A 110,199-nucleotide genomic window follows, 5' to 3' on the forward strand; every position below is an offset into this window, starting at 1 on the left:
TGGGAACAGGGGCCAAGATTTTGTTTCATTCAACTAAAAAATTCCCTCTTCGTTTCACCCCACCCTCACCCCGGTGGGCCATGCTCCCCATGGGTGTGGCTGGAGGGCTATACTGTGGCACTCCAATGCTGGAGTGTCAATAAATATGGCTTATATGAGAATTTTGTAGGGAAAAGGAAAGGGCACTCAAACGTAACTTTTGCTTTCCATTTGGACTGTAAATACAATGATGTATCTATTTTATCTGTAGCTACTGCCATTGCCACCTTCATAGGTGCCCCATCCCACACCCATAGGACACCTGAACCTGCTAGCATTAGGGTTCCTCTCAGGAGAGTATTTGGGGGTAGGGCATCCTGCCCTAGGGTTGCGGTTCCTAGGGAGAGTGTAGTAAGAGCTAGGATTCAGGTTCCTATGGAGAGAGCGTTCCACCTTAGGGTTAGTATTCCTATAGGTAGGATACTTGGAGCTAGGGTGAGGGTTTCTTTGGGAAAGGCTCCCCACCCTAGGCTTAGGGTTCCTATGAATAGGGTACTTGGAGGTATAGTAGGAAGAGAAAGAAAAGAACATGAGATACTATGGTCAATAAGATACCGCAAGCCAGTGCTACATGGACTGTGTTCAGAGGGCCTGATGGGTGATACAACAGAAACCATGGAAAAGAGAAAAAATGTGGACAGGAGAAAGGCCCAGGAGTCCCCCCAGCAAAGAGGAGAGAGGGAGATGCACCAGGACATAATGCAGCTTCTTAGGCAGCCAATATAAATACTGTAGACCAGTGTTTCTCTAACTGGGGCCACAAGGGTACTCCAGGGGGTTGACAGGCCCCACTGATCAACTCCCCTCCTCCACCTCTCTCCCCTGGCTGGTACTGGAGAACAGCTGTTCAGCAGTGTGCAGGAGGCACTAGGAGGGAGGGGGAGGGGGAGGGTGGGGCACACTCGGGGGAGAAGGTGGGAAGAGGAGGGGCAGGGAAGTCTGTGAAAAATTTTAAATCAAAATGGGGGTCCTCAGGTTGCTAAAGTTTGAGAACCACTGCTGTAGATTCTTGTTGATTTAGAGGTCCAACAATTACCGGCTCTCTTCCTCATACAATCTATGGAGAACTGCACTTCAGCACCTCTCTACCACCCCCTACAGTCCACATTGCTTCAGGGGCCACATCCCTACCCTTACCAGGGCCAGTAAAGAGAATCACAGCTTCAAATACAGCAACTCCAGCTCTCACAGGTTTGTGTACGTGTAGCCAAAGGGGACTGAAATGAACACAAATGTTTTCTACCTTTCTAATTTTCAAGTTCTGTTAACATATTTTAGATGTTTATAGTATATTGTTTTGTAGTTTTACATTTTTGCACTGTATTTGGTATACAGTAAGTTTCTATTGTTTGGGAAATGAATTCATTTTTATCACTTCACAACATGTACTGCAGAATGCCTAGTACTACCCAGCACGCCCACTGGCTGTTACTGGACAGAACCACAGAACTCACAGGTTCAGTGAAAAACAGTGTGTTGCAGCAATCACTCACCGCTGGTGGCATCTTCCCTGGTTAGCTCTGGGGATTAGCTCTGGTCAGGCATTGTGCTCTCCTCTGGTGATCTCTCTCCCACTGTCCTCTCATCCTGCTCCAGGAACCACAGTCTCATTTTGATGACTCAGCCCTCCCATCAGGTCACTCCATGGGTCCCCCTTCTGAGGGGGTATCAAAGTCTTTCCAGGATAAATCATCCCACACAGTTCACTGTCTTCTACATGGTCTGTGACACATCTTGAGTGGCTGTTAGGGGAACCCAGGCCCACTCTCTACTCCAGGTTCCAGCTCAGGGGCCCCACAGCAGCCAAAGCCTGTACTGTCCTACCTTGTTGCTTTCCCCTGAGCCTTATCTTACCTTCCTGGCTTCTCTTCTCTTTAGATTTACCAGCTCCCACGTCCCTGGGAGTAGCTATGGACTACCCACAGGGGTGAAAGTAACTTAAAGGACTTACCCATATGCTGGAGTCCTTAGTGGGAGTGTGGCCTCAACCAAAAGAGGCAGGGCTTTTAAACTGCAGCTGGGAGCACTGGGATCTTTAACTCACCCCCAGAGCTATCAGCTACAGAGGCCATGGGCTAAGGGGTGATTTAAAGGGCCCAGGGCTCTGGCCACCGCTACTGCAGCGAAGCTCTGGGCCCTTTAAATAGCCAATGAAGCCCCACCGCTGCTACCCAGGGGCCCCGGCGGCCGGGCTTAAGCACTTTAAAGCACCACCCAAGCCCGGCTGCCTGAACAACAGCAGGGCTCAGTCGGCGCTCTAAAGGACTCCTGGCAGCGGCAGTAGCCCTGAGCCCTTTAAATCACCACCCAAGCCTGGCTCCCTGAGCCCCGGGTAGGCAGCAGGGCTGGGGCAGCACTTTAAAGGGCTCCCTGCAGCGGCAGGAGTCCCAGGCCCTTTAAATAACTGCCCAAGCCCAGCTGCTGGAGCCCCGAAGCGCAGGAGGCTATTTCAAGGGCCTGGGGTTCCAGCTGCTGCAGGGAACCCTGGGCCCTTTAAAGCAGCAGCCTGGGGAAGCAGGTTTGGTCTGGCACAGCGTACTGGCCTATACTAGCTTACTTTCACCTCTGACTACCCTAAAGTCCTGCACATACCTCCCTCCTCCCAGGGAGTGACTACAGCCTGCCTTCCTGCTGCACCCAGCTCCTGGGCTTTACACAGGCCTCTCCAGTTCCTGCCCAGCTGAGTCTGCTTTCATTTAGCAGCCACTTCACAGCCTAAATATCTCCCCTTGTTGCTGCTTAAGTGTTTGATTCCTCCCACCCACTCCATTCTTTACATGTATACCAAGCAGTGAATAACTCAGGTGCATTAAAAGTGTGCTATTGATAAATTTACACCATTACACAATTCATAACAGCCCCCAACACTTCAAAGCCAGGAAGAGTGCAGTCCACCACACCTCATTACTGTGGCTGGCCATTAAAGCCATCTTTCAAGGCCTCCCTCAGTTGCATAGCTCTGCCCTGCGCTCTTCTATCAGCCTTTGTATCTAGCTGTTCAAACTCTGGAGACATCTGCTCCACTACTGCACCCCACCCTGGTGGCAATTTCCCCCCCTTTGCTTCACAGATGTGCAAGATACAACAGGGAGGGATATTTTGCTCACTGAGATCCAATCTAGCAAGTAACCAATGCCAGCCACACTTCAATCTACCAAAAGTGTGTTCAACTGTCATTCTGCACCTGTTGAGCCAGTAGCTGACTCTTTCCTTCGTGCTGTCATGGTGGCCCGTGTATGGCTTCGTGAGCCAGAGGTGCAAGGAGTAGGCTGGTCCCCCCATGATCATCATTATTGGCATTTCAATGGTGCCTCTGGTAAAGCTAATGGTCAGGAAAGAAGGTCCCTGCTTGCAGCTTTCTGACGTGTTCTTAACAGGCATATGTTCTTAAAGATGCAAGTGTCACGCACTGTCCCGGACCAGCCCACACTGATACTGTGAAGTGTTCCCGGTGATTCACCAACACTAGACTAACCACAGAAAAGTAGCCCTTTCTATTGCTGTACTCTGTGGCAAGGTGGGCTGGTGCCAAAATAGAGATGTGCATGATTGCCATCTATCACCTCACCACAATTCAGGAATCCTAAATTCCTCCACTGGAACCAGGGACGCCAAAGCCCTCTCACTTTTTGAAAAGGGACAGGCCTGGCCTGACCCATCCACTTTTCACCAGGGTGGATCCCGCCCCCTGCCCATCCACTTCCTCCTCCACAAGACCCCAACCTCCAGCCAGGCCAGCATGGAGTCCGGCTGGGGAACCAGGGCAGTTGTGGGAGCTGTGTCTCCTCTCCACCTGCCTGCGGTGTAGCGGGGCTGACAGCAGCCCCTGGCCCAAGTCCCTGCCCCACGGGCTCCCTACCTGGCCCAGGGCAGGTGGAGGGTCCGCAACTCTGTGCTGGTTCCTCCCAGCTCTCCATGTGGCTCTCCCCAATCTGGCTCCAGCTGGGGGAAGGAGGGACAGGGCTCAGAGCTGCAGCCCAGCCGTGGTAAGAGCTATGCTGGCAGCCCTAGGGGAGCCATGGACCCTCCACCTGCCCGGGCTGGGGGCTGCTCTTGGCAGGCCCCCAGCCCTGCAAGCAGGTGGAAGGGCCACGGTGGCTCTCCACAGCTACCTGCATGGCTCTTAACATGGCCAGGCTGCAGCTCTGAACCCTCTCCCCTCCCCCAGACAGAGCAAGGTCAGGGGAGAACCGCATGGGGAGCTGTGGGGAGCCCCCCCTCCTACTTTTGGGAAGGGTGCGATGCCCTGGCCAGGAGTCATAGTCCTGGATAGCAGGAGACAATTATTAGCCCTACATACTTGCATGACAATAGACCCCCCTGTGGATTTTCCAGCTCCAAACTGATTACCTACTGACTGGTAGCAATTTGGCACTGCAAGGTTCCAGAGTATGATCACTACTCGCTTTTCAACTATCCATGCAGCTTTCATTGTGGTATTCATGCAAAGGAGGGCTGGGGTTTGCTCGGCCCACAGACCTAGGAACATGGTCTTTCACATCTGAAAGTTCTGCAGCCACTGCCCATCAACCCAGACCTGTATTATGATGTGATCCCACCAGTCCATAGTTGTTTCTTGGGCCCAGAAGTGGTGCTCCATCACTGGCAGTTTCTCCGTGAATGCCACCAAGAACCTTGAATTGGTTTTCACTACCTCCCTCAGCAATCTGTCCTTGAAGAAATAGTCATGTCTCCCCATTGCTGTGGCTCTGTAAATAGCGGAGATCCTTAGTCCTGTGTTTGCAATGTTCAGGATAATAGTGCAGAGCTCTGTGGGCTCCATTCTTCTATCAGAGATGGTGGAGAGCAAAGAGTGCCAGGAGGGTTTGTAGGATTTAAAACACACAAAAAAGTTACAGGATGTGGATGTTGTTATGGAACAGAGAAAATTGCTCCTAGCCCCCTGCAAGACTTGATTTCTGCCCCACCATGCATTGTGAAAATTTCCCAAAAGACAGTGCACCAGATAGTGGTAAGTGCTACACTGGGATACCTATCCATGGTACATCACACTGTACTTTGACACAAGCATTCCTAGTGAGTACATGCAGCGCTGACCCAAGCAGCCAAGCTCACACACATAAGTAACACAGAAATTGCAGCAGTTTTCCACCAACATAGCTTGCATTGACCAAAGTTTGGAGTGTAGACATGGCGATAGGCACAAAGCCATAATCACAGCAAGCACAAACATACAAAACCTGATTTCCACTTACACCCATCTAAACACTAGTATAGATATATACATAAATGAAATCAGACTCTGGCCTTTCAGGTTTTTTAATAGAATTGTTTTTTTAAAAAAGTCATTTTCTAGTTGTGTATTTTTGCAATATACCTGTTCTTCATATGCATCAAGATATTATTGGCCTATTAATCTAATTTGTCTTCAGCAACAGAAACCAAAGCTGACTAACTTCCTCGCTCAGCTTGTTTGCGCTAGAGCAATGGTTTTCAAACTGGGGTATCTATATCACCTTTCATCAGGGGGTACATGAGAAAAATCCTGTAACAGCAGACAACACATTTTATTTAGTATAGAGGTTTTCAAACTGTGGGGCATGCCTAGCTACAGGGGGGAACAAAGGAACATTTTTTGGGGGGCAGGGTGGGGGAAGGTAAGCAGCAACACCAGTTACTCCTTCAAGTTACAATTTTTGGTTGCACCCTCTAACCCAGACAGGCTGGGTGGCCCGCTGAAGTGAGTCAGGGAGTGGAGATGGCACTCCCTCCCCAAACCCTGCAGGGCAGGGCTGGCCTGAGCCCCTAGCATCACCACTAACCTCCAGTCTGAAAACCTCTATTAGCTGTTGCTAAATGTAAGACAAATTTCCCGGGGGGGGGGTACATGCCCCCAAATGCTCCCTCACATTGCCTCTTCCTGTCTCAGATGGGGGTTTGTGGTAAACTACATTATTTGGGGAAGGGTACACAACCTAAGAAGTTTGAAATGCATTGCTCTAGAGGAAATGTAGCCTACGTATAAGTCTCTAGGGAGCACCCAGTGTTGACTTGTTTCTCCAGAAAAAAGTAGCAATAGTTACTTCAGGTGCATAGTGGAGTGGGTCCATTCCTCCAGGGACATGATTAAAGGGGGTCTGTTTAGGCACATGTAAAAATCTGGTAAATACAATATAAGCAGGAGAGCTAGTGTTGAAGTTAAAACTGTATTTTGGACAGTTTTATTCCCCCAAATTGTATTCAGAGTAATAAAGTGGAGGTTTCTTTACAAGCACAGAACATACCTGAATTTATTGAATTTGAGCTTTTTAATATATATACAAATATTTTAGACTAGTCACATAGCATATTTACAAAAAAATTACAATAATTTTAGACAAACAGTAAACCTGAACATTGATAAGCTCTGTCACTACAAGATATGAAAATAAATGAATTGCCAAGTTAACTAATTTTGAGATAAGTAGGTCCCAAAACTTTCATGCATCCATAAAAACATTAGGTTGGAGAAGAATCAAAGTTTAAATTTGGGTAGGTTTTTTTTTTCCTGGGTTATTTAAAGTTTAATGATGGTTTGTATTTTGTGAACATTGAGGAGTTATCCAGAGCTCTCTGCCATGACAAACTTGATACAAAGCTAGTGTAGTTTATCATTTCAAAAAATGTACATTACATCAATGAGATCCTTTTATTATATAGGCATAGTTCACACAATATCTACAAACGTGAATGAGAAACAAAATAAATCAACAAACCACAGGAACATGATTCACATTCCAGTTATCTTTTTAAATAAGACAAGCACATACTGAATCAAAAACATTTCATAATATGTTAATAAATATCATTTGTTATGGTTATCTTGAACATTTTAAAGTCTTGTATATAAAAAGGAAAAGTGTGTGTTGGTATCATATTGTCAGTTAATGGTAATAAATAATGGACCAGTAAAACAAAAAGATGAAGTTTTATACAGAAAGTGTTGTCCTTTGACATGCTGCCTTTGCTGTAAATATTTTGCCACTGGAAAATTAAAATTTAAAGTAAACAAACAAAAATGGATTGTCTTTAAAAATACCAGCTTTCCAAAGATTTTCACATCAGATATAGATCTTTTCCTTAAAGAATTAGTATGGAAACCTTTCTGCCCATCCTATGCACATGCTGAACTCTTAAAGCTAAAGCAGATATGAGATTTCATCTCATCCATGACATGTGGTAAATAAATCATTATTTCTAGTTACTTTACAAAAGGAGAAATAGCCTGGGTCAAAGTAACTTGCTGCATAACTAGATAAGAAAGGCTTCAGCTTCAGCATCAGACACGCCTGTATGTTGCCATTATTGCTGTGCAACTTTTAAATATGCAAACTGCACTGTTGTTACTTCTCAAAGGCCAGACAAATTCCACATGCCTGGATAACTTGCATACTGTGATTTGCAGGGTGAAGCGGTAACAGATTCCATTTCGATCACGACCCCTTTCCCAAGTGCTCTGAGAAACTTTTAGACAGTTGGTTGGAACTGATAAAATATGGTGATGCAAAATCTTCCAAACCCTCAAGTTAAATGTTTTTAACTAATGTGGGAAGCTTCTGAAGGAGCAGCATAACTGACATAGCAATCTTAAAAAACATGGGCTATCAGACAGTTCTATCTAAGGTTAGAGCTTCACCAGGAATGTGGTGAATGCTTACCATTCCCATTCTACAACTATGGACTCACCCCACACCCACACAGTTCACTATTCCCTGAACATTGCATCTTAACAGGTGTTTGGCTTAGGCTGGTGTATCATCAAATATTTGATCTTCAGTTTAAGTCACTCTTTGCTCTACGGTGCTGTAGAATTTGTTCTAAATATTTCACTGCTTGGCTGTAATGTGAAGTACAGTTCTCTGCTCAAGGCGTTAAGTTGCCATATTGACTTGACTTATCCAGTTGCTCAGCTTTGTCTTTGAGAATATCCTAAAAGTGATTATATATCAAATGAGGATTACTTATTATTAGATGTGCCTAAACCAGATCCCTGGAGGCGAACACTTACATTTGGATCCCAGCTTGGAAGGTTGGACATGATCTCCAGTTATTGCACTCACTTGAAGTGCGGTGTCTCGCTACAATTCATTGTCAGATGTGGGACGTCAAGTGTCCCAAGACAAAACAGTTCCACCTTTGTCTAGAATGCATTCCTCCCCCACCCCACTTAACTCTGGAAATATAGGATATGTTTCCAAAGTATTATGAGCAATTTTAGTTACACAGGTCCCTTTAGGAGACATGTGGCTAAAATTCTCCTGTGCTTTTGAAATGTGTGTGATGTATGTATGAGGGAACATCTGTTTTGTTCTTCGTGATAAGTGTTAGGTTCATGAGCAATTTTGAAACTTCCAAATTTCCAGCCAGATTTTGGTGATCTGTGAAAATTGCGAAGTTGTGATCAGGGACTATATGAACTCAAGCACAGGTCTGAGAAAGTAGGTTAATACAAAGGCTTCTGGCCTTGGTTTTCAAATTCTGACCAGGCATCATTTAGCTCCATGAAGATCATCTTTGCATACTGTTCATATGGCTGCCCTGTAGCCTAAAAGAGAGCAAAGTAAAGAATCCATCACCCATCTGCTAAACCAGAATACATACAATTGACATTTAAAAACACTGTAGTTAAACTACTAACTACTTTAACTTCAAGGAGGAAAAAAAGGGGCTTCTCAGTTTGCTTTTGCTTCACTAAACCTAACCACTCTTACTAAGGTGGGTATATCTTAATGAAACTTCATGGCCCTCCCGCTTCTCCACAGCTTCTCCAGTATACGAGGGCGCCTCACAGCTAGTCTGGAAGGCTTTCTGCAACTCCAGAGTACAGCACTGCAGCCCCAAGATGAGGGCAATGAGGGTTTTAACCTCAAGCTTTCGTGAAAGGACACTGAGTTGGCCATCACCTTACATGCAATGAAGGCTGCTGCTGTCTGACAGCAGGTCAATTCCAACTCCCCAATAGAAGCATCTCCCTCCCTATCTTGCAAGCCTCAACCCAAAAACATTGTTCTCAATGGTCATCCCTGGTTATGCAAACCCAGTCTTGGGGCCAGGGGTAGAGCAAAACCAAAACCACCATCCTCTCAAAGATAGTCTGGGGATGCTCCTACCAGGGCTAATGGACCAAATCTGAACATCAATCTCCTGTTTCATGTCACACTGTTGACAGACTGTAGCCTGTCTATTTTCAAATCATTATAAAAGTAAAGATCACTTAAAAAAAAAACAAAAAAACAGCTCTTCCCATCTGCAGGACATTTGATAGTATGGGAGCAGTTCATGGATAATTTGGCTCAAAAACTAAAATGTGAGGATGAACCAAAACCCTGAATCTGAACATCCTTGTATTTGTGGGAAGTTTGTACCCAATCTGAACTGCCTAGGCTCATTTAAGGGACTGGTCTTGAGAACAAGGTTAGCACTTTTTGGATTCAATTTCCCTATTCAACCATTTAACGAGTTGATGCAATCACATCTCATGCTTTCTACCTCACCTTTCAATTGTTCATGAGATTAGTTCTTAAAATTAAAATAAAAAAAAGATATACTTACTTTGTCAGGATGAACAACAAGCACTGCTCTCCGGTAGACCTTCTTCACTTGTTCTGGAGTTACAAGATCTGCCATGCCAATGGGTTTCCATTTAGTCTCTCCAGCCCATAACACTGTATGCATCGTTGACAGCAGTGCTCTTATGTTTCTCTCCTTCCCTTCAATCCATTCTAGGATCTGGAGATAAGAGACAATTCTCAACAAGAAAGCGTCCATTACCAATGCGAAGAGCGTCAAATCCACATTTTGCCATTTAGATGGCAAGGTTTTCCAAGGATCACTCCCCACCCCCACACTCAGGCCCAGATTTTAGAAAAGGTTGAAGAACACATTATCAGAGAGTCTCAAAGTGGAGAAAGTTTTTTTCCCCTTTTTTAAAAGCACTTCTTACAAGGCTTTTTATAGCAAAGCATAGCTGGGAGGAGGCTTTAAAAGCAAGTAGTGTTTATCTAGGCAGCAAAACCTTTAAAGTTTGAGGAAACGATAGGATGAATCCCATTTTTCCAATTTTTAAAGCATCCGTTTAAGAAGTTTCTGGTGTATTGGGGTAGGGAGGAACAACAGTTTAGATTCCACTCACCTTCTGTACATGACTCACATGAGTACAGTCTCGGAGATAAGTATTTCAGGATCATCAAAGGTGACTGCACCACCACTGTAGCCTTTTGTGGCAGTCTGACTTTGTTACTTATCACCACTACCCTCCCTTGGGAATAGACTGGTGGACTTCTCATGGCAAGCTTTGATGCACAACTGCAATGACTGAACAGCCCCTTTTTAACATTTAATTGTGAGGGGATTATCCTGGACAGACGATAACTATGTCCCAGCAGGGCAGCTCACCAGACACTGGTGAATGCAGTCACATAATTTAAGATCAGAAACTGACTGAGCCAGTACCACTTCCTTTCCTCCCAATCCCATTCTTCTCGTGTTCCATCTTTGGAATCCGTTCCTTTTTTAGAAAGTAATTAAGTCATTAAAGAGTCTGCACCCATTTTTCCTACAATACCTCCCTTATGACAACCTTCGGTCACTTCCACAAAGCATTGAACTGATAGCAGATTTCAGAAGGGCATATTCAGTGCTAAAGGGGAATGGTCAATAGCCGTCTGTGACGTTGCACTCTATATGATTTTATGAAAGTATGCTGATGAGGGTGAATAGAATGTAACTGGAAGAGGCTTCATGCAAAAGGTCTCTTGCAAGGTATCATTACAAACCTTATAATCTACCAAGTGTGGTCATCCTATTTGTATAAATGTATCACTGTTGTATCTGAAACTAGAAATATGAAGTAACGCTGAGGGCCTATTGTAATTATGCAAAGTGTGGGCCATTAATGGTGGTTTGGACTCTTGATGGCTCCCATCAACCAGGACAACTGACTGTGGATGGCTGTTTGCAGGCAGGCCTTCCTGTGAGTCAGGCTGGGAGGAATGAAGGCTTGGGGTCTTACAGTGACATGTGATCATGTCATCTAAACTGGAATCCATCTTTAACTTGGTGTTTTTCCATTGAGAAGGAGGCGTGGGAACCCAGAGAGACAAAGGATTCCCACCTTATGCAAAAGATATACAAGTGGGTGGAACAGAACAAAGAGGGTGGCTATCATGAGAAATCCCCTAGCTACCACCTGAGCTGGAACAAGGGCTATACCAGGGGAAAGGATTGTGCCCAGACTACGAAGGCATCCGGTCTGTGGAAGAAACTTATTGAAACATCTCTGAGGGTGAGATTGTATCTGTATTCAGTTTTATTACTGTACTAGGCTTAGACTTGCGTGTTTTATTTTATTTTGCTTGGCAATTCACTTTGTTCTGTCTGCTATTACATGGAACCACTAAAATCCTACTTTCTGTATTTAATTAAAAAAATCACTTTTTACTTATTAATTAACCCAGAGTATGTATTAATACTTGGGGAGGGGGACAAACAGCTGTGCATACCTCTCTATCAATCAGTGTTACAGAGAGCGAACAAGTTATGAGTTTACCCTGTATAAGACGTATCCAGGGTACAATGGATTTATTTAGGGTTTGGACCCCATTGGGAGTTGGGCATCTGAGTTTTGAAGACAGGAACACTTCTTATGTTGTTTCAGTTAGGTCTGCAGCTTTGGGGCATGTGGTTCAGACCCTGGGTCTGTGTTGGAGCAGACTGGTGTGGCTGGCTCAACATGACAGGGTGCTGGAGTCCCAAGCTGGCAGGGAAAGCAGGGGCAGAAGTAGTCTTGGCACATCAGTTGGCAGCCCCCAAGGGGGTTTCTGTGATCCAACACATCACATCATTGGCTGACATTTACAACTCTAAATTGCACAGCAGCAGCAGAGTTCTTCAGTGTGAAACTCAGCTCTAATAACTGTGCCTCTGGATTTGAGCAAAACGTCTCATCTTTCAGCCTCAGTTTCCGTATTTGTAAGGTGGAGATTATGTTCCTGTCAGAAGGCTGTGATGAGGATTAAGTGCCATCAAAAAGTGTGAAAGATGAAAGATTTACCACAGTGAAGACTGAAAATTCCATTTATCCATAGAAGAGGAACAGCAACTTTTTTTCATTGCTCCTCAGCTCTGACTTGGAAGACCCAACCTTAGGAATCAGAGGGTAATTCCTCTGCTGAGGTCACCAATAAGACTGCCACTAAGAAGAGGACTGACCAGCTCACACTGAAGAGCTCTGTTGGAAACATTTGACTGCTACTGCCCTAAACAGGGTATGAACCAGGCAGCCATATGGGCAAAGCCCTATGCTATTAGTCCCCAGAGTACCCAGGTGACCTGAAGCCAGATATAGATCTGTTGCTATGTAATACTGGCACTTAGCCTCCACTTAAATCTGTGCAGATTGAAATCTAGATAGGTGGCAATGTAGGGGGACCATGCCAATGATGAGGTCGCTCTCAGTCCTAATGTGCTATCCCGTCAGTATTATGCAGACATGCACCAGGAAAGACCACAGTACATGCTAGAGGTGGGTCAAGAGCCAGGTAATTTGTTATTGCTTTCTCCGATAAGTACTTTAGTGGTGGGGTGTATGGGGGATACTAGGGAGGGGTAGTACCTCTGTTGGAGGAACACATTGTGCTCCTTAAGGAACAGTTCATCTGCTTTGGTCCCCATCTACATCCAGCTCTCACCTGTGGCTCCCAAGTAGCTGTTTGCATGCGACACCAGCCACACCCCAGTAAACTGCTGCAACAAGCAGGCTAAAGCAGGTGAAGGTAGCCGATGGGTCGTTTGCCCTCGGTGAGATAGGGAAACTGCCTTTCTCTAGCACGTGAAAACTGTTCCAACGGACTGGGTGGAGGAAATCAATTTGTGATTCAACGGCCATGAAGGCGGTTCAGCAATGTGCTATGAGGGATGGTCAGCATGACAAGGCATGGACGATGTCCTGGTCACCCACTGCAGCTAAGGAAGTCCCCAGCCATAACGATTCTTCGTGCCCCTAGAATCTGGCTTCCACAGCCAAGAGAGGAGGACTGCCCCTGTGCAACAGCTTTTTCGCTCAAAAAAATTTCCTGCACAGGTTTTGTCGTTGTCATCATCAATGGACTATCAATGTAACACACTGTAGTGGTTGAGCTCCATAATTCATGCTCCATATGAAGCTTGAAATATGTACATTCCTTTGAATGTAAGGTGTATAACTAAAATAATCCTTTTACAGGACGCTGAGAAGAGCCACATTTGGGAATGTAGCTTTTAGAAGAAATGTATCTTTAGATTTTGGAGGACCTTGCCTTAAGATTTCCCTTCATGCCTAGCAAGGTACATAATCCAATAGCCAAGTCCGGTAATTATAGCAATTTAGTAATCTTTAGCAGTTGCCAATTTCAGCCCTACTTTCCCATTAACAAGACAGACAAAGTTACTATAAATAGTTCAACAGCTCTAAAATAAGAGATGACTCACAGGAGTAAAAAGCATCAGAAGAAAAGGGCATTGTGAACATCAACTGGACTGGTGAATTCATTTGCTCTGCAAGATGCTAATGGGAAGACAATATTGCATGCACTAAACTCAAAAACAGCTGAATTACTAGAATTATGTAGCCTATACTAGGTAAGAGTATTATCCAATTAGTATGAAGATTACAACTAGTTGCAATCAAGCTGGTATTAATGTTCGTTGTTGAAGGTTTAGAACATTTTGCACCTCCTATCTGCACATCCAGACTGATCCCCAAGCCTTTCACTGTCAAATTTAACACAAATTGTATTTTGCTAACAAAGTTTACTTGGTTTTCGATTGAGCTATTCCTCCTCCCTCCCCATTCTACCCTTGATAGCTTCGGTAGTGACAGTTTCCCACCTGGAATGGCTCACGCAGGACATAATCTGGCAATTCTATCAACAAGTCTGCTTCAGAGAAAGAATTTCAGCAGAGGAGAATGCTAGATCATGTGAGATCAACAAATACAGAGGACAAAATGCAGCCTGGACTTTAGCAGGTATGGCTAACTGAAGTCCTACGGCAGACCACCAGCCATGGCAACGTCACTGAGCAAGACACTCCGTTTACCACAGAGACTGATCGAAACCATAAGCTAGAACTCCAGGAACATTCCCAGAGGACTGTTCTCAAATCCAGAGAAGATTTAAGGATTTACTGAAAGACCTGAAAACTGTCAAGTTCCCGTACCCCCTCACTATGGATTTGTTGAGATGGGGAGCAGGAAAGGGGGGGGCAGAGGAAGAAAGGGGAAAAAATCCTAGGTGAAAGGCTGCTTTTGAAGTTACAATAAGAATTCTCCAGCATGCCAACTTATGAAGCTTCTTTTTTTCTCTGGTACAAAAAAACCTAGATTTGCTCAGCTCTATTCTGGACTAACATTTTAAAACAAAAACTTTTACTGTAGAGAAGTGCTCTTTAAACTAAATAGCCAAAAAAAAAAAAGTTGTATTTTGTGATCTTGGATTTGAGAATTGGGATTTTCCAAAGACAAACTTCCTCAAATTGTGGTATGTCAGCAACCGGAGCATTTGCCGGTGGGCTCCAGAAAGCTGACTAGTCACCTAGTGCGAGCTCTTCATTTCTAGCTGCTAAGTTGTATTAAGATGGCTAAAAATGCATTAGATGCTTTTTAAGTGTTTCTTTTCCACGCAAACGTAACTTACTGGTGTGTGTTACATGGCTCGCTAGGAGCCCAATCTGCACATGATGCAAGTCGGTTACAGACACAGCTAAAGAGATGTGGCTCTTTAGTTAAAACTGTAGCAATTCAAGCTTTCAGCTCTTGGGGTCCCCAGCTCAATCCCCCGGTGTGCTGGCCAAGATGGCAGATCTCACGTAAGTAGTTAAGGATTGTGAGTGGAAAGCGAGGGAGTTAGCGATCATTTGTATTTAAATGTGGCTCTATTAGGATAGTTTGATGCCTAGCTGAGGAATTCAGTGTGACATAGTAAATTTTAGTAGATCTTGGACCCCAAATATGCAGTAGATGTGTGTGCTAAGTGAATACAGCAATACTGTAAACAAAGGCATTAGTAGTTTCTGGCACAGGAGTTTGTTCTTAAAAACTAAGCTTGTGGCAAGTTAAAAGTGACTAGTTTTACTTATTGTAAGGAAGAAACTGAGCTAGATTTCAGTCTTCAGCTTGCTGGAAGGAAAGTCGTTCCAAATGTGGGTACAGTTATCAGACTACAACAAGAATGCAGCTTACTTTTAACTTTTCAGGGTCCATATCCTTAGCCATTTCTTCTTTTCTCATTTCAGCTATTGTCCTGGGTCCCTTTTTGTCTTTGTGGGCATTAAAGCCTTGACCAGATAATAGGTCTTCAAAATCAGCAGACACCTTTGGTTTTGAGTCTTAATAAAAATCAGAAAGCTTAAGTTAGTATCTACTCTTCTAAATACGTAGTATCATTAAACATCATCATCTTCCTCAAGTTGCCCACCAAAACAATATTCTGATCACAAAGCACATAACCTCTTAATACTTCAGTCTGTATGTAAATTCTCACCTCATGATGTAGAAACCACCCCAGAGCATAAGGCATTTTCAGATATGGCAACTAGTTGCATGTATCCAACTTAATATACTTGGGATTCAGATTCAGGCTTTCCAAGCAGTAGGCTCCAGTTGAAGGGAAACATATGTTCGGCAATCAGACATGTCTAGCTGGACACTCAAACAGAGCCACACAAAATCTACGGCCACTTTTGGAACATAAGAGCAACCATACTGGGTCAGACCCAAGGTCCATCCAGCCTAGTATCCTGTTTTCCAACAGTGGCCAATGCCAGGTGCCCCAAAGGGAATGAACAGAACAGGTAAATCAAGTGATTCATCCCGTCGCCCATTCCCATATGGCTGTAGGAGTGTTAGGAATTCAGAATTTCCGGAGTACCACCAAGCTTCAGAATCATCATTCCATTTTGTCTCTCCGCGCCCAAGTACAAAATGTAATTGCCCTTGGAGATCATACAATGATCAGTTTGGTTGTATTTACTCCGGTCATAAATTGTTCATCTCTTTTTGCAATGAGCTACATTAAATAGCAGCAAATATTTTGGAAGTCATTTGGGGCAGGGGGAAAACTTACCAGCATTGGCTGGTCCTTTTCCACGGTCATTTTGCCCACCAGGCATTGCTGAAAAGCTCACGTTGTAGTTGGGCCTGTTCTGTGGAGAGGCATGTGGTATGTTTTGCTGGGATTTGGACTGTGATTGTTGCCAGGAGTATCCAGCACCTTGCTGCCAACCACTACCTCCCATTGGCTGGGGAGATGGTTTCTGTGGAGAGCCCATAGGAGGGAATCCTCCACTTATTCCTGTCGGTGTGGTTGGTTTGCTGGCAAATGAAGAACCCCCTGTGATATAGGAAGAGGTGAAGAGAAAAGAAAAAAAATTTAGCAGCATGTTCCAATAGACAAGGTACTGGTCTTAGAGCTGGAAACAGAACCCAGTGTCTTGACTCAGCTGTTCACCTGTTGTGTGACCTGGAGCAAGTCACTTCACTGGTCTCCTTTAGTCTTAGTCTATATTTAATTTGTAAACAGGGAATTTCCTTCGCTAAGTCTATACTGCACCTAGCAGAAAAGGGCCCTGACGTGGATTGGAACCTCTACAGGCTATTGTAATACAAACTAACAGTAAGCACTGGTAGCTCCTTGTGCGCTACACAGGGTAGACAGTCAGGAACCAAATAATTTCTTGTGGTAGTTACAATGCCAAGCAACATTTACTAAAACATTTGCCATGATATTGTATGCGTAGACACACACTACTTCCTGAGAGGCATAAGGTACCAAAAGGGCCAAAACTAAAATCATGATGTAATAAAAAAATATCCTTCAGAGCTTAAAGCATCAAGCTGAATTCAGATACATTTAATGTAAGTTCAGTTAAGATCATGTGACCTAAAAAATGTGAACTACGCTGAACATTTAAAGTCTGGTCCATATCCTGCAGAGTCCAACCTCTTGCTTGGTTTTTAGAATCCATCATGTCACTACACAGATTCACTAAAGCAAGACCAACAACTGCTCTCATACATGTTTGTTTTGTTCCGGCAGAACAAGTGGCAAGCCAGCAGAGGGAACTGGGAAACCTAATTTCAGAACGATGCTGACATTGACACAGATGAAGAAATAAAAACGGCAGCCAAAGGCGTGTTAGTTTGTCCAACGTAAGAAGCAGAGGACGGGAGGAGCTGGCAAATGAAAGAAAATTCTGTTCACACTAAAGTAGAAGCAGGAGAAAAAGTCAGAGATATTGAACATATTAGAGTGTCTTAAAACCAATGTGATCAGAAGTCTTTCCAATGGCAGAGCCTGGAGGCCTCTGATCATTTTGAAGGCCAAACTAAGCCAAAAGCATTTATCTAGTAGTCAGAAAGTGAAGTGTCATTTGCAGGAAGACACAAATTAAGGCAGGATCCTTGGGGTTCCAGACCCCATCTTTAGGGGAAGCGTGGATGGAGCAGTGAGTCAAGGCAGAACAGCAGGCACAGCAAAAATGCATAGCTTGGAGGGAGGAAGATCAAAGCCCAGGAAGAAGAAATAAAGCCCACTGAAAGGGCAGGTGGAGAGTCATTCCCAGGAACCCCCAAAATTTCAGGGGTTCAAAATATTGGTTGAGCCAGGCCCCATTTGTTGTTTTATCATGTTTGTTGCCATCAGATTTAAGCTAAGGATAAAAATCAAGGCAGCAGCCCCTCAAGTTAAAACCTGTCATTGGCAAGTCATTGACTTAATATTATACCTTACAAACCCATGCTGCCTAACAGTGGTGAGGTCCCAGCCAAGTCTTCCAACAAGCACCTGTAGATGCAAGCTCAGAAGTAGTGCACTTTGAAGAGGCATAAAGAATCTAGTCCTCCCCTCCCTTCTTTGCAACAGCTGCTTTTCAAAACCATCTCTGAGGTGCAAGTGCAGTAAACTGCCTTCCTCCTCCCAGAAATATTGCTGCCTCAAACCCCAAGCTGCCCATTCTAATACAACACTTCCACATTAGCATCTCGTCTAAACTGGCCAACCATGTGATCTGAGTTGTTATTAAAAAACAACCTGCTAAATTTGCACCAAGAGCCCCCAGATCAGCAAATGGATCCAGAGTTTGTGGTTTGGACTGATGAGTGGGAGTGCTATGGAGAGATCCTGTGGGACTTGTAGCGGCTGACTTGCTTCCCATACCAAGGCCACCTACAGAGAGAAACAGAGTTTGTAAAGCCTATCTGTAACATTAGCTCTGCTCAAACTTAACATTAGGATTCACGCTAGTATATTACCATCTTAATGTTTAAGTCAAGCACGCTCTTGTAGAGCATCAAGATGCTTTGTCTATTGAGCTGACATTTTATATTTTGAAGAGTAAATGGTTCATATCTCTCTCTTGCACAATTCAACACCAACTATGCAAGAAAATATTAGGCTTGGTATTCTCAGATTGCTTCTACAGCAGCCATGGTATTTTGCGATCGTGTGTGTGTAGGGAGGTGAAACTTTAAAAGCTTTGAATTAATTTTATGTAGTAGCTAGTCATTAGCCACAGTTAGGATTCTACAATGTATTTGAAGACCTCAATGGCTGAGAAGTTCGCATTTCATGAAACACCCGCTACCTTTTGCAGGTTTTTTTTTTCCCTCTACTCAAAATGAGGACCATTTTCAATCAAATGGTTCAATTTTCAAGCGAAACCCTTCACATCTTCCAATCAATATTTACACTGTAGCACACAGAGTTTGGAAGTCTTGCACATTGATGCAAAAAACAGCTTTCACAGATGGTGAGAAGTAAAATTTGGAGGTTAGAAGAGGGCGACACCAACTCATTTAGGCTTTTATTTTTTTGAGCAGGGATGTGAAATTCTGCATGAAAAATGGTTTGCACTACTTCAGTGTTCACTGTTACAGTAACCTACAATCTTGTCACCTTCAAAGGACAGCAATTTCACATGCATAACTTCCTCAGTGCCTTTGAAGGAGCATGCACTAGATCCCTTAAGTTCAGGAGAGAATCTTAGTTGTGTGTTTCATCAATGGAGTAAATAAAGTTGTTGTTTTAATACAACAAAAAACTGTACTCATGTATATAGGTAATGGAAGACGAAACCAGCTCTCTTCAGCTAGTGGTAATATTTCTCTATTGAGAATTCACCTTTAAAAAGGCATAGAAAGTGGTACCATACAAACCTGATTTGTTGGACCACTCCCAGCCACCCGAAACATCTGGTTGTATGGCAACCGTTGGTGTACTAGAAGCTAAACAAAACGATTGTTACTTATTAAAGGTATTACAAAAAGAAAACCTAACCCAGGGCTTGTCTACATCAGAAAGTTGCAGCGCTGGTGAGGGAGTTACAGCGCTGCAACTTAGGAGGTGTACACATCTGCAGGGCACCACCAGCGCTGCAACTCCCTGTTTGCAGCGCTGGCCGTACTCCCGTTTTGTCTCGGGTGTAGAGGATCCAGCGCTGGTGATCCAGCGCTGGTAATCAAGTATAGACACTTACCAGCGCTTTTCTTGACCTCCGTGGAATAAGCAGGTATCCCAGCATACCTGAGGAAGCCTCTGGTAATCAAGCTGGTCTCCTTCCCCGGTTTGCTCTCGCGTTCCCCGAACCCCGAGCAAGCAGGTCTCCTTCCCTGCGGTTTGCAGGGTGGTTCGGCGAACGCGAGAGCAAACCGGGAAAGGAGACCAGCTTCGCCGCGGTTTGCTCTCGCGTTCCTCGAACAAGCAGGTCTCCTTCCCTGCGGTTTGCAGGGTGGTTCGGCGAACGCGAGAGCAAACCGGGAAAGGAGACCAGCTTCGCCGCGGTTTGCTCTCGCGTTCCCCGAGCAAGCAGGTCTCCTTCCCTGAGGTTTGCTGGGTGGTTCCGGGAACGCGAGAGCAAACCGCGGCGAAGCTGGTCTCCTTCCCCGGTTTGCTCTCGCGTTCCCCGAACAAGCAGGTCTCCTTCCCTGCGGTTTGCAGGGGGGTTCCGGGAACGCGAGAGCAAACCGCGGCGAAGCTGGTCTCCTTTCCCGGTTTGCTCTCGCGTTCCCCGAACCCCCGAGCAAGCAGGTCTCCTTCCCTGCGGTTTGCTGGGTGGTTCGGCGAACGCGAGAGCAAACCGGGAAAGGAGACCAGCTTCGCCGCGGTTTGCTCTCGCATTCCACGAACCACCCTGCAAACCGCAGGGAAGGAGACCTGCTTGTTCGGGGAACGCGAGAGCAAACCGCGGCGAAGCTGGTCTCCTTTCCCGGTTTGCTCTCGCGTTCGCCGAACCACCCAGCAAACCGCAGGGAAGGAGACCTGCTTGCTCGGGGGTTCGGGGAACGCGAGAGCAAACCGGGAAAGGAGACCAGCTTCCCCGTGGTTTGCTCTCGCGTTCCCCGAACCTCCCTTGAAGCCGCCCAACAGCGCTGCAGTGTGGCCACATCTAACACCACTTGCAGCGCTGGTTGCTGTAAGTGTGGCCACTCTGCAGCGCTGGCCCTATACAGCTGTACTAATACAGCTGTAACAACCAGCGCTGCAAAATTTTAGATGTAGACATGGCCTTTATGTCTGTTTCAAGTGAATCAGTTGTACAAGCTGCACAGTCCAATACAAACTTCTCTGATTTGGTTAAAGGCAATGGATAAAAATCAATGTGATCATGTCCCATTAGGATTTTTAAGTAAATATCTGTACCTATCAAATGGGGATGATTTTAGGCAGTTTTACTTTAGGCAACAAAATTAGTTGGCTTGCACTCACTTTTATCAGAAATTGAGGTTGTGCCAGTTTGCGATGCCTATTACCACACATTAATTTACCTGAAAGAATTTAAGTAGTGACCAGAGCACAGAGCTACTGTACTGGGTGGAAGGTCAGAGCAAAGTATCTAGCACATTCAGATGATGCCTTCATCTTGGCAAGTTCTAAGCAGCAGAAGAATTCAGGTTTTGAAATATTTGCAGAATCCCATATTTCAGAAGAGAGAGTGTCCATTAAAAACATGACCTGTCTTAAGTAAAGAAAATAGCTCTAGCCCAAGTTAGATCAGGATGAATTTCTTAATTCAGTGCTTTAAAATGAAGCAAGCCTTCATTCTTCCCCATGTATGTTTTCTGCCCTGAAACCTCCTACTATTTCCCTCTACCCTAGTAATGCTGACTATTTCTCCAGGCAATCTGAAGTACTTTGGAACTACTTTCAGGTGAGCACTACTAGGATACACTTTATATATTTACTTACTTATAATCCCTTATACTTAAGTGCTTTAAATAAAAAAAAAAAATTCCAGAAATTGCTGAACTCAACTGAATGCTGCAAATCTACAGACCCTTTCATCTTTTGTTGAGCTTTTTGTACCACTCTTGAGAAAATGAGCTTCTCCCTGGAGCGACAGGCCTGTCTTGTGAAAGTAAAGACCCCCTAAATATAAACATAGCAGCACAAAGGGAAAGTTCAAAATGAAAAATGCACCTCATAAATAAGCCTCAAGATCATAATGTGGTGACTTGCTTTGGACATAAACAGCCAGCCAGAACAGTTGCTTATCAAGAGCTGAACCTAGTCAGCATTATAAGTTCGCACTTTCTGAACAATACAGAAACGGTGCTCCAATACCATGCTGACGGGCACTGTTCCTAGATTAAATGTGTCCCCATTCCCACCACCAGGGTAGTGCATGGATTCTCTTCAGCACCGATTGCACATATCCTCTTTTCGGAAGTGAAACATGCACATTAAAATGCAAAACCCATCTCTGATAGAAGGGAAAGAGACATCAAATACAGCATCTTGGTGAGTGGGGGGAAATGATTCAAGCTGGTCTTTACAGAAAGTAGCACAGTTCTGAGCCAGCATCATGCTTCAGAAGGAGCCAAAAGACACTTTCTTAAGCACTTCTCCATTCCAGAGCAAGCCTTAGCAGTTCAATAAAACCTTACATCCTCCTTCCAGGAAAGATCAGCAGCCACAGAAACATTAAAGGAAAGCAAAGGCGTAACTATTTCAGAGGGGACAGCAAGTTGTTTCATTCTAATAAAGTGGTATAAAAATACCCAGATAAACCAAACTGGGGTTCTTTAATGCAGCAGAGAGAAACAAGTGGTTGGGTTTTCAAACATTATTGGACTGCACAACCACTTTCTGCCAAGTTCCCTCATTAATTCTCGGCACTAGCACTTAATTTAGTACCATAAAGAGCCAAGATACTGTTTAACTGCTTTCATTGATACTGCCGGCTCTGGCTAGGACTCAAGTGTCCAATTAACAAAGTTGATATGCCCAGTACCCTCCCACATTCCATGTTATGGCAGAGCTAAAATACAACCGTGCCAGTGAGATAAGAATCCTCTCTTCTGTAATACTAACTTTCCAACGAGAATATCCCATCCAAGATATCTCACAAAATCTTGGGAGACAGACCAGTCCTCGCCTACAGACAGCCCTCCAACCTGAAGCAAATACTCATCAGCAACCACAGACCACACAACAAAAAACACTAACCCAGGAACCTATCCTTGCAACAAAGCCCGATGCCAACTCTGTCCATATATCTATTCAAGTGACACTATCATAGGACCTAATCACATCAGCCACGCCATCAGGGGCTCATTCACCTGCATATCTACCAATGTGATACATGCCATCATGTCCCAGCAATGCCCCTGTGCCATGCACGTTGGCCAAACCAGACAGTCTCTATGCAAAAGAATAAATGGACACAAATCTGACATCAGGAATCATAACATTAAAAAACCAGTAGGAGACCACTTCAACCTCTCTGGTCACTCAGTAACAGACTTAAAAAGATGGCAAATTTTGCAACAGAAAAGCTTCAAAAACAGACTCCAATGAGAAACTGCTGAACTAGAATTAATTTGCAAACTAGATACCATTAACTTGGGCTTGAATAGAGAGACTGGGAGCGGCTGGGTCATTACACAAATTGAATGCATTTCCCCATGTTAAGTATCCTCACACCTTCTTGTCAACTGTCTAGAATGGGCCATCTTGATTATCACTACAAAAGTTTTTTTCCTCCTCCTGCTAATAGCTCATCTTAATCAACTAGCCTCTTAGAGTTGGTATGGAAAAGTCCACCTTTTCATGTTCTCTGTATGTATATGTATCTATCTATCTTCTTACTATATGTTCCATTCTATGAATCTGATGAAGTGGGCTGTAGCCCACGAAAGCTTATGCTCAAATAAATTTCTTAGTCTTTAAGGTGCCACAAGTACCCCTGTTCTCTTTCCAGATGATCAGACACAAGGATTAATTTGGGGCTGGATTTGTTTAAGCCAGAGAAGGCTACAGGATCAGAAGTTCTCAGTATCTGAATGAACAACATGGTATCTAGTTCACTTCAAGTGAGAGACTCTTGGTGGTAATGCACCAATAAATGGGCATAGAGAGAGGATATTCAGATTGAGCAACAGCAGGAGGAGATTGCTGTCTGCAGAAAAGCTCCTTGCCTCTTCTTTTTTAAGCACACAAAGCTTAGCATCTGATGGAGACTCAAAGATAAAATGAAACAACTGAACAACAACAAAATAAGTCCGATGTGAAGAACCATCAGAAATCTAGATCCAGGCTGATGCCTGACGCCTGACTAAACATTAAGAGACCTGAGTTTTCTTCACTGGTGTGCTGTGCCCTATTTAGTGCAATTAATAGTAATTTGGTTCATATCAGACCTCTTAACCACATGAATACACAAGCAGGCATTGCTGTTTAGCGGTCCGATTTCAACATGTGCACAAATGGCTCAATAATTAAATACAGATTGGGAGTGTAACAGAATTCAAATTAGAAATAAGATGCAAATCTAGGGACTGAAAGCCCTTTCTTCTCTCTCCACTGAGCAGCTGTGCTTTAGTCATTATTTCAGAGATAAATATGTTTGGGCTTATTAATCGCTTATTCCCTCACCATTACTTATACAAACACCTGGTTTAAATACAATAGATGAGGCATTGAGTTTCTTACCCATGTGAAAAGGGTCACTGTGCACAGTAGGTGAAGGACTTCTTGCTGCTTGAAGGAAAGGATCACCAGTGGCATTTGATGAACCAAGAAAAGAACTCAGTAGATCTGGACCAGATTGCTTTGGGCGAGTTCCAAATGGGTCAAAGGCAGTTGCTGAAAAAAATGCATTAGAGGTTAATTTCTCCATTTCACACCATGCTTTCCCTTTCTAATTAGTCTGGATTAGAGCTGTTCTCCTCAAAACAAGTAGGCATCATTTCTAACTCCCACAGACGCCAACAGGAGGTAGGATGCAACCGAGACAGACTGATAACTGGGATTTGCACTGAATATATAAAAAGTATTTCAACTAAATGCTACAACTCTAGGTCCTGTAGGATATATCCATGGCAACCCAGATGCACATCCCATCTGTCATATCCAAGGAGAATAACTGCTCCTAAATTCAGCTGAAGTGGGAAGCTATAGGAAGGTATGTTAAATTCTGACTTGCACACTGTGTGGAGGAATGAGTGAATAGCTCAGAAACTTCAGACGTTGGAGTCTAACCCATTCCCCTTCCTCAAACTATTTGAGAAATAAGACGGGGAGTGTTGGAAGTTCTCTAAAAGCTTTGAAGATGCCCAGAGGGTGTCACCAAGATTATGGAGTTTCCATAAGGCTCTTGCAGAAAAAGCTTTAGAAAAGCACTCGTGCCTTTTCTGTATATATGAACCATTTCCACATCTGTGACATGGGTACTGAGTTCAGCTCTTCCATAAATTCTGTTTTGAGTACATGCATAGCCCATCCCATTTTAACTTGGAGAAGCTCCTTGTTGTTGGCAGCAATGTTTGAGAAGAGAGGGGAGCAATCTAATCTGACCACTCAAAACATTACAGTAATGTAACCGCACGTTACAGAAGACGGTTCTGAGCTCTGAACGCTGTACGCTAGTGAAGTTACACTTATGTGGTAGCAGCACCGGTCATGTTATTTAACAATCGAATACTGGCTTACTCATTCATTTGTCCTCATTATTCTGTTCAAGCTGCTCATTTGACCACTACTTTCCTGCCCCTTAACATATGGTTCCACTCTTCCTGGAGATCATTTCCTGACCCTACTGGCAGAGCTGGCTCTAGGGGTGGGCAAGCAGGTCATTGGCCTGGGCTCCAACTCCCAGGGGGTGCCTAACTGCTGTGATTTTTATTTCCCCCATTCTGCTGATTGACTGGCTGGGTGCTTTGTTGTTATTGCTCAGCCATTGGGGGGATGGGGGAGGTGCCAAGTGTGTTTTCCACCACGACTGACAAAGTCTAGGGCTGCTCCTGCTCACTGCCACACCATCACTCTCTTGAGTGTTCTCACAAAATCAACTTTGAGGCTTATAAACCACAATCATATATCAGAAGCAAGATACTCAGGGTGAGCATACTGCTCACACAGGGAACCTAGGCACCTTGGCCTCACTCACTTCTTCCTTCTTCAAATCTGTCTGTGTCCTTCCATTCCCGCACCTCACAAAGATTTTTGTTCTCATCATGGTTTAGATTACAAAACAAAATTGCGACTGTTGCAGACACATCTGGTGTCTGGTATCACAGGGGTAGCTGTGTTAGTCTGTATCTGTAAAAGCAGCAAAGAATCCTGTGGCACCTTATAGACTAACATACGTTTTGGAGCAGGAGCTTTCGTGGGTGAATACCCACTTCGTCAGATGCATCATTTTTTTATTTACTAGTGCACTATTTACTTACTAGTGCACAGACTGGTGCCTGTGCACTAGTAAATAAAATTTTCCCTCTAAAAATAGGACACTAGATTCACTGATTTTAGTTAGCTTTGGGATCTTCAGGAACTGGCTGTGAAAACCTGACATTTAGTAGGTGTTACTACAGTGAGCTCTACTCAAGTCTTACACTGTGTTGATCTAGCGCAGGGGTGGGCAAACTGCAGCCCGCGGGCCACATCCAGCCCATCCCCTGCGCTCCTGGCCAAGGAGGCTAGCCCCTGGCCCCTCTCCTGCAGCCTCAGCATGCTGTGCCGCCGGCATAATACTCTGGGCAGCCGGGCAGCCCTGTGCTGCAAGGTGGTGTGGCTGGCTCCAGCCACAGCCGTGCTACCAGCTCCAGCCACAGCCGTGCTGCCAGCCACCAGTGCTCCAGGCATAAAGGGCAAGGATAGAGGGCAGGAGAGTTCGGGGTGGTAGTCAGGGAGCAGGGATGTGGATAGGGGTCGGGGCGGTCAGAGGGCAGGGAACGGGGAGTTGAATGGGTGCAGGGGTCCCGGGGGCGGTCAAGGAGAAAGAGTGGTTGGATGGGGCAGGGGTCCTGGGGGGAGGGGTTGGGGGGGGTTCCCGAGGACTGTCAGGGGACAGGGAATGGGGGGTGGGGAGGAAATAGGGGGCAGGGGCCGGGCCACACCTGGCTTTTTGGGCAGGCACAGCCTCCCCTAATCAGCCCTCCATACAATTTCCAAAACCCGACGCGGCCCTCAGGCCAAAAAGTTTTCCCGCCCTGATCTAGCGCACTACAGGCAGATTTTAAACCACCACAGCCTTAACACTCAGCATTTAATGCTGTTAATATATATTATTTTTTCCTCTGCAATTTATCAGGGAGTTCAGCATATGCATCGACATACATATGCTACCGCTAAACAGGTTCTTTGAAACCAAGACTGATAGTTATGGGTTAAAAAAGACAAAAACTGTCACAGCCTTTACCACACATTTCTTTAACTGGCTCTGAATGTGTGTGTTTAACAAAAAACAAACCACACACATAAAAAGGGAAGAAGTTCCGCTTTACAGCTCTCTCTTAGAACAGAACAAAAAGCCCACCCACAATAGGGACAAGCTGCAATTTAAGTATTATGCCCAGTGATCTGGAATAGCTCCTCTAAAGCTTGCAATCAAATTAGACCAAGGGTCTCCATTCTCTGAGAGCTTGCAGCTGCCTTTGGCAAAGTTGGTTAACCACTTCTCAGGAGACTTTCCCCAATCTGGGCCTTTGAGACTCTGGCCTTCAGCATATTCCTCATAGATCCTCTTCATTCCTCCTTTCCCGAAGGAGTCTGGCCCCCCTCCCTTATCTCTTACACTCAGCCTATGGGCAAACTCCCTGACACTGAGTGTCAGGATCATCTAAACTCAGTGTCGGCAATCTTTCAGAAGTGCTTTGCTGAGTCTTCATTTACTCACTCCGATTTAAGGTTTCGTGTGTCAGTAATATATTTTAACCTTTTTAGAAGGTCTCTTTCTGTAAGTCTATAATATAACTAAACTATTAAAATGTTTAAGAAGCTTCATTTAAAATTAAATTAAAATGCAGAGCCCCCCAGACTGGTGGCCAGGACCCAGCCAGTGTGAGTGCCACTGAAAATCAGCTTGCGTGCCACCTTCGGTACGTGTGCCATTGGTTGCCTACCCCAGTTCTAAACAGTCTGCCTTGTACTTCTCAGCAGGCAGGTATCAGAGAGGTAGCTGTGTTAGTCTGTATCCACAAAAATGAGAGTCTTCAAGGTGCCACCAGACTCAGATTTATTTGGGAATAAGCTTTAGTGGGTAAAAACAAAAAACTCACTTTTTCAGGCAGGGAGAAGAGAGAATTTTTAATGTTTCAGTATTTGCCTGCTGAAAGAAGAGAGAAGGCAGAAATAGCAGAGGGACAGAGATGGACTGCAACCACAGCTCCTCACCCCTCTGAACTAAGAGAAAGTGGAGACCCAGACTTAGTTATACAGACCCATCTCTAGCATAAATCCAACAGCTGGTAGGTTAGAGCATACCCCTACCAGCCCCCAGCACAGCATCCCTCTAACTGGAGAATTATGAAAAATATCTGCTGGTCGTCACCGTTTGGAATCTTCAATTTCATTTAGATGGACATTGGGTCACTAAGATTTATGAATTCTAAAATATTCGCCTTCTACCTTTGTTACACAGTATCATTTTAAAAAGTCCCAACACAAACTATAAACTTACAGAAATAAAATACTCAATGTCACCAGTATAACAAATTCACCTGGATAAGAGTGCAATGGACAGGCCCCACCTGAGAAGTAAGCACACATTAGCAGGGCCCCACTGAAAATGCAATATTTGAGATTCCTCAGAGGGCGATGCTCTGTGTAGTGCAAAATGCCTTGGTTTCCTTGCAAAGCCTCACAGAGGCTTCAAATCCCTCCCCATGTAGAATCTCACTCGTCCATCATCTCTACTACAAGTCCAATAGCTCAGAAACAACTGTAGAATGAGCCTAACACTGGGATAACATCACACATTTGTACCAAGTCAGGCACTAGGCTTAGAAGTGTTACCTTCTCCTACTCTTGGGGCTGGAGATGGAGATGCTGAGGCTGCAGAGCGTCGAGGGGTGGAGTGTGCAGATCCAGGTCCACCCACGTGAAAGACATCCTCAGCAGCTGCCTGTACACCTTGACTGTGGGCCCTGGAATCACTGACCCCAAACAGATCACTCAGCAAGTCTGAGTTAGAGGGGAGAGCAGTGGACTGAGTGGGGAAATTCTTGCTCATAGGGCTACCGTCCAGACCCAGAAGGTCGACATCCTCAGGGGGAAGTGGTGCTGGAGGCTCCTGCTGCTTTTTGCTGTGTTTTGGAGTTCCATGGGTTTTGTCGCTGCTAGCATTGCTGTGCTGACTGGAAAGGGATAAGAGTTCATCGTCCGACTGTTCACTCTCCTCATGCACTAGTGCTGCTCGATCCTCAGAGATGGGGTGAGAGCTGCTTTTGTCGGATTTCTGATCTAAGTGAGCAAAAGAATTTACGTTAGCTTCCAGTTCTTTAGGTTTTTACATACATACAGTTTATTAGCCTCCCGTGGAAAAAGGCACCAATAGCAACACACACATGTTCAGCTAAATTTAAAATGGAAGTGCCTAGCGAAGATTAGTTAAGTCTCATTCACTTTGTACTGTACAGAAATATCCACACTTTACTGCTAGGGAAACTGAGCCTACAGAACAGGACAGCGTAAGAGCCTGGATGAGAACAGAAACTGTTCCTGGGTCCGGATGTGGTGCCTCGACTGATTTGTCTCAGATTCCATTTATGGGGGGACTAAAACACAAGCCAAGGGCAGAACATGTAGAAGCATTTTAATGAAAGCCGCACTTGAACCCAGCTTTTCAGTTTGGTAAGAGGGGGAATCCTCATGCTGGATTCCTAAAACTGTATGTTGCAAAGATGCTGCAGAAGACTTCTGCTATATAGGCTATAGGAGAGGTTCTCAAGCTTGTTCATAATGTGGAACATGTTCTATTAGACCATTACATTCCATGGAACACCAACCCTCCCAATGGCAGGCACAGACCACTTCCTCCCTATAAGTAGTCACATAAGATGCCACAGGGATGTTGTAAGTGAAAGAGAAATATTGGGAAAGGCAAGTATTTTTAAACGGTCTTTTAATGGGTATTAGCAGCTGGAATCAATGGTTTTGAGTTTGAGATCATGAACTAACTACCTTAATCAGACAAATCCAGGGCAAGTAGGCACAGGGAATCTCACTACCTTAGAAGAAGGGAGTGTTCATTTTAACTCAAATTGCAGACTAACCAGTAGCCCACAGCTGCTGAGGATGTCTTTCATGTGGGTGGGCCTGTGAAACCAGTGATCTAATGTGATCTTGTCTTTCACGAGCTGACCCTTTGTTTAAGCAAATTCATCTTTAAAAGCTGGAGACAACTTTTTACAATACTTGGCTGAAAATACTAGAGGCCAAGTCCAAGTACCTTGCCAGCTGAGAGAGGAGAGGAATGTCCCTTGTCCAACATTTTTTATGTTATCCTGATGTGCATCTACAGGGCCTCGACCTGCAAGACAAAGAACCAAATGCACCAGGATAGAAGAAAGTCACAAAGATAGTAAAAGAGCATTGTCAGCGTTAGACGCTGAAGAATGTGCACAAAGCAGGGCAGTTCTCACCTGCCAATGCCAGAGCATCTTGATGTTCCTGGTGAGAGGAGAAGAGAATGCTTGCATTGATGTCTTTTGTTGTGAAGTTCTCCCAGGGAGGAGTCAGGTCAGTCTGTCTATCAGCAGATTCTATTTCTATCTCCAGTGTAACATGAAACAGCTGTGGATATTTTTCCGGGGAGTCACATGCATCCAGTTCAGGTCTAAATGTTGACAGAAAGCTGTTCAGTTAAAAGTAGTAAAGCAACTTTTTTTTTTTTGGCAGACACATATAAAGTTTGAAGTCGTCAATGTGTGTATACGTCTACGTTACTGATTTTTACACTTTCCCCTATTCACTCCTAACATCTTTTCAACTGCACACGAACAGCAGCAAAGTGGCAAGGATGAAGCAAGTGTCTGGCATGTGTTACTGTGAGATGAATCGTACAAATCAGCAAAGTTATTCTTTAGCTAGTGCCCAAGGAAGGAGAGGGGAGGGCAAAAACTGTACTCGTCTCACTCCATCCTAACAGTTCCCATTTCAAAAAAATCAACCTCACTCGTTGAGGGATTGTGCTGTTGTCTGCACTCTATAGAGACCCAACAGCAGTTGAAAAATATAGACACTCCTCTTGAATAGAGATACTTCATTTAAAATAAAATGGAATCAATTACCCAAATTAGTCTGCTCAGAGTTGCAAACTCGTTGCCACAAGGTAGACGTGGGCTAGACCCATCACCAAATCAACTATTCCTTATCTAGGCCTTGTCATTAAACTGGAAACCACAGCCACGTTCTCCTACTCATCCAGTGATTGGACAGTCTCTAAATCAGTCCCCAAGAAAGTTCCTTGTCTCATCACATGGGTGTAGTCCTTGTCAAGCCAGTTCCCTCTGAGTCGGGGGAGTTGGTGTTCCCTTCTGTCTATTCTGTTGCCTTCTCAATTACTGATTAGGAGCCTGAAGGCTGAATACTTCCTCCAGCCTTGAAATTTCTGGTCTGCCATTTTCTGCTCTCCGGCCCAATGTGGGATTTCTACACTCCATCACATGGATCAAGTGGCCTTTTGACTGGAGCCCACCACTTCGCAGTTAGGAGAAGTCAGAAAAAATGGCACAGTAAGAAGCTATTGTCCCTGCACTATGCAAAGAGCACACTCAGTATCTCATTTTGCAGTCTAATGAATGCGAAAGTTGTAAGCAGGGAACATTCTTAGAGTACTCAGGCCTTAGTTTGGTTATTTTAAAACTTTGTAAAACAGAGTTAATGAAATCAATAAAGCCATAGAAGACATTTCCCTTGAACGCTTCCACAGAAAAAGTATCTTATTCCATTCACCCATGAAAGGGAACAAGATCTTACTCATATTGTTCCCCTCATCCTCCCATACTCCACACCACCATGCGGTCACCCTTGCAGGGGTTAGATATACCACAGACTGTATGCAAGGACCTGTTTGTTTTACCTCTTAAGTTACCTAGGGCACTGAAAATAAAAGTTGCATCTCAGAAATTAAGACATTTGCCTAGGATAACTCATGTTCTTGGATACTTTACCACAATGCACCAGCCTTGGGGAAGTAGTGGGCATAACTTCCCTCCCCATTAAACAGAGATAGGTAGACCTGAGCCAGCTGAAGGGATGTCCAGATATTAGTTATACTGAAAACAAAAGGGGACTCGCCTTTCTAGGGAGGCTCAGCAAGTCCAAGAGTATTTTCCCTTTAAGGGACTTTCACTCAGGCAGCAAATGTGAGTAAAACATTCTACTGTATATTCCAGGTGCTCCAAACAGCTCTCCTACTGCAAAGTCCAGAGTGGATATGAGCCCACAAGACAAGAAGAGTGTACATCATGCATGCATTTAATATATGCAGTAACCTGGACCATTTAAAAAAAATAGGGAGGAAGGGGACCACTCATTATGGGAAGCCTAAATATTTTTTCTGCATGTTCACAATTGCCCATTATGTAGTTTGAGAATCCCTAAATGAGTGGTACCTAGGGAAGAGATGGCTTCCTCGAAGTAAAAGAAAAAATGGTCTGCTGAAAACCTTGTTTCTCATTTCCCCAGCACCTCAGAACAGGCATTTGAGAGACACTGGAATAAAAGTTTGACAGTTTAGTTTTTTATCAGTAATGTTGTCAAAGCTACTCAGGCAGCAGATCTTAGAAAAGCTATTTATGCCCTGTTTATGTGCCAACATGAACTGGTTACTTTATCAAACTAGTCAGTGATGGTCAGATTGTTTATATGTAGCTAACATGCTGAAGTTTGCATGCAGTACTGGTTTCTGCTCTAAGACGTACTTACTTTGTAAATTTTAGCATAGTTGTTCCCAGTGCTATGAATCCAGTATGAAATTGAATCTGGAAGATTTGTGTGTTTGTCATCTTAAAAAAAAAAAAAGAGAAGATCACAAGATTAAATATGCACTTTTTAAATAAAGGGAAATAATTCTCTAGATTTATATGATATACAGGCAGCTAATAAGTTCTACTTCACTAAATGTTACTATAGAAGCAAATACTCCTGGGGGAATTCTGCACCACTGCACATCGCAGAATTTATGTTCCCTGCAGATTTGCTTCCCTGCAGAAAAGTGACTATCAGGAAGCAAAGGGAAGCCACAAAAGCAGTCAAGCGACCTTCCCCAGCAGCACGTTTTAAGGGCCCAGGGCAGCTGGCAGAGAGGTAAATCACTGTGGGGCAGGAGGCAGGACTGGGGAAGATCCAGCTGGTGATTCCTATGCCGTGCCAGGCTCAGCTGCTAGTCCTGGTTGGGCTGGGGAGGACAGAACTTCCTCTTTCCTTGTACAGCAACCGGGGCCAGGTCAGACTCAGCCCCAGATTTCTCCCCTGGCTGAAGGAAGCTCTGCAGACCCTCCCCTTACCCTCAGCTTTCTGCACCCATTGCTCCTCAGTTGCAGTGGAAGGGATCCCTTTAGAAGAAGCTGCTCCCCCATCCGTCCTACCCCTGTGCATCCTGACCCCCTCATACGCAAACTCTCTCACTGAGCCTCACCCCCCAGCACTCTGAACCCCTCCAATGAGCCACACTCCCCCTGCACCTGAACCACCCCAACCAGCCACCCACATCCCTACTGAGCCCCAACCAGCTGCCTCTGGACCCCCCAGAGTCTCCCCACACCCATACCCCTCTGTCAAGCTCTAATTCCCTTACACCCAGAGCCCCACGCTGAGTCCCAAGCACTTTCACATGGACCCTCCTGCAGAGTCCCATTACTGTTGCACCCAGAACTCCCCTCAACAAGTCCCTGTGCATCCAGATCCTCCTCATACCCGGATCGTCCACTGAGCCACCCACACCCAGATTGCTGCACACAGAACCCTCTCAACCCACATCTGGATCCCTCCCACACTAAGCCCCTCCACACTTGGCTCCCGCCCTGCTGAGCCTGTCTAGGTCACACCTGGTGCACTTGGCACAGAGAGGCAGGCCCGGTCCTGTGTCAGGGTTGGGTGCAGCCTCACCGCTGAGTCCATGTCCTGGGAGGACCTACACAGTGATCTCCCACCTCTGTGCAGCCAGTGGCCTGCCATGCTTTAGCCTCCACATTTGACAAATAAAATTTGCAGAATTTTAATTTTTCTGGCACAGAATGCCCTCAGGAGTAAAGTGAAAGAAAGTCTTTACTGACAGCTACGTCCTATGCTTGAAAAACAAATTGGGTGATGACATCATACAACAGCTTTTCTGTCTCAGAGTCCAATATCTCCAATCATCTTAAACTCTCCTTCCTTGCATGCTGTTCAGAATATCTCAGTGCTGAGTAAACATTTCTCCCCTTTGTTCTCTTTTCTCAAGAGAAGTTAGTTTCATTTCAGTGATTTTATTATATATCTGTTTCGACAGACCACCATGTTGCCATTATGCATGTTAAAAGTCTGTTGACCTAATCCTGAGAGAATGCAGCAGCTTTCCTCCTGCCAATGAAGACTCCACTCCAGCTCAGTCCACCCTGAGGATGATGAAATGGCACATTAGTAGGCGCCATACCAAAATTCATGGTCCATCTTGGTCAATTTCACAGTCCTACGATTTTTAAAAATTGTAATTTTCATAATTTCAGCTATTTAAATCTGAAATTTAATGGTGTTGTAATTGTAGGGGTCCTGACCCAAAAAGGAGTTGGGAGGAGGGTCACAAGGTTATTGTAGGGGGGTTGCGGTACTGCTACCCTTACTTCTGTGCTGCTGCTGGCAGCAGCACTTCCTTCAGAGCTGGGCAGCTGAAGAGCGGTACCTGCCGGCTGGAAGCTGCAGCGGGTATTGCCATCTTTACTTCTATGCTGCTGCCTTCAGTGCTGGGCCATCAGTCAGCAGCCGCCACTCTCCGGCCACCCAGCTCTGAAGGCAGCAACACAGATGTAAAGGAATTGCAATACCATACCATACCATACCACCCTACTTCTGTGCTACTGCTGCCTTCAGAGCTGGGCCCCTGGCCAACATCCGCCACTCTCTGGTTGCCCAGCCCTGAAGGCAGCACAGAAGCAAAGGTGGCAATACTGCAAGCCCCCTAAAATAACTTTGCAATCCCCACTCCCAACTCCCTTTTGGGTCAGGACACCCAATTTGAGAAATGTTGGTCTCCACCGTGAAATCTGTAGAGTACAGGGTAAAAGCACACAAAAAAAGATGATTTCACAGGGGAAGACAAGATTTCAGAGTCTGTGATGAGTTTAAGGCCGTGAATTTGGTAAGGATTAGGAATGTGGAGGTACTGGCTTCTTGCCGCCTCCTTCCATAGGGAGGGTAGGGAATCCAGTGGGCCAAACATTTTTATGGCTACGTTGCCTCCTTCTACTTCAACCTTTAAATGCCAGGGTCAGTCTTTGACTCGGTGTTTGTGTTGTGCGTATCAAAAGGTAGACCAAACTATACTTTTGCTTGAAGTCGTCCCCCAATGGTTGATCTCATATGGTAGACAGAAAGGACAACATCTCCATGCACAGTGACTCCTAATGGAATTAGGACTTTCCCTTCTTGCACACGGAATTCCCTTTAAAACAAATGAGGAAGAAGTCTATTGTTATGCTCGCTTCAGCAGTACAATTAAAGCTATTGCTTGTGTACTTCAAAAATATGTAATCTCAAAACTCAGACCATGATTAGTTGGTAGAAGTAGCATTCTGTGCTCGTTAATTGTCAGTTGAAACAGTCATGCTTCACATAGAACTACTAGTATAGTGCTGAAATATGCCAGAAGTAAGCCCTAGCACCTCATCACAGAAGTTCAGACAGGCTCTGGCAATCAAGTTTTAACACTGGGCATCAACTTTCCAATAACATTTTCACTTCTAGTAGCATTATCTTGCCCAATTCAATCACCGCCAGGGGGAACCCGCCCACCCAGAGCCTAGGAAATTAGATGTACTACACTAAAAAAAAAAAAAAAAAAAAAAAAAAAAAAAAAAAAAGAGAGAGACTTATTAGCATCATTTAGAGATAAGAAAGCCATAGTAACTTACTTCATTCTTTCATATTCCTGGGAGGTTGTAAAGATTCTGGTTTCTCCAATCAGAATGTCACAGAAGGGTCGACACCCATTTCTCTGCTTATTGAAACAGGGGACCGGACTGAGACAGACCGATTTGATAGCAAGAGGCTTACAGTGAGGGTCGATGGGCTTTTCTGCTATTAGATCACAAATGTATCCTAGGTATCTGCAACAAAGAGAGTGATTACCAAAATGATCCCATCACTAGGGCTGTCAAGAAATTAAAAAATATATATAAATAAAAAAAAAATCACAATTAATTGCACTGTTAAACAATAATAGAATCACATTTAAATATTTTTGGATGTTTTCTACATTTTCAAATATTTTGATTTCAATTGCAACAGAATGCAAAGTATACAGTTATCACTTATATTTATTTTTTGTTACAAATATTTGCACTGTAAAGACAACAGCATTCTCAATTCACCTCGTACAAGTACTGTAGTGCAATCTCGGTCATGAAAGTACAACTTACAAATGTAGATTTTTTTGGTTACATAACTGCATTCAAAAAACAAAACAATGGAGATGCTGAAGCTTTACAATTCCACTTAGTCCTCCTCCTTGTTCAGCCAATCGCTAAGACAAGCAGGTTTATTTTCATTTGCAGGAGATAAATACTGCCCAATTCTTACTTACAGTATCTCCTGAAAGTGAAAACAGGCATTCACACAGCACTTTTGTAGCCAGCGTCACAAGATATTTACATGCCAGATGTGCTGAAGATTCATATTCATATATCCCTTCATGCGTCAACCATCATGCATCCAAGCGGATGACGGGTTCTGCTCGATAATCAAAAGCAGCGTGGACCAACACCTGTTCATTTTCATTATTGGAGTCAGATGTCACCAGAAGATTAATCTTTTTTTGGTGGTTCAGGTTCTGTACTTTCCATCTCGGAGTGTTGCTTTCAGAAGTCTTAAAAGAGCATGCGCCACACCTCATCCCTCTCAGATATTGGAAGGCTCTTCAGATTCTTAAACCTTGGGTCGAGTGCTGTAGCTATCTTTGAAAATCTCAAATTGGTACCTCCTTTGGGTTTTGTCAAAACTACCGTGAAAAAAAAAGTGTTCTTAAAATGAACAACTTGTGCTGGGTCATCTGCCATATATTTCATATTATAGCAGTCTTGGATGAGTGCGGGTAAAACAGAGCAGGGAACATACAAGTCTCCCCCAAGGGAGTTCAGTCACCAATTTAATTAACATTTTAAAAAATAGCATTGTCAGCATGGAAACATGTCCTCTGGAATGGTGACCGAAGCATGAAGGGTCATACGAATGTTTAGTATATCTGGCACAAATACCTTGCAATGCCAGCTACAACAGTGTCATGCAAATGCCTATTCTCACTGTCTGGTGACATTGTAAATAAGAAGCAGGCAGCATTATCTCCTGTAAATGCAAACAAACTTGTTTGTCTTAGCGACTGGCTGAACAAGGAGGACGACTGAGTGGAATTGTAAGCTCTAAAGTTTTACATTATTTTGGTTTTCAGTGCAATTATGTAACAAACAAACAAAACACCCCAAAAACCTATGTTTGCAAGTTGCCCTTGCATGTGTGGGAGGAGGATAAATGGAAGATTCACACCAGACCTCCTTGGTAAGAGCTTCTCCTCCTGTCTCAGGACAGTGCTTCTCCAGGAAATAGATTCTCTCCTACCCGCAGCCTGGGCTGCTGGAACTCTTTATACTCTTTTCCCTAGGAGTATGCTTGGCAGTGCGTGAGGGACAGAGCTTTCCTGACCCAGCACTGCTGGACCCTTTCCCCTGCCTCAGCCTTAGTGTGGCTTTGGAAACTCCATCACACTTGGGTTCATGCTATGGTGCTAAAAATAGCAGTGCAGACTACACTCTGGTTGAGACCCACCCTCCTTGCAGGGTTCCAGAGTTTGAGGGGGAACAGGTACACTACCATTTTTAAGTGCTGTAGCAGGAGCCTGAGTCTGTATATTCAGGCTCTGAGATTCCCTTTTGCTGGTGGTTTTTTTTTTTTTGCAGTGTAGATATACCCTTAGAGATCAGTTAATTTAGCTCCAGCTAAGTGAATTGGAGGGTTTGTTTCTATAATGATCCTAAACAGCACTTTTAGAAAAGAAAAAATAATGACAAATCCAAAACTTGCCAGGACACAGCAATGCTGCTTTCAGTTTAACTAGGCTAAGTATCTTAGGGGTTTAAACTTCTGTTTCTACATACTTATCACTGCATTTTTTCTGTTCACTCTGTGGGAGCCTCCCAAACAGGATATTCTTTAGTTGCAAGACAATCCTACCGCAAACAAGATGTTTTACACAGCAAGTTTCTGATCAGACAAACTCATTTTGGGGGAAGTCTGAAGCAATCTTAAGCCCAGACTTGTCTTAATTTTTTTCAACCTAAGGTATAAAGCCATCATAAACAAACAGCCTTCATCTATTAATCCTTGGACACAAGTTGAGGAAAACAGCATTCACTACTCTCACTTTGCAAAGGGTGAGGCTAGGACACAAAGGCTAAGAAACTTGCCTGACACTACATAGCTCTGGCAATGTTAACATACTGGGACTGGAACTCAAGCTCCAAACCTCTTGCTTAATACTTTAGACCATCATTACTCAGGCTAGCATGTGGCACATGAGCAGTTCCACTGACTTCTGTGGGACTACTCACAGGAATGTTTGCAGGACCCAGGCCTGGACAGCTAAGGAGATGGGGACCACAGCCTTAAAAACAGTTATACATTTAACTGTGTTGAATAGTGCTTGCCCAACTAACATACTCTACCTTCTGTGGGATGGCCAGAGTCCTATTCCAGGTCTCTTTGAGTTGAGCAACTGAATAGCTGGGACTGGACTAGAGAAGAGATGACAGAAACAGAACATTGCACTGACCAGAACTGCTGATGCTGCACGACCATCCTGTCAGATAAAATGCAAGAGCACATATCAGAGATATCCTGTTAATTGAAGGGAAAGGATAGTCTATTTTAACCCCATTCATATTTAAAAGTGCATTTCAGCAAGATTTCATTGAGATGGCTGCATTAAAGCTAAAGGAGGAATGTCTATAGAAACTCTGTTTCGGTGCTTTCATTTCCAGTAATTAACTTTTGAACCAGACTAAATACAGTTGATTTAAAACTAATTCATCTATTTTACAGAAGTGCATAAAAGAGTAGTTGATGATTCACACAAGATTCTGAGGGCCCAGAAATAACTCGTTTTTGGATTGGAACTTCTGCTGTGTGTTTTAAGTAATCTGCTGTTTGTAATATTAAAATACACCTGCAGATCTTGGGCTCACTGCAATCTGCAATTTCAGACATCTGCTAAAGCAGTGATTTAGCTTGATACAGGATTTGCCACGCCAGAACAGACTAAAGCTTAAGTATCCTGCTGAATATGGGCATGTGCTTGAAGTCAAAGGAGCCACTCATGTCTTTTGGGCTTACATAGGGTTCTTCTTGAGGGTTAGAGCTCTGTGTAAATTCAAAAGCTCATCTCTCTCACCAATGGAGGTTGGTCCAATAAAAAAAGATATTACCTCACCCAACTTGTTTCTCTAATACCTTGGGACCAACATCATTTCATACCTTATGTTAAGCACTAGTTTAAGTGCCTTGCTGAAGAGGGGCCCCATATTGGTAACCTGCCTATCTTTTGGACTTGGCTGGCTGTACAAGCTAGTCAGGAGGAGGGTGGTCAAAGAGAAAAATGCCATTTGACACACACAAAATTCATTTAGGTACTAACAGGTCTTGAAGCTCTGTCATGTTCGAGTCTTTTGGGTTGGGAAACTACATACCTAGAGAATCTATGTGTTTCTGATTTTCACAGTAGAACTGTACTCGTATTGAGAGTGACACTATGAGGCACGAGGGTTAATATTTACCGGGAGTTTCTTATGACCTAGGCAGATTTCATCTGGAATTTTTTACTGCCCCAAACTGCCAGCCCCGGAATGCCAACCTGGGCTCCGAAAGTTAAACAGAACTCCTTCAGGATCATTATCAAACGCAAAGGTTCTGCAGGCCAAAGAGTGCAATTGTGTAGGTGTCACTGACACAATCTTCAGCCTACACTGTCCTCAACACCTGTGCAATTACATGGCTCTCAATGGATTTGCACAAAGCCCTGGAAATACTACTTTGTTAACAAGTCTGTTGATGAACCACGTTCTGTCCCTCCTTGTACATCTTCCTTAGCTATGTTGGCTCTGCAGGGCTCACTGGTTAAAAGCCATCAGATTTACTTTTCATGGAAGTTAGTATAACTGACTCAATACTCACAGGAAGCAGATTTGATGGGTAAAATGTCCCTCATGTTGCAGAGAATTTTCAGAATAGACCCACATTTTAATGGTAGGTTTAATTATTCTTATTCAAGTACTCCTCCCCCGAGCCAAACTAGAAACTGCATCTAAAAGTTGTGACAAACCATAACACTACTCAAAGCAATGTCTGCCGTTGTGTTGGGCAGAAAAGGTTCTCAAACTAGGTGATCAAATATAGTGCAATACATGTAAGATTAAAGACATGAAGCAAATTTAGCTTTCAATCAAGTTGAACTCTCTCTTTATATGTAAGTTCAGGTTTTTGCATATTGGCAAATTGTATAACACTTATTCTCCTGTATGGACTTGCACCATTGTACAAGGATACAATGAAGTATTTATTGCGAGTCAGTTCCCCAGGGAAGCAAGAGTTTACAAGCAGAGATTTCTCAAATGAAGCTACTGGCTGACTTACCATGCAATGGATGACACACACATTTTTGGGGTTCTGCTGTAACCAGTTGTGCATGTTCTTACATACAGCATAGAGATTATGCAGACTGGGCGCTTGTCTCATTGGCCAGCTACATTCAGATACCTAGGAGATCACATAGTGAACAAACAGACTTCATAATCCCCTTAATTGAGACACTTTCATGGATCTTTCCTGTCAAAAAGAGCATGTTCCTGCCACACAAGGTAAATGTTGTGCCTCTCTTTTCATGCATAACTCTGCTTAATGGGGAGGCATGAATTATGGAAGGGGCAAGAGAAGAGGATTTTTTTGTTTCAGAATATGAAATTGATATTTTGTCCCTGACAATGCATTTTAAAACAGTTTTGAAATATTTAGTATGCAACTTGGATCAGCCTTAGTAACCATTTAAAGCACTGAATTCTCTTTGCAAGGAAGAGTTGGATCAAATTGCTGTGCTTCCATTATACAGTAGTTACACTGTAGTAAGTCCTGCACTAGTCACAGGGCTGACATGTTAGCAAATTGATTCTTAAAGTTGAGGCCTGGTTTTCAAGAGGTGCCGAGCAGCTCTTGCTTCCACTGACTTAATGGAATGGGATTTGAGAGACCTCAGCAACCCTGAAGATCAGGCCACTAGTGCCTAATTAGTAAATATTAATTCCTGGACTCTTGTTACCAAGAGAGCGAGATCCGATTTTTACAGCAATCTTATGAGTAATTCTTTGTAGAAAGGAATTGGGTAATAAAGAGTTACTAAGATGTCAGCCAGAACATTATTCCTCAGATGCTACGGGGTACAAACAAGCAAGCACTTCTAGCTATCACTCATCCACATACTCTCTGAATCACACAGTTGTCTCAAGGACAATCTTTGCAGTGCTGTTTCAAGCTGCAGATTGGCTAGCCTTCCACAAATCTATTTCTCCAGTTGGCTTATTTTTAATTGAATTGCCTTTTAAAAAGAGGTTTCTGGCCAGAGATAGGAAGCTGCAGCACCAAGTTTCACTCTTTGTCTGAAGAGCAGTCCCCCCGCCCAACGCCCCCCGAAGCAGACATTTGAATTCTGCTTTAGGAATACCAGTGGCAGGGGGAGGGAGAGATGATGGTTTTGTTAAACCTTTCTAAATATGAGGAAGTTCCTTAGATGATCATATAAGCACTTAAAAGGAGAATGATAAAAATTTGGCAAGGCGGCTTACTCAGACTCTGCCCATAATGTCTAAGCAATTAATTCTGTATTTTGGGTTGTATTTAGTTAGAACCCCTAACATTTGTAAGAGGATCAACAGCAAGGCTGGAATCCCCCATGAGAATGTTTTGTTTCCCATTGTAAGCACCTAGGAGGATACCTGTTGCTGCAGTTAATGGTCTGCAACACAAATTTATATTTTAAATTATGTACAATAGTCAGTCATTCTGATCTGTAGCACATGATCATACATTAGGGAATGCTCATATGAAGAGCAATGAGCATTTGGCCAGTTCCCCCTTCCCCCCGCCCCTTTCACATTATGATTTTTGAAAGTGGAGTTGCACAGGCAATTAGTCCAGATTGTGTTTTGTTGTTCTCCAAGAGATACGGTTACTGTCAATATGACCAACCACCCATAAACTAAATATCCTCTAACTAGGCCTTGACACAGCAGACTCTGAAAAAGCCATTACCATCTATAAGGTAAATATGCATTTCCAGCAGTCCATAATTATGCATTTGCTTGGTCTGTAATTACAGGCCAGCAAGCAGATATGCAATTAGGAAATTTTTAAGTATACGTTACGTAGTTTTCTTTATTTGAAGTGCTGCCTCAATATCACTAAGGAAATTCAACACAACATAAAAGTAAGTGGAAGTTTTATATGGCTTTTGAAATATGGGGGCCTGTGGCCATGTTTATGATACTAGGGTAAGGACCGTAACATCAGCTTGTTTTTGTGCATAAGACTTATTTTGAATTTCTCCCAGCTTCCTTGGGAAACTGGCAGAGAAGCCACTACCAGGAAAGTCACTAGAACAGGGGTCTCAAACTCAATATAACTTAGGGCCAGTGCCAGTCCTCAAATCCTCCCAGAGGGCCAATAATGTCATTCATGCCGCCCAAAACCTGCCCCCCAAAACTCTACCCCCCACCTGCCTAAGGCTCTAGGAGGGAGTTTAGGTGGGGGAAGGGGTATGGGGTGCAGGCTCTGTGTATGGTAGAGGGTGGGGATGCAGGCTCTGGGAGGGGGTCGGCAGTGCAGTGCTTACCTGGGGCTCCAAGGCGGGGCGGGCCAGGGGGCCTCTGTGTGCTGCTGCCCCCAGGCACTGCCTCCGCATGCTGCTGCCCCCAGGCACTGCCTCCGCAGCATCCCATTGGCCCCAGGGTCTCTTAGGGCAGGGACAGTGCATGGAGGCACAGCCCTGCCTCGAGGCCGCATGGAGGGGCCGGCAGCCACTGGAGTGAACAGGCAGATGCTGCTCAGCTCCACTGTGCTGCCGAGGCCCTGGGGCGGGGGAGAGTGCCTGGGAGCGGCAGGTGGGGCCAAGAAAGAGACCTGGCCCCAAAACTGCTGGAGCTGCATAGGAAGGACTAAGGAGCATTATATTGTTCCTATTTACATTCTTCCAGTGGCTCTACATTTTGCCTTGCTAATTTTTTTCAAACTGTCTCCCACTGCATCTTCTATTGATCCATAAGAGCCCTGACTTTAGTCCAGTATTTTTGAGCACTCTTCATCTCAGTCCCATCGCCAACAAATACACTTGAGTTCATTAAGCAAATGTGAATTAAAAGCTCCTCAATTATTTTAACCTACCAGGTTTTCCTGATTCACTGACAGCATGCAACACTACCACAGAAAGGCTGTTTACAAACAGCCATTTTTTTAGTGGGAAAAATCCATGGTGTGTGCACAAATGTAATGGAATGGCTACCAGTGATCTAGATAGTAGCTGCAAATAGACCCTTAACTATAGATCAGACTAAACTGAAGTTAGGTAATCTCTTGCTACACTAGCTTAAGGTTAGTAATTAATGTTGCATTTTGGTGGAAGAGACTTAGAGAGGAGGAGAAAGAAGATCGCTTGTAGGAAAGGCATAACTGGTAGAAAAACTAACCATGCATATCTACAGGGATCTCCAAATGCTTTAAAACCTTCAACGAATTGGAGCCCAACACTTCTGTCTGGTATCATTTTGGTTTTACAGAGGAGGAAACTAAGGCAGAAAGCATTAGTGACTTCTCAAATAATTGGGATTGCACATCTGTATGGAGGGCCAGTTTGGGAAGGCTGTGCCTCCCCAAAGAGCCTGGCCCCCACCCCCATCTGCCCCTCCCCATTTCCCATCCCCTGACTGCCCCCCTCAGAACCCATAACCCATCCAACCCCCCCCACTCTTTGTCCCCTGACCACCCCCTCATGGGACCCCTGCCCCCTATCCAAGCCCCCTGCTCCCTGTCCCCTGACTGCCTCGACCCCTATCCACACCCTGACCCCCAGACAGCACCCCCCTGGACTCCCACCCTCTATCCAACCACCTTCTGCTCCTCATCCCCAACCACCCCCTCCTGTGACCCCCACACCTCTAACTGCCCTGGGATCCCACCCCCTTATGCAATTCCCTGACAACCCCCCCAGAATCTCTGCCCCATCCAACCGTCCTCTCCTCCCTGACTGCCTCCCAGGATTCCCGGCTCCCTTACCAGCAGCAGGAGCTTGCAGCTGTGACACCCGGCCAGAGCCAGCTGCACTCTCCACACTGCCTAGCCACCTATAGGCATCAGAGCATCATGCTGTTACGCAGTCATGCAGATGGGAGCTACTTTCATTCATACACACCACAATTTTAAAGAGTTGTGCAACTCAGTCAGTATATTAACGCTAAGTTTTATAGACTTCAGTCTTTCAGAAATTTTTCTAAAAGAATAAGTGCTTATTCCTCACTCCTCTGCAGCAGTTTCTAGTAGCTGTACAGGAGCCACTGGTGGCATAGTGGCAACCTAAGTAGCCCTACAGTTCCTCCCATTGCAAGCTCTGGTGCAGGTACATGCCATAGCACTGAGCCCTCCAGGGCTGCGTTAACTTATGCCAGGGGCTGGTTGAGGCCCTGCCGTAGGCCAGAATCCAGGGAGCGTAAATGGGCATTTATAGCCACCTTTGGTCCCTCTCTCCCTGAACTAAGCCTTCTGTGCTCTGCCTCAGGAGGCACAGAACCTGCCCCCTTTGTTTTGTAGGAACTCTGGGTCAGATAGGAAGAGGTCTCGGAAGCAGAGTGTCCTCCGAAATTTGTGATCCTGGGCTTTGGTATCCCAGAAGAAAGCCCTTACCCTGTTATGGAACTTGGCACTACGATAAGACTTCTGTGACAAATTGAAGACCGTGTAGTGGTCAGGATGTCGTGAATCTAAGAACGTCCGCACATCTTCAATGTGATTCCTGAACCCCAGTTCAACTCCTTCAGCAGGAAAAGACATAACTGTTGAAACCAAACACATGAATGAGTATGGACCACAACAGGGTTCAGGAGTTGGTTCACAAACATGGATTACCATAGACAGCATGATTTCATTTACAGAAGTGACCGACACTTACCAATGATTCTTGAGGTAACATAAGAAATATCTAGTTCTCCCTTGGTGTAACTAAAGGAAAGAAAGCAGGGAAGACACGTGTTAACATACACACCTACATACAGAAGCCAAGACAACAATGTTTCTCCATAAAGATTAACTTCAGATTAAGTATGGATAACAGGTGAGACAAACTACTTAGTACACTGGAAGTTAAGTCTAAACAAGATAGAAGAGTTTTAAAATGTTGCTTTCCAACAAGGAACTGAACAACTCTCTCCTTTTTATACTCAATTGTCTTTACCCCATTGCCTTCTTTCCCCCCCGCCCCCTAAAAAGAGCATCCTCCACTTTTCATTATTATCTGCCTTAACTCCAATTTCCAATGGAAATTTTTGAGCAACCTGCACAGTCAGTCACTTCCACAGACACCTGAAAGCCTCTCGCAAGATCATGAACTATGCAGTGCTCTGCCAGCTCAGAGTTATCCCAGAACACACAGTGCACACCACAAGGTGGCACCAGAGCCCAGTGCATAGTTGAGGTGCAGTCAGCAGCATGCAACAAGTCAACAGAATCCTCTTAAAAGGTAGCGGTCAAGAGTGGTTTTAAGGATGGGAACAATAAGAGGCTGAATAGGAAGAAGTGAGATGTTAGCGAGAGGTTGTCGTCTCATGTTGAACAACAGATGGGTGAGGGAACAGAGATCAGTTGGAACAATCGGTATTTAAAAAGACAAAAAAAACTGTCTGCATAGGCTAGAAGTGGGATTGCACAAGGGATATACAGGTAAGAGTAGTAAAGAGACTTGGAGAAGAGAATGGATAGGAAAAGCCTGTTCAGATGTTCAGGATCTCTGATATTCACTCATCTCAACGTTACAAATCTTGCTTTAGTGGTCTTAGCTTCATTTAAACCATATACCCAATTATAAGACCAACTCATTCATAAAGAAAAGAAAAGCTTTCTAGATATACTGGTCTTTTTCCAGAGATTCTTTGTCCAATGCCAGTTAAGAAAAAAGTAGTTTCCTTCCCAGTATTTGTTTTACCTGCACTGTATTTACAGTATTTGTTTTACCTGCACTGAGAGGCTTTGGTTGTACCATACCTGGCAACAGATTGCATAACTTTTGAAGAGGTATCTTTTAGGGTGTCCTTCAGGTTATCCTTCAAGTTGCTGAAGAGTCTCCCTGCTCCTCCTTTCACCATGTCTAGTAAGCCTCCCCCATAGGTAGATTCCATATCTGGTGACGATGCCCCTTTAAACAAAAACAAAAAACCCACACAACACAGATGTCACTCATTCAAAACAAAGGACATACTGCCAACATGCACTCTGCTTTAGCCTCGTGGTAACACAGCTGAGTGCTTTGCTTAAGATCAGGAAACAGGTTACTTTCACGGGTCTCCAGCTAAATATTGATTTTCAGAGTTGTGGAAGCACTCCTGCTAGCCAAGGTGAAGATTTTTAGGAGTTGCTAGCATTGTGTGCAAGGCATCAGGTTGACAGTCTATAGCAGGGGTGGCCAAACCCCGGCTCTTTTGCAGTTAGTGCAGCTCCCAGAGCCTCCCACACCCCACCATTCTCCGCCTATGGCGAGGGGGAGGGGGTGCTCAGGGCTTCTGCCCTGCGGCAAGGTAGGGCTAGGGGCTTCTGCCAGAGACAACCGCTGACTGTAGGAGTGGGGGTTGGCCACAGTTTGAAAGTTCAGCCCTCCCAACATCTTGAGTCACACACCCCCAGGCACACTCCCCCTCTTTCCCTTAGTGGCCCCTCCCTGCAGCTCCCAAGTGTTAGCTCTGCATGGAGAGGCAGCAGCAAATAACTGGGAGCTGCAAGGAGGTGTGTCTGCTTTAGCTCCTTGGGGAGAGACAGCAGCAAAAGAAGCTGAAGCCCCAAGCTCCAGCAGGTGCCACCTACAGGGCGGAAGCCCCAGCAGGTGTGTCCCAGCTCTCGAACATGTGATGATGGTCATATGCGGCTTGAAGGGTCAGTAAGTTTGTCTCCCCTGGTCTATAGAATAGACACAGTATGGGCAAGAGCAGTACAAGCTATGCTACTTTTTGCCTCAACCCAGCCTCCGGGTACAAGCAGAATTCAGTTTCCATCAAGGTTTCCCTTCCTGTAATAGACTTCTCTACCATGAAATGGATGCAACGATCTCAGCAACTCTTTTCACAGCTGACGTGGTCATCAGCCTGAATGCATCTCAGAAGTCAAAGGTTTTGTCTCCCAATTACCAGTCTCTTAACATCTAGTCTCCTAGGAGAAATACAAACCAATAGCTTTTCTATTCTCTGCCTTCCACCCTCGTAATACACGCAATATGCAAGAGGGGATGATAGTAGGCATCCCATTTCACAGACAGGGTATCTTGGGAGTAGAGATAGTCATGGGGTTACATGTTCCTGGCAATATCCATTGTCAAAAGGCAAGGTAGGTGTGTCAATTTTACCGGGGGAGGGTGAGCAGAAGGGACCTGTTTGTGGTTTTTTTGAAAATCGTATGTTTGTTCAACACCCTGCATAATGGGCCTTGGACCAGATTGGGACATTAATGTAACGTGAACAATAAAAGGAGGCATGTCTTCACAGTTGTGATTTTATGCTAAGAATTCAAAATGATAAAGTGAATGTTCCAGAGCAAAACAAAACAGAGTGTTAGTATGGTGGGATGCAATGTGTTCTTATACACAGTATATCCTACACGTCACAAATAAAAAAAAGTGATTTATATTTATTTTATTGTAATCATCAATAATTAAGTTATGAAAACATTTGTTATGGATGCAGAATCTCTGTTAATTTCCAGCTGAGAGTATTGTTCTGGAAGTGACTGCCAATTATGTTATAGATTGCAGTACACAAGTTTTTATTTCATTCTGCAACTAAACTGCAAAGCATCAGTCTAGCAAAAGACTTAAAAATTCTTTGATTATCTATAATTAAGGCTACGTTTTAGTCACAGGTATTTTTAGTAAAAGTCATGGACAGGTCACAGACAGTACACAAAAATTCATGGCCTGTGACCTGTCATAGACTATCAGGGTTGGAAGGGGCCTCAGGTTATGTAGCCCAACCCCCTGCTCAAAGCAGGACCAATCCCCAAACAAATCATCCCAGCCAAGGCTTTGTCAAGCCGGGCCTTAAAAACCTCTAAGGAAGGAGATTCCACCACCTTGTATTATATACCCCTGACTGACTAAATCTTGGGGCGGGGAGCACCTGGGGGGGGCACCATGGGTGCTCTGGGTGGAGCAACCTGGGACCCCTGTTGGTGCTGAGGGGGCAGGCAGCAGCACATGGCCTGGGACCCCCTCTGGTGCTGGGGCAGAGGGTTGTAGGGACTAAAGGCTCCCTACCTAGCTCTGCACGCTGCCTCCACCCTGAGCGCCAGCTCCATAGCTCCCATTGGCCATGGTTCCAGGCCAATGGGAGTTACAGGGGCGTGCCTGCAGGTGGAGGCAGCACAGGAAGCTGTCTGCTACAAGCTGAGGGAGGGGGATGTTACCGCTTCTGGGGAGCCCCCCTCCCTGAGGTAAATGCCGCCCCAAGCCCTCACCCCCTCCTGCGCCCCAACCTCCTGTCCTGAGCCCCCTCCCACACAAGGGGTGTGGTGTGAGTGGCCAAAGACTGCCTCAGCGGCAGCCAGTGCAGCTGGCCCAGGCACTGCCTGAGCTGCTCTACAAAGTAAATCCAGTTTCTACTTTGCTATAAACTGCCAATCCTATGTCCCTATTTAAATAATGTACACAGCACTTCCTGTTTAAAATCCAAACAGTAAAAGAGATCATATAATGAACCAATGGATCCTATAGTTTGAAAGTTATGCTATTATCGCCTTTTATCTAAAGCATGTTTAGCATATGGTACTGTGGTAGTTTCTGAATAGTTAGAATAGGATCCCCTACAGAAGCTGTAAAATTTAAGACTGGTCAGCTGATACTTCTGCTCATTAGGAGAGCTTTACCTGTGCTTCTTACTACCATTTGAAGGTAGATACTACTCCCTTCCAGCCCCACACTTCTAAATGGCCATATGGTAGTAAGAGACTGATTAAAGTAAGGTGTTGGCTTTCAATTGAAGTAAGGTGAGCGTATGCCAGGGGAATATAGAACAGTACAGAGGGATCAGCATCTGATACTTCTAACATATAAGAAAGTGGGAGGTAGTTTTGTACTCAAAGATACTCTTGGTTTTTTCAATTCACCTTTAAGAGAACCGAGGGGAGACAGTAGAGAACATGAACATAGAGGAAGTAGCTGAAGATAGGTGGTAGTCAACCTTTAAAAATTTGTGGAAGGAACTAAAAGAACACACTGAAAAGGCTGACCAAAAAAATAAATATAAATATGCACAACAGTTAGAAAGTGAATGCCTGGGGAGGTGTCAGGAAAAAAAAAAAGAAGAAGAGAGAGACTCTTAAAAGAAAATTTAAAAGCCATCTTCATGGAGAACAAGACTGATGCAAAGATAGAATAAATAAGTCCATATGTGCTACAGATAGACATGGTGCTGGAAAAGAATTGAGGAAGAAACTCAAGCTGTTACCACTGAAAAGCTTAGATAGTTGGTGTCAAGAAACTGAGGGCATAGAACCGATAACGAAGGTTCAACAACGGGCAGTTATCCATCCTACACACATTGAGAAGCCTACAGTACACCAGCACTTGACATAAAACCTTGGTAGTTACTGGACCTGGTATCTTCTAGTCAGTGAATTGGAAGTGTGTCCTATGATCTGACAGATATGCAAATTTCCTAGTTACAAGACACTGTGCAAATCCCTTAGACAATTTACAAGAGAATAAAGTGACATTTCATTCTAGAGATAGAGCTTCAAGATGCACTCTCTTTCTACTGCACATTATCCTTTAATTATGGAGAATATATACTTGTCAGCAACTCCTCTGTCTCTGGCAAACAAACACTCTCTCCCAAAGCCATGCAAAAGTGTTTAAAACCAGAACAAATCAGTATCACTGAGCAAAAGTGATAGAGCATCTCGCATGCTAAGCAAACAGATGCTGAAACCAGGAATTAATCCACAATAAGAAAAGGACTGTAAAATGACAGTCTGTTCAGGTAATTTCTAATTTTTATGGAAATGGAAATCCCAGGTTTTTTTGGCTTGTTTGTCTTATACATGCTAACTAGTGGGGCAATGTTTTTACTGTTGAAAAAGAGAAAGCTGATTCTGCAAGTGCAGACATTACTTTTTAAAAAAATATTAACTATATATCATACCATGAGTCTGATTTAACCAAGATAAATATTGAGAGACACGGTGGGTGAGGCAATATCTTTTATTGGACCAACTTCTGTTGGTGGAAGGGAAAAAGCTTTTGAGCGTTACAGAGCTGTTCTTCTGGTTACCTTCTCTTCTCCTGAGTGTCCACGCTAGCTTGGATCCGAAGCTAGATAAACTAGCATGGACATTCTGGACTCCTTCTCCAGGCTTAAGGAAGAGCTCTGTGAAGCTCAAAAGCTTGTCCCTTCCACCAACAGAAGTTGGTCCAATAAAAGATATTACCTCACCCACCGTGTCTCTCAATATTTATCTTGGTTAAAAAAGTTATATATATTACGTCACCTATCTTGTCTCTTTCAGATACTGGGACCAACACAGCTACAACACTGCAAACAGGATAAATATGGTCGTATTTGCACCATCTGAACAAGACATTAAGTTATCCCAAGAAGCTTGCAAGTTATATCCCACCAGCCTCTCTTGTTGCAACCGTCAAGCAAGTCCAGTGTCAACTACCACCATCATTGATTAGTCAGCCAGATTCCACTTCTGGGAGTGCATTTGTCATATAGAACAGGATATACAGCCTATCTTCAAAGGCTTGCTTATATGATGCATATAAACTTCAGTGACCAGCAGCAGACAGAGTTAGGGCTTGTCTACACTGCGACATTGTCGACAAAACTTTGGTCTTTCAGGAGCATTCTCTCTAACGCCACTCACAGGGCTGGAAGTATTCTGTCAGCAAAAGTACTGACAAAATACCAACAATGCGTTCACACCCGCTGACTTTTAGCGACAAGGCTGTATCAACACAGCCCTGTTGTTAAAATCTGCATAGTGTAGACAAGCCCCTAGTGTCCTAACCACTATCCACAAAACTCTGTTTCATTCTGTAGATGAAGAAAGCAATAGAACTTCAGCAGTATTGTACCTACAGTTACTCTTTTCTTTTTAAATTGAAATAATCAGACTGTTTGAGGAAGGAATTAAGTAGATTTTAAAAAAGCAACACAACAACTTAGATTCAATTGACAACCTCTGCTAAAACTCCACTTAATGGTTTTCAAAACTGTTCATTAGAAGAATCATCAATAGCCCTGGTGTAGACTCATAGGTCAGAAGGGACCAATATGATCATCTAGTCTGACCTCCTGCACAAGGCAGGCCACAGAACCCTACCCATCCACTTTTATACAACCTCTAATCCAGGACTGAGTTATTGAAATCCTCAAAACTGGTTTGAAGACCTCAAACTGCAGAGAATCCACCAGCAAGCGACCCATGCCCCACGCTGCAGAGGAAGGCGAAAAACCTCCAGGGCCCCTGCCAATCCGCCCTGGAGGAAAATTCCTTCCCGACCCCAAATATGGCGATCAGCTAAACCCTGAGCATGTGGGCAAGACTCACCAGCCAGCACCCAAGAAGGAATTCTCCGCAGTAACTCAGTTCCCATCCCATCCAACATCTCCCCGCAGACCATTGAGCAGACTTATCTGGTGATAATCCAAGATCAATTGCCCAAATTAAATTATCCTATCATAACATCCCCTCCATATACTTATCCAGCTTAGTCTTGAAGCCAGATAAGTCTTTTGCCCCCACTACTTCCCTCGGAAGGCTGTTCCAAAACTTCACTCCCCTTATGGTTAGAAACCTTCGTCTAATTTCAAGTCTAAACTTCCTAATATCCAGTTTGTACCCATTCGTCCTCGTGCCTACATTAGAACTAAACTTAAATAATTCCTCTCCCTCCCTAACGTTAACCCCCCTGATATATTTATATAGAGCAAGCATATCCCCTCGCAGCCTTCTTTTGGCCAGGCTAAACAAGCCAAGCTCTTTGAGTCTCCTTTCATAAGGCAGGTTTTCCATTCCTTGGATCATCCTAGTAGCCCGTCTCTGGACCTGTTCCAGTTTGAATTCATCCTTCTTGAACATGGGACACCAGAACTGCACACAGTTCTAATGAAGACAACCAACCACCAAGGATCATAGCTGAGTTTAAGGGAACACCTCACAATATAAGCTGCTCTCTGAATACCAGAGGGAATGATTCAGACCCTAACATACAGCTCAACAGATTGACACATGCTTGGTAGGGATGCACAGATTGTACATAATGCTCTTTCAGCATTCAGAAGAATCTATACAAAACTAGAATACAAGATAATTAATATTTGGCAATAAGCATCCTCCTTAACATGTGAAGGCAGCAGGCACATTTTGTAGTGTTGTTTGCACAGACTGTACATTAGCAGTGTGGGGAACTAGGCTGCTGCACAAGACCACGACCCCCTAGGAAGGAGCAATCGTGTTGCAAGTGCCCATTTGCTTATGCTTTAACAATATTAGAAGTATTAATTGAAACCCATAAACGTGTGTGAAATTCAGTGTTAAAACCTAGTAACGTTTTATTCTACAATGTTAGAAGTGTGCCAGTGTATCTTCATAAAAATATACCCCTGCAAGTTAGAATGGTAGAAGTACCCCACCTGGCCCTCAGTCTAATAGTCTGCACATTTACTCACAGCTCTAGTTAATTTTGACCTTGTGTTAAATTACTGTCTAGTGATCTTATCCTTGTTTGTGAAGAACTGATTCTTGCTCAGTATGAGACTTTTGTTCTGTATGCAGCAGGAATCCTTTACTAATTCAATTATTGGATATTCACTGAAAAGCTTAAGTATTTCAGAGAGATTGTCACTTTTGACAGCTTCTAGCTCTGTATAATTTGGTCATTATTTGCGATACAAGTTTTAGTCAAGGTATTTTGCCAACCATGACAACTTTTTACTTTTCCTAATAATGATGAAACTTTTAATAGTGTTTTTAATGCACGTGTAATGTAAAATGCTAGCAAAACAGAAGCTTACATGCCTTCCCTTTAAAAAAAAATTGCATTAGCAACAACAATTTTTGCATCTTCTCACTTTTAAGATTTCCACGTCAGTGGCTCAGACTGGTAAAATGACAGTTTGGTTCGTTTAGTTGACAAGATCAAACATTCATCTGTCAGAGTGAAAATGAATGCATTTATTTTCAACAGGCAGCCTTTCATTCTGAAGATACCAGGCGCTCATATTATCAGGCATACGTACCAGTTATTTATAATACAGCACTACTATGGTTATAGGCACCCTACCATATGGGATATCAGCCACTCTTCGATTAACCTACAAAAAGGGATGCAGTTGTTACTCTTAATTTCGGCTAAATGCATCAGGTGTCTGCTTGGTTCTTGTCCAAGATAATCCCCTGGTGATAACCAAAGAAAACTGATAAACCCCCATTCAGATCTCCCTCTCTGCTCCCCCCACAAAAATGTTAAGAGGTGCTGCTGCTCCTGGCACTGTCCTTTACTGTCACTTACAATATGGCAAGGCACTCAGAATGCTATAGCACAGTAAAAGGTATGAAAACAGTGCAAAGCCAAATAAAAGGGTGCCTTCTAAAAAGAGTGGGAGCTCACGCAGGAGTGGACTGATTGCAACTGAAAAGGTAGACAAAGACATTTATGAAGGGGGAACAGTTCTGCCCCCTGGATGCCGCACAGAAATACAAAACAACTCCTGGAATACGGTTGCACATTTTTGGCTGGGATGCTGAAGTTGCATCATACTGGGGGACCAGCCAATTCACCTTTAACCAACATAGATCCTTAGCCTAGCGTTTTCTCTTCGATGGCACCAAACTGGTGCCAGGGCTCACAGGGAAAGCTCCATGACCCTAAATCAATTCCATCGCACCACTACAAATATGCTGCTGTGGGTAAAGAGATGGGCAGCTCCTTGAAACCCCTGCCCTCTCTCCCTGCTCTTGATACAGCATCTAAACATAGCTGGCCACAGGAGCCATTCATGTACAGGATTAAAGGTGCAGGAAGCAATGCCCTATTCCATGCTTTCTGCTTCTACTCTCACGTACCCCATTTTGCTGCAAGAGCAGGAGTCCCAGCCTCCAGATACACCAATGGATCTTCCCTGGCATCAAGCAGCATATACCCTTTGGGGAGGGAAGGGACAGGAGGAGCAACAGAGGAGGAGGAGGAGGAGACCAAAGAAGAACAACAATTCGTTCAAAGTGGAAGGAAGACAAGATGAGAAAGATTTGAGTCAGAAGGGAAGACAAGGAACAGATGGAGTCCTGCTGAACCACAGCCTAGCATGATGGGATAGACTGAAGGAGCCTAGTGAACAGAGACCTGAGCCCAATTCCCAGCTCAGCCACAGATTTCCTCTATGACTTTGGGCAAGTCATTTCATCTACCCTGTGCCTCAGTTCCCCATCTGTAAAATGGGGATACCATCACCTCACAAGCATGAGAAGGATAAAAGAATCATTAATGACAAAGGCACACTGATGAGGACCACATAAGTACCTAGACAGAGAGGCATCTCCAACAGCAATACAAGGGTCAGGAACCACCGCCCTTCCCTCACCTTTAAACTTTGCTTTCGAGTTTCAATTCCTTTACAATCAGTCTGATCTTGCTTATGCTCCTCTAGAGCTCCTCATTATTGGGCTCTCTCTGAAGAGGAAGAAGTCTTTAGAGTGAAAGCCAACAGACCCACTGAAGGTTAGTTAAACCTATTGTGCAAAGCTCACTGCTAGAGCTGGGACTAGAATCAGAGCTGCTGGTTCCAATCCAGTGCTCTACATACATCTTCCCTGAATGCAGAGTTCTTATGTACTGTGTTTGCAGACAGATACTAGGATAGTGACTGAGACGATAGCAGAGATGAGTTGCCTATATTTTGACAAGAAGTTTCCACAAGCAGGTCACCTCAACCTGTGAGAAACCCGGGGTGCTAGGGATGCATGTGCTGGCAACAACAGGTGCAGGGCTAAGACACTTTCCCACTTCAGTAAGGGAATTTTCTTATACCTTAGGAAGGAAACAAAAAGCCATTAAGCAAACAAACATTTAAAATGCACTTTGCAAACTTCCAAGAGCTAGTCTGAATATTGTTGCTAGGACAGCATTTAACCTGAAATGGGAGGGTGAAGGCAGACATGCAAGGTTAGGAAATTAAACCAGATAAGACCCTTCATTCAGACAACTAACAAACCAAGAAGTCCCCTTTAAGATAAAGGCAAACAGAAGTACACAGAAAGAGAGCAAAGGAATCAGGTTTACTTCAGCTTACCAACATCATTAGGGTACTCTCCATGGGACAGCTCACAGTTCAGGAACATTTTTCTTCCCTGTACTCTTGCACATGCTCTCTGCTCCCTTTTGAGGGAGACTGAATACTCACCAAACCTCCAGGGCTAACCCCACCCTTCTCTCTGGCAGATTCCTGCAAGGAGAGCAGGCAGCTGTGGTCCTTGCAGGAAGTTAACCCTTTCTCACTCACTTCCCCAAAGAATCAGGACTGTCCTCCCTCCTGGTGCAATCTGGTCCACTTCAGAATAGGAGGGGAGGGATCTTTGGGGCTTTTTAAAAATTACATTATACACATGGATAAGCAATCACTCGTAGGGATAATTTAATATTAGCAGTATCCAAAGAGAGAGTTACTCCACCAGAAGCACAGGTATAATCACCTTAATTGTCTCTTAAATATCATGGCAAAACTTTAACAAAGAAGCTCCCAGGAGTATGCTCCAGCGCACTATGCTGAGAAAAAATATCTTCCTGTTTCCCCTAGTGGTGGTGACTCCTGTAAATTGATGACAGCGTATATGTTAAATTTACTGTGGCAATAAAATAGAATATAACTTAAGTCAGAGTGGGAACTACAGATCAACTCAAAAATCAAAAAATGGAAGATTTCTATTTTCTTCTACATATCAGTGCTGCTTTCATTCTGAAAGTATTAAATGCTCTAATGAACATATGGGGTTCCATGACAGAAGTCTGACACTGTATTTAAAGGAGCTCAGCCAGCTCTGCAACTGACTTTGAACAGGTGCTTCAGTTCCCTGACCATTTCCAAATTTCTGGCTTCTTATGCCACATTTTCCCCCAAGGAACTTCACTTTACAGATCTTGGAATTGTTTTTTCCTGATGTCATTACCATGGCATCATCAGGGATGTCATTTGAATTTTGTTTTTAAACAAACTCTAAGACATACAAACACCTCCATAATTATGATCCAGCACTTCTCTTCTAAATCAATATTAAGTCACACAACAGCTCTGTGATATAGGCAAGAAGGGGTCTAATCCTGCATTCCCTGGGCCCACAGAGCTGCCAGTGAAGTTTCTGAGTGCTTCAGCATTATCCCCATTTTTTACAGAAGGGGAAAGTTAAATTTATGACTTGTTCAAGGCCAGAGGGAGCGTCAAGGGAGATTAGAACTGAGGATATCCTAACTCACTTCTTTCCCTTAGACTATGAGTCTTGATGCTATCTTCCACACTTGTCTTTCATCAGTGGCTCTCAAGTCATTTTATAAACATTAATGGAAATATACAAACCCACACTTAAAATGTGAAGGTGATTGTTATTTCTAAAGGACACTTCTCTGCACAGGTGACTCCTTTCAGCCACTGATAATGGATAATATTAAGAGCTGCAAGTGCTGTAGTTGTCAAATATACTTGCAAGAGTAGCCATCAAAATCTAACAAGTGTTAGAGATAATCCTTTGTCCATGCCTATTTATAACTGCAAATTGGAGGTGATCAGTTATATGCTGTGCACCTCCGAGATTCATCTAATTTAAATGAGACACTTAAAGCACCAAAGTGCATAGTAGTTTTATAAATGGAACTCATTCACATTAATTACAGTTACCTGCATAAATCTCTCAGGCATCTAGGAAAGATTAGACCCTAAACTCTGCTTCTAAAGAATTAGCAAATTTGAAAGAAGAAAGATTTAAGCTACAGTTTTTGCTCATTTGATCCAGTTGCCTTTTTAATTTTTGTATGAGTTTTTCAGTATCGTTAGATTCCCTAGAATCCTTCAAACACAGGTGTACAAAACTTGTAACATGTATTGCTATTACAAAGCAATACCTGAGATGCTCAGTCCTTCACAGAAACATACCTCATGAGCAAGATGTGCTCTGACAGAGTAGATCAGCAGAGCATAGTAATCAATTCCGAAGGCTTGCTTACCCTTTGGGATCCCATTACACAGGTTTCACTCCTGTTCTTGTAGTAAATATCATTAAGACTTGCAAAGTCAACTTTTAAAATGGTACAACTTTTGTAGCTCCATGAGGTAGCAGCTTAGCAATGTTGCAGGGGCAGTCAGCTAACAAGCCAACAGCCTGTGGTTGCTCTGCCATGACTGGTTATGTGAAGTATACAGCAGAAGGAAGAGGTTTGTTGCACTGTGGTCTAGAGCAGTGTTTCCTAAAGTAAAGTAGAGTGTGTATCCCCACCCCAACCTTGCAGTGGAGGAGGGGGCATAGAGAGGTCTCAGTTGTTCTCCAGAGTCTCAGCTTTCATTAGAAAGAGTCTCTAGTTGCTAGGGTTGCAAAGAAAACCGCAAAAAAGTGACCTGAGCGGAAGTAATGCTGTGAGGTTCACTTGGGTCTGCAGACAGCCTGAGAAACAATAGTGCTGCAGTGTGAACTGCCTCATTCTTCCCCATGCGTGCTAACTCAAATGCCAAAGATATTTTAAAATGTAAATATTGTTGATGTTTCATTGCTGGTCTAAGAATGCAAGAAGATCTACACAATCTACACTGAGGGATCCCTCATTTTGGGTAGGCCTTTACAGTACAAGAGGGAGCACAATTGGTTACATTCTCCTGAAGTGAGGTTCCACTTTCAAAAGTTTGAGAAATACTGGTTGAGTGGATAATGCACTGGATTGGGAGTCTGGAGACCTGGAGGTCTAGATCCCGCTCTCGCACTGATCTGCCATGTGACCTTGGGCGAGTCACTATCTGTGACAACTCTCTGCCTCTCACCCTTCATCTTGTCCATTTTGGTTGTAATCCCTTTGGGACAGGGACACAGTATATGTTTTTACGACAGCTAGAATGATGAGTTCCAATCTTGGTGGGGCATCTAGGCCCTACTGTAACACAAATAGGTAAGGGAATACAGCCTTTGACAAAGCACAGTTGTGATTTTGATTAATTTTGATCAGAGAGAGGGTTCTAATTGAAAGTTTTGATTAGCTGTTTTCTATGAAGAGTAAATGACTTTTCTGGGTACTGTTCTAGTGAAAAAGTTATAAAAGGCAGTGATTTATCATATTTCTTGGTACTGACACAGGTTTATGAAGTTACAGCCTACATCTATCAAAGCACAGACGCATTCTCTCCAACATTCATCTGGAGCACAATTCCATGTAAAATGGCCATACATTAAGATCATCATCCAACTATTCCTTTATCAGTAAACACTCACACCACAAAAGCTTATGTTCCAATACATCTGTTAGTCTTAAAGGTGCCACGGGACTCTCTGTTGCTTTTTACAGATCCAGACTAACACGGCTACCCCTCTGATACTCTTTTGAAGGTTGCAAGTGAGACAATTCTCCAGGGCAGTGGTTTTAAATCTGTGGTCTGCAGACCCCCGGAGGTCCACAGATTATATGCAAGATTACCAAAGGGGTCTGAAACTCTCTTTGACATTTTTTAAGGATCTTCACTTGAAAAAAGAGTTGAAAACCACTTCTGTAGGAAGCTGGTAACCTAAGACAATTTACTTCTCCTCTATACCCCATTCTGTCCTCCCTCTCAAACCCAAAGTCAGGAAGAAACAAGGAAAAAGACTTATATGACTTGACTGATCATGTCCATTTCCCTTCATAATGCAGGATAATAGTCCACCAATTCAATGACAAGCTGGTAACTAAGCTTGAAGGTTTTCATGCTAACACCCATATTTTGGACGCTAAGGTCCAGATCTGGGAAGAAATGTTATGACAACTGCCATACTGGGTCACCCCAGTATCCTGTTTCCAACAATAACCAGTACCAGAGCTTCAGGGGAAATGTACAGAACAGGGCAGTTCGAGTGATCCACCCCTGTCTTACAGTGCATGAGAGGAACGGTTGAGGAGGAGTTTGGTTCCTTTCAGGGATTACATTACTGGTTACCTATTTCTTCTTTAAAGGCTGGCCATCGTTTGGAGAACATAGTAGAGTCCATGGAACCAGAAGAAGTGGCTTTCCAGTGCGGTGGAGGATACCCGGCCACCTCTGCCAGAGAGATGTTTCTGCTAATGCTCACCCCTCTACATATTGCTGAGTGGAGGAGTTGGGTGAGCTACAAAGGTAGACCAGGCCCATTTGCCCTGCCATTAAACCTGAAGAGACAGCTTGAATTTCTGCCACACCAAAAATTTGCTGAATTATGTTACAGCAGTGGGATGGAATTTGAGAAGAAATTGATTCTATTTTAAAACAAGCAGACAGAGTTCCTATGGAAAAGGAACAGAGGACCACAGAAAAACTTCCACCTAACCCTTTGTCTTGCCAGAAAGTCCAGCCCGAGTCCAGCACACCACACGGAATGGGACAGGAAAACAGTCGGACCTCAACTGTATTTTCTTCCCAGAACTTTTGCATTAACACTGCAAGCCAGTGGCCTCTTTGTTGCTAAAAGACATGACCTTGTATTTGTGCAACTGCTGGAGGGATGCTTCACACACCCTCACATCCCTCAGCTTCTGCAGGGCGGCTCAGCGCAGGGAGAGGATAGACACCAGGGACTGGGAATGGTAATAACATTTTGAAATTGTCATAGTGGGATTGGACTGCTCTGATGTTCCTTGGACAACTATATGTTTCCCTTTCCCTTCCGGGATCTAGACAGCCCCACACACAAGCAAGCAAAGACCCTGCTTCATGCCGGTCCTATTCATAAGGGGAAGGAAAAACAGTGGTGGGGGGAGGAAGGTGCTGTTGGGGGGTCTTTGCACAACCATAAGTGTCATGAAACTGTTCCAGAGATGAAAGTAAGCCAGTTCGGTCCGGCGTATCAGCAAGAGCCAGTATGCCGTGCCGGACCGCACTGGCTTCCGCAGCGGGGATTTAAAGGGCTCTGGGCTCCCCGGCCCTGAGCCCTTTAAATCTCGCCCGCAGCTCTGGCACCTGGGCTGGGGCCGGGATTTAAAGGGCTAGGAGCTCCCGCGGCTGTGGGGAGCCCAGAGCCCTTTACGTTCCCCCCCACATATCTGGCAGCCGGGCTGCGGCCAGGATTTAAAGGGCTCAGAGCTCCCCACAGCAGTGGGAGCTCTGGGTCCTTTAAATCCTGGCCCCAGCTCGGCAAGGCTCAGTGCTCCCGGCAGCATGGGAGCTTCGGGCCCTTTAAATCCATACCTGAGCCCGGCTGCCGGAGCTGCGGTGGGGATTTAAAGGGCCCAAAGCTCCGCGGCAGCTGGAGCCCTAGGCCCTTTAATTTGCCCGTGAGCCCCGGGGGCTCCCAGCCACCTCTGCAGCTGGGAGCCCTGGGTAGATTTAAAGGTCCTGGGACTCCCAGCCACAGCCGGTGCCCCAGGGCCTTTAAATCTTGAGAGGCCCCACCTCTTCTGGATGAGGCCACACACCCCCTCAGGACTCCGGCAGTACCGGTAATTCCTGTAAGTTACTTTCACCTCTGAACTGTTCTTTCCTTACCAGGGGCCTTTCAGAACCCATCCCCATCCTCCCTCCTCTATCCCTGGACAGCGCTGCCCAGGGAGTATCACTGCCAGAGTGCTGGCCAGGAACTGCACAGACACAGGGGCACACAGGCTCCTTAGTAATCTATTATAGCTTCCACGGAGTGCTTTCCTGTGCTTCATAGGATTCTGAGCAAGTCGTTGGCTTACCCAGCCTTGTTTTGCCACAAGGAGCTGGGGCAGGGAGCAGCTTCAGGCATGTATTACCAGAGCAGGGGGATAGTTCCAGGGAGTGTGAAGATCCATTGTAACTAACCAGCCTCAGGTGCTGTTTCCTGCAGTTTCCAGTTACTCTTCAGGGGAGGCTTCCTCAGTCGGCCTGGTAGAAATGCAGAATCACATGCTCCTCTTCCTCCAGCTTTCCTCAGGCTTCCTCCAGAGTCCCTGCTGCCTCCTCACTGTGCCCCTTAATGGCATCTGGTTATACAACAAGGCCAGCGGGATTGAGGAGAGGATCGTGAGTCACTTCAGGTTCCATACTTGCAGTCCTGGAGGGTGCCTGATCCAGCTCATCGTAACATGGGCACACGTCCCCTCCTGAAGTGATCATTGAGTCCTTCACTCTCCCCTACAAGAGCCTCAGGTGCTTCATGTGCCTGCAGCAATAGACTGGCTAGTGAATCCTGTCTCCACCAGCCTTCATGAAAGGCCCCGTTAGAGGAGAATGTTCCTGCTGATCCGAGCGAAGCTGTGAAGGACAGTGTACTCTGAGCACACACTGATCAGAACACAGGTGTGTTCCAGAGACCAGAGGCAGCTCTTGGAACACGATCCATGGTCACCTGTCTTGAGCAATAAAATTCATGGGAGACTGATCTGAAGTGCTCAGCACAGGTTGCTACTACCCTGGCAATGGAAGACGGGAGGGTCAAGTCTGGGACCTTTATGCCTTTGGGTAAGGGTCAGGCAGTATGTAAAGGGATTAGTGCATTGTGGGAATAGCCCTGGAGGACTATCGATACCCATGACCTGGCACACACCCATTGGCCATGTCCACACTACCTACCTACCTACACTCCTCATGCATGTAGCTTTTGTTCTGTGTGCTATCATTCAGGAACATGCTTCAGGGTTTCAGATATGGGTAATAGGGAGGTCATGACACATCAAGGCACATGTAATGGTGAACAGTCACAAGTGCAGGTGTAGCTTCCAGGACATGTGCCAACCTTATCTCCTCTTCCACATACCCCAGACCTTTTACAGTTCCCATTTGTATAACCTTTCCCAACACGCACTTCCAAAAAGGGAGATTCACCCATCTCTCATTTTCAGACAAGAGGCATTTCTTTACGTCCTGTGGGAATTATCTAGAGTCACAGAAATGCAGGGCTGTAAGGACCTCTGGAGGTCACCCTGTCCATCCCTCCGTACTGAGGCAGGATTAGACTATCCCTGACAAGTGTTAGTTTAAAAGACCCAAAGTCAGGGATCACCCAGCCTCCAGGAATGCTGCTCACTCAAAAGGGGCAGTACTAATAAGTGACTTGCACACTCATCCCTAGCATTTACAGCAATTTATTTATTTTGTCCAAATACTGATTTTACTAAACTTGTAACACCCATGTTTTGGCTACAACTTTTATCTAGAGTTCTGTGCACATCAGGCAGAAACTGCCTTCAGACTTTATATATGTCCCAAATGGTTTCAATGACTTCAAAGGCAAGTTCCTGGACAGTCCACTTTTACAAATAATGTAGCTCCCTTTGGAACGTTGTTGGGCCTTATTCTCTCCTGTAGGGGCATGAGTGACTCTGCCTGAAAAGGAGAATAGGATCCCTCACGGGAGTGCAGATAAAAGCATTAAAAGATTGGAAGGCCCTTAGATATTAAGGTAATGGGGGCTATGTAAGTAACTAAAATAGAGCTCTTGAATACAGTAAGTAACACAATTTTCTGTGCATAAGAAGTTGAAGAAGTATTGGCCATGGTGGCCATGTACAAACTGAAAGGTGCAGAGCATTGTTGCAGGTTCTTGTCATGCAGGACAATGCATTGTAATAGAGACTCCAAGAGAAATCTTCAATACTTGCAGGAATGAACTTTGTTTATTATGCAGTCACTGCTACTGTACAGAAAAGCTATGTTCACTCCTAGACAGTAAGTCCTAGTGGCTAGAGCAATGGACTGGGAGTCAGGACACGCGGGTTCTAGTCCTGCCATTGCCAGTGATCTACTAGATGACTTTTGGCAAGTCACTTTCCCCTCTCCGTGTCTAAATATCCCCACTTGTAACACGGGGATAATGATACTGACCTCCTTTGTAAGGCACTTGGAAATCTACCAATGAAAAGTACTATATATGAATATTCTAGCAATTAAATTCCACATGTAATTTTTCTTCAGTTTCTTTCAATTTCAAATCGTCACCCCCCACCAGCTCATGTAAACATACAGCACTATAAATTCCATCGATAATCCTTACATTTGCACACAAATTTATAAAACCAACACAGAATGACCACATCAAGTAATTTTTTTTTATGAGTAAAGCCTTAAGGTTTTATAATCAAACTGCCTACATATAAACTTCATGACATTTTCGAGAACTCTAGGAAATATTACTGCTGTTTCTTCAGAACTTTACAAGTTTTCCTCATTGTCTACTCTAAACAATATTCCTTAACAACAACAAGCAGATATATTTTAAGGGAGAGGAACAAAATAACCCAGTGTTACAAGTGACCTGAGCAAAACATCTGCACTGTGAACAATTCCCCTCTCCCCCTGCCTTCCCCATTGGTCAATCAAGTCTATTTATACCAAATGAAAGATCTTCCTTGTTTGTGAAATTTACATTATGATGAGCAAAATGTGTTAGCAGTCAAAGTGATTAAGTGCTGAAACTTGTCAAAGCCATGAAACTTGTTTTTAAAGTTTACAGTAAAACTGAGAAAAAACAACATGTAAAGCTACTGCGACATCACACGCAAGAAGAATCAGGCCATGCTATTCAGTGTTCAAAACAAAGAGGCTTATGAAATGGAACCTTCTCTTTTAAAAATGCAGAGACAGAAAACAAAGCAGACATTGTCTGAGAGATGCTCTCTCTCACTGCCAGTGATATGGAGATGTCTCTCTCCTGACTCACTCAGGGGTAAACACCAACACACAGGGTTTTGATTTGTGGGTATGCAAATTTAAAATGGTTAAAGAAATCCTGACTTTACACTTCCAATGGATTCTAGATAATTTTCAGATTATGAATAACTTAAGAACACTGTACAAGACCAATGTGAATAGCAATTTCATTAGTTTTAAGTGTGTTCTTACTGTTACTTTCATATTTGTTTAACCAAACACTCATTTTCTTTCAATATTCAGCTTGTTAGTGTGAGAGAGCAATATTACACATCACAGCGGAGGCAAGCAACTCATTTTACTCCTCCATTGCCTATTCCTCATTCTTTAACCACTTTCAGCCACCCACAAACTCTTCTCCATATTCCGTATCAGGTATTATTTTTTTCTGTATTTGTTTTATATTTTCTGTTTCTTTCCACTTTCGCTCAAATCTTCCATTGCTAATTTTGCCTTTTTCGTCCTCGTTCTAAGTTCAATCCACTCTAAGGCTGTGTACACACTACCTCTTACATCCATATCAGTTCAGCTGCACTGCTGTAAGCTCTGTAGTGTAGCCATAGCCTAAGATTCCTCTCTGGAGGTTGGTCTTTCAGATTATTCTTGAACAAAGATAAGCAGCGAACCTATTAAAATGACATAGGGAAGTCCTGTAGCGGTGGCAGTCTGGGACGATTTTCTACTCAAAGTATGCAGCTGCAATTTGGCCACCTGGTACATATACAAATACATTATGATACAGTTTTTTGTTACAGGATCACACAAATTTCTCACTAATGCATGCACTGTCTGGTCAGCCCTAGGAGCGGTGAAGGGCTGGAGCATGCTCAGTGACAATGGAATCTTTTAGCAATAGCAATTCTCTACTGAGCATGTGCAAACCAAGATTTTTTTTTTTGTCAAAGATTTATAAATTGGCCAAACTTGGGCAGATTTTTACAGGAACAGCAAAAGGCATATCCCTGATACAAAGACCAGCCATATGTCAAATTCCTGCTCCAAAGCATAGGGGTGGTAGAGCTGGTAAAAGAAAAGGGCTCAAGATGTAGTTTCTAAAAAATATGGGCAAAACAGTGTTTTCACCCCTAGCCTTGTTCTTGGCAATAACTGGATTATTTTGCCTAAAATTTTCTGGAAAAAATTCAGATACTCAGCATGGAAAGTTTCATCTGAAACAATTAAAGTTTGGCAAAGTTATAAGCAACTGAACACAGGGTCTTACAATGGAAATTGTTAGTCAATTTTAATAAGCACTGATATCAGCCCTATCTGGAATATAATGACTGAAAACAAGAACTATGAAAGTATGAGCTAAATCCATGAATCCTACCAGTAAATTTTCAGCATTACTGTGGGTCATTTATACCTTTGCATTCCTACTTAATCAAAACAAAAAGTAAAGTCAACACAATTGCAGTTTGAACCAGAATGTTAAAATTTCATGTCTTATGTCGTGTTAGAGAGAAACAAAGTTCAAATTATTTAAATAAAACAAATTTCCTATCTTGTATTGCCAACATCTGAAATTATTCAAACAGGAACTTTCTCCATTTCACTCAGCTTGGACAATGGACACAGGCCAGTCAGGTCGTCTCGTTTTCATGTGCTAACATGATGTTGTGGGGCTTCGACCAAACACATTTACACGTTGCAGAATCAATGGAAGGGGATGTTCAGACCAAAACATGATTTACTTTAGTTAAAATCTCCCATTCTAGTAAAATTACATTTTGTAATTTATATCTTATATATACACACCCACACACCATATCTATTTGCCTGAAAGTGATTTTTTCCCCCAGATATGCCAAAATATGGTTTTAGTTAACTTAATCCTTCATTTTTTTTTAAAGGTATTCTTTCATTCTACCTGCATAAGTATCTGGGAAGTTAGAATACAGCCTAAAGGTTTGGTTATTTTTATTGCAAGGAGTTATTTATAGGATTGCAAGCCTGTGTTTAGACCTACTTTCAATCTTTAAGTACCATCCAAAAAAGGTTTAGTATTTGTTTTGTTTTTTAACTAGAGGGCCAGATTTTGAGCTGGGATAAGTTAGCACAACTGCACTGACTTTACTACACCAGCTGAGGTTCTGATACAGAATTCCCAATGTTATGTCTTCACCATAATCCTTCACCACCCTCAGTTCTCTAATTACTTTATAACGTATCTACATCTACACTTTCCTATGCTTCTAGAGTAATGAAGCTACCTTAAATTTAATGTTGTCAAAATGCAGCTCTTAAACAATATTTTCTTCACAGAACAGAAAAAACATACAATGCCTACCTGGAATAAAAGGAATATATTTTGTACATCTGTCTATATTTCACACTGTCGGTCTCTGGGCACTCCTCCTCCTTCTATGCACAAACAAGTCCCATTAATTTTACATGACTTGAGAAGACAGTATGTTATAACTGGCAAACCTAAAACAACACCAAATCAAGTGAAAGCCAGAGTTTGATCAAATCCAAACTCATCTATGTCATGAAGTGTTGGTATTTACATTGGAACCATACAGCCAATCCCAGGTTATGCCCCAATTTCTGGCACTATTTTCTCCTCTGAGTTTTCTTTGTGTAATGTAACTGGCACTTTATGAATGTACTACTGACACAGTGAAGATCACTCTTAAATGTATCAGTAAGAAACACTACCAGCAACATAACAGCATCAAAACTATGGGTCCAATTCACTTCAAGGCCAGAGGAACCCAAACTCCAGCACCCTAGTGCACCAGGAGTGCAGGTGGTACAGGCTACCAGTAACACCTGCTCTCCTGAGTGCCCAGGCCCAGTGAGTGCAGCCCCCAAACTGGGTATTGCTTGCCTATGAGGGATCCAGAGTAGGTCAACTGGAAAATGTGCTCATTAAGCCTCCATCAATGAGACTCCTATGGAGCTCCAGACAGATTTTAAAGCTGCCCTTCCCCATTGGAACACCTGCAGGAGAGCAGCAACGATTTCTCCTCAGCCACTGGTGTAAGTCTGGCTTAATAGGAGGGGTTGCTGTTTGACTCTGGAAACTTCTTTCAAATGTACTGATACAGCAAAGAGGTGAGGGGCCTGATTCCCCGCGGTTACTCCAGTTTTACAGAATGGTTCTTCGGTGGAGTTCCACTAGTGCAGAAGTGATGTGATGCAGTGAAGTATCGGGTCCCCAATCTTTCACTGCATGCAAAAGACATGCAGGACAGAGGTGCAGTAACAACTGTCTCAGCCAAACATGCCAAGTCATTGCATTCTTGGTATCTTGTATTCTGAACAGTCCCAAGATGCCTGACAACTTAAAGCTACACCAAGGGATCACTTTTCCCACCACCCAAATACAGTCAACTCCATGACAGAAATATGGCAACTATTCCAGAACCAGCATACCAACACTAACACTAAACATAATTTAACATGGGAAGTGAAGAATATTGTATCCTGTTGAAAAGCCAGGGGAAAGTCATGTCGGTAGAAAGTAAATGAGTTATAATCTGGCCAGAAGACCTCATCATGGATTATATATTGTATATTCTGAATATACAATACGTAATTCATATAAAAAATAAATCAGGAATCACTGTCTCTCATCCAAAAAAAAAAAAAAAAAAAAAAAGCACAGAACAATTTTTCTTGACACCATGATAAGGCATTGGTTTAGAGAGAAAAGTACTACTCACTGAATCACCAACATCACTTCTTGCAGCATTTAGGTGTCTGGGATTGGCTGTCGGCTACACTGGCCTGTTCTGACACTGACATTGCACATCACAACTGGAAGTTTTATACAGATTACCAAGAAAGATTATCTTGACACTTTTGCTGCGTGCTCCCTTTGATAACACATTTTACTAGGTTAAATTTACTGTCTTTGTCTTGTAGGACTAGTTAATTTCACCCACCCACCCATCCACATTTGTACACCTTTAAAACCAAATTATGTCCTTACATTCATGAAGAACTCCCCAGTGGAAGTCAACGGGAACCACATGCACACCTGAGAGGTAGTTTCAGCTCTTAAAACTTGTTTTATTCTGCAGATTAGCTAAATTATATATGTATGTATTTACTGTAGACTACAACTGATAAAAAATCTCATTTGTAAGCATAAAAAGTGTAATTGGGAAGACCAAGTGGAAGAAATGGACATCAAGTTTTAAGTAGAATATCATAGTTGATCCAGTATTCCTGATCTTGCTGAGAATACTCTATCCATCCAAAAATGGTCTCACTTTTAGCAGAGACAAATCACCATCAAGAAATCTCATAAGCCAAATTTCAAGAGCATATAAACAGAGGGTCTGGCTACACTTGAAACTTCAAAGCGCTGTCGCGGCAGCGCTTTGAAGTGCGAGTGTGGTCGCAGTGCCAGCGCTGGGAGAGAGCTCTCCCAGCGCTGCACATACTCCACATCCTGATGGGGTTTAGCTTGCAGCACTGGGAGCCACACTTGCAGCACTGTTTACACTGGTGCTTTACAGCGCTGTATCTTGCAGCGCTCGGGGGGGGGGGTTCACACCCCTGAGCGAGAAAGTTGCAGCGCTCTAAAGCGCCAGTGTAGCCAAGGCCTATTGTTGTTGCACTGTCTAGACACACAGTTGCTTGCAGTACCTCTGAAATTTATCAAATGGATATTATTAATCATGCTAATTACAGCAGTGCTCAAGGGCCAACCAAGAATGGAGTCCTAATGTGCAAGGTGCTGTACAGAGTACTAGATTACTCTTGCCCTGAAGCACTTACTATCTAACTAGACAAGACAGACACAAGATGGGGGAAGAGGTATAACACCCAAGCAGAGTGAACAATGTGATGGCACCAAATTGCATGTTCTATGATTTGTTAGGAGGAATGGGGGTTTAGATCGGGGGGATCATCTAAATGGGGGTGGGGTAAGGAAGGGTGAGAGAGGGACAGGACAGATAAAAAGAGGACAAGAGAGGCAGGTGTGGAATAAAGCTGCAGTGAGGAGACTGTAGGAGAGGTAGAGAGTTGGAGTACACAGCAAATCAATCAGCACAGGGCACAGAAAGTCCAATGAAACCTGTAGAAAGTTCTCTGAATGTCCAAAGGTCCATTCCCCAAAAGATGAAGTGTCTGGCTGGTTCCTCGCTGCAGTTTTTCCCCCAAGACTCCTTTGTGGTGTTGGTGGGGCACTCACTGGGGATGAGGTGAGCAGACACCTCATTCAAAGGGGCAGGAACTCGGCAGAGCATGGGGAGAGGTGGGTAAACAGACCTGCCCAGAAGGCCTGAGCAGAGTAACAACAGCAAAAGATACCCCCAGTGAGAACTGCTGACTAGCGGAAGGAAGTGAAATAGGCAAGTAAGATTTCTCAACCATTAAAATCAAATACAACACAAGTGTAATGAAGAAGTGTTGGAGAAGTCCTGGAAACAGCCCTTCATCATTCAATGTCTTTTGTGCATGCAAATTCTAGAAGTTCATAGTGAGAGTTATACAGTTAACCACACAGGGACTTTTGATATTTAGCAGCAGAACTTTTGATATGGCTGAAAATTGCATGAATACCTCTATATAGAAAAATACTATGTAAACACCACCATGAACACTTGTTTTTACCCAGGGAGGAAATAATGAAAATTGAACGAATAGCAGAGCAATTGCAAGAACACTCACGTAACATACAAGCAAACATTAAGCAACGGTCACCATTTAACATTTACTATACACTATTTGCCAGACCTAGCTAGATATAAATATTATCATCTGCCATACTTAGTTCTTCTATTTCTATTATTCTAATCAACTCCAAGACCAATTGCTTTAATAATATGTCAAAAATACAGTATATAGGAGAGGGATAGCTCAGTGGTTTGAGCATTGGCCTGCTAAACCCAGGGTTGTGAGTTCAATCCTTGAAGTGGCTATTTAGGGATCTGGGGCAAAAATCTGTCTGAGGATTGGTCCTACTCTGAGCAGGGGATTGGAGCAGATGACCTCCTGAGGTCTCTTCCATCCCCAATAGTCTATGAAGTAGATCATAGCCTCCAAGTGTCTTGGATGGGTGCCTAGATACGAGAACCTAGACAGCTAGAACTTAGCAACCTACTATGAATAAGCATCTGCTGACATACTGAGTCAAGCAAGCAAATCTAGCACCAACATCACACTATCAACTTAAAGTAGATTTCTATGTTCTTTCAGAGCAAGAGGCAGTTATAAACTAGAAAGACATGATTTATTTGCAAAAACCCTACTTAACCTGAACTTTCCCCACATGTTCTTAAACGTAACTATTTCTTCATATGGTACTTCTTACGCCATGAACTCTTTTCCTCAAGGAAGAAATTTTAATATATTTTAACACTGAATTCTTTTCATTACTTGTAGAGTATCAGACTTAGTTTGACAGGTGTGCCTTGGGACTGAACTTCCCCATTCAAAGAATAAGTATTCAAGGAGACTGTGCTAGTGCAAATTTTCCTATATCATCCTCTAAGGGTGCTTAGACATCAGATTGGACCCATAGAGCTCAAAAGGGTACTTCTGCGACTACTCAATATACGTATTCCACTCCAACATTCTCTGAAAAGACTCTGGGTAGTAATTGTGATGTGACCACATGGCCCACTAGGAACTGGACTGAAATCAATTCATTTCTGCAGACATTGAAAGGCCATTATCAAGTATGTATGTTCAAATCACTAGTGACTCAGGCAAATTTGAATATGTGACCTAGAGGTGAAGGACTCTACATCCTGTTACCAATCTCATGGGCCATCTGGTCCCTCCACTACAAGATTTAACACACACACACACACACACACATACACACACACACGTTCATGCAGCATGCATCAAAACTTATCTGATTTAATTCTACCAATTGTTTTTATAACAAAATGATTCCCAAATGACTTCAAAAGAAATCAATAGAGTATTCAGGATTTCTCCCCCTTTTATTGATTCCCATTTACCACGGTTTCACAACAACTTTTCTTCTCTTTGGGGGAAATTACAAAGAAATCAGTTGCAATGACAGTCATTTGCCTTTAATTTTACACTATCAAGCAGTGTTTCTGATTTCCAGCTCTCTGAAATTGCATTGAATCTTTGAATGACCTGACCACCACCCAAACCACCTAGGTTACTACTCTTATGAAAGCTGTTAGCCCGGACAAAGGATTTCTGTTCAACATAGCATCAGCATCTTCAGGATAGTTGTTTCCTATTCAGCATATTTAGCTGCACAACAGCACAATGCATTTCTCATTTAGATAATGAACTCCCTCCTACTCTCCTAACCATGCTCATTCAAAAGATTTACCATGCCTGGGAAATGCACAGATTGCGTTCAGACGAACGTACAATTTCTTGCTATGGTTTCAAAAATGTCCTGCCATAAGAAGTGTCAGCAACCCCTCCCACACAGGAACAATACATCAGCCCCAGCAGCCCCTGCGTCCATTAGCAAGCCACAGCAGCAGCACCCGCGTTGTGTTTATTCATTGGCTAGTAATGAATAGCTCTTCAAATTTGCAGGACCGGTCCCTGCCCTCTCAGGTGTCCTCTCCCAGGGTGAAGATCAAAGCCAGCCCCCCCTTGCCAGCGCCTGGCTGGGTCTGTAACACGATCCCCACCCCGCTCCCCGGCCAGCCCTTGGGGCGGGAAGCGGGAGAAAGGAGGCCCCTTACCTGAGCTGTCCATGGTGCTGCTGCTGCTGCCGTCCAGATGCTGCGGCTGCGGCTGCTGTCGGGCCGGGCTCCGGGCTGCGGCCAGCACGGCCGGGATCACCCCTTGCTTGCTGCCGCCGGCTCGCTCCTTGCTGCCCCCGCAGAAGTCACCGTTGCTCTCCACCAGCTGCAAAGATTCGTACCCGTCATTGCTGGGCTTTTTGCGGTAGCTGCCGAGCAGGCTCATGGGCGAGTCCGAGGGGGGGAGGCTGCGCCGGCAGGGGCGGGAAATCGCACGCGCCTCGCCTTCCCCCGGGGCAGAGGGGCCGCCAGGAGCAGCCCGAGCAGGGCCCTGCGTGCTGGGCGTGGGCCGCCGGCTCCGCTCCCCGGCTCGGCGCAGGGACTGCACCGGCGCGGCCTGAGCACAGCGCTCCCCGGCGGCCGCCACAGCCCAGCGCTGGGGGCTCGCGGGCTCGGCTCCCCTGGCCTGGAGCCAGCGCCCGTCTGGAGCTCGGGCCCGGAAGCGATCCGGGGGCGTCTGGCCCGGCCCCCGCCCTGCCTCTCGCGGCACCGACAGGGAGGGGAGGGGCGCGCGTGGCAGCGGCCCCCGCCCGGGCAGGGCAGCGGAGTGGAAGGGCCGCTCAGCAGGGGGATGAAAAGGCCTAATGGAGGCCTGGCTCAGCCTAAGGCTAAAAAAACCTCTTAAGCTCCCCCCCCCCGTTTTAAAAGGGTTTGAGGGGGGCTGATTTCAGTCTTAGGGCCAGAGGGCTCAGGGCCTCGGCTTGAAAATTCTGTCTCACGTGTAACATCCCCCATATATATATTATCTACATACACCCTATGTACTATCTACATACAGCACCCTGCACATACACCCTATGTACTATCTACATACAGCATCCTGCACATACACCCTATGTACTATCTACATACAGCATCCTGCACATACACCCTATGTACTATCTACATACAGCACCCTGCACATACACCCTATGTACTATCTACATACAGCACCCTGCACATACACCCTATGTACTATCTACGTACACACCCTGCACATACACCCTATGTATTATTGACTCATGTCTTCTCTGCTCTTCATTCTGAACCCAATTTTCTCTTAGCAGTCAAGGAGTTTAAAAGAAAACAGAGAAAGTCTCTCTGCTTCAGAGCTATAATTCACCTAACCATGTCAAGGACTGTAAAACCACAGACAAACTGCAGTCACTGGCACTGCCAGGACACTTAGACCAAACCCCCACAAACAAATTACACTGGCCAATTCTGTCAATGCCATTTTTCTTGCCATAAGGCTTAGACTAAATTGATAGTGGTAGAGACATAAGAACGGCCATACTGGATCAGACCAAAGGTCCATCAAGCCCAGTGTCCTGTCTACCGACAGTGGCCAATGCCAAGTGCCCCAGAGGGAAAGAACAGAACAGGTAATCATCAAGTGATCCTGTCATCAAGTGATCATCAGATCATCAAGTGACCCTGTCGCCCATTCCCAGCTTCTGGCAAACAGAGGCTAGGAACATCCTCCCTGCCATTGATGGACCTATCTTCCATACAGGGGCGGCCCATCCATATAGGCGAACTAGGCAATCGCCTAGGGTGCCAAGTTAAATGAGGCGCCAAATTCGAGGGAAAAGAAATCAAATGAAAAAAATAAAATGAAACAAAAATTAAAAAGATAAAAATACAAATAAAATAACAAAGATATCATTATTTCAATTCCCGTGCATGTACGGAAGGAATATGAATTATAATTCATTTCTCTACATTTCTGATAATTTAATATGTCAAATCTTTTATTTAGTGCAAAAATAAATAATATTTTAGTGAAAAAAAATGTCAATTTGCAACATAGGGTCAAGATGACCCACTCCGCAATGTTGATAAGCAATAACTCAGCCACAATGAAACACATCTGCCAGCAGCAAGAGCTGCAATGTTAGTGACACCTAACTCGAATATACATCCAGGTCGCATAGCCGGAAATTCATTTAGAGTGGAGATATCACAAGTTGATATATGTCAAATGGTCATTTTAACACTCATCACAGGTAGATGGTTAAGAATTGAGTGAATACTGTGAACAATTGTGTTTCTTGATGCCAAAGAATAATGCCTTTCAGCATTATAAATCCAAAAAGTGAGTATCTTTTAGCATTATTAAACCTTAGCATTATTATCAGGCTGTGTAATTATGAACTTTTATTTGTTATAACTGGTTCACATGTAATAAGTAAGGTCCATAAAAGAAAAGTAACAGCGTTAACGCTTAATAGACTATGAAAGTGATTTCGTCACGCTCCAAGTGGGTAACCGTGAGGAAGGGGATTACTTTCCAAACAATCGGTGATGGGTTATAACATCAAAAAAGGTCATTTTGTTTCCATGTAAACGCTGTAACTAACTGTTTTAATGGGTGAGTGAGTGTAGGTTACTAATCATTGAAACTTTAAGCAGTGAAAAGACATGTTGGGATGACTGCAATGTGGTTTAAATCGCCAATGTGGTGGGTGCGTCAGCCATCCTTAATGCTATAATGCTTGCAGTCGGAAGCACAGTACATAACAATATTCAAATGCCCCATGGCAGAAAGAGGAAAAAGAAAACCCTCAGAAATTAGTATAATAAACAAAAGGCTGAGAAGGAAAGGGACCAAGCAAAACAGCAGGGATCCTTCCTGAAATATCTTCTCTTTAATCCAAATAAAGATGGAAGCAGTTCATAGTATACAGATGAAGGAATTTTACTTGGAGAGGAGGTTAGCTCACATATTCAAGGAAGCAGTTTGGAACATCAAGATGAAGGTATATTACTTCAAGATGAGGGTAGCTCACATCCACAAAAAAGCAGTTTGGAAACTCAAGATGATGGAAACTTACTTCTAGATGAAACTGCTCACAGCATCTCATATGGAAGTGGAGAAAATTTATTCACCTTCAGAGAGACATGCAGAAATTGAAGTAAATGAAGTAGAAGGAAGAAAGGATGAGGAAGTTACAAACAAGTTACAGTATGGGGACCCAGCTTCATGGCCCAGATGCGATGACAGTGGGCAACAAAGTCTCGTGGAACATGGACCTGAACAAGTTCATGAATTTCCCTTACCTAAGGACGGGAATAAAAGAAAATTCTCTGCTCAGCATTACAAGAGGAAACTCATTAATGAGGAAGAAATTCATCGAAACTGGTTACAATATTCAGTGTTGAAGGACTCTGTGTTTTTGCTTTTGCTGTGACTTGTTTAGAAATCAAGCAATTCGTACATCACTTATTGAAAATGGTTCAAAGGATGGAAAAACATATCTTCAGTTCTCTCTTCATATGAAAGAAGTATAGAACATTTGGAATGTTTTCAAAACTGGAAATAACCTTGAATTACGATTGGAAAAAAGGAAAAACTATCGATGAAGAAAATTAGAGCATCTGATTGCTTTAGTGAGAGTTCTCGGTGGGCAAAATTTAGCATTCCATGGCCGCTGTAGAAATGAAAAATTATACACTCCAGGTAATGGAAGCTTTTTAAAATTTGTTGAATACCTAGCTTTGTTTGATCCAGTCATGAAGTAGCATCTATGTAAAATAACTGATCATGAAACACAGGTTCATTTTGTAGGAAAAAATATGCAGAATGAACTGATTCAAATCCTAGCAAATGTCATTAAAAAGAAAATTGTAGAAGCTGTCCATTCTGCAAAATACTTTTCAATAATACTGGACTGTATACCAGATGTGTGTCATGTTGAACAAATGATGCTTTGAAGCCTCTTTGCTATGAACCTGGAAACATTTATGATGCCATAATTGAAATTTCTGGTACTACCTTTACTGAATCATCTGGCAATATGGCACATTAAGATGCAGAAGCTCTTGCAAATGGCCTTTCCAAGTTCAAATTTGTGACTTCACTCCTTTTGTGGTATAATATCCTTTTCAAGATTAACCTCACTAGTAAGCAGCTTCAGGAAAAGAACTTGAACATACATTCTCCTATTCAAAACTGCAGCAAACTAAAAATATTCTGGAGGAATTCAGAAGTGATGAAGGGTTCGAAAGAACACTGGTAGATTCTCTTGAGCTTGCTGAAGAAATAGACTTTCCAACAGAATTTGAACCAGAGCCAGTTTGCATTGGGCAAAAGAAACAGAAGTTTTCTTTTGAAGGATGAGACACACCCATTCAGAACCCAAAACAAAGGTTCAAAGTGAATTTCTACTTCGCAGTCCTTGATACTGCTATTCACTCAGTTGACGAAAGATTTCAACAGATGCAGCAGCTAGAGTCAGTGTTTGATATCCACAGCTTGCAAGAGAAAACAGCAAAAAAGATAAGAGAATTTTGTATAAAACTGGAGTTGGCATTGACTTATGAAAACTCAAAAGACATTGATGCTACAGATTTGCGTAGTGAGCTTCGGGCTTTTTCAAGAAACTTAAGAAACATTCCACTCCTGAAGAAGTACTGAAGTTTGTTTGTTTGTGAAAATAAACTCACAGTTTTCCAAGCATTTTTATAGCTCTACACATTCTTTTAACTTTGCCAGTTCCCATAGCTAATGGAGAACATAGCTTCTCAAACTTAAAATTGATAAAAACATATCTGCATTCAACAGTGGTGCAAGAGAGACTTGTTGGACTTGCCACAATGTCAGTAGAGCATGAAATAGGTGGAAAACTGGATCTAAAAGAACTAGTGACTGAATTTTCAAAACTTAAAGCAAGAAAAAGTAATGTTTTAATAGCACAGTGTTTTTTATTAGGAGTGTTTTGTAAATACAGGTTAAAGTTCATTGAAGAGTTTTCTTATTTCTTTCTATATTGGATGTGGTGGCAATGGCAGTTAAAGCAGGATAATGTAATGGATGATTTTGGATTTGTAATAATAAAAATAATTAATCCATTTTAATGCATTTTTATTTGAAATCAGACTGAAATATCATCCAGCTGTCATATACAAATCTATTCTGAAAATTTCATGTCTCTATTTTATCTGATCTCAGAAACATTGGTTCGACAGATGGACAGATGGACAAACCGAATAATTAAGCCTCTGTTTAAAAAAAAAAACCCTTAAAAAACATTAAAAGGAAAAAAGGAGAAAAATGTTTCCCAGTTTACCAAAAACCTCAGCCTAGATCTGCCCTTAGGATTTGGAGATGGGGGTGCTGGTTGCATGGTTTGCCTAGGGCCAGGACCGGCGCTTCCATTGAGACGAACTAGGCAATTGCCTAGGGCGCCAGAATTTTTGGGAGGCGGCATTTTGGCGGGGGGGTGGCAGGCCGCTCTGGTGGACCTGCCACAGTCATGCCTGCAGAGGGTCTGTTGGTCCGTGGCTCCGGTGGAGCTGCCGCAGGCATGCCTGCGGACAGTCCGCTGGTCCCACGCGGCTCCAGTGGACCTCCCGCAGGCACGGCTTTGACAGCTCCACCGGAGCTGTGGACCAACGGACCCTCCGCAGAAATGGCTGCGGCAGCTCCACCAGAGCCGCGGACCAACAGACCCTCTGCAGAAATGGCTGCGGCAGCTCCACTGGAGCTGCAGGAGCGGCGCGCAGGGCGGCGAAATGGCCATGCGCCTAGGGCGCGAAAAACTTTACTGCCGGTCCTGCCTGGGGCACCAGTTGCTAGCAGCTAGTCTAGGGCCACCCCGTCTCCGTGAACTTATCTAGTTCTTTTTTGAACCCTGTTATAGTCTTGGCCTTCACAACACCCTCTGGCAGGAGTTCCACAGGTTGACTGTGCATTGTGTGGAAAAAATACTTCCTTTTGTTTGTTTTAAACCTGCTGCCTATTCATTTCATTTGGTCTCCCCTAGTGCTTGTGCTCTGAGAAGGAATAAATAACACTTCCTTATTTACTTTCTCCACACCAGTCATGATTTTATAGACCTATTGTATCCACCCTTAGTCATCTCTTTTCCAAGCTGAAAAGTCCCAGTCTTACTAATCTCTCCTCGTATGGCTTCTGTTCCATACCCCTAATCATTTTTGTTGCCCTTTTCTGAACCTTTTCCAAATCCAATCTATCATTTTTGAGATGGGGTGACCACATCTGCACACAGTATTCAAGATGTGGGCATACCATGGATTTATGTAGCAACAATATGATATTTTGTGTCTTATTATCTATCCCTTTCTTAATGATTCCCAACATTCTGTTCGATTTTTTGACTGCCACTGCACATTGAGCAGATGTTTTCAGAGCAAGCAGATGTTTTCAGAGACAAAAATAATTTGTTTAAATGTTGGCTCTCTCCCTCTTCCCTTCCTCTCCACTCCCAAATATATTTTAGGAGAGTTTGTTTTGTTTGTAGAAGGTGCTTATTTGATAGTCCTGGACCATGAAATCCCGAATCCCTAAGTTTATTCTCTTCGTGTTGACAGTGCCACTGTCCTGAATATGTGCTTTAGCCCAGTTTTAGGGTTACCGTAATGCAGATCCTTCTGTGCTGAGGCTGCCAAACAAATGGCTAGTTCATGCCTACTGTGATGGTGGATTTTGTGATGTGGATTGGATGACCCAAACTGATTTCATACAGACCAAGAACCCATCTGATGAGACCTATGCAGGATAGGAAGGATGGCCTAGTGTTGGTATGCTGGACTGGGGCCAGACTACACTAGAATCACTGCAGCTGTGCCACTGTAGTGCTGCTAGTGCAGACACTCTGTGCCAACAGCAGAGAGCTCTCCCATCAGCAAAATAAATCCACTTCTGCGAGTGGTGGTAGCTATGTCAATGGGAGAAGCTCTCCCACTGACATAGCGCTATAAACTTCGGTGCTTAGTTCGATGTAATTTACATGACTTGCGGGTGGCTTTTATACATCCCTGAGCAAAACAGGTTTGTCATAAACAGATGGTTAAGGGTTAATGTCTCTTTGCCCTGTAAAGGGTTAAGAAGCTCAGTAAACCTGGCTGACACCTGACCAGAGGACCAATAGGGGGACAAGATACTTTCAAATCTTGGTGGAGGGAAGTCTTTGTTTGTGCTTTTTGTTTGGTTCATTGTTCGCTCTCGGGACTGAGAGGGACGGGACATCATTCCAGGTTCTCCAAATCTTTCTGAATCAGTCTTTCATGTTTCAAAATTGTAAGTAGTAGCCAGGCAAGGCGGATTAGTCTTATGTTTGTTTTCTCAACTTGTAAATGTTTCTTTTTGCTGGAAGGATTTTTACGTCTGTTTGCTGTAACTTTGAATCTAAGGCTGTGGGAGTGGTCCCTCTAGTCTATATGAATCTGAGTACCCTGTAAAGCATCTTCCATCCTGATTTTACAGAGATAGCTTTTAATTAAAGAAAGAAAAAATCCAAGGAATTGAGTCTGAACTCACCAGGGATTGGTGGGGGAAAAAGAGGGTGGATGGTTAATTCCTCCTTGTTTTAAGATCCAAGGAGTTTGGATCGGTGTGAAGCCTCTCAAGGCAACCCAGGGAGGGGAAAGTCTGGGGGGGGGAAGGAGGGGATCGTTAATTTTTCCTTGTTTTAAGACCCAAGGGGGTTGGGTCTGGGTTCCCTAGGGAAGGTTTTGGGGGAACAGAAAGTGTGCCAGACACTAAATTCTGGCTGGTGGCAGCGTACCAGATTTAAGCTAGTTGTTAAGCTTAAAAGTGTTCATGCAGGTCCCCACTTTTTGTACCCTAAAGTTCAAAGTGGGGGAAAAAAACCTTGACAAGGTTATACCAACATAAGTGCTGGTTTGTAGAAGCCCTGGGACTCAGAAGACCTGTGTTCAGTTCTTGGTTCAGATACAGACTTCTGGTGTGACCTTGGGCAAATCACTTAATCTCTCTTCCCTATCTGTAAAAAATGGGTACATTTCCCTACTTCACAAGGGTGTTGCCTGAATATAATCCATTAATGATTGTGAGGAGCTCAGATACTGACTACAGTGCTGAAGCCTATGTGAGTATCTAGATGCAGAGATCGCCAGCCTAGACTAGGTTAGAACGGGTGGTGTCAACTTGAAATGTTTGATTTTTATCATTAATTGCTAGCCTGTCTTCTGTTTGCTCTGCCCAATTTATTTTTAGACATTTGTGTAGGTGGATTTCTCACTGTATAACACAGAGGTTTGTCCTTGAACAATACAATAGTCAAATGTTACTCTGCATTTATATTTTAAGCACCCAAGGTAGTTCGTGTTTTAGTCATTTCCGTTTGTAGTGATCTAAAAAGCTTAGCCACCATGAAGCTTGCACAGCCTGCCAAAGCAACCAAGCAGTGTTATTGCTTTACATCTGGGCCTACCCACATCCTGCCCTTCTTGTTGTTTCATCACTATTTGGACATAGCAAAACAAATTAAAACAAATTGTGTTTTCCTCTAAAGCAGTAGTCATGAAAGCAGTAATGCCGAGATGAAACTCTATTGCAATTCCCACAATCTGAGTTATTAAAAACACTTGGCTTTCAACCTTATGCTTAACACACCAGGAGAGTGGGCAGCTGGTACAATCATAACTCGTCATATACTATTGATTATATAACTCCTCAAATGCTATATTGCTGGGTAGAGAAGATTCTAGGCCACAGATGCACCTATGCAGGAGAACACATAAGTTTGAAAGTGACAAAATAAAGGACACCATCTCCAAAGATATGTTATAAAGGACACCATCTCCAAAGGTATGTAATTTGGAATGAAAATCAAAACTAATTCTGCGGTAGGTATGTATAAGTTCTGCCCCTTCATTATATTGTGTTAAAATACTGTATGAAGTAAAATGCAGAGAGCAAATCTTGCCAATATGCGTCATGTGAGAAATATGTTAACAAGAAACCAATCTGAATATCCAGTAGAGCAAAACTCATGTATTTGTTTGGATCCATGAAGTGCTGAGAGACACACCTCACATTAAATCCTGAATGATTGTGAAAGTTTGTACAATCAAAGTGGATTTATTTCTGTTTTCTTTATTCAAAAATACCAAATTCTATTTTTGCAGTGTTTTCTGAAAGAGTTCATGGTCCTGTTATGGTATGTCTACACTATTCACTGGATTGGCAGGAAGCGATCGATCCAGTGGGGGTCGATTTATTGTGTCTAGTCTAAACATGATAAATCAAACCCCAAGTGCTCTCCCATCGATTCCTGTACTCCACCGCCACGAGAAGTGCAGGCGGAGTCAACGGGGGAGCAGCAGCAGACTCACCGTGGTGAAGACACCACGGCAAGTCGATCTAAGTACATTGACTTCAGGTATGTTATTCATGTAGCTGAAGTTGCATAACTTAGATCAATTCCCCACCCCAGCATAGACCAGACCTTATAGAGGGGAGGGCTGTGAGTGACGCCTGAGGAGAACTGATTCAAGTCTATGGCAACTCTAAATAAGGCTAGCTAATTTCATATCTGACTATTTCACTGGACTCTATCCCCTTTAAATATATAAAAAATTGCATGTATCAATATAGTATTTACATAGGATAGTCATTCCCTTTTATTAGTCTATTCTGTAATGTACAAGAAAGTTTTCCTGAAAGTGTAACTCATTTGTATTCTCAATTAGTTAATTAAATTGGCTCTAAATGCTGTTTAAGATATGTTTTTGTTTCTTTCAACAATGTAGTTCAGAATAATAATACACATGCAATAGGAACTGGGAATCAGAACAAAGCCAGCTTCACCCTAGCTACAAAAATTTATGGTTGAAGTTTGTGACTAAATTTTATATTTAGAAAAAAGATAGTTGAACGAAAGATGTGTAATTTAAGGAAAATAGTTTTGCAACATGCACTAATTGTTGCTTTGATTACTACATTCAGTTCCTTTGAAAAGTATATTTTATTCATTATTCTGTTTTACCCTAGTTAAACCAAGTTAGTGAACTTTTGGGGGCACTGTTGAAATATTCACATATTTCAAAACATTTTGAACTAGTCACCAAATGTTGTTCTATGCATTAAGGGGCATCCTGCTCCCACTGAAGTCAATAGAAAAACTCCCTGTGATTGGAGAAGAATCAGATCCTGACAGCCTCATCCAAAGCAAAAACCTTTCCACTCACTTCAGGGGGCACTGGATCAGGTACCAAATGAGGCTGGATTTACATTGATGTTTAATATACCTGTGTTTTGTGGAATGTAGTCTATACAAAGAATGCAGTTTTTCCATATTATGTGTCCTCAGGTTTTCATTGATATGACCCTCTCTGGTTATTCCAACAGATAGCACATATTTCTATCAAATGCCCTGTGAATGAAGCTCATTAAAGTATATTCAGATTTTTCTTTCAGCATCTCTGAAGTGGCTCCAGCTACTAATCCCATTTCAGTTTCAGTCAATGAGGCCTAATGAGGCTCTTTCCATGGATTTCTTGTGTCACAACATTTTTTATTTGAGGACATATGAGCAAAAAGGGAATAAGCAAATTGGTGGTCATTAAAGCAGCCCTATTTATGGCAAACTGCTGCAGCCTAAGGGTTACCCAAACCACTAAAGGAATTAGTGTCTGCAGCATTAAGAGGCAAGGCCCAGGAGAGCAAAGAATGTAGAAGGCAGATGTCAAAAGGTAGAATCCTTACAGCAATTCTGCTCTTGGATACCTGTGACTCAAATTTTGAGATTCTGAAGTGCACAGTGGCTGTACTTGGAATTCATCCCTGGAAATGCTTATTCAATGAGAAGTCCTAGCTCAAGCAAAAAGTCACACTGAACTCAATGGGACTTACCCACATGAGTAAAGGTTTGCTGGATGATGCCCTTAATCTGGCAACCCATCCCATGCATCATGCAGTTATTATAGTCTAGTGGTTTTAAGCATGTAAGATCTGTGCCATCCTCCAAGGAAGAGAACTCCCCTTAGTGAAAATACTTAGTTTAATAAAGGTAAGAGGAGAGTCGCAAAGATAGCTTTCCCCTTGTTAAATATTTAAGGTACTTAGAATCTATAGCATAGTAGCTAGTACATATTAGATAGTGAGGGATTGTATTCCTTCGATTCCCATTTTGTTATTTTGATGTTTAGTGTAGTTAGACTGCAAGAATTTAGCATAGTTAAGATTCATAATTTTTGGAAAGCTAGCAGAATCCTTGCTAGCATTAATAAGGCTACCTAATCTAACCTTTTTACTCTAATACTCCATTCATCTCTTTGGTATCTGCACTGCATCATTTACATGTTAAAGGTCCAATCTGCTGAGACACTGGCTGCCAGTTCTTGATACCTTACAGAATTAGAGTCCAAGACTGGGTTTACATTCTCTTTCAGACTATTTCAAAAACTCTGTCTCTAGTAGTGGTCATTACCGAAGCAATCATTTTTTTACACCCTTTAAAAAAATATATAACAAAGCATGACAATTTTCTTCTTCAGCTATAATTTAGCACTGTAGATAACTTCATTGTTATACAAACAGTTGGATGCCCCTTGAACACTAGAAAATACTATTTTGTTTTTTTTTTATTTAAAAATAAAATTAAAACCTCCCAACTGGACATATTAGTTCCACTCATGCACATCAATTCCGTTTCTCAGGGCCCTATGTGAATGCTGGAATAGCACATATTTTATATGCACCCATCTCAGAGCTATACCGCTGCTGCACGGGACTTGAGCTCCATCACCTGCATATTATGTAGCCCTTTGTGGCAGTAGTAAGATGTGCCTTTATTTGAATTATTATTTGATGGCTTGTGCTAGGACTCCCAGGCTCTTAGCTGCATAGCAGGAAGCTGGAAGCCCTAGCCCTAAGACAGTCTGCAGCTGCCAGAAGCTGCGGACTCTGGCAGTCCAGGCTCACCAGCAACCTAGCAAGTGAGGTGGGAGGAAACCAGGCAGGTTTCTAGTAGAAAGGTGCCTGTGTTTGGCAGAAGATTGTTGAAATCAAACTGTTGGGTTACATGAATTGGCATTTTCCAACAAATGTTTCACTGGAAAATTCCTGGTCAGCTCTACCTAACCCACATTCATGTCACCCTTTTCCATTGTACTATCAGAAACATTTTCAAAAGTGCCTAAGTTGTGTTGACAAGTCCTGCCTGAAAATGGGGCTTAGGCTCCAAAGTCAATTAGGCGTGTTAGAAAATTTTACTCTGTCTAAACTCAGGCCCCGAATCTGCAAACCATTTAACGTGGGCAGATCCTAGGCCTATGCAGAGTTCTATGGACTTCGGTGGGCTGTAGAGAGCCCCTCCCACAAAGATCTGATCACATGGCCAAGGCCTTAGATTATGAGTTCTCTGGTACAAGGAGCTATGCCCATTTATGACATTTTATGGGTAACAAAATTGCCATCAAACTATGGAAATACCTGAATGGTAGACTGTATCAAAACAACATGTACAGACTGAGAACACATGCCTATAAATTAATTACAATTATACTCAGACTCAAACTTTAAGGTCAGAAGGGACCATCGTGATCATCTAGTATGACCTCCTGCACATTGTAGGCCACAGAACCTCACCCATCTACTCCTGTTAGACCCCTAATCTCTGGCTGAGTTACTGAAATCCTCAAATCGTGGTTGAAAAACTTCAGGTTACAGAGAATCCACCATTTACACTAGTTTAACCTGCAAGTGACCCGTGCCCCATGCTGCAGAGGAAGGCGAAAAATCCCCAGAGTAACTGTCAATCTGACCTGGGGAAAATTCCTTCCCAACCCCAAATATGGTGATCAGTTAGACCTTGAGCATGTGGGCAAAACCCACCAGCCAGACACCTGGGAAAGATTTCTCTGTAGTGACTCAGAGCCCTCCCCATCTAGTGTTCCATCACCAGCCATTGGAGATATTTACTGCTAGCTGCCTACAATGGCATGTAGCCAATCTGTGACTGTCTCATCATATCATCCCCCCATAAATTTATCAAGCTCAGTCTTGAAACCACTTAGGTTTGTTGCCCCCTACTGCTCCCCTTGGGAGGCTGTTCCAGAACTTCACTCCTCTGGTGGTTAGAAACCTTCATCTAATTTCAAGTCTAAACTTCTTAGTGACCAGTTTATATCCCTTTGTCCATATACATGGAATACTGATATAACAATCGAATGCTAGTAATAAAATCAGTGTAAAGGAGCTTTAGATCTATTGGTTCATCTCTTGTAAGAAATACAATAGGATTGCCTATTACAGTACCGTTTGGAATGTTCCTCTCCACAAAAATGATGGTTTTCCACTTTTTCCTGTTTTCATGCTTCTCCTTTATTATTCTTTGCTCTCCTTCTCCTTCGTTCCCCTCTTGTCACGCTAGTTTGCCGTCTCATATATTCCCTAGATTTTTTTCTATTAAACTATCCTTACCTCTGCACAAAATTATTTCTGTAAGTCCTCTCATTTGAAAAGTTGTTTCTAGTTAATTTCAGTCTGCACTTCACCTTTATGCTGTATTTGCCGAAGAGAGAGCATTTCTCGCTCACTCTCTCATTTGTACGTGGGAAAGAAATCAGCAATTGCTGTGCAGTAGCTGACTCCAGAAAGGGTTTGCAAAGTATATTTTGAAGACATTTTCTGTAGAAGTGTGTATCACCACGGAAGTCCATAGAGCCTTTCCACAACAAACTGCTTTACATAAAATGTAATTTCTACCAAACGATGTTTACTGTACCATTAAAAAAACTGTATTGTTAAATTAAACACAGATTGTATATGTTAAAGTTATGTTACAGGTCATAGCCAAACCATCAAAACCAAGTCCATTCTGATCTGAATTATGGCTGTACAGTGTCCTTGTTTCTTCATTCTAACACTGTATGGGCCTCTGTCATCAGTTCCCTCTGCACCAGTAAGTAGTGTCTACTTTTATATTCAAATCTATTGTCACTATTACACTACCACCAGTGCCAGTCCACCAGTGGGAGCTCTAGCATAGGCTCCAGCAGCTGCCTTCATTTTTAGCAGTCTCTCACGAGCTGGCCTTTGATAACTTTCCTTCAAACTAGTCAGATACAGGTGGATTCTAGAGAGCATACAGCCTTCTAGATCAGCTGCAGATGTCTCCAATATATATCTCCTAGAAGCCTTACCCAGAATTCTTATGTCCAATCCACACCTTCATTGAGGAACTTTGTATGGAGTGGGGTCCCTGTCATGCCAAGAGATTGCAACACTAACTTATGCTCCTGCAGACATGCAGCTAACTGATAAAATATGGATACAGGCACCATCCTATCTGAATGGACACCTAACACTCTTGTGGTAGAAGCTATATTTAGTCATACATAATATGAAGAAGCAGAGTCTCATGGTTAAGGTATAGGAACAGGAGTCAGTCTATCTGGATTCTGTTCCCGATTCTGACACAGAATGTGTGTATGACACTGGATGACTCGGTTAACTTCTCTGTAGCTCAGTTTCCTCATCTGTAAATCAGGGCTGATACGCCTCTCCTTCGTGTGGTGTTCAGAGGCTTCATTAATCACTGGGGAGATGCTATACATTGTCCAATAATATTTATGCAGATACACTACTCCCAGGCTTAGTCCATGAATAGTGTTTTCAGGAAAATTTTAAGTTTTGGAAAGTTTGTCACTGGAAAATAGGTCCCTTTTTCTTTTGGTTCCAATCTAGTACCAAACGATAAGGGCTAGGTAGGAGCTGGTGATCTGAATCCTTGTTCTCCTCCTGATGAAATTCAAAACAATTTGATTTGCTGTTCCTGTTTCACCCATCTCTAGTGAAAGGTAAATGCAGAGGTGAGAAATGTTTCATATCTGCTTTGAACATTGAGACATTTAATTCATGCATTAAACATTTGTCTTCCCATGTCAGATGAAGCCAGGAGTGCTACTGTAGCAAAGTATAAAACAAACGGGGATCTCAAAAGCCTTGTTGATGTTTATTGGAGCAGATCAAATACCTCAAAAATATTTACAAACATTTAAGCCATGAAGTCACTATTCTTATTAGTTTTCCACAAACATTTGTGTCTGATCTTGGGTTAGCAAGAATATTCAGCGAAAGAAAGAAAGTCACAAACACATTTGCAATTGTACTCACTCAAATACTTGCACCAGAAGTGTTCATTCAGCCATCCTGAAAGTATTTTGTGGGTTTGAGAGTGAGTCAGTCAGGGAGCAGATTCATTCCCATGTGACTTATGGTGTTTGTGCTAGGAGGCTGCTCACTTAAGCCTTTCTTGGCAAGTAGTTTACAACTAATCTACAGACAGAAATGTTTGTCTAAACTATCTGTCAAATAATTTTGAACAAAGTTTGTAAAAATCTGCATCTGAACAAGAATGAGTCATGAAAAGAGCAAAGGGCTAGTTTAATCAAAAATCACATTCTGAATAGTTGGCCCAGCTCTACTAAGAATCTTTAAAACAATACATCTGAATCTGAAACTCTTCCAGTTGTCTTTCCCTATGGGCCTCCTTGAGCCTTGTCTCAATTGTTATCTGCCCTCAGACAGTACCCTTCATTAAGTCTTACCTTCACTATGGAAGGCTCTACCATATGCAGATCTATCCCCTTGACAGATCTTCCTTCCTCATTTCCTGCTAAAAAAAATTTCTCAGCATTCCAAGGTTTTCTAGTATGACCAGTGTTGGCCCCATAATTATTATAATCTTCCTCCCCAAACCTTTCTTTCCTTGTTTTGATATTAGACCTCATTAATTGATTTTGTTTGTCTGAATTTTGAAGGGTTGTAGTCATATTTTAATCTTGTTAAAACATTGGAGAGGAGGTATGACCTGCTGGTCTAAGTACAAGATGTAGAATTAGAAGATACGCATTTTGTTCTGCAGACTGTGGCTCCTTGGCCACACCACTTAACCGCTTTGTGCTTATCTTAAAGCACCCCTAACTATCCGACTAGATTTGTGAAGGATGAGAATTTTAGAAGCACTCGCCGTTGGCCTAATTGTGTTCCCATTAAAGTCAGTGGGAGTTTTACCATTGATTTTAACAGGAGCAGAATTAGGTCAATGCGGAGTGCTTTGGAAAATTCCTATTCAACTTACTCAGCTATTTGCCTCAGTATTGTGCAGCAGTGAGTCACAAAGATTAATCAGCCATTTTGTGTATAAATAAATGTCTTACATACTAGCTGCATGTTGCATTATAGGGTTTTTCAGTTGTGCTTAGAAGAGCAACAACAACGCAAGAATTTGGGAATCAGTTTTTGCAAAAAAGTATAACTTTGCAGCACTTGAATTTCTTTTTTTAAAAGGGATCATTCTCAATGAAACAGTGCAACTAGCTAAAATAAAGATTAAAAACATCAAGCTGCCTTTTAGAAATATCAACGAATGAGTTACCACTGGATAATTTCAATTCCTTCTACTGTAATGTTCAGTTTAGGGCACAAATATTACTGAAACAGTTTTGGTTCATTTAAGAGAAAAATATTTATAAATAAAAAAATTGGGTTTATTTAAAAAAGTAATTTCTTTTTTAAAGAAAAGTTTAAAAACCAAGAACCTAATAGATTTCCTTTTGCATATATTTGAGATCCCTGAGCATATTTGTTCAAATGTCATTTGATGCAGTCAGCACTGTGTGTCCAAAAATCCTCATGACCTGATTTTAGATGTGTTAGGAACTTTCAGGTCTCATTGGCTTTATTACTCAGTACCTGTGAAAAGAAATCAGGCCACCTGCACCCCACTAGCTGTGATGAAGTCAAGGAGAAAAACTCTTAGTCTATAAAATGTTATAATGAAAATTTAGACAAAATGTATCAGATTATTATTCCATCAAGTTTTATATCCTACCACCCTGGCAGTTGCTGATATTAACCCATATTGCATCTAGCCTATCATTATTTGTATGGTGAGGTGGTACCAAGAGGCCTCAGCTGAGATCAGGACCTCATAGTGCTAGGCACTATAAAACGCAGAGAAAGAGACAGTCCATGCCCCCAAAGACTTACCCTTGAAACAGACAAGGAGTCAAAGGGAACATAGACGCATAAAGAGTTGAAGTGACTTGCCAGTGGCAGAGCTGGTAACACAACCCAGGTCTCCTGACTCCCAATCTGGTGTCCTACCCACTGAGCCGCACTGCATCTCAGTCTGCAATAACTATGCAAAGCTGTACATAAGGGGGCAAAGAGAGGGTCCCTCCTTACCCCTTCATTTCATCAGCTTCCTTGACTCATTTACTCAGTTGACCTTGCAGAACTGTCCCAAATGGTGATGTTACCTGATAATATTCAGCAATAGACCAGAAATTATTAGATGGGTTTGTCAGAAAGTCCAATAGGAAATGTCCCAAGAAGCACATTTCCTTTACCTCCAAAGAAAGACACAGAGCAAGGAAGAGGCGACAACACGACTAGGAGTGTTAGAAAAAAAGGCAAACCCACAAAAGTAGAAGTAGTAACCAGCAACGGGGCTGGAAGGCAATGGCAATGAATCCACTAGTTGTGCTACAAATGTACCTATACACACATACCAGGCTACATCTTTCTTGGTAAAATTTCCTTTTCCTCTGCTTTGTCTTTCTCCTGACACTTTCCTTCTCCCACCTTTTGTTCCATCTCTCTTTCCACTCTCTCCCTTTTGCTTCATAAAGGGAAGGAACACATGTGGATAAGCTGTTTATATTCCTTATGTCTTTTAAATTTCCAGTGGTGGGGAAGAAGCAAGTTCTTAGAGCCACTGATGCTCCCTCCAGTATGCAGGCCACATTCAAAGGGGCATCTTCAAATCAACTTATGCTCCATGTTTAGGTTATGTGAAATCAAGGGTTTGGAAAACCTAACGCTCAGAAGCTTCCATTGCTTTTTAAAATACCTATTTCAGTGAAATGGGTTGTTTTCATTTTATTGGTTTTAAATGTTTCCCTGAAGGGTTTATAAAACCCCCTTCGCTGCAGTGCCATAGAAAAGGAAAATCGAAGTCAAACGGACTAGTCTATTTTCATTTTCCAACCTGAGTGAAATGCAAAGGAAACAATCTGCATTCGCAGTAAAAAGAGCAAAGCAAAACTTTAAAATTCCTTTGTAAACAGTTCTGTTTTCACAGGCTGAGGTGCTAATCCTGGGGGATTATCTGTGAAGGTGGATCCCTGTGCCTACATGAAGCCTCACTGATTTCAGTAAAACAACGAGGAGTCCGGTGGCACCTTAATGACTAACAGATTTATTTGGGCATAATTTTTGTGGGTAAAAATCCCCACTTTTCCGCAAGAAGTGGGTTTTTTACCCACAAAATCTTATGCCTAAATAAATCTGTTAGTCTTTAAGTTGCCACCGGACTCCTTGTTGGTTTTGTGGCTAGAGACTAACACAGCTACCCCTCTGGTAACTGATTTCAGTGAGGCTCGGTGCTGGTGCCTGGGTCCTCCAGAGACAGGATCAGCTTACAGGACTGTGGGGCCTTAAATGCTAATGCAAGTAAGAACATTTCATGGATTCCCCTCAATATTATTTCAAAACTGACAGTTTTCCTTTAACAGGTTCACAAGTGAAGTCTTGCCCATGAGCTATGGTGTGACTGTAGCTGGACCAAACATTTCAAGGCTTGCTATCTGTAGTAACCCACCCTATCACTGTTTTCTTCATAAAAGGTTCTCTGCTCCCTTATAGGATCCCATTGCTTACTGCGGCAGCGCCCAGAGCCCCCTTGTGCAACATGCTGTACAAACAGAACAAAGATGGCCCCTACCCCAAATCTTCAGCACTCATAGACAGCCCATGCATCTGCTCTAGTGGATGGAATTTTGCGGCTCAAAATTGTTACTCCTCTCTCCACTACCTCCAAAGTAGTTATTCACCTGTCCACCCCTCTGCTACTGTTTGGGTTGCACCCTCTCCCAATCTGTTCCTGTCAAAATACACAGTAGCATGTAGTTGTGGAAGAATAACTTGTGCAAATCCACTGAAGAAACATTTTCGCTCATTGGAATGGGAACAACTTTTGGCATCGCAAGATGAACCCTCATGAAGTTAGATCTGTAGAGCAGGTAGGCACACTGGTGCTAGTTTTAGTTTAGCTAGCACAGGTAACTGTAGTAGCATTGATCCCAGCATGGGTCAGCAATCCAAATACATAACCAGAGTTCTCAGTGAACTCGTACTGGAGTAGGTAGTAGTCCACTCTGAAGCCCACCAGGGCCTGCTCCAGGCACCAGAGAAGGAAGCAGGTGCTTGGGGCAGCCAATGGAAAGGGTCTTTGGTGGCAATTCGGCAGTGAGTCCCTCTTGGAGCAAAGGACCCGCCGTCGAATTGCCGCCGAAGAATGAAGCAGCGTGGTAGAGCTGCTGCCAAAGTGCCACCAATTGCAGCTTTATTTATTTCTGCCCCCCCTCGTTTCACCACTTGGGTCGGCAAAAAAGCTGGAGCCGGCCCTGAAACCCACTCTGCCTCTTTCTCGCTATCACCGTTACCAGTGTAGCTAGATTAAAGCTAATACCTACCTGCACTACAATCATATGTTCATTTGCAGTGCAGATGTACTTTGAGGCCCCTTTATCCCCCTGTGGTAGTGTAAAGGACATTCAGATGGGTGTAAATGTCATTTGTGCACACTTAGAGGCCCCTTTATACTGCCAAAGTGGAGTACAGAGACCTCAGTGCAGGGCTGGGCAAACATTTTGGCCCAAGGACCATATCTGGGAATAGAAATTATATGGCAGGCCATGAATGCTCACAACATTGGGGCTGGGATGCAGGAGGGGGTGAGGACGCTGGTTTCGGGTGCAGACTCTGCGGTGAGGCTGGGGATGAGGGGTTTGGGGTGCAGGAAGGTGCACCAGGCTGGGATCGAGGGGTTCAGAGGGTGGGAGGGGGAATCAGGGCTGGGGCAGGGGGCTGGGCACGGGAAGAGCGCAGGGGGTGCAGGCTCCAGGCGGCGCTTATCTCAAGCGGCTCCCAGAAGCAGCAACATGTCCCTGCTTCGTTTCACCTGTCCACAGGCACCGCCCCTGCAGCTCCCATTGGCTACAGTTCCTGGCCAGTGAGAGCTGCAGTGGTGGCACTTGGGGCGGGGGAAGCACCAAGATTGGAGCCCCCTGGCTGCCCCTACGCATAGGTGCCAGAATGGGGCTATGCTGCTGGTTCTGGGAGCAGCCCTTGACCCTGCTCCCTAGCTGGAGCGCCGGAGCTGGGCAAGCCCCAGAACCCACTCCACTGCAGGAGATCAAGGGCGAGATTAAAAAGGCTGGCAAGCCGGATCTGGCCCGCGGGCTGTAGTTTGCCCACCCCTGCCTTAGTGTAAATGAAAACCAGGACCCACGTCATCCTCTGTTTTGTTCAGCACTGAGCTCACTCAGTGTTTAAATGATCCTTTTGTGGATTACAAAGATTTGGAGTCTGCCCTGTGACCTGTCTTAGCTTGCATTCCTGAGATGTATTTGGATGTTGTACACTAAAAGAACATCAAGACCATTTAAATGAAAGTAGGCTTTGTCCAGCAGAGGGGATTCACTTCTCACAAAGATATGAAGTCACGTTTGCCTTTCACACCTGGTTAAGTGAATCAATGAAAATGTTGTTGAGCCACGGGATTTGACTTTGCCTTTCCCTGAGAGTTGACTGATATGGTGAAGAACAGGGCTGAGTAAAAGGCTTGAATCTCTCAGAAAATCCAGTTCTCCAGATAAATACACTTCTGTTTCTTTGCTACCAGTTGGGATGCGAGACATTTAATTAGATCAATCCTGAAAGTTAACTTTGAGGGGCCTAGTTCACACAACTATCTGAGACAGTCTTTAGATTCAAACTCTATGTTCATGATCATTTAAAGTCCCAATCCTGCAAATATTTATGCACATGCTTAATTTTTTCAACTACAGGAAATCCTGTGGGATCAGGGTGTAAAAAAGATGGTCTCTTGCCCTATATACCACATTACCTGATTTCCTATATGCTTTAAAAGTGACCTTGCCTTAAAATTTCAGCAACATTAGTTACCATCATCTGAGGTGTGTCTTTTCCGATAAGGTCATGTGACTCTATCTTAGCTAATAGCAAAACAGGGACCAGCAGGAGGTTTTCGAAAGTTCTAGTTAAACAAACGTATTTGGCCTCAAACAGTTCCCTCCCACTTCTGTGTCATCTCCAGGATGTTGCTAAATCTCCAGCACATGTTCAAGGAGTCACAGCCACATACACATATTAACAGGGAGGCCAAGAGTTGAAACACAACTCTTCTGGACTGGAGTCAGAGGGTAAGGTCACTTAGGGAATTCCCTCTGTTGCAATTTGTTGGTGTCAGAATCAGATGAACTCTACCCAGCAGTGAGATGATGCTCTGCCATTAAAATCCTAACTTTCACCTCCACAGGCCCTGCAGTAACTTAAATGAAAAGATGCTGTGGTACTCAGTGTGGAGTGGTGAATGAATTGTTAATGGTGCCTACTGTAGGGGACATATTTTTAAGGTCCCCACAGCTCCAAGAATGGTAACTGTGGACTTTCTGAATTAAAGTAAGTGACATTTCTATTTTAAAAAATAGAAATTTCTACCTATATTATTGGCACACCTCCAGAGTTCCTTACAGGGAAGGACGGTCTGCTTACAGCATTGGACTGGGACTCGGGAATAGGGCTGTTTGGGAAAAAAAATATTGTGCAAAGTGTTTTAAAACAGAAAAAAAAAATCTAAAATTTTCCACAGGAAAAATATATATATTTTTGGCAGAAATTCAAATTATAATAAAACATGCAGCCAAAAGTTTTTTTAAAAATGTCTGGATGTTTTGTTTTTTTATGAAAAAAATCCCATGGATTGCAGACATTTAGTTTAACCAAAACCTCAATTTCTAATTGAAAACCAGTTTCAGGAGATCTGGGTCTAATTCCTAACTTTGCCACAGCCTTCCTGTATGACCTTGTGCAACTCTCTTAATCTCTCTGTGTCCATGCCCCAGCTACTACACAGGGATTGCATCTCTTCTTCCACTCTTTGCATATTTTTGTCTATGAAGTTTGCAAGCTCTTCAGGACAGGGACTGTGTCTCCCTATGAGTATGTGCAGAGCCTAGCACAATGAGGCTCCAGTGTCTGCTGAGGCCTTTACATGCTATTGTTATATAAATAATTAGCGTGTATAAAATAATATTTATGGGTATTTTCATTTAAGTGGCTTTACACAGCTGCTTATGCATCAAATACCAAGGTGAATCAGCATCTCATTATATCTGATTTTTAAAGTGAATGGAAACTATGGCACCCTATTTATCTGGTACTGTTACAATTGTGGTTTATAGACTATATTATGTATGTTTATAGAGGTTTATTCTCCTCTCTTTGCCTTAGCGTTAACAGGTGTGTTACACACACAATGAAGAATAGATTCTCACAATACCTTAGCATTAGATAATACATTTCTGAATGCTTCCAAAGCATATTGGCTCAAGAGCAGTAATCACTTCCAGATTATTCATTAGTTGTGTAGATATTATGTCCTTATCTACAGTACACAGGCTCTAACACTGATAATTGAAATCTAAACAGACCTACAGTGTCAGGATACAGAATCCTGAGTGTATATTAGATATTAGATTAAAAGCACCATCATTTATTTATATGCTCTGAGACTGTAGGACTAGTTTCTTTAATGTTGATCCAAAAATCCTCTGTACAGGGCATTTCAAATGCTACACTCTCTCCACCATCAAAGTAAACTGACTTCCTTTGACAACTGTTTCCTGTTAAGTTCCTCATCCAAGCAGAAGCAGTTTTAGAAAATTCTTATAAAAAATACACAACTCTGTCAAAAAGGTTGTGGGGCAGAGGGAGAGAGAGAAATAAAAACATACAGCAGGCAACAGAACAGGTTTGGGGGCCTATCCTATCTGGCTACATCCAGGATTAATCTGCACTAGGGTAAAGCCGTATGTGAAACAGATTAGTTCAGTCAGCAATTGAACATTGAATTGAACACTATCAATGACATGCAGTAAAAACCAGTACTCAAGGGCAAAACTTGATTCCTCCTTAAAAGACAGAGAGCTCAAAAATACTGCATGTATCAGCTGTTAACATTTCTGGGACTAGGAACAAGCAGGCTCTGTCACAGCTGACTAAATATAGCACAGCCAGTGTTGTCTTAATGCTGTGTGTACCATCTAAATTACTTGATTTTTTTCCCCCCTTGAATTATGCTATGACTCGGAGAAAACCCTCAGTTTAGGGGATGTTAGAAGATGGAGGCCCTAATCCAAATTCAGTATCTGAATACAGGGTTCAATTTTCCAGTGCTGCAGGCGTTTTTCATTCCAGCAATATAGGGCAAGAATATATCAGGAAGACGTAAAACATTTCATGTTTTAAAGCCTGAGGAACCTGGAAACACTTCAGTATGGAATATGTACCTTCAAAATGGTAGTTTAATTCACAGCCTCAGAAACATATCTGACGTTCTGTTATTATTTGTTTCTGCCTTCACCTCTCAGAGAAGTCTTGTTTGCATCTGTCCTAATAAGGTCAAAGCAAACTACATTTAACCAAAAAGTGTTAAAGTCTTTTCTGAACTGAAATATCATTTTCAAAATTTTCTAGCTATGAAGGTCAGTTTGACCATATGTCCTGAAAAGACCGAATGCCTGTATTTCTTTATATTAAATATTTTATTCTTAAACATATACCTGATTAATCTTTCCCTCGGAAACAGAGATGTACTCAGCTACTAATCACACCATGCCATTATCATTTTAACCTGAAAACATCACATTAATATTATGTCATCATCTGAGCATATTACCTTCAATAGAGAAAAATAAATATACATTTAGGTAGTCAAACAAAGCTTTAATGATCAATACGTAATTAGCTAGGTATGTGGAAAAAGGGATGTTTTTTCAGTTATTCAAATACTAAATACTCAGCTATGCACTTGCTAAATTCAGCATCTTAGCTTGCCATCAAATGGTAATATGTGATATATTGAAATCAGAAGCAGATGCTGATGCGAAAATCTTTCCCTCAGCATATTATATAACTGCATTTTTTTTTTTTACTGGGATCTTTGCATCAAAGATGCAGGATGCATTTTTAAAATGGTTACTCAGCAGAATGTACTGTAAACAGTCCTACTTATTTAATTATGCACCAACTCATTTTTCATCTATTGTATGCAATTCCCTTTATGGTCTTTTCTTACCTTTATTTTCAGATTCTTTCATTCTCCTCTTCCTCCTCTTGCTGCAGATCAGCAGGAAGCCCAGCTGATTTGTGAAATGCTGACTTTTGATTTGTCATTCACGGCCAGTCATAGGTCATGGAGGCTATGTCCATCAAGCCAGGGCACTGATGTGTGATAATTGTATGCAACTGTGTCTGATATTGGGTTATAGTTAGAATTATACAGAAGCAAGGAAGGATGAGGATGTAAGCAGACATAACACATTTTCTAAAATGTGGCATGGAGTAGGATTTGGAGTCAAAGGATTTTCCCTTAATTCAGTTCTGAATCAAGTTTCATTTTAAAAAAAATCTAAATCCTTTGGAAAAATATCAGTGATAAAGGAGCATGTAGGCAAAACAGCACCCAACAGGTGTTCTTTGTAGAAAGCCTTGAAATCAGAAGGCATCTAATAAGCGAGATGGATTAGAAATGCAGATACTTGTGGCTACAGATCATCATAATTCTAATCTCTTATTGCATTAAACAATCAGTGTAAATCCAAAAAATATTATGGAGTAAAGAGACTATATTGTAGTGGACTTGAAGCATGACCCATGTTACGTGGATCTGTAAGTACCCTAGCTAATTATTAGTAAAATTTGATTACTATTCATCTCATAATCCTTAACACAGTGCAACTATGGCTGCAGCAGGATTATGGGCTATGCATTCTGTTTCGTCTAAGCATGATGTTTTCAGACTAGTTCCAGTGATAGTTTTACCTAGCCAGTGAGTGGGGGAGCACTTGAAGGTGCATTGTAGCAGTGCTCATCCAGGTAGTGTGCCTGAAAGCAGCAGGAGTGGAATCCACAAGTCATGGAACAGTCCACAATCTATGAAACAGAAGCCTAAAAAAACCCCCTATGGTATTGCCCAAGTCCCTTGTGGTGACAACCAGCCTTAGCTAATTAGCATATGGGTAACTAATACATTTTGTAGGACTCCAACTAAGATTAGCCTAGAAGTATCACTGGGAAGCACTCTTCAAAGTAAAACTTTAGAAGATTCTTATTCAGTTTTGATAATAGATTTTTTTCTTTTTTTAAGATTAATTTCATAGTTATTGTTTTTTTAAATGACTTTATCTATATTGGTACTTAAGGCTTTGTCATTGTCACTCATGCTGCCCACTTGCAACTGTACAGTGGCAGATTATATAAAATCTGGACCACCTGCTCCAAAAGTACAACCACTCTTGCTTATACCATGGAGAATCTTCTTTACCTTTTAGCAGTATCAGGCCTGTGACACACTCTTGAGAAATTTGGAGTCCATCCATTACAAGATACACATACACCAGCCAGATTAAGATTCACAAGAACAAAGGCCCAGTATATTTGCCAGCATTAAATATGGAATGTACATCATTATATGTGGGTTTTTTTTCAGATATTGCCTCTAAGTATTTATATAGGACCTGAAGAGCAGCAGTTTCAGAAGATGACCTCACTGTCATTGGATACTGAGTTATTTTGAAAATCTGACCTGAAGTGTCCAAGTGGGAGCTTGTGGGTGCTAAGATCTTTTGAAAAATTTGTCCCCAACTATTAATACTGAGCAGCTGAAAATCTGCCCCCGTATGCCTGAGGCCATAAATAATTACAAATTTAGTGAATCACACTCCCAGCCCTAAGGCTCTTGCTTAATCCAAGATTATCAACACAGCAATAAGGTGGGTAAGATATCTTCTACTGGACCAACTTCTTCTGGTGAAAGAAACACGCTTTCACAGAGCTCCTCTTCAGTTCTGTGTAAACTCAAAAGTTGGCTCTTCACCAACAGAAACTGGTCCAATAAAAGATATTACCTCACCCACCTTCTCTCTCTCATAGGCTGGGACCAACACAGCTACAACAACACTGCAAACAATAGAGTGGGATGTAGAAGAAGGGGCACTTTCTGGAGAAGTGGGAGCTTGTTCTAAGCCTAGGGCAGCCATATTGAAGGTGGGAAGCTGAGAATGCATGTGAAGGAAACGCAGGCTGTGCGTCTACACTAGTCTTTTGCAGGGGAAGTCTCACCAGCACCGGTGGGAGCACTTGAATAGATAGGGCACTGCCTTTTTTACCATCACGTCACCTAGATCTGCTCTGAACAGGGTGAGATGACACCATGGTAACACCACCAATGTCCTCTCTTCACCAACACTCCCACAGACTGTTAGGAAGTCCTGGGCCACTTCCCCCAATAATCTAGCATAGGCAAGACCAGACAGAACAACAAGAGGAAAGAACTGAGAGGGACATAGAGAAGAAAGTGTGAAGGATCCTGGTGCTGGCTGTGGCAGGGAAATGATGCCACAAAGCATTTTTCCTACTGTACATTACTCAGTCTGCTCCAGGCCGCTACATAAGTACGTTCTTACTTCTGAGAATGAGGCCCCTGAAGTGCTCTCAGCCCAGCCAGAGGTTACTTGACTCTAAGTCAGTTTAGTTATAGTAGTTTGTCCTCCTGGAACAGCCCATATTCACAGAGCTCTCCTCCTTGTCCCACCTGTCTAAAGGCCATTTTACACAGGAGGTTGCTTGTAAGTATTAGACACTTTGAATATTCTGATAAAAATAAACCCAAGCATCTCATGCTCCAGGATGAATCAGATACTACAATAGTGACCTTTGCAATTCCTATGCTTATCTGTCACTTTTAAATCAAAAGTTTAACTCAGGCCCACTACAGGTTTCAACGAAAATAAAGAACAATTTCAGGCATGTTCTTAAACAAATAGTCCAGAGTGATAGAAATGGCATGACATTGTTCTCTGTTTTCAAGGATCATCTTTGCTCCTACACAATGTACTCAGTTCCCAGTGAACCTTTGGACAGAGCACCACAGACACAAGTCACATCTCCCTGTTTTGCCAAATCTACTGTCAAATACTGACTCACTTTCCTCATGAATCAGGCTGGTGAACTGAAGCTTCCCAAGTCATGATTTCTGTAACATTGAATACAGCAATGGTGATTAAGAAAGATGTTTTATTCACAATATTTTCATTGAAGAAGCCTGGAGGAACATACCATAACTCAAATAGGGGGTGGATGGGCTGGGGAGTAGAACTCTGCTGATTCCTCCTGTCTCTTTCCTCCCTGGAAACTACTTCCCGCACTACCCCACCCCAATCTTTCCAGGTGCTAAGTCCACAACATCCTGGGGATGGTTGATGTTATACAGTCCAAATACAGACCAGTCCAGCTCCTCTTTAGCTTATTTGATTCACAGTTGGTCTTAATATTTTGCACAGATTTGCAAAACAATTCTCTCTGTGCAACTTTATCCCAGTTTGGACAGGGCCAACAGAAGGATTTAAGAGTGATTTTGAAAGAAGACTCCCTTAGATAGATCCCAAATTTGACTAACTTTTTACATAAAAGTATGTTATGCTGATCAGACACCTTCCAGCTCTCAGCTACAGAAATGAAAGTGAAGTTTCCTTTCAATTTATGTCTTTACATGTGAAAAGGAAAATGGACTAGAAACTTTGTCTGTAACTGTAATGTCTTTTACATTTCCAGTTCTCCGCAGTCTGAGAAGCTCAAGCTTTTAGAGGGGCCCAAAGACCCAGCTCTGAGAAACATCACAGCCAAAAGGAACAATGAGCTAAGTAGAATACAAGCAGTGAAGCTAAATTACTAAATATTTGCTTTTCATGCAGCTTGGTTGTACACATGGAATTCACAGGGGAGGGGAACTGAACCAAAGTATTCCACAAACCAAAAGGATTCATACAAATGTGGTTTGACTGAACAAACAAAAGACACTACTTTAATCAATCTTGGTGAGTAAGAGAGTGCTAAGCACCAGGAAGGGAGCAGATGCGTGTTGAAATATCAGGCTGTTGCTTCTGAAATTAAGATCACCCAGATGAATTTCAAAGGTTCCAGGCACCAGAAATTCCCATTGATGTCAATGGAGAATGTGGATGGTCAGTGACTCTGAAAATCAGACCTCTGGTGAAATGCTCTATGGTAATGCCTGCTGGCCAGAGAAGAGCCCTACACCCAGGGCATGTTTTATACATTAAATGAAATGGGAGATAACATGGTAGGAATTGGGGGACAGGTTTTAATACGGCAAAAATGTAACCCAGAACTTAGACTATCCAGGCTTGGAATTTAATGACTGCACCAGTGAGAACTGGTTGAGCACAGACAGCCTTGCTGAAGGGGATAGGTGAAGAAAGCATTTGAGTGAGTGTTTGTTCCTGTACGGAAATGGGCATTCACAAACAAATGGGAAAGTAAAAAATGTGTAACTCGATTCTTCTTTTGTACAGGCTTTTTAAACTCAAGATGCCTCCTCATATTACTACCGCCATTAAAAAAAAAATCCATAAAACCAACCATGCAGTGCTCTTACTCACTCTGTCTACTCTAACATGTCCCCATGGATGTCCCCATGGATGTTATCAATAAAGTCCTAGATCCCCTTCATGCACTGAAGAAAAGTGATCTAATCTATTAGGAAGTGCCTGGCATAGCCATTCTTTGCTCACCATATAAACCCTTTAAAGTTTCTGGCTTTGGAAAGAGGTCATCTTTGAATTATTGGCTGAAAGCGAAACGAAAAGCTAACGAATGTTGGAGGTTCTTCCCCCAGTTCAAGACAGCTGAGGGCTGACTACAATCATTTGGGGCATTCATAGCATATGATCTGGCAAAGGCATGTTCAAGATCATTTTCTCATAGTGGGCCTGGTTCTGCATTGCCCTGAACCTTATGTCGTCATTTACAACTGGGTAAAGTATTACCCTGTGATTTACACAAGTGGCAGGGAAGAATCAGGTTCAGTCTATTGGCTCTGAAGCATCTCACAACAGAAACTAAAATGTACAAGATTAGCACCAAGACAGACATCCTGATGGTAGATTACCAAAGATAAAAGCAGTTAAAACCTCCACCAATAAGTGATGGAAAGAGAATCTTGAAGCAGGTGTGCTCCACTCTCAATAGCAGATTATCTGAAAAATAAGTGCTAATCATTTACTGTAATATTGGTAACATCAGTAACTTTCTAGTAATGACACTGAAAAGTACAGTAGTGCTAGAATTTAGCCCTTTCTTACAGGAGGAGGTATTGGAGAGAATGGAAGAGGCTTATAAACCGATTGCCTCCCCACATGAAACAATTGCCCAACTCATACACAGAGAAAGAGTTTTAATGAACAGTAACAAGTCAACAGGCTTCCTAGTATCAAGGGAGTTATGTGGACTTAAGGTAAATTGTCACAAATATCACAAACGGTATCTTGAGAAGTGACAGTTTTATGGTCTAGTGGAGAGAACCTAGAACTAGGATTCCAGGTTGCACCCATGGCGCTAATAGACTCTGGGGTCTTGGATAAGACACTTACAAGTATGTGTCTCCATTTACCCATTTGTAAAATGGGGATAAGAACGCTTCCCTCCTTCGCAGGAATTGAGAGATTTAATTAAATGTTTGTGAAATGCTTTCAGATTCTTGGATACAAAATGCTAGATGTAAATACAAAGTTTATCATAAGAATAAAGTGCCTGTTTATCAGGTGTTGGTTTATATGTAGTTAGGCAACTTATTTAGGAACAGATGATTCAGTTAATGTGCACTCTCTGTTATATCTAACAGCTGAGCAGAAGAGAGTGTTCTTTCCCTTGGTATTTTCCTTAGGACAAGTACAATCATCTTATTAAATGTTGCTTTCCATTCCTGGAACATTTTGTTATAATTCCATATTTGGTTACTGCAGAGTAAACTTGCCTTTGTAGAGAAATAAATTAATTGTTATAATAGGCAAAGAAAACCCTTAGCGTGCTGTTTGGCTTATGAAGTAAAGGAGCTCTAAAGCTTAGCAAGCTGATGTCAGGACTGACTCAAATTCAGATTTCACTACACTGTCACTGCAATTCCAGATCCTTTTTTGATCTAAGTCCTTTCCAGTGTTGTGGGTCAGCATCAGACTAGAATGACAGATACCTACTTGTGCCTATTGGGTTTCTGGGAACTGTTGGGTTTCTGGGAACTGGGCGGGCAGAAGCCCGCCCATTGCTAACGGATCCCCCCCACCCCCTCGCCAGCCTAAGGGGAGGATCTACAGGACCTCAGAACCCAACTGATTCTGGGGAACAACTAATAAAAGAACAGGGCCAGGAGTGCGGTCACAGGGTCATAAGAAGGGAGCCTGACAGGGACACCGAGCAGAGAACCCCGGACAGCACCCACTGCTCCTCGAAGGCGTCAAGGGAGCCAGTGGACGCCGCCCAGAGGAACTCTGCTCGGATGTGTGAACCAACTCACATCTCTTCAAATCACTGCTCTTCCAAGTGCACTGAACCTGCTGAATGGTCATAATGGTGGCTATGTGGTCTTCATGACAGAGTGGCCCTGATTCATTCAGTAATGGAACTACTGCCCACTGACTCCAAGAAGAGCCACAAAGGTCATCCAGTGGAGCTAAAAGAGGAACCAGGTCTTGCCAATAAAAGACTTCAGCTGGGTAGATGCCTCCAGGCTTCTTGCAGTCACAATGATGCGTCAAATATCTCTTGCATTAAAAGTGAGCCACTGAGAGTTCAAGAGACAGCAGAGAGGCAGTACAGTGGGGTACCACACAGACAGATGACCTCCCAATTAGGAGGCATGGTGTGGGGAGGAACAAAGCAGAGATAGGGAGCCCTGGGGAGAAGTGGCTAGACTTCTTACTACTACACACTGATTTTTTGTCTCCTTGATTAATGAAGACTCCTGTTTGAAAAGCTTTAAAGTGGGTCTTGATAGGAACTCAGTCACCAGAATGCCCAGCCCAAACTTTCACACGTACATAGAGAGATGGGTGCTCAAGATAAATGAGGGGTAATCAATTTTGTTATTCTTTCAATTGTTACATTCTGCAGAGATGGAAAAATGTACTTGGATTTCTGGACAATTTATACAAAAAAGTTCCCTAATGTGATTCAGTTGCATTCATGTACATTACACTATATGCAGATTCCTTCATTAGGAAAAATAATGAAGCAACCAGAGACACAATAACCCCAGGAGCAGAAGGATGCATTACTATTAGAGGGGCAAAGGAAGGAGTTACCCAAAAAGCAAGTTCTTCCTTTGCTGACAGCATTACCTTCCCAAAGTAGCCTCTCAAATCATCCTGCCAAAAGCATGAATACATCTCTGCACTGATCCAAGTGTTTGCATCGCCAAACTGCAAAGCTTAGCTCCTTAAATCCCCAGGAGAAAATTAAAAATCAAGTGTCATGTAGAGAAGTTTGCAGTTCAGAGGCCGTAGATTGCAAGATCCCAAAGGCAGGGACTGTCTCCTTCTGCGCACACAGGAGCAAATACACAGCTGGTGTTCACCAAAGAGCATGATTTTAGTTAGTGCCAGGTCTTGCCACAAATTAAACACCACATAATATATAGTGCCCATCTATAAAAAGGGAAATAAAAACAACCCAGGAAACTACAGACCAGTTAGTTTAACTTCTGTGCCAGGGAAGATAATGGAGCAGGTAATTAAAGAAATCATCTGCAAACACTTGGAAGGTGGTAAGGTGATAGGGAATAGCCAGCATGGATTTGTAAAGAACAAATTGTGTCAAACTAATCTGATAACATTCTTTGATAGGATAATGAGCCTTGTGGATAAGGGAGAAGCGGTGGATGTGATATACCTAGACTTTAGTAAGGCATTTGATACGGTCTCGCATGATATTCTTATAGATAAACTAGGAAAGTACAATTTAGATGGGGCTACTATAAGGTGGGTGCATAACTGGCTGGATAACCGTACTCAGAGAGTAGTTATTAATGGCTCCCAATCCTGCTGGAAAGGTATAACAAGTGGGGTTCCGCAGGGGTCTGTTTTGGGACCGGCTCTGTTCAATATCTTCATCAACGATTTAGACGTTGGCATAGAAAGTACGCTTATTAAGTTTGCGGACGATACCAAACTGGGAGGGATTGCAACTGCTTTGGAGGACAGGGTCAAAATTCAAAATGATCTGGACAAATTGGAGAAATGGTCTGAGGTAAACAGGATGAAGTTCAATAAAGATAAATGCAAAGTGCTCCACTTAGGAAGGAACAATCAGTTTCACACATACAGAATGGGAAGAGACTGTCTAGGAAGGAGTATGGCAGAAAGATCTAGGGGTCATAGTAGACCACAAGCTTAATATGAGTCAACAATGTGATACTGTTGCCAAAAAAGCAAACGTGATTCTGGGATGCATTAACAGGTATGTTGTAAACAAGAACGAGAAGTCATTCTTCCGCTTTACTCTGCGCTGGTTAGGCCTCAACTGGAGTATTGTGTCCAGTTCTGGGCACCGCATTTCAAGAAAGTTGTGGAGAAATTGGAGAGGGTCCAGAGAAGAGCAACAAGAATGATTAAAGGTCTTGAGAACATGACCTATGAAGGAAGGAATTGGGTTTGTTTAGTTTGGAAAAGAGAAGACTGAGAGGGGACATGATAGCAGTTTTCAGGTATCTAAAAGGGTGTCATCAGGAGGAGGGAAAAAACTTGTTCACCTTAGCCTCCAATGATAGAACAAGAAGCAATGGGCTTAAATTGCAGCAAGGGAGATTTAGGTTGGACATTAGGAAAAAGTTCCTAACTGTCAGGGTAGTTAAACACTGGAATAGATTGCCTAGGGAAGTTGTGGAATCTCCATCTCTGGAGATATTTAAGAGTAGGTTAGATAAATGTCTATTAGGGATGGTCTAGACAGTATTTGGTCCTGCCATGAGGGCAGGGGACTGGACTCGATGACCTCTCGAGGTCCCTTCCAGTCCTAGAGTCTATGAGTCTATAAAACAGGTAGAAGCAAGGGGAAAAAATTATTTACATACGTCAAATGGCAAATAGCTGTAGTGATTCTCCAGGGATGAGACCATCCAAGAATAAACCTGCGGTTACATCTACAGCCATCAGCAAAACATACAAATACCAAATGGTTCCCTAGGCGAGAGGATAGACAGAGGAAACCTCCTGCTCCCAACCCCTACTTTGGTTTATTACAGAACTGTCACCACTTTATTTAAAAAAAAACAACCCGTAAGATTCACAGTAAAGTACTAAAGTCAGGGGATGGAGTGGGGAATTGTATGGTGTTCTGACAGGAGGATTCAGACTGTAGGAGAAAGCTGAAGTAAAATAACTAACTTAGGTAGGTTTTATGACTCAAGTGCTATGGGATGGTATGCAGTTCAAATTGAAGAGGTTTCTCTCTGCAATGCCCTTTAACTGTACACTCCAAACACCCCACCCCTTTGTACACAGCAAAATAGACAACTAAAAGGTAGAGCTAGACTCTGGGATGAGCAGGATCATCATAAATTGTTGGATTTAACACAGATTGCCAGGTTGTACCCAGTTTCAAGTGAGTTTTGGGGTTCCTACCCCAATTCAGGGTCTCCTGGATTCTGCTTTGCACTAAAGAACAGGTGTGGCAGCCATCTTACAAACTCAAAATTAAAAACCTAGTGCTGACATGACAGTGCAACCAGGTGTAGTGTATTAGTGTTAGAATACTTCCTGAAGTCAGTCACTACCACTCCAATCCATAGCATCATTAAACCTTGAGGAATGCACATGCTGTGAGTGCCAATTTTGAAATAAACAACACTTCATACTTATACAGTGCTTTATGTCGAGCCAGCAATGCCCTGGTGTGGTATGTAAATATAGTATTATCCCCAAGGTGATCAGGTGTTGAACTGATGTAAAGAATTTACAACTCTTAAAAAAATTGACCTTAAAAAAGTTTGTAGATGCCACAAAGAATAGCAATTGCTATTTTCATAGATTCATAGATTCCAAGGTCAGAAGAGACCATTGTGATCATCTAGTCTGGCATCCTGTATAACACAGGCCATAGAACTTCACCCAAATAATACTCAGACTATATTTTTAAAGAAAAACATCCAATCTAGATTTTAAAACTGCCAGCAGTGGAGACAGTATCAGTGAATTTAAAATCTAAGAACATTAAGAGAAGACAGAGAGGATGTGAGAACAGTTTTGAAGTACATAAAAGGTTGTTAGAAGGAGGAGGGAGAAAAATTGTTGTTCTTAACCTCTGAGGATAGGACAAGAAGCAACGGGCTTAAATTGCAGCAAGGGAGGTTTACGCTGGACATTAGGAAAATCTTCCTGTCAGGGTGGTTAAGTGCTGGAATAAATTGTCTAGGGAGGCTGTGGAATCTCCATCATTGGAGATTTTTAAGAGCAGGCCAAACACCTGTCAGGAATGGTCTAGGTACTTTGTCCTGCCATGCGTGCAGGGGACTGGACTAGATGTCCTCTTGAGGTCCCTTCAAGTCCTATTATCCTATGAATAATGCACAAAAGTTCTCATTCAAAACAACCTGGACATGCAACAATCATCTTCTAATATGGTAACTTTAAGGGAAACCTAACAATAAAAAAAAAAAGAAAAAAACAGTTGCAGAAGAATGGCAACCAAGAATGGTGTTTGCAGCTACTGTGTGGGAACAGGGAATGGATGTGTCTCCAACAGGTAGTTTTGTAACTTCTTCAGCAGAATGTTACACACACGTAGCCCAATACACTGTGCACAGGATTACAGCCCCACGCTCAGAGTCAGCAAGCGATCTCTGGCAAGTCGCATACCTCCATCTGCAAAATAGGGGTAGCATGCACTGCCTGAGGACTAATTCATGTTTATAAAGCCCGATATGAAAAATTATACATGCATGTAAAAAAAGTGGAGGCTACTAATGGACAGAGAGAGAAGCATAATAAAGGGAAAGTTGTTCTAGCTACAGTTCAAAGGTGCAGGTCTCCATCCATCTAGGAATTGTTGTGACTCCAGCATGTCCAAATGTTGTTCTAAGCCATTCACCTTGCATAACTAGAGGAATAATTTCCCTAAGATGCAGCATGAGATGCCCAAAAGAGCCTCTGGTCTTATGAAATACAACAGCCTGAAAAACAGTGGAAACAGCAGCATTTGCTCTTTCGTAGGTTTGGATAAAGATAAGGCAAATGATCTCAAGGAAGACTCTTAAAACATTTAATGTGTTCAATACAGAGACAAAAAGCAAATAAAAATAATGGGTACAAAGGAAAACCCCAAATGACACTGTTCAAATATATCCCTCTGAAAGGCACTGGAGGGCAAGATGGTAAAGGCAGGGAAATGAGACCCTGGATTTGAATGCTTGCTTAAAATGGAGATTACACAGCATTTCCAGGAGTTTAACACTTATTGGCAAACAGAAAATATTCTCAAATGCATCCCTTCCCACACACTTATCTTTCCACCAGTGTTTTCCTCCTACTCCACAGTTGCAGCAGTTTAGCAACTTTGATAAATTTAACCCCATATATTTTAGATATTAGGAATTTTTAATTAGGTGTCACATTTATTCTTTTCGCCACCCCCTACAGCAGTCACTTTTCAAGGGCTCCATCCAGACATCTCCCAGACTTGGCATTCCCTCCATCACAATTCTCAGTAGCATGTGGGAATACGAGTGCTCAGAAGACTCCTGCCCTAGCACCTTCCCTTCTGGCAATCCTCATCCCACAGAACGGACACTCATGGCAACAAACAGTGACTACTACAGCATATGCGATTCTTAAGATGGCTAGAAATCCAGCAATGATCTGTCCCATGCAGTGACTGGAGCACACCAGCATTCAAGGTCAGAGATGTGTACACAAGCAACTCCCACTGTCCCTATATTAGCATGTTTTTAAATAATTTAAATATCTTTACCTAACCCCTTTGTGAAAGAAGAGGTTTTCCAAGAGCCTCATTTGTTTCTTCAAGCAGCAGTTTTACTTTCAAATAACCCCTTTTGTTGCTAACATATATTATGAATTTGACTCATTTCTTTTGTTTCAAGTACAGTCCTACTAGTGGAAAGAACTAATCATTACAAGTATGTTTTAACTAGATGGATGGTAGATCCCTTTTAGGATCTCCTCATCCATAAAGTTAGCACAGATCTCCCGCATGCTCTGCGGCTGCTCCCTGTCCTCCCACACGAGAGAACCTTGTTAGTGCTGTAATTCAGTTCTGCTCCATTCAAGTCAGTGGGAAGTCTCCCATTGAGAGCAGGCCTTAGAACATCTCAGTGCCTCCTTTATATCATTACCCTCAATAGAAGGCAAGTAGGGGAGAATGGATAGAGCCAGGACTCCCAACCCAACAGATCCATAACTGGTGCTACATCTCCCATTCTTGGCCCTACCCCCAAAAGCCTATGGATACGCACCCTGGTGAACAACATAGGTTCCCAGGAAGGGTTACACACACCTCTTCATGTCCTCTAGGCTGTTCCCTCCACGCACCTCAAAACCCTGCCCCATACACTAGTGGAGAGATCGGTTCAGCCATTGGGGTTTTTCCACTCAGCCTTTTCATACCACAGCAGTGCAAATACCAATTCTGCTTTGTCTCACTTAGAAAGGGACAGTAATGACATTTAGAAAGCTGTCTGATCCCATGCATTCCAACTAAGCAGGCATTGACCTCACCACATTTCACAGTGGTTCTATAATCAAAATAGGGTCCAACTTCCTAGTTATACTAGTGTGAATGCAACAGTCACAGTCCTCAGTGAGAGAGCATACTGTGCAATACTGCTCAGCCTCATCATGGCTAAGATGCAAATAGTCACAGGATGCCTGCCTGTCTGATGGGCTAGTGATGACAACGGCCAATTGGCTGCAATATTCTGGGACTGCCAGAGTGTGCCTTCTACTGCCAGGGCCAGGAGGGAGCCACGATTTATAGGGAAGAAAATGGAATCCCGAATAAGGCTGATGGAAATCTAGTGCACTACTGGGCCAACGTAATGTGAGTGGTATGAAACAAGGGAAGGTGTGAACATATCGATAACCCACTGTCTTCCTATCACAAAAGAACGCGAAGACAAACATTCCCAGCCAGGAAGATGCTAAACGCATTAATGTAGGATGACAATTCTTTTGGTGCTTTAAAAAAAAAAAAAAAGTTCTACTCGAACAAATCTCCCCAGGCCTCAGGAAGCCAAAGTAAGTTCCACCTAAGAATCCTCCCCCTACAGATTTATAGCCACTCTGTAGGAGTGTATTTTCGAGAGCAAAATGCAGGAACTATGACATTTCAGCATCAGACGCTTGCCCTGCTTGTTAACTGTTGTAATTAATCAGATTGTCTATTGCAGAGGTTCTCAAACTGTGGTCCGCAGACCACCAGTGGCCCACGAGCTCTAGTCAGGTGGTCCGTGGATAGCACCCTCTAAGGTGCACATCTTGGCGGCTGCACATGACAAAATGAAGGGCCACTCACCTAATTAGTGGAGCCGCACAGGCGTGGCTCCACTAATTAGGTGCCTGGACCCTGGAGAGGATGCACAGGTAAGGTGAGTAGTGGCTTCGGAGGGGACAGGGGGTAGGTGGGAGGGGGCAGGAATTTAGGGCTGAGAAAGAGGTGACTTTCCCCAGCTCCAAGACTGTGGCAGAGGAGATATCCTCCTCTGCCACAGTAGCCACAGAGCTGAGGCTGGGAAAGAGGAGATATCCTCCTCCTTCCCAGCCTCAGCTATGTGGCTGCTGTGGTGAGAGAGAGGGCACATCCATCACATTAGAAAGGTAATAAGGATATTAAAATATGAGCTGTGTGCTTTTATTTGTAGAATAAAAAACGTTAAATTATTAAGGGGTTTTTAATATAGTGCTTTTATCCAAAGCGCTTTACAATAGTTAGCTAACGGTACAAACAACATTTGGAAAGATCATGAAGTGGTCCGCCAAGACCCTCAGCCATTTTGAAATGGTCTGCAAAAAAAAAAAAGTTTGAAAACCACTGGTCTATTGTAATATGGATGCAGCTCTTCTAGTTGGTTACTGATAATGTGGACTGTAGGAAGCTATGCGACTGAAACAGCTTGGTAAAGAGTTCTCTAAAGGCTATTCTGTAAAATTCAGCTTCTTATTTCTCAAAAATACACATCTTGTTTTTTCTTAAATAGCTTATAAAATAAGGCAACTTGAGGAGACATGGCCTTCTGAGGTAAATCATACCCCCTGTTAATTAGGTACTGTAAGCATTAAAGATCAAGTCAAACAAATTTACAGTAATCTCAGTTTAGAAGAGACACCAGTACACCTAGCTTCATGACTCAACACATGAAAATAGGAACAAAGGAAACAGAGGAAGAGATTTCATACACCTTAAAGGTGTTTGTTCACAACAATTCATTCACATGTAATATTGTCAATCCAGGAATATTTCCTCCCACAAATTAAAAAAAGAATCACTAGTAGTTCAAAGTGTTTCAGATCACTGCAGCTGTAGCTGTAAACTGGAAATTAATGTCTACAGAGGACAAAAAAAAATACAGTAAAGCTTTCCCATTCCATTAGCTGTAACCAGAAACTAAAAAACTGAACAGAGAAAAAAGCCTATATAAAAATTGAGACACCTCTAGAAAAATGCAGTGTTTTTATTCAGTAATATGGAAAAGGTTTCTGGCAAAAAGCTTAGTAGTGTTTTTAGATTAGCTGCACGCTTAACTGAACAAAACCTCAAGCACAAGACTAGACTGAGCATAAAGTAACAGAGACAAGGTGGCAGATGAAGCATTATCTTTTAGTGGACAAACTGTCAATGAAAGATATTACCTCCCCCACCTTGTCTCTCTAAACTCCTGAGACCAACAATGCGTACAGAAAGTAACCGAGTCAGTTTTGCCTGACTATCAAGGAATGTTCAAGAACAAACAATTTGCTTTTGGATTCACAAAGTGCTTAAATACCACCAATTGGTTGCCACTCTTACCATCCGACACATGTGCATAACTCTCACAGATGTCAATGAGAATTGTGTCTGTGTAAGACCAGACCCAAAGTGTTCCATTATTATGTGAAAAAGTAATCCCCTGCTAAGAGTATTTCTCCCCAGAATGCCCTCTGTAT

At 43.1% G+C, this 110,199-nt stretch overlaps 1 protein-coding gene across 5 annotated transcripts; it reads right to left on the bottom strand.

Annotated features, from left to right (window-relative positions):
• Window positions 1–6,674: 6,674 nt before the first annotated feature.
• DNAJC6 (DnaJ heat shock protein family (Hsp40) member C6) lies at window positions 6,675–95,492 on the bottom strand. Of its 5 annotated transcripts, XM_050961984.1 has the most exons (20): window positions 95,271–95,492; window positions 71,287–71,452; window positions 45,828–45,978; window positions 44,740–44,789; window positions 44,475–44,623; window positions 40,167–40,289; window positions 38,204–38,337; window positions 35,402–35,596; window positions 34,815–34,932; window positions 32,220–32,299; window positions 29,933–30,126; window positions 29,740–29,820; window positions 28,305–28,751; window positions 24,003–24,155; window positions 19,229–19,297; window positions 18,105–18,239; window positions 16,140–16,406; window positions 15,257–15,402; window positions 9,592–9,768; window positions 6,675–8,584 (listed from the first exon to the last, which is right to left on the bottom strand). In XM_050961984.1, the coding sequence occupies exons 2-20, from the start codon at window positions 71,297–71,299 to the stop codon at window positions 8,483–8,485; spliced, it is 2,784 nt and encodes a 927-aa protein (XP_050817941.1). In that variant the 5' UTR covers window positions 71,300–71,452; window positions 95,271–95,492; the 3' UTR covers window positions 6,675–8,482. The 5 variants fall into 5 exon arrangements, with proteins under 5 accessions (XP_050817941.1, XP_050817939.1, XP_050817937.1 ...); XM_050961982.1 differs by lacking the exon at window positions 71,287–71,452; XM_050961980.1 differs by lacking the exon at window positions 95,271–95,492 and having other exon boundaries at window positions 71,287–71,596.
• Between the last annotated feature and the right edge of the window lie 14,707 nt (window positions 95,493–110,199).

Source organism: Gopherus flavomarginatus, chromosome 7 (assembly GCF_025201925.1).
Source record: "Gopherus flavomarginatus isolate rGopFla2 chromosome 7, rGopFla2.mat.asm, whole genome shotgun sequence".
NCBI classification, from domain to species: Eukaryota; Metazoa; Chordata; order Testudines; family Testudinidae; genus Gopherus; species Gopherus flavomarginatus.

Excerpts from the sequence above, each read along its gene's own strand:
- DNAJC6 (XM_050961980.1), bottom strand. The coding sequence starts at position 71,512 with ATGAGCCTGCTCGGCAGCTACCGCAAAAAGCCCAGCAATGACGGGTAC. Across the intron at positions 45,979-71,286 it reads CAGCACCATGGACAGCTCAG|GGGCATCGTCACCAGATATG; the intron begins GTAAGGGGCCTC and ends TTTTGTTTAAAG. Across the intron at positions 40,290-44,474 it reads GTGCCAAGTTCCATAACAGG|GTATCTGAATGTAGCTGGCC; the intron begins GTAAGGGCTTTC and ends GTGATCTCCTAG.